We start from the raw sequence: 137,362 nt of genomic DNA, 5'->3' as shown, positions 1-137,362 counted from the left end.
TTATCCTTTTATATTTTTATAGATTTATCTTTTAAACATTCAGCCTCTTTAATAATCATCAATCAATAAAAGAACATTTTTTTCTTCACTGGTTTGTTTTTATTGTTCTTATCAAAAGAAAGTACAAAAATATACGGTACATTATAAAGTATCCAGTAATCATTATGTTATTAAAATTTATTTATACTGCAGATTTTGTAAATAAATTCTTTACTTCACAATTTACTGATTGAATTTTATGCAATCGCTCCTATAATAATTATCTTAAGATTATCTTAAGATAAGTTAAAGTTATGACAGCTTTGTGAAACAGCTATGTCATATCTTATGATAATCATAAGTCAAATCTTATGACAATCCTAAGACATGTTTTAAGATAAATCTTATGACAGCTTTGTGAAACGGGCCCCAGAGTTGTCAACTCTTAGATTTAAAATCTGCGAACGCTGCTTCTCGCGATCATACGCATATATCAATTCCTCGCGTTTAATTAGGAATCTGCATAACCAATGGTATAATCTAACTTTAAAATGGCCTGTTTTAAAGACAATACGTCATCAAATAATAGCATTTGTTGAGTGTCTTGCTCTAAACTAGTCTAAAATATCAGCTTATAATGGTTAAGTTTCAGCATGTAATGTTGAAATATCATTAAATATTTAAATTTTCCAGTGTCTTTGCCTGTGATAACACTACGTATCGATTTTGTACTTTATAACTCGTAACTTCAAATGACGTATAATAGGGGCGCCAGCGGGGTTTGCTTAATATTTATATTTAAATTCTTAATCGTACAATGGCTTAAAATAATATAAGTAATAAGAAATCATTCTTTGAATATTATGGGGTGTAATTTCGGTCGAGGCGTGATAAACCCATCGGGCTTTATTGGATTTGATCACGCCCCGACCAAAATACTCAAAGAATGATTTCTTATTCCTTAAATAATGTTGAAGTATCAGCATGTAATGAAGAAATATTATTATAAAATGAATTTTATTCACATGAGGCAGTTAATAATAATATTCAATAATAAGACATAATATATTATATAGCTTAACTGTCATTAAAGCTATACACGCTATAATCTGCGTCAATTTTGAATAAAAGGGAAAATGTATGTGTTTGATTACTAATAAAAGTTACCTTTATGCTGTTAATTATAATGCTCAATTCGATCACGTAACAAATATATCAAATATTAAACAATAAAAAATATTTATTTTCCTGCCAGGAAAGTAATGCCTCCTCGTGAATATCAATCTATCACGTGATATCGACAGCTAAATTTAGTCTATCATACCACAACTAGTGAAGGGTCAACATCTTCATAATTGTGATAGTTTCACAAAGGAAAGGATATTTTCAGTAAAGCATAAATTTGTCCGATATACGAGTACAAACAAAAGAAAAAAAATACAAGCCTGTGAGTAGATATGAATACTTCCTTTAAAAAAATGACGTAGACCTGTGTTTTTCCCCTATGTGCTATTTATAGATCCTATAAGTGTTAATGCAGAAGTAAGGGTATCGTGAATGACAAACGTATTTTACTCATTATACATGTATGCATTTCAAATTAACAACTGTTAAGCATATTAAAAATCAAGTTGGATATTTAATTAGGCAAACATTAACGACCACCTAGTTCTCCGCGGACATGCGCAATGAGGTCGGTTTCGCTCTTCCTTCATCAATATTCATGAAAAGGTATATTTTCCTGGCAGGAAAATTAACAATTAAAAATCTATATCTTTGTAACGAGATGGAATTCACCATTGTAATTTACAGATTAAGGATAACTTTTATAAGTAGACAAATGCATGCGTTTTCACTGTCATTCAAAATTGACGTAAATTATAGCGTGTATAACTTTAAGTAATATACACGGAAGAGCCAAAAGCGTGCAATCCGTTGTTTTCAATGTTACTTCAGGCATTACACTCGCTGTATTTTCCACATTTATTCCGTGCAGTTAATAACACAATTATACAAACAGTTACCCTCCACTCCGTACACATTAAAAAGGGGAAACTCACTTAGAACCATTATAACAAGACCCTGGACTTTCGGTTGGACGCAGCTGTCTATTTCTTGCGTCAAAACAAATTTAAAATGACGCGGTTACAAGCAAAATATGCACCGTTTGCGTAGTCTTGGCTCAAAAGCCAGACAAATCTTGTTGATTTCAAAGAGCATTGGCTGAGTGGCCAGCAATGAAATAGACAGGCCTACGTTACATTGCTGTTTGACACAACTACCCAAAGTTCAAGCTCTTGTTAAAATGGTTCTATTAATAATTCTAACTTAATGTTAACCTACATATGACAGTGAGGGAAAACGTAACGGATTATCCAGACGACTTGCAGGCACGTAGCATCAGGGGGGGAGGGGGGGGCAGGGGGGCCTGCCCCCCCCCCCCCCCCCCCCACTTTTTCTCGCAGCAGCAAATTTTTTAAAATTTACATATAAAAAAATGAATTATAATGGAGTTGGCCCCCCACGTTTTTGGAAGTTAGTAAAAAATTGATTTGAAAATTAGGAGTAGTGAAATTGAAGTTAACTAACTTAGAATCATCTATAAAAAATATAATAATATTTTAGTGGCGTGACCATCTAAATAATTGACATGTATAAATCATCCAATCAGAGAATATTTCTTTATCCCTAAACTGACCATCTCCCAGGTTCAGTTCAGTTCTTTATTAACTTTAAGCTATACAGCTTATCAGTACAATAAATATAAACAATATACACGTACAGTTAGGTTAACAGGAGAATGTGGCAGAAGTGTACATATGATATCAACATCTAATTTGCATTAAGTAAATCTTGTCTTATTTTCAAACTAAAGTGAATAAATTTACCCAGATTATAAAGTCCCTTTACATTTTCAACATTGAAAAGTTGCAGAAGTTTACACGTTGAAGGTTTTTTCCAGTAATAAGGCTTAATGTATTTTTTGCGATAGCCTTCGTATATGGGACATATTAAAATAAAATAAAATTCATCTTCAATAGAATTTGAACATAAAAAACATTTTCTATTGTGTCTTGCAATATTATAAAATCGACCTGTTTCTATTGACAATTGACGCGAAGACAACCTGAATCTGGAAATACACTTTTGATATTTGTTTGGAATAGGTTTCCTCAAATAAAATTGTAAATCATGGGTTGCAATTAAGTATTTGAAAAATGAGCATTTACTAGAAATATTTAGTTGAGAAAAAATATACTGTGTAGCTTGGTCAAAAATACGTTGTTTAACAACAATGAGATATGCAGCTGTTTTTTTCCCCACAATTCAAACATACCCAGATTGCATAAAAAATCTTTAACATGATACAACCAGTTTTTGCACTATGTTTTTCGACACAGTCATATAGTGTATAATAGCAATGTTGAATAATACAATTATTATGGTACAGTATTTTTTTTCAGAACTTAACTATGTTGAACATTCTTTGGCACAGCAGAGGACAGCGTCCTAATTCAGAATAAACTGCTACATTACAAGTTGACCTTTTAACTCCCAATTTATGTTTACAAAAATCAAGATTAAGTTTCTCAATATTAGGTGCTTTGAGTGAACCCCATACCTCAGAAGCATAGTTGATGACACTGCCAACAAAGCAATCAAACAATGATAGCAAAGTATCATGATTAAAAAACATTTTCTAATATTTTTTTTCAATACAAATAATGCCTTCCTACCTTGCTCAGCAAGTTGTTTCTCGGCTTTAGAAAATTTATTATTGTAGTAAAAAATAATGCTAAGATAAGCAAACTGATCTACAATTTCATGTGGTTTACCATAGATATACCATTTTCCACTTTCTTTTACCATTCCACCATTTCTAAAAACAACAATCTTTGACTTACATGTATCAACATTAATGTGTAATTTCCATGAGCTACAATAATATGTGAATTCATCCAAAAGAGATTGAAGACCAGCAATTGTCTCTGAAAAAATCACCATGTCATCAGCATACATAAGAAGGAAAAGATTCAGTGATGAAATTTCAAATGGTACACATTCAGAATTTAAAAAATTGAGTTCAAAATCATTAACATACAAATTAGATAAAATAGGTGAAAGTACTTCACCTTGCATTAAACCAAGATTGCTGTTAAAGAAAACACTCAAGAGTCCATCATAAGTCACAAATGCTTTAACATTTTTATACAACCCTTTTATAACACGAAGAAGTTTTCCTTGGATACCAATTTTTGACAATTTCATCCAAAGTTTAGACCTATCAACAGAGTCAAATGCTTTTTTGAAATCAATAAAGGCACAGTAAAGTTTTTTATTATTAGCCAACGATGAAGTTATTAAAGTATGTAGAGCAAAAATTGCATCACTTGTACCACATTTAGATTTAAAACCAAATTGTGCATCAGTAATGACATTATTTTCATCTGACCATGTTATAAGTCTGTTGTTCAATACGGAAGTAAAAAGTTTACACATGTTGCTAACAAGGCTGATTCCTCTATAGTTATTAGGATCAGATTTATCTCCCTTTTTAAAAATAGGCACAATAATAGAAGAAGACCATGATTCAGGTAGGAACCCTGTTTGTAGTATACAATTAAAAAGTCTATGTAAGATAGGCAACAGATATTCTTCAAATTCAATGAAATATTCATTAAGTAAACAGCCGTCACCATGTGATTTAGCTTTTTTTAATTTCTTAATAACTACTTTAATTTCTTCAACATCAATATCCTTATCGAGTTCTTCAAAAATACAATCTTCAGCATCATTGGAGTATCATTATCAATAGCAACATTGCTTTGTGAAGTTAATTTAAAATGATCAAAAATTTCACTTAGTTGCACATTAGATTTAAAATTGCTTAAAATAAGCACCCAGGTAAACGCCCATTTATTCACCTGCGTTAATCCGCTAATTGTTATGTAATTGCATTAACTCTATTAGTGTCAAACACACATTTGTTAGCTGAAACCATTGTCCTTCAATCCTGCCTTTCTACTAAGTATATTTCCTAAAGCTACACTTGATTACTTTGATGTCCTATTTCTTTGTTACAGTTAAGACGTTTGATAAACATTAATTTACATTCTATCACATCACAGTCAGGAGGAATTTCACGATAATTAAGAAGACTAAATAACGTTAACTTACATGTACCAACAAGCTAAATTATAGAAAATGTTCTCAACATGTAAAATAGACATTTTACATGGTGATATTATCATTAAATAGCTAAAGAGCTAAAGGCATACTACGCACTACCCATTCCTCACCCCGGATTGGAATTTTTCTGATTTTGAGAATTATATATTTGTTTTTGCTTGTGAAGATTTTTTGAATGAGCCTGCCACGTCCCTTTTAAAAAACGTTCCTTGAAATTACCGTAAATATAGTGAATAAAATGAATGTGAGCATTCATTCAATTAAGAGCAAGTTACAACTGTTTCCTATCTCTGAAGAAATGTCCCTATTCGTTAGCTCTGAAAGATTTTGAGAAGATTTTGGTTTTTATATTTCAGCAGACTTATAACAAGTAAGAGTAATTTCCCCTTATTGTGACGTCAAAGTTCACGTCGGTCAAGTGTCGTATGTCTCTTTAAAAACTACCCTGAAAAAAAAAACTACGCGAAATATTATACTTATTTTATAATATGATATAAGTAACAAATGTTCTTGAAATAACACATTTTATCTGTGTAACCAGGGTTATATAATTAAATTTGAGAGTGTTCTTGTGCGTGTGAGTGTTTATTTTTAGCCCTGCGACGACAGACTTCATCTATAAATAAAATAAATGTCACATGATATCTAAAACCTGTTCTACCTGTTCCCGCCAATATTCTGCATTAAATACCTGGGCTGGGTTTCACAAAAGTATCATAAGATTTGTCATAAGACAGATCTTAAGATTGTCATAAGATCTGACTTATGACAATCATAAGCTCTATCACTTGCGTTTCACAAAACAATCTTAAGTGTTATAAATCTTAAGATATGTTTATACTTGTATATACTTTTTAAACATATACAACTTTTAATGCGATACGTTAAAAAAGATGCGCTCACTCTGGGATTATTTTCATTTCATTATTTATCTATTAATATTTTGATTTTTAAAACATATTCAACTTATCTAAACAATTTTCATATGTTTTACCTTAAGTTTTTAAAAATATACTTAATTGCATTTATTGCTGTATTCATAAGACAATAGTGGGGTTTTTTTTGGAAGTAAGGGGATTGTTGTCTTGCTATACTAGTATACAATGTACGCATGTGGAATACAATTTTGAAAAAAAAAATATTAAAATATAAAATTTTAACAGAAAATAAGAGATATAAAATATATTGTAATCATATCATTACAAGTAATGTGATCCGCCCCTGCCTTTGTGTCTATTCAAGAAAAAAACCAAAGCATGATTGAATGCACTCAGTTGTGACCAGTAAGCGGGTAGGAAATCGAAAGTCCGTGCGGTCAGAAAAACGACATTAAGTGAGCTCGGGGATGGCAAAGAGGTGTCCAAATTTTTCGGCTGCAGAAATATCTGTTTTAACAGATGAAGTTGAAAGTAAGAAAGATATTCTTTTTTCAAAACAAAACTCCACTGTCTCAAATGCTTTAAAGCGAGATGCATGGAAAGAAGTGGCATTAAAAGTGAATGCAGTAAATACAACAGGGTACGTCAGGACGGGGGAAGAAATGAAGAAGAAGTGGATTTGCTTGAGCAGTGAAAGTAGGAAAAAACTAGCCTTGAATAGGAGAGAGCAGAGAAAGACTGGAGGGGGTGTTTGCCATCAGAAGCTACACTACGACCCAGAGACGAGAAGATAGAGGGAATTATCGGAGAAACTTCCATATCCGGAGTTGAAGGTGGCATTGATGTCCTAGACTCTTCTACGACCACGGATGCATTACTGGAGTATTAGCACCTCCAAGCAACATGACAGATGCCTCAATAGGTACAAAATGTAATTACATGGCTTTTTTGGTGCACTAAGTTATTTTTAAACACGCATCTTTTACGTGGAATATCTACTATAATTTTATATTCTAAATACTTAAACAAGTTAAATTAATATTTACATTGTTTTGCATTGTATATAGAAAGATTTATCGATAATTTTTTTTTTACAGAATGCTAACCTTCCGTTGAAAACTCGCGTTTAAGCAGAAAGGGCACAAAAAGAACCGTTAGTACTAGTGAATCGCAGCAAAGGGATGACCTCATGACGAGACTTGTGACAGCAGAAGAGGAAAGGCTGAGTATTGAGAAAAGAAGACTGAGATAGAGGAAAGAAGACTTGACACCGAGGAAAAGCGTCTCAAGATTGAGGACCGGCGTCTTGCGGTTGCTGAGCAACAGCTTCAGATACAGCGTGAGCAGCACTCGCTTCACCTGTGTCAACTCGGAATAGTAAATAATGCCACCCTCAATGTGCCTTTGACTGAAAATGAGTAATAAATTAAAAATATGTGTTTGATTCATTTTATATCTTGTTCATTAAGCATCCCTTAATAAGAATAATAAATATACATGAAGACACATTTCAAACCAATTAGTCCAATAAGTGAACAAACTTGTTTGTTACAGATTCAATTTTAAAGCGGAATAAGGAATCATACACAATAATGTCTTGATGGTTTTAGGAAAAAAGTTACTGAAATTACACGAATTCTTTCTCCGAACTAAGGTCCTAAAATCGAGTATGGATAAGTCTTCGACGAACCTCCATCCCATCGTTATTTGGACCTTGATACACATAGTTGTCTGGCGGAATAAATCGATTTCCCCGGGGGTTCTGTGGGCGTGGTGCTGGTACATGGTTTTTAATACACATATTATGTAAAACCGCACAAGCTGTAATGATTCGGCATGCTCTTGACGGATGAAAGAGAAGTGTTCCCCCGGAATGGTCGATGCAACGAAAACGCATCTTTAGGACCCCAAAACTTCTTTCAATTGTATTTCTCGTCCTGGTATGGGCCTCGTTATACGCTTCTTCATGGGGGTTACTTGGGTTCATGACAGGGGTCAACAAATATTTTTTCAAGGGGTATGCACTGTCTCCAAGTAACCACCCTCTATTCATGCCACCACTCTCAAATAAATCACATAGCGTAGAATTTGTCCACACAAAAGCATCGTGTGATGAACCAGGCCATCTAGCAACTAAGTTGGTGAATTTCAAACTTGCATCACAAACTGCCATAACGTTTATAGAGTGAAAAAAATTTCGGTTGACAAAGAGATGTTCGTCATCTTTTGGAGCTTTTATAGGAATGTGAGTTCCATCTATGGCATCAATGACATTAGGGAAATTGGATATGCGGGAAAAGCCCAGTATGGTGTCATTTATGCTTCTGTCATCGCGTGGAAATCTTACATAATTTGGGCTTAGATGTTACAGTATTTACAATTCTTGACACACTAGCTTTGCTTATACCATGGACATCCCCGTTAACAGCCTGGAAGTTCCCACTGGCATAAAATCTGAGTGCCACCATGACTTGCAGGGATGGGGGTATGGCATGGGACCTACCGGCCAGGTGTTCCAGATGGACCCTGAGCTCCCCACATAAATCTAGTATCAGAAAACGCGGTAGTCGAAAATTATCTATGATATCTACGTCGTCCATATAGTCCAAGGGATTATTTCTATCTCTAAACACCCGTTCTCTTCTTAATTGTCTTCTGTTTTGAATCAAAACAAAGGCCGCCGCCATGTTAAGTTTGGACTTATGACATGTATATGGTTGTCTTAAGATTAAGACGGATCTTATGATAATCATAAGATATGACAGTTTTGTGAAACAGCAGTGATGAAAACTTATGACAAAGTTTGGTCCTAAGACATATCTTAGTCATAAGATTGTTTTGTGAAACGGGCCCCTGGAAACTTTCCACTTCGATGTCCAGACAGACACATGGAAAATAATTTATTTATGAAATGAAGATAATAATTTTTCTATTGATCGACGTATCAAAAAAGAAGAATTAACATTTATAACGTTTAATATTTTGTTTGCTGACAATTAAACAGACACAACTTTACATTGTGTTGACTGTGTTTATCTCGGAATTTCGCGTTCTATAAATAGTGTTAGATCAGAACAGTTGAGAAAAGTAGATCCGGCGAAAATTTTATTGATGCAGGTATCAAAGAAATTTTTCGACCAATCAAACGAATAAATATTACATGATGTGCTTAGATATAATAATGAATTATTACAGGTTTTTGTATAACTTATAATTCTACTGAATGAACCTTTGACCAAATCACGTTGTCTGAGTTATTTCTACCGACACCGGCTACATCTGCTTCTCAAAAATATTACTTTGAATCCCGCGAGAAGGTGAGAACGCCATTTTTGGAATTGCATTTTGGGTCGAAATTAACTGACGCCGGAAAATTCTGTAGAAATCGATTGTGAGTGTTGCTAAAATTGATGAAATGATTTTTAATGATTATCATTAGTTAAAGGGGTTTCTCTTGTTGAAATTAATATGCAATATGTAGGCCCCATATGTTAGATACATGAGAATTAGAAGTAAAATGCGAAGCTTGCGGCTGACTGTTGTGTTGACTTTACACAGTGAAATCGCAAGTTACAGACGGGAGGTAAAATAACACGAAAAGTAGGTGGATGGAACATTGTAAACTATACACCGGTAAGTTTCTGACATGTGATAGTGCAACATGCACGCAGTACGGAAGGCAGGGAATTAGCTGGGGGAGGACTAAAAAGCTGAAAAATCATGAAAAATTAGCAAAATATGAAAGAGTCAAAATCTCATAAAAAACCGGTATGTAGAGAATTTTACAGGTTTTGACTAGTAATTTTCTTCAGAAATTGGTGATTGGCCTTATAAAGAGTGAAATAAAGGTATTTGTGCTGAATGGGAACTGAGGAAATTCTAGTTACAGAGTTCCGAAGACATGCATCCCTTGGCTACAATGAATTATATAAAAAAAAACTGCCCCGTGCCACCTCATGGCGGAAAGTGTAAGGCGAGTTAACCATCGGGCAGATACTTTGAATCTGGCAACTCTTGTTTAAAATATGCACGCAAATGAATAATTATGCCTAACCTAGCGTTTTTTAATTTTATAATTTTTTATATCCCGACATTTTGGTTGTCAACCTTAGACGTTAATTTGTAAACATTAATGATTAATGAACAAATTATTGTATTCTACGTCTATACTGGTCTAGGTCACCTAGACGTTTTCAATACTTTGCTCTACGTTTGAGTGGGGAGTCAAACGGCTTGCGTGACCTAGGCTACGTCTATATGGATAAATGATGTATGCATAAAACGGGGAAGTGTAATGGGAATGCTCCTTCCCCTCCAGATAGTGTTTCAAAACAGTCTTTTGTCTGAAATTCTTATTTGGGACAGTAATAGAAATTAGATTAAAAAATGGACCTAAAGAACCAAATTTAGAGAGATATACACTAAATACCCACTGGTTTGAAGTAAATACAATAAAAAAGTTCTTTTTTTTCAGTCAGCTGCAACAAACAGGATTACGGCCAGGTACATGCATATATTATCCATTTCAGCTTAGATTTTTCGTCCCTGCCCGCTCCTTTAAATATCCAACAATGCAATATATTTTTTATTTCAATTTTAAAGAATAAGATAAGGAAAAAATCAGACAAAGCATGTACAAAATGAACAAAAATTGGTTCAACATGTTAAGCATTTTATTACAATAATGTGTAGTGTTAATTCCCGCGCTTGCGCGGGTTATCATCGAGTTCATAAAAAAAAAAAAGGATGAATCGGTGATGAAGCATCAGGTAAATAATACATGTACGGATAAATTTGTTCCACCTTTTCATCTCGACTAGTTGTTCATCTAGATACTATAGAAACATGTGATGATTATAATTACATCTATGACGTCTTTAAAGAGCCAGAATAAGGTTTATCCATGTAGCTCCTGATGATATTTTAAACTCGCTTGAAAGTAGAAATATTTTTGATATATCGTATTTACAAATGACAAAGAACTGCACAATCCTAATACCGAATCTCTGTGGCAACTGTGGAGTCTTTAATCATTTCAGAAGAGGACAACAACAGCTGGTCGATATGAATATCAATCATTCCAAGGTACAATCAAGAACTCAAACCATCATTAATGGATGTAATAACTTTATTATAATAACATACTTTAGAGTATATTGCTTGAGGATCAACATTTGTAAATTCCAATAACAACAGAAAAATTAATTTTATACAATCCCTTTTGTTTTTATAAAGTAGTCAACAGAGATGTTCTTTTTTTTCTTGATCTTTCTCAGATAATAGACCTAATAGAGTAGTATTAACAGTGAACGAATATCGGTCATCTTAATCTTAATTATTATAAGCTTATTTGCCGACTCCAAATCCAGCCTGTTGCAGATAGAGAGCTTCCTGGGCGGCCTGTGCTCCTGTTTCAGCTCCATATCCTCCTTGTCCACTCTGGGACAGCAGATAGGCGCCCAGACCCCCGAGTACCAGGGCAGTGATGGCGTTGTTGTTGGATGTGGTGGTGGTGGTAGTAGTAGTGGGGGTAGCGGCTGAAAGAGGAAAAGGGTAATTATAGAAAAATATCTTTCTCTCGTAATTAATATTTGATTTTAATCATCACAATCCATGAAATACGTACTTGCGCATTGCGGTCCGCTGTAGCCAGTGTAGCAGACACACACGCTATCGTAAGTTACGCCTGTGACGGCTCCTGTGACCGTCAAATGGTCTATGAGACAGAAGCCATTGGCGGCAGCTGTACACACAGTGCTGGCTCCAGGACCGGCACCTACGGCAGGAATGGTGCATGCCCCTCCACCCAGAGCTGCTTGGGCTGCCTGAAAACCTAAATTCGTGGAAATTGACACACACTTTATCTAACTGAAGACGACGCAGAAATGACCCCAATAACCCAATATCTAGACACGGGAAGGAAATGTGAAATGTACTCACCCACGGCGACACAGAACACACAAAGGAGGACCTGGAGGGAGTGCATGGCGACTGGCTGAAATCAAAAAGATTAATTAAAATAATTGACCCTCTTTATGATGCACGTGTATTAGGTATTTGTATGAATTCCTCCATAACAAAAGTTGTGAAAGCTTGTTGGTGTGAGGTAGAGTAAATACTGACCTTGGATCGGACTATTCGGCTCTGTAGAACTGAATGCTGATATGGATTAAAATCAGGCTTTATATACACTTTACCTCTGCCACGGAAGCAATGCCGGTGAAAATAGATGTTAGATAATTCTCGTTCCAAAGTACGTTCTGTTACAAGAGATACACGACCCTTACGTACCAATGACGTAACATGACTACGGGTTACAATGCACAGCAGAAGTTTTTATCCCGGGGTTTACGCCAAGAAGGAAGTATACGGTCTAGCCAGCCCGACCCAAGTCGTAACAAGCACGTTACAATATGTAATCGAGGGGGTGTCGGGAGGGCCAGCTCAAAAAGAATTACCGGTACATCTAAAAGAAAAAAAAATAGAAAGTGATTTCATTTCTTGAATCATATTCGATCAACTTTACTATCTCACAATCTAACAAAATCTTAACTAAGAAACCATAGACGAATGAAATGGAATACTGTCTACTGGCCTAATTGTTAAGTACACTATAAGATTAGGTTTAATTAAATGCTTAATAACATAATGTCGGCATGTAAATTTTTAAGATTCCCAACCAAATTAAGGGGAGCATGAATGAATGTTTATTTCTCTCTAAAAAAAAAAGAGAGAGAGCACGATAAAAGATAGTCGAAAGATGTAGAACTACTAATTTATAAAAATATTGAGCTATATTTAAATATTCTAACGCAACTACATGCACTGGGACAAATTCAGTAGTAATGTTTGGTGTATATTTTTTATGTCTTAGCAAATTACCTAAAGTTAATTTTCAAACCAGCACGAGTTTCTTTTCTTTTTTTTTCTTTTTTTTTTGCATAAAAATTGTTATTGTCTTTATATAGCAAGACACTGCGTGTAGTCATCAACATATTAATCCGATTTTTTAAAAATACAATTCAACAGTTTATGAAAACTTAATTCTCCCTAAAAACGTCAGATAAGAGAATCCGAGATGGATGAGTACAATGTGGCAGCTAATTTGACGTTTGAGACACTTTATTATATAAATATTTCTAGTACACAATAATCTGTAAATTCTACACTGTGTTCTGTACAACATTATCTTTTTAAAAAGTTTAAAATGCTATCGCAATTGTTTTTAATAATCAAAGATATAGTTTTGTTTTTTTTTAAACATCTTTGAAGCCAAAGTTCCTCTCTTTGTTTTTCTGGTTTCTTTAGTATATGTATACGAAATCATAACAATATATGGCAATAAAGTTAAAAAAATAAAAAGTCAAGCATGTTTTTAAAATACTGAAAATGTTTTTAAATACTGAAAATGCGTATTAATAAAAGGCTGCCACAGTCCATGTACGATAAGGCGAATAGAGTTTGCAAATGCCGAGGACCAAACCATAAGTTTGTATATGAAACATGTAGTGTGGCCTGCTTCCTTATATGCCTAATTACCGTCCGTGGGGATATTCAACTCAGAACTGGTCAACCCCGGTCTTTAAATTAAGCACATTGGACAAACACTGCCGGTGTTGTATATTGCCCTTTCCCCCTTGAAACCTCCTCCCCTGGAAAAAGAAAAATTGCTATTAAGCAGCCCTCAGGGAAAATTAATATCATTATAATAGATTTTCCCACAAGGAAAGCTGGTTATATTGTGAGTTTTCCGCCTTCTGATAGCCAAATTACCCCACACGGAAAGCCTACTCTATTGTAGTTCCCTCTTTCTTTCATTCCGGTCATGTTAATGACGGACTATTCATGGCAATATTTCGAAACAGCTTAGATGACATTGATAATGAAAGGTACTAGTAATGCGTGTTTGGCGCCTCTCAAAAAAAAAAGGGGGGGGGCTACTATATTAAGCCAGTTTTTCGGGGAAAGCTATATTGGGGGGGGGGGGGGGGGGGCTGCTATAAAACACCGGTCAACATGTTGTTGTATAAAGTCAACACAAATAAAACGATTGATCACCTAATGCAATATTTCTGACAATCCCGAAAATTCATGGAAAAAATCCGAGCTTTGCAGGAAAACAACAAAAAGGTCCATTGTCATTATTCGTGCTGTGTGTTTTAGACAGAGATAGTGCGATATTCTTTTCCAACACCTTTACAACATTATTTCCACGTCACATGGCACGCGCTGAAAAAAGCGTACTGTGCAAGATGACAACCATATGAATTGGCTATAGAGGCCATCTTCCAAAGTATGTAGAATTATCTATACTATCTATACTATCTATACTACTATATTAAAATAATAGATTCGAATTTTTTAGCTTTAATACCGAGAAATCGGAAGAGTATTGTCTTTTGTTTTATATATCTTAAACATTATTGGTACTTTTTACCAATTTATTTTTATTTTTTCTCAATCAAGCTTCGCTAATTAATAATCAACGAAAATTCCTTTAAAAAATCCGGAAATCATCTGAATTTTTTGGATTTTATAATCTTGCGCATGCGCATTACATTCACGCTAATCTTTTATTTCTACAATGTCACATTTGCATGGATAAACTCAGAAACGATAATACAAATACACGTAAATCATTGAAAATTTGTCATATATTCTAGTTATCAAAGGAAATACGGGAGATAACTCTAACTCAGTGCATTTAATATGAAAAACCACGAGAGTTCGAATGTCAGCATGGTGTGTAAATTCGAAGCGAGCAAAATGTTGGTGAAAAAAGTGTTTACACTGTAATTCTTCATTAATATGAATTAAAGATTTGATGAAAGGTACATGTATCTACAACCTCAAAATGGTTTGTTATGAATAATTTAACTGTTATTTTCAATATAGCTTCATTAATTTAATCCAAAATCGTTTTAGAGCAATCCTGTAATCTTTTGCTACATTACGGGGTATCAGGAGAAAACATACTAAGGAGAAAACGTAACCAATCTCTAGGGTACGTTTTCTCCAGGAGAAAACGTAACCGGGTACGTTTCTAACTCTATGAAAATCATAATTATACTACTTAATAGTTTTTAATACTTTTTTATACTATTTTGCATAATAGATAAAAATAGAAATTTGATATAGAATTTTATAGATATATGAATTAAATACTTTATAATTTTAAAGGGGTTGGGCATATTAAATAATTTTCAAATACTACTTTATTGCATAGATGTATAGAAATATATTCATGTTATGAATAATATCTTTATAATAATTGTAGCAACTTTTATGTTAGTACGAAAAAATGACCTGCCATAAAGTGTCATCAGTCTACTTCTTCTAATTATCCATTTATCGGTAGCCTTACCGATTTGAGTTTCTCTATGCGAGATCTCCTGATTTTAATTATAGTGATAATAAATTAAATACCTCAGCAGTTATTATTATGTAATATTATGTATTGCCTCCCGGCGCAGATGTTCATTGTATATTTAATTTTGTTTCATTTAAGAATATCTATGAAAACCATTATATATTATTTTCAGATGGTACGTTTTCTCTTGGAGTAAATTGGGTACGTTTTCTCCTGGGTACGTTTTCTCCAGCATTCCGGCCATTACGGGTATATGGGAGGCATTTTAACTGTTGTGAAGGTCTGTCCCGAGACACAGTTATTCTAACTAAGCAGAGTGTAGTGAAATTAATAGCATTATTGTAGGCTTAAAGCTTGGTTATGTAAATGTCAACAATACGGTGTGTCGATGATCGATTTCCTAAATTTCCGGAATCATATGCAATGTCAACCCGTGCACGCACGGGTCAAAGTCTAGTAATTCTTTAGCATTCTATAATTCTTTTGCACCTCATGTAACATTGATTTGAACATATTTTTATTGTACAAAAATTACAACAGGGATTGGGCACAAGTTCAAAAAACTTAGACCGCCTTCTCCCAATACAAGTATATAATACAGTAAAAATAATGTATGCACAACATGTAAGGTCAACAGATCATATGACAGTTATATATAAATTTTCAATGGTGTACAAACATCAACTAAATCTTTTTGTACCTTTGATATAACGATAAAATAGAGAAAATAAATGTTTGTTTTCGCTGACACTGATTGCGTTGTCGCCCCAAAGTAGGACATAAGTATTAACAATATTTAAATTTACAATATTGAAAATTTCATTAAGCATAATATTTCTGGCCTCTTTATATTTATTACAAGTGAAAAAATAATGATAAGTGTCTTCGAGCTTGCCACACGAACAGAGTGGACTATTAATAATATTACAACGAAAAAGATCACTATTTAGTACACAATTATGACGAAGTCTAGTATGAATAATATTAAAAAATCTGTCACCATAAGTAAAAAAATCAGGTTTTGTTCGACAGTAATATCATTCTGATTTATGATAAAAACATGTATTTTTTCTTTGAAAATGCGAATGGAGTCGCTTTCACGGACATCCTTTGAAAGCGCATTCCATTCATTAACAACAGTGGGAATAAATGAAGATTTATACAATTGTAAACGACATTTTGGTATACTATAATTGGATGCATTAACACGTTTATTTGGGAAAATGTCCATTACACAATTTGGTAAAAAGTTTCTATCAATTTTATACATGGTTTTCAGCCTGGACATTTTCCTTCTACTATCAAGTGTTTCCCACCCTGTTTCGAAATAAAGAGAATCCCTAGAAGCAAAAATAGGTAATCCTGTGACGATTCTTGCTGCAATCAATTGTATTTGTTCTAACCTTTCGGAATCAGTGAAAGTGCACCCGCCCCATACATCAGATGCATATTCTAACTGAGGTCTTATAAATGAAGTATATAACAATGATAGTGACTTTCTATTAAGTTTGAATTAGTCCCAATTTCTTTTGAGCATTTGCTATAAAAGAGTTGATATAAACTGTCCATGAAAGATCCTCAGAAAAAATAACACCTAAATGTTTGTGAGAAGACACGAATTCCAAATCACGATCTTGAAATTTTAACAAGGGATTTACAGTATTTTTTTAATATTAAAATGAACTGCTTTGGTTTTTGAAGGATTGAAGCTCAAAAGCCATTTCTTAGACCAAATTTCCAGATTTAAAAGATCTTGATTTAGATTAAATTCTATATCTTGTACATTGATTGCAGCATGTTGAAAACTATTATCATCTGCAAAAAAGTCTACAGAATGTTAACATATTATCTGCTATATCATTTACATAAATAAATAACAATGGCCCAAGGACAGGCACTCCGGCATTCACAGGCTTTGTAGACGAAAACACTTCTCGATACATAACCTTTTGCTTTCTATTAACAAGATAACTATTAAACCATTTAAACAGATTCCCAGTGATACCATAAGTATGGAGTTTAAACAATAAACATTTATGCCAGACGCATAACTCGGGGAAAAGGCCGATACAAACTGTGAAAATGCTCAATGGTGGAAAAAAAATAAGTCAAAAATTATTTGCACGTTTGTGTTTAACTGTATTACATTTTTAGGGGGTGGTGGTATTTGTATTTTGAACAACAAAAGTACGAAAGAGGGTAGAATATCTGTAAATATTTGGTCAAAAGAATAAACAACATCATCTGACGTTCAGGGTTTTTTTTTCTACAGTAATCGAAGAGACATGCGGTAAAAAAAAAATGAAAACTTCGAGGAACTAACTTATGATTCTCGAATAAATGTGAACAAATTAGATGTCAAGTGATATAGTGCCGATTTCAATTGTATGGTGAAAACCACAACATACTCACTTATAGTATCATTATAGACACACTTGAAAGAAATAGATATATAACATATTTACAAATAAATGTACAAATATTTACTGATCATTTACCGGTATACATATCTCATCATGTGCACATCAAGGTAGACTGCCTTGATTGCAATAATATAAGTAAGGGATTATTCTGCCCATCACACATATTCACCAAGATATTTCGGACGGCGCACTTCTCGGCCTGCACGCGTTTTGCACGGTCGCACTTGCTGAACAAAGTCTGGACTTCTCGCGTCTTCGACTTCTGTAGTGTCCGGGTTTCCAGCTTCTGAATTACTTGTTTCTTTGTCTCTCACTGTATCTTCGTCTTCGTCATCAATTTCAACGATTGGTTCTTTAAAACTGGTTTCTTTTGACTGTATGATATCTCTTTTAAGTGTCCACAATATAAAAATATGATATCATAAAGTCTACCTTTTCCCGCCAAAATCGCATTTTCAGCATAAAACGGCTTGCTTTTAAGCAGTTTTCTTTAAGAAAACATTAAGCGATTGCATGAACAAACAAAATATTTTCACCAAAGATGCATCTTACCAGTACTTATAAGTGACAAAAATTTCGTTCTTGTTCAACGAGTCGCTCTATATTTCCCTTTGGAAAAAAAGATAAGAAAAATGTCAATTTTTGACTGATTTTAATTGAATTTTAAAAATACTGTCAGTACTAGTTCTGACGTCATATACTGCCAGTGAGTGAATATAAATAAAACTAGACACGATCTCGTTGCGAGCAACGAGGAGGTCTTCCGTCTGATTTTAGAATTTCAGATATATGTTCGATCTTGATTTTACTGTGAACAGCTAAACACGTGTAAGAATAGAAGAACAGGGTGTACATTCTAAAGGCCAGATACGAATTTGTTTCAGGTGTAAGAGCTTTGTTCAACAAGTGTTTAGAAATTCATCACCATTCTTGAGATATCTGAGAAAAAACGTTTTAGGGGCTGGTCCATTATCTCCTTATTGGGGCCACTGTACCAAAGTTTGAAGGTTGCAAGATTAAGGTTGTAAGATAAATATATTTGCTTCTATAATACATTACAAAATATACCTCGGTAAAGAGTTATAGAAAAATACTTAAGAGCCCTTTTAGGTCCCTAATATTAGGGGCCAGCCCCTTTTTCTTGGTATCAAATGAAAGGTCATTTAATTTTAAAGACATTTTGCTCAACAGTTGTTAAGAAATTCGTTACCGTTTTTGAGATATCTGAGAAAAACATTTTAGGGGCCGGTCCCTTATCTCCTTATTGGGGCCGCTGAACCAAATTTTGAAGGTTGCATGTTGTTAGTTTCATCATTTTGAGCATCTTTTATTCTATACTGCATTTCAAAAATATTTTTACTTTTTGAGATATAGGTGATCAAAGTTTTGGACTTTTGACCCCTTAAAACCCCTCATTACGTAACACATGAAAAAATCGTTATGCTGTCGGGCTTCATAACTGTAAGATAAACATATTTGCTTCTATAATTCATTACAAAATATACCTCAGTAAAGAGCTATAGATGAAAGATTTTAGAGCTCTCTAGGTCCCTAATATAAGGGGCCAGCCCCTTTTTTTGGTATCAAATGAAAGGTCTTGTAAATATAAACCTTTTTTACATTACATGTTTTAATAGAATATTTTCCAGAAAAGAGATAAAGAAAGAAAAGTACGAAAATTCACGACGTTTTTTTTTTATCTCAATTTTCGGGTCCAGGCGAGCGTCGGCGCTTTTCAAGATAAAAATGATTTAAGACCTTCATGCACAACTTCAGTCTTTTGTCTACCAACCCTGAAAATTTCAACTTTATATCTGCAATAGTTAAAGAGGAGTTCCGCCGACAAAATACCCCTATAAAAATCATAAAATCGACGATATCTCAAAAACGGAAGTGACGTCATCAATGAAAAAAATTTGCAACAAGGTTCAGATCAATACCTATCAGATCTGAAAGTTTCATAAAAATTAAATGAGCCGTTGCTGAGAAATGGCGTGCACAAAATTTGTAAGAAAAAAAATAATAACTAGATCTCGTTACGAGTAACGAGTAGGTCTTCCGTCCGATTTTGTTTTCATATGATACGATGAATTATCGATATTCTCTGCCAAATCTGCGATCTTTGTGAATCTAGGTTTTTTGTCTCGAGACCGAAAACGGACGAACAAAAGAGGTTTATGAAAATAAAAGCTAGGGTTTTTTATACATATGTTTAGTGTACACTACTGTTAATCATAGCAGATGAAACACCAAAGATAATCAGTTAAACTTGTGAAAAAAATGAATTGTTTGAACTCTTCTGGTGAGTACCGGAAGTGACGGTTGACAAAAGAAAACCCGTTAAAAATCTTCAATCGATTGTCTATCATTTATAAAAGTTTGTGTCTCAATCACTTACAGTGACTAAAATCTCGCTGGTATCAATTTTGTAAAAAAGGCTAAGTACCAAAGATATTTGAAATCTTGCTTGTTTTCAAGTTATCTGTAATATAGTTTACGAGTGTCTTGGCTCCTCATTTAAGGGGCCAGCCCCTGTTTCTTGAGTTCAATCGAAAGTTCTCACGAATACTAACATTTTTTGTTCTTACACCCATCTAAAATTGTTGTTCATTTTTGAGATACAAATGATTGAATATTTTAGGGGCCAGCCCTATAGATCCTTAATGGGGACAGACTTTGGAGTTTTGATTAGTGGAATTGATTAGAATCATCAATGCAAACATTTTCTTTTCTACATTGCCTAACAAAATATGTCTCCTTCTCTAGATATATTGCATCAAAGTTTAAGTACTTTGGCCCCTTAAAATCCCTAATTACGTCATAAATGGGTGTGAAAATGATTTTACCTGATAAATATTGCTACAATCAACAACTTTGCTTCTATATTGCATTACAAAATTTTGATCGTTTTTAAGTTATTTGCAATAGAGTTTACGAGTGTCTTGGCCCCTAACTGAAGGGGCCAGCCCCTTTTTCTTGATTTTGTTGGAAAGAACGTTTAATTATCTACTATTTTTGTTATATATGTCTTAACAAAATATCAACTGATAAAAAGATACAGATGAAAACGTATGAAGAATTTGAATGAAAATTCGTACCCAATTTTCGTGCCTAGGCGAGCTCCAAAAAATGGCGCCACTGGCGTAAAACAAAATAATAGTGCACAACTTCAAACTATAGACTACCTATCCTGAAAATTTCATAGTCATATCTCTGATAGTTTCTGAGATCAGCTCTGCACAAAATAGGTCGTAAAAATGTACAAAATGGCCGATAAATCGGTACCGGAAGTGCCGACAGGAAAAATCTCAAAAACGTATGAAGTTTACATCAAGACTCATCTTCTCTGAAAAAATGGTCGAAATCGGTCGAATAGTTTTCGAGAAATCTCGTGCACAAAATTTGTGGAAAAAAATAATAATAATAACTAGATTCGATCTCGTTGCGAGCAACGAGTGGGTCTTCCTTCCGATTTTTGAATAGATTAGATCAAACTTATCAATTCAAAGATAAAAACGTACATCTAAGCGAAAAATAGTAAAAAAAAAATTGCGGCACTCGAGGCTTGAACCCGGGTCGCCTTGGCCATGTCCACGACTCTATCGACTGACCTACTCGGACTCTCGCTTCAGAACTTTGACGCTTAATTTCTCGAGAATGCCTTGATCGATTTTAAAACAAATTACATATTCTGAATCAGAAAAAGGGTCACTATAAGGTGTAAAAATTTCAGAAAAAGATATTAAAAAATAAAAAAGTCGAAAAATTCAATTTTTCATATTTCCTTCCGGTGACGACCGGAAGTAACGGCAGACATTTTTTAGACAATAGTGCACCAGTAAAACGTTTCATCTATCCTCTCTGAAAATTTCAGCTCTTTATCTTCAGTCGTTTTTGAGAAACGTCGCAGACAAATTTGACTTTTAAAAAATCGTTTAAAGACGATATCTTCCGACCGGAAGTGAATTTTAAAAAACTGTTCCGGCGGTACAAACTTCAGATGACAAGGCATCATTCCTGAAAATTTGACTGAAATCGGGCAAGCCATCTCCGAGAAATCGCCTGCACAAAATCGGTAAGAAGAAAAAAAAAGAATAAGAATAATAAGAAAAGTGAAAAAGAAACAATAGAATAATAGAAGGGTCTTCCGCTGAAGACGGAAGACCCTAATAAGAAATCGTACGAAAACTATAAGGTCTTCCGTTGGAAACGGAAGACCTTAATAATAAGAAATCGTACGAAAACTATAAGGTCTTCCGTTGGAAACGGAAGACCTTAATAATAGGGAAGAAGAAACAAAGCAATAACAATAAGGTCTTCCGTTGGAAACGGAAGACCTTAATAAATAGGCGAAGAACATATATGATGTCAACTCTTAAATAACACAACTTGAAACACTATAAAAACAAGAATAGAATTCTAGGGTCCCCCGCCGGTCAAGCAGTATACTAGTATCGGGTCTATCGACCAAGGCTGATTAAGGAACTTGACCAAGGTATTAGTGGTATAAACATTTGGTATAAATTTAATGAAAATCCGTCGAAATTTGTAGGCATGAGAGAGCTTACAAGGTCAATTTTTGGATAACGGAGTCATTATTGTAGTCAAAGTCCCATAACTCCACCAAAAGTATCGACCAATGCTGATTTTCGAACTTGACCAAGGTATTAGTGGTATAAACATTTGGTATAAATTGAATGAAAATCCGTCGAAATTTGTAGGCATGAGAGCGCTTACAAGGTCAATTTTTGGATAACGGAGTCATTATTGTGGTCAAAGTCCCATAACTCCACCAAAAGTATCGACCAATGCTGATTTTCGTACTTGACCAAGGTAATAGTGGTATAAACATTTGGTATAAATTTAATGAAAATCCGTCGAAATTTGTAGGCATGAGAGCGCTTACAAAAAAGTGTGACGGACGGACGCACGGACGCACGGACCCACGGACGGACGCCTGGCATTTCTATGTCCCCGCACCGCGTTGCGGCAGGGGACAAAAAGGCGAATTATGGGGGCCAAATTTGACTAGTATCATATATGTATAGTTAATTACTAACAGTGTTTTTTTTCTCAATAAAATAGTAAATTGCATTTTTTAGAATAGAACTATGTAGTAGAAGATCGGTAAGTACAGCGTCGGGGTAGATGGCAGACCACCCTTTCACAGGCACCTGTTCCCCGAACGGCTACTCGCCAATTAGGCAATTTTGAGGCCCTCTAGGGGTACATGTAGAGTTTACCTATGTTCACCTGGACAGTACAAGAGTATATTTATATATATAAAAAAGAATAGATTAATATATGAAAATAAAATGATAAACTTAAAAGAAAAAAATTTAAAATCTTTTAAATCATTAGTGATTTTTTTCGTAATGATATTTATTGCTATCTTTTTTATGATGATAAAAAATAGAAATAACAAATGCATTGTCTTCTTGTTTTGATTATTAAGAATGTAGGAGACAGAAATATTTTTCCTTTAAAAGATTTTTAAAGCATTAACTATAACCAAGTTATTAACAAATAACTATGTGGCGGCCGACATATAAATATATGGCCGCCACCAGAAAATTATCTGGCGGTCGTCAGATAAAATAATTTTCCTACGTGGCACCCACAGGCCTCTGCATTAAAGGGCACCTGCTCCAAAACCTTCAACCTTTTCCAGCATCTGAAATTCATTGCCTTGATTCAACATCCCAGTCTTTTAAGTTCATAGGTAGGCCCAGATGCATCATCCATGCAAGCTTGACAGTTTGGTGAAGATAGGACGAGTAATAACTAAGATACAGGACCTACTCTAAAAACTTTAGCCAGGTCTGGACCTGAGGCTGGGATTAAGGATAGGCTCCCCCGACTTCGTCTAAGTGAGCTCAAAATGACAAATACAATTTAATAATTTCAGCTCAAAATGTGCCTTGGTCCCTTTTATTGTGTAAATTTTAGAAGATTAAGACATATTTTTAATACCATAAAGTATTAAATTTGCATGTATACTTAAATGTGTAGAAATACAGGTATCAAAGTGTATATTTCACATATTAAAGTAGAAAAACAAGAGACCCATGGGTCACATCGTTCACCTGAACAACGGTTCCTTGTATCATTTTATATTAGTTTTTTAAAAACATTTTACTAATACATTTCTATGCTAAAATTTAAACACCTCTTGGGACCCCAGTATTTGTTCAAGGGTTACAAATTTAACAATTTTAAAAGAATCTACATGATCTTAGAATGCTTGCATTGTAATTTCACAAATTGTAGCAATGTAGCTCAAATTGAAAGGAAGATTTTACAAAATTTCTCCTATATTATTTCTATGATAAAATTTGAACCCCTCATGGGGCCACGGATTTAACAAATTATTATTCTTTCATATTAAAAGCTGAAATTTGATTGGTTTAGACGCAGTTGATAATCCATTCTATTACCCTCAGCGTTAGCAACACACATGACAGCGGGTGACACAACGAATTGTTAAATTATTAAATTTTTAAAATATCTAACATTTAAAATTTGAATGTTTTTCTATATTTTTAAACAGAGCTCTCCATCTAAAGAGGATACAAATGGTCTTATAAATGACCACAATCATCAAGCCTTCTTAAGATTGAGAAAAAGGATGTTTAAACAACTTCACTACCATATTTTTTAAATTGTTTAACTGCTATTATTATATTGGGTTGATCAATCTCATAGATGGCGAGGCGAAGTAACAATATTTTCGTCTATGAGATTGATCAACCCAATATATTTCCGTAGTGAGTCAGTAACTAACCTAATACGTGTTTTGTTTTTCCCGAGGACTATCAAGCGACATATCTATTCATAAATAGCGATGATCTACGCAAAGCCATGTACAAGATGCCTAACACCTCGTCCAAATTAACTCATTTAAACTCTTCAAAATTTTCAATCTCACCTTTCAAATACTCTTTAAAAATCTTTGCTTCACCTATGTTCACTTACAGTGTTTTGTTGCTATTCAATTTTTAAAGTTTTCTCCCTTTCCTCTGCAGAGATTTGAGCAAATTTCGACGCTACCATTTTGTTCTGCTCCAGACAAAACAATGTGACGTCAATATTCTAAGGGCAACTACTCTAATTTTAAAGAATTTCAAATGGCAACTACTCCAAATACTTTAAGAACTTACAGCATGCGGTTTATGTATTAAATACTATAAAATGTCGAAATGAGTAAGGGAAGCGTCGGCCAATGACGGCCATATTGTCTCATATTATTTCTCACCGAACAAATATAGAAATATATGAGGCAATCGCGTGCTATGTCTAAACCAATGAAAGTGTGACATTTCAGTCCATGGGAAAACAACATGGAATAGGTATATCCATACATCTGAATATGATTGTATTGATTTGACATCTACAGTGGCGTCGGAAGCAAATTGAAAGTGGGGGGCTAAACTAATCCTCAGAAATCTTGACAAGCAAAAAATAAATAAAAAATCAATCATCTACTAACTACTAGAAATTTTTTAGTAGCCCCCCCGGTTCCGACGCCTATGCATCTATAGTCTGTCCCAAGATATTTATGCTGCATATTTGAACGATTTTTTATTAAAATACACATACCTGTGACTGAAGTGCAATTAAAATCGATGAAAGGGAAAATTCCCAAGATAACTTCATTCACACATTATCATTTTCCCCTCGTAAAAATTTACAGGAACGAAAACAGATTTCCTACGGAGATTTATAATGGGGAATGTTGACATCTTTTCTCCATTCGGAAATACTCGGGACCCCTCGCGCAATTTTTCAACGTTATCATCCGGGCGTCTTCATCTCCTTGGCAATGGAAAAACCTCGTAGACTTTTTATTTTTAGCCGTGTACTGATACCCGACAAGCTAGAGGGGGCGTTTCAAAGGGGAAATCTTGGGATTTTTTCATACTATTGAATGAACATCGTCTGAACCAAGAGGTATTTATAAATATTGAATAATTTAAGAAAATATGCGGCAAAAATATCTTGGGACAGACTATAAATACATGAAGAATATATCAAATTCCAGAAAACCTCAAGGTGCGGATCCAGGAACCAGTCATTTAAAAAAAAAATACATCGTGTCCTTTTAAAATAGCTATCTTGATTTCATTTGAAAGATACCTAAAGTCTGTCCCAAGTTACTGCTTCCATCACTTTTTAATGATTTTTTATTTAAAAAACCGCATTTATAATGGGAAATGTTTACACCTTTTCTCCATTCGGAAGTACTCGTGACACCTCGCGCAATTTTTCAACGATATCATCCGGGCTTATTAATGGCTGATGCAATGCAAAACCCCCGTAGACTTTCTAGTTTTGGATGTGGATTGAAACCTGAAAGCGGTAGAGGGGGCGTTTCAAAACAGATAATCTGGACATTTTTCATATTGGTGGGTGAACGTAGTTTGAGCACAAAGGTATTTATGATTATCGAAATATCAAGCAAAAAGTGGTGAAAGCAAAAACTCGAGACAGAGTATTTTTTTTTTAAATAACATAAATACTGCTTATAAAAAACATATAAAAAATAAACATATTTTATTTGTCTTTAAGGTTAGTTTTTGCCACTTTCTCATCATGAAAGTTGACAAAAATTGTTGAACAAATGACCGACATGAGACTCATTCGCTGCGGAGCCTTCGCATATTTTGACCAACCATCCACCTCCGGGTCATACGTCCAGATCTCGTCTTCCTTAGCATTGTGGTGCTCATGTCCAAGTGATAAAATATATCCCTGAAAGCTGAGGTAGTGACCAACAGAACGCCCACTTAGGGTGGAGGACAACATTGTCCACTGGGATGTGCTGACGTCATAACACTCTATGGGGATCTGTCCATGTAGGGGCACCCCTTGACGAGGTATACCACCAAGAACATACACTTTTTCCTGGAAAAACACCATCTCATGGAGTCGCCTGGCATAGAACATACCAGGCAGGGTCTCGTATGTTTGATAGTGAGGATGAAAAATGGTAAAGGAGTTAGTGGGTTGACGATCCTGACTGGCACCGCCAGAGAGATAGACTTTTCTCTCAACTGTGAGGGCAGCGAGGGAATTGAGAGCCATCGGCAAGGGCGGCATTTCTGTCCATGTATTTGTCTTTACGTTGTAGCATTCAACAGAGTCCATTGTTGCAAACTGTTCTGTAGAACCACCGAATACGTATAAGCAGCTTCCTTGGGCAACCATTGCAAAATCCATTCGCAGTCTAAGCATTGGGCGAAGCTCTTGTCCACATAAATGCCGTGGATCAAATCGGAATAGAGAACTCATCAGAGACCCACCCCCAAAATCCACCACACGACAAATGTAAATAAAATTGTCAATAACAGTTAATCTGCAGTCTCTGCTTCCGTTCAAATCAGAGTACAGTCTGTAGAACACCCCTGTCACATGATCATAAGATGTTATTTGAAATGGAACATAGGAGGCACTATTGTGTGGTTGGATTAGGACAAGGGTAGGGATTTCGGTGCGAACATTGGATCTTTCTTCTATAACTGGGTGTCGCTCTCGACAGTCCAGGTGGTATTTGAAACCCTTTGTAACTAAGTGTAGAGCTCCTAGGCAGCGCTTCATCAGCTCACTTTCCTGGACCATTTGTAGCTCCCGTTCTGACATTAAAGGGAACCGGATGTGCGTAAGTACCGTGACGCAGTCGTTAGATATCCGTGTTGGGTTGTGCTTGAACCACTTATCTAAACACTGAAAAATTTTGTATTCTGAACTTGCTCGCAGTGCGTTAGAGCATAAATATTTCACAAGAGTCACAGCCTCCATTTTCAAAAAACATTGTGTTTCTGAGAACTCAACAAAGTTACTTAGGATCATTTTGTCCCAGTGCTTCAAGACTTTGTCCAACGAGTAGGTTGTGGCAATGGTCAAAAAATCTTGTGCATTTTCAAATGTCATTCCAGCGATGATGTAATCGCTACAAATATCTAGAGCTGAAGAAACCTGTAGGTGGCTGGCAGTGTTGATGGCTTCTGTCAGATTGTCGTACTCCAAGGAGATCTCTCCGCTGTACACAAAGTCAATGATCATCTGTAAACCGTCTGCTGTCACGCCCTTCAGATCCACCGAGTCCTGCTTGCTCTCCGCCATAGCACCTCCAAACATGACTCGGAAGTAGTCACTGGTAGCAGCCAGCAAAGCTTTATGTACCTAAAAGATAGTTACATGTACCTATAATTCATATTCATTAGTGAATTGTCATACTACAACTTCTGCCATTCTATCTATCAATTACACTCAATACATTAAGAGAATTGATCAAAAGTAAATGTGAATATTTTTTAATTAGTTCATCATAACATGTATACTTTTTTTACTTCAATGAAAACAAAAATAAAAGACAGTGACAATATCCCCCTTGCAGTTACATGTAATGTAAAAATAGAAATACCGTGCAAAGCTCTTCTGTGAATAAAACTTTTAATAAGTTTCTAATCTGAGTCTTCACAGATGCAGTTAGTCTTTTCTAAATTTACCTCACATTCCCATAAATGCAACCTAATAAACTGATGAGCATGTTTAACTTGGAGAAACTCACATAACATTATCAGAATTGGCATACATTGTACTACTGTTGTTCAATGTAAGAAGCAGAATTTAGTATAACAAACAATTTTATAACTGCCAAAACACTACAATCATATCAATGATATTAAATTTCATTCACAGTAATGCCATACATGTTAACCTCCAGTGATGAAAAATAGGTAGATTTTGAACCAAAAATTGGTAGCATTGCGCACGGCCTTTTTCGCAGATATTTCAAAGAATAGATTTTTATGGAAGTAACAGTTTCTGATAAGCAATTAAAGATATCAAATAAAATATAAGACTTTTGAACATCATATTTTGTAATATTAACACATGCATAAAAATGTTTGCATGCATTTACCATCATACTGATTACAGGTATTAAATATTTGAGTGCAGAGACTTTAACAAAAGCATTTGTTCAAAAACAGGTTAAGTTGCCAAAATTTTACATATAAGAGAACTAGTAGCTAAGAAATTGTATATTCTTTTTCAATCAAAACGATGTTCACATGCTTATCACAAATCATGCAGCACTGCAATTAACTGCAAGTTTACTGTTATGGCCAAGTTGAAGAATAAATTCAGTCATCGTTAAAGCCACGTGTGGAATTGCAAAGCTTCTTTTTCCTTTCTGGTGATAATATTGAGATTCTTGTAACTTATGTCCTATTTTTGTACTAATTAGTTTAAGCTTTTAAAGGGGCATGGTCACCATTTTGGTCAAGTTCTATTTTTCTGTAGTTATTATTTATAATGCTTTAATTAGGAATGCATTTCTAATGATAAAATGAAATTTGAGAGTCATGCAGTCACAAAATTATAAGCAAAACACAGGACTCACAACTCCTTGTCATGTAAACAAGGCGTGTTCTGTTTTTACCAGTAAAAAATCTTTTTAAAGCTTATTTGTCTATCTTCTAATTTGTTGCATAAAAACACCAGTTCCTAACATTTAACAAATTCATTTTAGGTCTAAAACTGGAATTTTCACTACAACATTTAAACTGTAAAGAAGAGCTTACATAGCATGAATTGAAAGCTCTGTAACTCGCTTATAACTCAACGACTGACACTCAAATTATGGTTGCCTAAGAAATGCCATACTGATCATTAAAATTGGAAAAATAATTTTGACCAATATCGTAACCATTCTCCTTTAAATATCATTTTGCAAAATAATTCATTTCTTTATGATAGAAACTTAACTTTTGTTTTATATGAAACAGTAAAACCCACAACCATCACCCATATTTTACAGATAACCATTTTCCCTAGATACATGCTCCATCCAAACCATGGCTCAGATAATGGCCCCCTTGGGACAAATCACAGGATGAAGCTCTGCCATTCAGTCAATTAAATGATAACTGAATGGCAACAAAAGGTGACTGAATTGCACAAATATGTCATTCAGTCACTTTTCAGTTACCTTTCAATTGACTGAATGGCAGAGATTCATCCTGTGAATGAATTCAGCAACACTTGTCTTTAATGTTCTTATAAACTCCAAAGAATTTATCATTTACCAACAAATATTTTGTAGTGTGAATTGATAGATGGACAAACAGACAAAGTGCACTGATTCCAGTACATCCCCCTAAACTTCATTTTCAGGGGTTTATAAAATAATCTAAACAACTGTACTATTCCTTATCTGTCAATGCAAACACTCATCTAACCAACCTTTAATGACAAATGAGGTAATCTTGGTGTTTAAAACGAAAAATTAGCTTAATGTCAAGTCTAATAGGGAAAGAAGCAATTGGGTCATAGAATATTTCACAGAAATAATCCTCTGAAAAGTCGTAGTGAGAACCATTATAAAAACAAGCATATTTCTTACAAAGACGTAAAATATGTACAAAGTTTAAGGATGGATGGATCCTAGGACAGACCTATGGTCGCCAGACAAAAGGCCATCAGGAAAGCTCACTCGGGGAGCTAAAAACTACCGGTATAGTTGTCCTAATGGGACTTATTTCAAATGGGAAAAATGTGGTCGTGGAAAAGATGTCAAAAATGTTAAAAGCTCCCTACCATCAACAAGTATTTAATTGACTCACAGTGGTAAATGCAGGATTAAACTTGAAATTCAATAAATTTAAAGCTTTGATTCTAATTACACATTTCACATATTAAAACCTTCATGTTTATCAGAAGAATAATATAAAAGTTGTTTTCCATCTTGTTAAAATGTGTGTAATTTTTTTCAAAAATGTGAATGCTCTGGTCAAATGAAATAACAATATGTAAATGTTGATACTTATACATGCTGTTAAAGAGACATGATGACGCACAAACCTATGATTTACTAAATACATGTATCAAATTTTCCGCCATTTCCACATATTTGATATATCATTTGAAAAGATGAGCTTTTGAAAAATTAAGGTGTTTAAAAGTAAATAAATCCAATTAAAAAGAACAAATGGGCCAGTGTCATGCCATGCAAGCGCCGGGGAATGTAATTATTGTAGCATGGCATCGATACATCATGAGTCTCTCAGTGAAGCCTGAAGAATGACATATTTTTTTCAAATACACTCTCTAGAAGAGCATGATTTCTACTACGGGCATCACAAATTCAAGTTCTTTTTTTAGTGTGTCAATTTCGCTGTAACTATTTTTAGACAGTAATCGCAATCACCTGACACACAAATCAATGTCCAAAACAACTCGGTTTGTTTACACGTGTAATTTCAGATGGTGGATGAGTTTTAATGACTTGTAAACTGATAGGTGATGACTTATAATGTGTGAAACCTTCATTATGATGAAATTTTGTATATTTCTTCTAATATTTATTGTCTTAATGAAGAAGAAAAATATCTTTTTTGAGTCACCGTGTCACTTACAAAAAAACTTTTACCAAAAAAAAAAAATGTGTTGATCTTTAGGAAAAATACAACTTATCCCCACCTTCTTCTTATTAAGGCTGTCCAAGTTGATTCTAAGTTTAATGTCAACTTCATTAGTTTAGGAGAAATTGTGTTTTGGAAAAAAAAAAAACAAACTCCTACTTTAATTTGATCTGTTTCAGTTTGATTTTACTAAAATACTGCAATCTGAAGAAATTTGAAATGTTTAGAGCACATTACTAAAAAATATATCAAATATATCAGATACTCAATGGGATTGTCAGGAAAGATCATTATTGGAGAGGTAGCCTACATGAACTTTCATATATTACTGTAAATGGATAGAAATCACTTGTATGAAAATATTGTTTGTTTAAACTTTATTGCCCTCCCTCATAGGTTTGGTATTTTGAAGTTACTTTAAACGTAGAATTAAGTTTGGGTAGCTTTATAAAGAGAACTCCCGATTAATGCTTTAGCTAACTACCTGGAATGACTTTTCCCCTGCAGAAACCTTAAAGTCACACAATTCATTCCTGGACCTGAGGTTATTAAGTTGTTGAATCACTTTATCACCATAACCCTCTGACTTCAAACTCGGGTTCATCCTTCCATGTTTGGAACTCTGTCCTTGGCTGTCAAAGGAAAAAAAAGTGTGAAAATCGGACTAAATCTAATTAGCACAACATTGACTCACAATATAAAAATCACCCAAAAGTTACATGTACATGTTATGATAGGACAGTATGCCTTTCAGTGCAAACCTAGTTAGTTTCTTGTTTGTTGTAATGGAAACCTAGGGTCATGTAGTCAGGGTTGGAGGAGTTCATGGTTCTTTAGCTGCATGGGTGTGCAGGGGAGGGGGCGGGGAAGGAGACATGGTATTGAAAGATGCGGCTAGGAAGGGGCCAAAGGGAGGGATATAAATGTCTGAGTGGGATCTGCACCCGACAGGATGAACCTGACAGGGTCGACCAGCTTTTTGGTGGTGTTTCTCGATCTAGGTCACCGAGGACCAGTACACATATTGGGGAGGTTGAGTCTGAGATGTTGCTCTCCCAGGGAGCAGTGCAGTTATGGCTATAGTAGACTCAGCTGGAAAATACATATAAATGCATATGGGGATGTGGGGACTGCACAGGGAGATCTGGTATTTATGGTTAGGTTAGAGGCCATAGAGAGTCCCAGCTGGCCCAATTAACACAAATGGGCTCCATTGGAGGCAGTTGCTTTCAGGAACTTAGTCCTAGGGAAGAGAACAATTAATTATACATGTATCACACCTGTCAGGAGGGATGCGATGTCTGATTCTAGTGACACAGGGGTCACATCAACTGTTACTATGGGTATAGTAAGTGTTCCTTGTTATGTACTCGGCTCACACATGTTGGTGTGGTAGTTCTCTTCCAGGGATGTCTATCTGGGCAAAGTAGGGTAAGCCATGCTTCAGACAGTCAGGACAGGATACACTCAGGCCAGAATAAGGGGGCAGTGTCCTAAGAGGAAACTTTGTATAGTAACGAGGGCCAGTTAAATCCTAAAGCATTGGATACTTTTCTGCCTCAGAAAAGGAGCTCACAGTTTGGTAGAGATTCCTCTGGAACCTAAGGCCACTAAATTTTTCTGGCAGGATAAGGATATCATATAATGTCTATTATTACCTCAATAGGCTAGGGAAAATCTGACGCTAGGAACATCAGAGGGGCAGCATGGGACTACATCAACATCTTGTAGTAGTGTTGCAGGGCGTAATGTCCCAGCAGAAGCTAAGTGTCTCAAGTATACTGGTAGCTTAGAGTGGGGTATGTTGTATGTTTTATTTGGGAGGAATGATGATGACTGTCTTTTAGCTGCAAGTGTTTCAGTGGGGGGGGGGGGGGGGGGGGGCAGCCCTCAAGTACTTCTATATATCCTCTAGTTGCTGGGAGAGGAACTGATCGAGCTTCGATAAAATAGTCTCCGAGGAGAGCAAAGATTTAGTAAGGGAACACTTCAAGCTGCATCTTAGGTAGAGTTCTACTCTATGACCCAAGGGGAAAAAGAGAGATATGAACAGTGAGATAACTTTGTCATGGAGATTGCATAGCGTGGTCCATGGAAGAAGTGCATCAGGAGCAGGTTGTTCTGCGCTTTGCAATGGGCTGTCAGGACACAAAAGCAGGTAAGAAGTTGATAGAAAGTTCCTCCTCCACTATAGATCGAGCAGTCCACCAAGTGAAGACAGCTCAGCCATCAAGCCCTTGACCCATGTCGCTTGGAAGTGTGCATGGTTTCAACGGACAGTCAAGCACAACCACTGAAATCAGTTCAGAATCCGGGAAACCAGGCCGAGGCCAGTTACATGTTTGTTTGTGGAGTGTTTTAGTAGTATTGTCTATTTGTTAGTTTCATGAACAAGACATACATAGTTACTATCTGTTTTCTGTCCATGTATATGGCATGCCAAATTCATAAAAATGAGCTAAATATATTTTACAGTCAATAAACTAGGTTTATCAGTTTTAAACTGTAGTTTAAGGACAGAAAACTATAGTTAGCGATGTCATTCTATATTGCAAATCTGTAATCCATAGTTAACGTGATCATCTATGTTTCAGAATTGTAAAGCTATAATTAACACTGCATGAAAACCACCATTTGGAATTGCAAAACATACTTAATCGAAGTTATGAATCTATATTTATCAGCAAAATCTATATAATTGTTAATGTTATTTACAGACAGAAATAGTAAAATTAGATTTGCATTTTTAAAGTAAAGTTTACAAATATGGTTTTTCCAGATATAAACTATAGTTAAAAAATTGTTAATTACAGTTTACCTTTCGTAAACTCTAGTTAACTGTGAACTATAGCTTGGGGTTCTTAACCTATAGTCAATCGTCAATAAAACCTAGTTTATCAACTGTGAAACTATGTTTAACTTATTTTTGTAAATTTGGCATGCTTTACACATACTACAAAACAAACATAATAAAAAATCTTAAAAAATTAAAAAATAAACAACAACAACAAACTTGCAGCCAAGCCCCTTTGACTTTCCCTCCTTTGCTGAGAACTTTTATTATACTTTCTGATTGAACAGAATTTAAACATTTCTAGTAGGAACATTATTTAATCAGCCAGACTTGCTGAACGGAAATTTTCTTCGAACAACTCTGAACAATGCTGAAAGTTATCGTGAACAGTGTCAACAATGTAGAAGATGTAGGTCAACCAATGTGCGTGACCTAGACGGCATAACCCAGTAAATAATATACACTATGTCTGGGGCTCCACCAATCAGAGGGCGAGAATTTATACAGGGTGGACCACAAGTCTGTCTACCATATTTCCTATCTCCCTGGTTAATATTTTATTTAATAGAAAGCGCACCCTGGGTGAGTTCTGTAGTCTTAACTCACCTTTGCTGCATTCCACCACCGTGTCAAACTCCTGGAGGAGTAATTTGGATCATTGTCAAGGTCGACGGCTAGCAATGTAATTAGGTCAAACAGACCAACACGTTGTGCGTCGAATGACAGCAAACACAAGTTTCAGAAGTAAAATCCTTAATTCTTCTTCCGTTTGTAAATGTCAAAACGAACCTATTGAGCACATCCTTTAATTTCTAATTAAAATCAAACATGACAACCCCTTGTTGTGAAATCCCACATGATATATTCGCATGTCTTCTATTTTTTGTAAGGGTTGTGAAAATTTCTTACCTCCTTGCACCGGAGAGTTCGTTTGAGTTTTTCATCTGCCCTGTTTAAAATAGTTATAAAAACTTATATATAGCTCTAAATATTTTCTTGCATCATGACTAATGAAATAAATAAAAAAAAAACCTAGACCAATTATTCATCATAAGAAGTGCACATATATACAGATTTTGAATATGATAAAGGTCAACAAAAAAATATTCACAAAGGTGCATGTATGTAAGTGTACAATTTAGAGCGAGTTCGGTATGACTGTATTGATACAAATACAAATACAGATGTAGATATAATCGTTATCCTTTAGATATCATTGTATTTTTTTCTTTTCTAGTTAATGATTCCAGAGTATCTTTTGTGTATACAAGAACTCGTTATTACGACAAACTAATGGCTCTTTAGGAATTGTGTAGAAAATGAAACAATTTTTTAACATTCTACATTGAATCAGGGGAAAGTGATCCCGATAACTTTATTCAATTTGAAATCATTTTGAAGTGGAGGCCAAGAGCTTTTGGAGAAGCTGTATGCATTCTATAGATATATTTCATTAGTCAAACTGACAAAACCTCCCGAGATTTGTTACATAATTTCTTCACATTTCATAGAAAAGGAGAATATAAATTAAAAACAAGATTTTTATTGTGTTTACCAAACATTTTTGTGATGATACATCCTATTAGACATAGCTATTTTTATGAAGCATTACTGAAAAAATTTCTACGTTGAATTTCATCAATATGTACTCGCAACTTTCATTTACTAGGCTAGATGATTATATTTGAGCGCATATACCCACAGGCACCTGGCGTTATAAATTCATAACGTCAGGGGCCTGTGCATATACCCACTATCTTCCTTCAAATTGCAGGTAAATTATGGACAATAGTACCTTATTTAAATAAATAAGAACGAAAATCAACGAATTCTTTGATATCTAAGCTGTTCTTTGAAACTAGTCGAAGATTCATTAATTAATTTACATCAGATAATGAAAAATAATACCTTCGAAATTTCAACTTAACAGCACCTTTAAACCGGTTTACTGTAAAAAAAAATTAAAAATTGTCGCAACATGATTTTTCCGGGGGTGGGAGGGGGGGGGGGGTTTCGAGGGATATTTAAATTTGCCAAGAGGATGGGGGGGGGGGGGGGACATATTTTTGGTAATATGACTAAATTTGATTTCTCGACCTCTCTCTAGAAATTGGATTTGCTATTTTTTTAAAATGTCATTATGAAGTAAGAACATTAAAGTATGTATACTGAACTAAACACGTTTTAGATTTAAAAAATTTATTCATTTATGATGGGTATTTTATTTCTAAAATAATCATGCGCTTAATGAAGCAAATACATGTACTAGCTTTCTTTCATAGTAATTATTGTACTAAAAATCCTGCTCAAATTAGAATGACATATATATATACATTGTATAGGAACAAAAACTAATTCTTTATTGGTAACATGTTTGAATATTTTTATGTATAAAAAAAAATACCAGAACAACTAGGTTCATAGTTGTCTGTTGGTGGGCCTTTATTTTGTATAGGAATTTACAGTAGTTCTCCAAAAATACATTTTTTTTCTAAACACGTGAATACCGCATTTATTGAAAATTATTTAATACATTACAAAAAAGGTTTGAACACAATTTTTGAACATTAGAAAAAAAAATCCCAGTTCATCCCATGTTAGTATCTCGTAGATAGTTGTAAATCATGCGTCCTCATAACAATTGTATGATCAAAATATTGAGTAAAAATCTTGCGCCTTGTTTAACTTTGAAACTGAACTTTTCAATATTGATAAGTGCCGAAAGAAATGTTTTTCTGCCGATGTTAAATTTGTTGGGTTTACATTCTGAAAACTTTTTTAAAACATAAAGCAAATAAAGTATGATTAAGAAAAGATGATAACTTTGATCAGTAACATTTTAGACATTTTAGTAATGCACGTAAGCGAGCCGAATAGAAGAAATGTATTGTCTTAGAGGAATGTGTTTGGCACATTAATTCGTAAAAAATAAAATACAAAGGGTGATCCAAAAGTAAGGTCACAGTATGCACCAAGCTTCTCATGGGCGCTGTATTGTATTTATAAAATAAAATATCAACATTTGCCACATCAAAATTTTAAAATTTGATTAAATTTCGTAAAATAATTAAAAGATATTATTGTTTATAACATGATATATACATGACATCGCCGTGTCATGAATTTAGGTCTTTTTAATTTTTTTTTATTTTAGATTAAAATTATACTGTACATGTATATGTCACCAGTTATACTATATATAGTTCAAGACTTTTTGAAGAGCTGTCTTTTACTAATTAACAATTTTTAATTGTCAAAGAGTCTTAGTCATGGACTCATTGACAATTAAAAATTGTTAATTAGTAAAAGACAGAGCCGTAAACATAACTGACCACATATTAAATAATCGAATACACTATTCCATCGATCACAAAAGGAGTAATTATTTACTTAATGAGAAAAAAAATGCGAATAGAATAGAGCATCGTGGCAACAATTTTTTATATAAAGAACTAAATTATAAAAATCTGCCTGAAAGCCGGAGATCCAGAAATGACGTCGCTAGCGTGCGACGACTATCGTTACATGTACCTCACGATCTATAAAATATATTATCTTAAGAAATAATCTAAAAATGCATTAACATTTTCAGATCTGGGTTAAAATAGGTAGGTATATCAAAGCACAATTTTTTGTCACTTTACGCCGATTATTCAGATTTATCGCATCTGTGACATTATACTATTGGATCAACCCCCGTAGACTCTTGTAGATAAATATATAAGTTAATTTCAAATTTTCAATTTATGATTTATGATTGTTAATGAAAATTCATAATTAAAAAAACTAAATCAACTTTTTGACTTTTCATACATATATATATATATATATATATATATATATATATATATATATATATATATATATATATATATATATATATATATATATATATATATATATATATATATATATAATAAAAACATATAAACGTAAATTCTTAACTAGATGATAAAAAGACATAGATATTTCATTATTCAGACTGCTTGCATGTGAAAGTTTTCTGGATGAGGGTATAAACGAAATTAATTGTACACCCGATCGGAAGTTCTGGTTAATCACCATAGCAAAGGATATATGAATCAGAAGGAATGTTTCAGCTTTATGTGCAACAGATTTAAATAAATTATGATCAACTAAGATATGGTCAATCTAATCACACTCCTTACTAAATTCAAATATCTGCCGAGCAAATAATCTTGTATTGCAATGAACAGAACATTCCCACTCTCCCACAAAACCACATTTACTTCCGCGGCTGTCAGATTGTTTGCATAAGGTTGATACTACGTGTATTTACTTCCCCACCCCCTATAAAAACACGAATTGTAGTAGGCCTATATGATATGTAGACATTTCTACAAGTATGTATGTAAGGTATTTTTCAAATTATTAGTATGTACTAAACATGTATATATAATCATATACGTCTAAGAAAAAAAAACCAATACTGAGGTGTTTTAAACATTTTAAGTGGTTATTGGTTAAAATGTATGTGAATGACGTCATGGTAATTTATGCCAACCACTGTTATTGTAATAAATACCGTGCAGGTTAACTGGAATATGTTGAAATAAAATAAAACTTTAATTTGCACTCTTTCTTTGAAATGTTATTCTTTGAAGGATCGGTAAAGTGTGGAAGTGATAACACTTATGCAGACGTATGTGTACACAGGAACACACGTATGAATTGTCTTCAATTAATTATAAATTCACAGGTCTTCGGAATCGAATCTATACATTGTGAAGTTTCGTCACTGGTATATGTGATACAGGTACATGTTACAATCACAACACAGGTAAGGATCATAAGTATTTATATCAAAGGGGGGGGGGGGGGATCCGAGAGTCGTATAATTGATGTATATGAGTAGATCAAGACATCTCTGATGCAGGGTTTCCGTAGAATAGATATGATTCATGGACGTCGGAACCGGGGCTACCCCCCCCCCCCGGCCCCTCCCACTTTATTTTTGCAAAGTTATACCTAACCTTAACCTTAAACCCCCTTTTTAAATTTTTTTGGCTTGTCAAGATTTCTGATAAGTCTAGCCCCCCTTTTCAATTTGCTTCCGACGCCACAGTAATTAACATGTAATTAGCCACCAATTAAGGTAGACCCATCATAAGGATCAGGAAAGTTTTTTCAAGCTCTCAGTTTTTGACAGTATCTCTAGTTGCATAAACCATAACATCATCATCATCACCATCATCATCATCATCATCTATCCAATAATGACTAATGTAAATTAATAAGTCAAATATTAAAATAATTTTGTCTTTTTTTGGTCTTACAAATATACAGATATCAATGAAACTCTTAACACCTTTCCTGTAACTTATTAGACACTTGCATTTCTGATGAATTCCAGAAATATTGGCACACCTATGAAACTCAAACTGACCATCAAGTCCGACTACTGTACAGCAATGCTATAAAAACAAAGGTAGATATCTAGATAACTAGATATAGCTGGGTGCCTACCTGCGGACATTGTATGGGATGGTGTGAATCCCGGCGCTCTCACAGAGTACTACGTATAATGTAGCCTGTCCCAGACAGACCCTTTATTCAAGGTCTGGATAATTCAGGATTATATCTTAATTTTGATTGGTTCTAAACCTTGTTTTTGTGGTTTTTAAAAAAGAATTTAATTCTCGTTGGAGAGACCTCAAATCCAAATGCCGCGCTTTTTCCCCACACGTACCTTCGTACTGTATGAACCTCTTCATTCATTAAAATTATTCAAACCAAGAGCGTGGGAAGAGTAACGCGCTCACAAAGGGAGGTAACTTTGTATGTTGCACACTTTCAGAATTGATATTGGTGTATTTTTCTCGACAGTTATTTTTAAAAGATTTCAGAAATTTTAGGCAGTCATGTTTAAATTAGGTAGCTGACGCATTTCCCTTTTGAAATCGACATCGCGAAGAAAAAAGGGGTCAGCTGGGGGTCAACTCTGTCTGCGCGTCTGTCTGGTCAGGATTAGGGCATTGTATTCCTGTAAGGCATTAAATTCAACGCTCAGTAAACAATGTTTTCAATGAAAATCTAAAGCTGACCTTCTGATGTTGTATCTTTTTAATTCCTCTGTTTACTGTCTATTTTTTTGCGCTTAAGAAAACTTAGAGTTAGACGGGTTAATCCTTCACTTCAAAGAAACATGCAAATCATATAGCATATATGCAACTTTTAAATACGTATTTAAGAATGCTGTATGAATTACATGTTTTTATTTTTCATAAAATAATTTTAAAAAAACCTGGGTAAGCAAAAAATAAAAGTTTTCTTTTTCTATAAAGATAAACAGGAAAGGGTTGCAATTCCAAAAAAAAAAAGTTTTCCTAATTTTTTTTTACAATACAATCAGTGAACAGGAATCTACAGTAATTCTCGATCAGCCGGTCATAAATAGCACCATGGGAATTTGTAATTGTGACTTAGTTTACCATGGATTATCATATACATATGTTTCTACATGTATCTTCCACTGCATTTTTTGTGGAAGTTTGTAAACAAAACTGTAAGTAAATTGCATGATTATATATGCATCGTAATATCATAGTACATGCAACATAAAGAGTAACATTTATCAAAAAGAAATTATCCGCTCTTTTGAATAGGGCATATCTGTACAACAATCATTTATAAATAACACATCAAAATGATAACATTAAAGTTTAAAATATGTTAAGGAATAGGTTATAACCTTGACGATGTTTTGATGAAAACTTTTTGCAAGTAGCGCTAATTAGTGTTCCGATCTACATGTAATTGCCCCATATCACAAGATGATGTCACAAACATTTTAAAATAATGTATAATGTATCGCTATTCTTATAAATGTTTTTCTGAGGGTTCGTTTATGCACCCATGGTTAAAATATATGAGAGATATACTTTCCTATGTCTGGATTAATCATTTTTTTTTCTGGTATGAATTGGCTGAAATCTTTTTTTTTTTAAAAGACGCTCATAAATCAGTTTTGACAAGATTGGTTCAGAAATGTAGAAAAATCACCCAAATGTTTGAATTACAGAATCCCTAAGGAAAGGCTTTGGATAGGAAATTTATCTAAAGAAACTTCCAAACGATTTTAGATTCATATTTACAAATTTTAGAAACGGTAATCATAAAGTACCAATTGAAACTGGAAGTTGGAGTAACATAGAATCTGTTCATTATGTAATAATTACACTTTGGGTGACGATCGCCACTATGTTATGGAATGCCGGGCATTTTCTTTATTCCGCAGCAAATTAATTGAAGAAAAATACTCATCAAATGTTAACACTTATAAATTTGGGAATCATATGTACTAGTATACCATAGATATTAATCATTTAAAAATTTTTCCATATTTATTAAAAAAATTATTAGCTCGATTTATTTAACTCTGTACTCTTCCTAAATTGACCATGCATCTATACATTTGTAAATATATATGTTTTTGTACATCATGTACCATTGATATGGTTTGAGAGAAATAAACATTCATTCATAAAACGCATTTATTATAATGGTTCCCCGAGCAGTCGAATTCAAGAAACACAGGGGTTGTTAAATACACTTTTGTGAGAACATTTCTTTAAGGAATAGGGAATCATTCCTTGAGTATTATTAGGTGATAATTTCAGTCGGGGCATGATCAAATCCATTAAAATCCAAAGGGCTTTGTGATAAATTTGATCACGCCCCGACCGAAATTATCACCTCATAATATTAAAAAAAAAATTCCTTATATTCAACTGTTTATCAACTTTAATAAACTTATCTTTATGTTTCATGGACATAAAGGTAAACACAAGCATCTGGGGGTATTGTTATCTTCAAATTTAAGTTTTGTCTAATCACATAGACATCATTGTTAAAACTCAAATTTACTGTATTCAGAGATATTTTGGCACAAATATATGTATCATTAAAAAACCACAACTAGAGTATGCTGTTGAAATGTAGGCATTGTATGGCACTGTAATATATTATGTACAACAAGAAGAGGACTCTCCAAGGTTTTAGAACTTGTGTCCTTTTGGCATCATTAGTCATTAATTTAATTCTGATTGTAACGCCTCATTTGATTGGCTAAACAAATTCATATATATCGTATAACATAACTTGCCTACGTCACAATAAGACGCGCGTGCGAAACGTATTAATCCGCTTGACGTTACGTTTAAACTTTGTACAAATTAACATATTTTAACTAATTAATGGGCCTTATTATCTGATTTGAATAGTAGAAAATTAAATTATAAGGAATAAATTTAATTTCTACCTATATTATACGCGTATAACATAACTTGGAACAGTTTACGCTTTTTTATAAACCGCTTCGCGGTTTATAAAGCGTAAATTGCCCCAAGTTATGTTATATCGTATAACATAGGCAGAAATTAAATTCATTCCTTAAATAAAATATGTTCAATTCAACTCACCAAGAAAGCATTTTATTGTTTAAATAAATTGTTAGTACCTGTGTTGCTATACAAACAATCATTTAACTCTCCGATATTTCTTCATACAGAACTGTTTTCTGCATATATCCATAACATACAGAACAAAACCTATACTTATAAATTAAGACAATTTTAAGCGATTTGCCAATAAACTAAGAAACACTTGCCCAAGAGTAACTGCTTATACCTTTGGTATTTCAACACGTGTGATATGATGAATTATGGAGAAATAAACTAAAAACTTACTTCCATTTTTGAAGAAAAAAATAAAAATCAAAAGCCCGAAATAGCAAAAATGGTGGTGGACACACTTTGGCGGATCCAAGTCAGCGGTAGTTTGCATATTAAAATATGCTTGCGATAAAAATGATATTGAATGATAATGTAAAGAACGAAAATATTTACTTGTTTATCGAAAATGAAAATAAGTTTTATCATTTAAAATTCAATTATAGCTTACGGATATCATCTCACACGTGTTGAAATACCAAAGGTGTAACCAGTTATTCTGGTGCAGGCATTTTGTAGTTTATTTGCAAAATGTCTTACTTTGTAAGTATAGATTTTTAGGAAAAAAGGACGTCTGTCAAATGTTATCATTGTCAGTAATTTTCGCAAGGGGCGAGAGGTGATAGAAAACAAACTAGCATGTAAACATACATATATTTTCTTTTGTATATGTATTGCTAGAATGTATATATCTATCATTTAAAGCAAAGCTTATAATGGTTGGGCCCATTTAGTGCCAAGTATAGAGCTACCTTAAAAATGGAATAAATTAAAGTAGAATCTGCTTTAAACTTAAAGGTAATTTTATATGAATTACACAAAAAACCTTAAAATATTTTATAGTAATCATTCATGCTATATCGAATAATATGAATTAACTTAAAATTTGTTCTTTAGTTAATATGTTTAACGGTGCGACCGTTGGGGCGAGCACAGCATGTGATCAAACAATGAATTATAATAAATTAAGAAAATAAAATTAACAACGTCAAATTTGAATGCCAAAAAATAAAACATACCTATTTTTCAGTAAATTTTCATTATTCATAGTTTATAAGATTTGTTATAATTTATTTATTTATATGTAGAACAATAGTTTAATCTCAGATACAATGTTGTTAAATAATAAAGATTTTAATATTTAAATATTCATTGCACTGCATCTCCTCCTTTAAAGTGATTGTGATTATCATTGATTGATTGATTTCAGAAAATATTAGTATGCTCCGAAAAATACAATGTAAACTGTGTCAGTGGGATAACGTGCTATTTAAGGTTTTCTATTATGAAAGAACAAAAAAGTTTTTCACACAAATGATTAATGTTTATCACATTATAACATAGGCTATGTAGCTTTGTGTAGTATCTGTTCTCTTGGGTCATACTGCTACATTTACTATGGATACATCAGTGGTATAACGGTCAGTGGTGTAACCAAAAATTGTTGTTACACCACTGAAAAAACTGTTACACCACATGAAATTATTTAATTATTTTACTTTTTCTTCCATTTCATTTATATTTTGAACATTTTAAACAATTGTTATTTATCAATTTTACAAGTTAAACACTGTCACAATAAAGAAAGCTTGACTATTTAATTGCAATTGTGTTTTCTTAATCTGGAAAATGAGACCTGTTACACCATTGACATTATTTGAAACACCATTGACATTTTGTATGCTCTAATTATGTTTTACTCATTTAAATACTTGATTAAAAGATAAAAGTAAAAACAAATTTATTCTAATAAAGAAATGAAATAATCCACATTTTATTTTTATTAAAAAATCCAATTTTTTAATGACTTACAGTGTATTATAAGATATGTTATTCCACTGACATTTCACATTCCCTATTGTGTTATACTAAAATCTTTCAAATGCTTAAAGGTAACAAATGCTACAATGTAGCTGAGCTTCAACAAACATATATAGACAAAGAGGAAGTGCATATGCGTTGTATGCATTGATTTTGGAGAAAATTGGAGAAAATTCAATTTTATTGTCCAAAATGTGAGCTGGTATAGTATTGACGATGTCATTTGTGAGATTGATGAGGCAAAGAAAGTTCGAACTCGGTACAAGGTGGATATAAGTGTGTGGATGCCAATAGTAGAAAATATAACTTCAAGAATGAGTGAATTCATGTAAAAAAAACATCTACATGCAATATTTCTGTCAGTGGTGTAGCACTGATTATAAGTGGTGTAACAGTGTGTCTATCTTCAGATTATGAAAGAATGAGGCACGAAAACTTTTATTTAAGATCAAATTTATCATGTTTTAAATGCAATCAAAAATAGAAATTTGTTTATTTTACAAAATTTAACACGCTTATCTCTTATTTATTATCGCTAGGTCAGTGGTGTAACTTTTATGTCAGTGGGTAAACATATTAATCAGTGGTGTAACATGTACATTTTTCTCCAAATAAAATTAACTGACAATAATACATGTATATTTGAAAACACCAGTGCATTTATAGTAATGTCTTTTTTATGCTCCATTGAAAGAAAAATCCAGTTGTGTTCTTTTTAATGCTCAAATTAAAAATTTGTTGAGTAACATCAAGACTTTGTCTCAAATGTTATGTTGGTCACTATGTAAATGTGTCAAATATTTTCTGTTATCTAATTCTAATAACTTTAAATGAATTTTGTTGATATAAACTTTATGTCCATCATTTTAAAAGAATTATTTTATTTTATTTTAGAATTTTTTCCTATACTATATACCTGTTACACCACTGACAAAATGTTCACAGTTCATTAAATTTCAGTCTAATTATCAATCAAATGGTAGATCCCAATGTTTGCAAATTTTAATGTGTTATACTTCATTGTTTGTTAAATGTGTTTTTTGCATTCAAAGTAATTTTTTCAGCAATAATTTTCTCATGTTTTACATTTTTCAAAAGTCTGCATATTTTGATAATGACCCAATTAATGTTTAATTTTATTTTTAATTTACGCTTAAAAATATTTGCTTATCATGTTAAAAGAACGCATGTAATAAATGGAAGTGAAAATAAAGAAACCATTGAACTGCTAAAGAGCTGATGGATTAGAATTTTCATGATTTATTTTCTTTTTGCTTGCAAAGATTTTTTGGATGAGGCTGCCATCCACCCCCTTTAAAAAAAGGCGCTGCTACGTATAACGTTACGTTTCAGGAAATTACCGTAATTATAGTGAATAAAATATTTGTGAGCATTCATCCAAATTAGTGCAATTTACAACTGTTTCCTGTATCTGAAGAAATGTCCTTATTCGTCAGCTGTTCTTTATCTTAGCCTTTGCAAGATTTTGAGAGGATTTTGGTCATTTCAGCAGATTTACAATAACTTCAATTAGAGTAATTTCCCCTTATCAGTGCTTATTGTGACGCCAAAGCTGACGTTGGTTAAGTGTCGTCTTACTCTTTAAAACTCCCCTGAGAAATAAAAGTATGCGAAGTATACTGTTTTATTTACTTAAAAAGCATGATGTTCTTAAAATTACACATCTTATAAGCTTTTCAAAGGTTTTACTTTGATTCTCGGGAGAACGTGATGTTGGAACGTGAGGTTGGAAACCATTGGTACTATGAATTGTGGGTCAAAATTTACTGACTCCGAAAAAATATATCGGATCAATGTGTAAACGTTTGTGACGTCACACGATTATTTTTGATTGAAAGTGTACTGAGGTGAACTTTAGAGGTAACATTGACTGTATGTCGCTTACATCGTTATTGTTTTTACTGTCTAAAGGACTATGTGCGGTATCATCAAATATCTGCCCCCGATTTCAACCAATTTTTAAATAGTATCGTATAAAGATAAAATCTTCACACATCATTGTATAGAGGATGCCTAATATGTTTTACGGTGTAACCGTTTGGAGGGCGAAGCCAGTATATATAAGTACATATAAATGGGACCCTTTTATATTATTTACTGTTGACATAAACAGTTACAAACATATTGTACTATATGATAGAAGTAGAAGTTGCAATACTCAACACAAGGACACTCGTCTTCAATGTAGATAACAGGGTAAGGTACTGTAACATCTGGAAATTTTGAATCCTTGTCTGGAATTGGAGTAAATATTGTTCTTAGAGTACTGTAAGAGTAAAGTCCAATAAATGGTTTTTTAAGTTGATATATTTGATTTATAACTGAAAATCTTACCTTGCTTCGTCAAGTTTTCTCCACTGCCCCATTTAATTATTCCGCCATACATGTATATTTACTTGATATTGATATTAAGAAAGTTACAAATGATAGGATACAAATGCAAATTTAACTTTGATGCTAGACTCTATTGTGTTCAGAAATATTACATATTTTTATCTTACTCTGGTTTCATTAGCATTGTTGGAAATGGTAATGCACAAACTCCAATCAGAGACATAAATAATTATTATGTTATTTATGTCTCTGCTCAAATGAAATGAAGTACAAATTTATATATACATAACATATTTAATATAACAATGTTAAGCCACAATAATGTTCAAATTTGTTACTGCAGTTAGTGACTGACATGTCACCGACCGCAAGTAATCAGCACAAGATAATATAATAATGATTAATGTTTCTTTCTCCTTTTTTTTTGTTTTTTGTTTGCTTTGTTCTTTTTTTTAAGTTTTGGGGTTTTTTCTTCTTAAAAGTGATCAAGATTATTTACTTCTTTTAAAATCCCAAGATCCTGATTCTTGGTCAGAATCATTGTCTTCAATTAAAACATTTGCATTTGAATTAACAGAAGAAGACAAACTTAAACACATAAAATGGAACCATTTGTCTGACAATTCAGAATCTGGATGTACTCCATCATAAAGGTGCTTAAAAGACAATTTTACAATTTTTTTAAACATGTTTTTGTTCCTTCCTGATTTTTTCCTTTTACAAATCAAAATATCCCTGTCCCACCGAACTGGGAAGGTGAATTGGAATAATGATGTATTAATTTCTTTAACATCTTCCTCTAAGTATTTATGTTGCATTTGCCTTTCTTCTGGTGTAAAAATGGAATAAAAAAGTTTCCCTTTTGAAATATTGAATTGTAAATACTTTTCTATGCAGGCACATGGAATACATGCTATTTTAACAAATACATTTTCAATAGACTGGAAATAGTTGAAGAAATCCCTAAATTGTAAAATAACAGACTGTACATTTTGATCAGATCGAATGTACTGGATTTCAGTACCACCAGAGTGGGTTATTTTACTTGTTAAATTACATATACCTCCTGCAAGAAAAATCCAGATTGTAAATAATTTATCTATTCTCATGATACTATCTACTTTTGTTTTGACCAATTCTCTGATGTCTGAAAGTTTGCCACCAGGACGAACAATCACAATATTGTCACTATGAAAGTCAAATGGTTCTTCTTTCTCCAAATAACTTTTCAGTTTTGAACCTCTTGAGTCAGTAGCAAAAACTAAGTGACGCATTTTCTGCAAAAAGAAAATATTATGAAAAGAGAATGAAAGTTGATATAATTTTATCACAAATTCTCCAGTTTTTATCTTCCCCAAAGAACACTGAATTTGATATGGATTAACCATCTTTAATTAATTGCCGTAAAGTATCCTGCTCCATACATGCATATGCATGTATGCATTTAAATGGAGATTATTGTAAACTTAACAAACCCAACTGTCTCTACAATGCATTGATTTATTTTTAGAAATATAGTGGTAAGCAATATTTTTACTATTCATTTCTAAGAGAACAAAGCGACCATAGTAATTATATTTGATGGATGATAATGATAGAAGATGCGTTGAAATTTCATTAAAAAGACCATATATTTGGGGCATTCTAGGGTGGAAAAGGATGAAAACTGTACATTTTATTTACATATATATGAAAACAATTGTGAAAAAAAGTTCCTCCCTGGTGCAACTGTTGTGAAAAGTATTATAGTTATATAGTATTAATAAGTAATGCAAATCTGGTGTACTATCTGATTTTAAGTACTGTAAATGTAATATATATGCATGTAGATATGGAAGATGATGTTGAAGAAAAGAATTTATGCATGTATATACAAGTACAAGTACATATTGTGCATCTACAGGTATACTTTTGGCATCCCAAGAACATGTTGAAAAAAGGAAGTTTATATATATTATTAAAGCTTAAACATTGATAATTTGATAACTATGTTTCACCTATAAGAAATTCTCATGAAAATGAAAATTACTGTATGATAGCTTTGTCAAAGTATTCAAATACTACACAAAACTCAGGGATAGTGACTGACATGTCACCCACCACTGGAGTTTTAACGTAGCAACATGAACATAGAACATTATTTGAGAGTCATGTACCAGTTAATTGTATAACATGGAAAAATAATGAAAAACTTAAAAACACACTCTCACACAGAACTTTTTTCTGAAGGAAAACGTTTGCTAAATTGTACATATATGGAAAATACAGTCACTTTAACAACATCAATGAAGAAATGGGAACAAAGATGGTCGGATATAATTGGCAGTCAGAGAGCTAAACGGTTGCACAAGAGCTGGTAGAAGTATTTCAGATGTATCTGGAGTGTCACAACTAGAATATCAGAATTGTTTTATGAACTATTATTTTATTTTACATTGTGAAAGGAAAGTTAGAGTAGTCACCAAAAGCTATAGTGTATCATGTAACCATGCAATTACTTTTTTGGGTCAACTGGTATAGGCAGGCATACATGTATGCATGTATGCACTAGATCAGGTAAATGTATTGGTACAACAAATTTAAAGAGATAAGTCAAGTGGGACCTATGTAACTGGTACATAGTGCAATTACTTTTGTTGAGTCAACTGGTATAGGCAGAAATTAAGTATACAAATACATGCATGCACTATATCAGGTACATGTATGGGTTCAACAACTCTACAGAGATATGACTTTTGCAGAGCAAACTGGTATGGGTAAAAAGATAGAAGATCAACACACAAGTAAATTTGGTGATGCATACAGAAGTTGTCTATATTTACAATGTTTGACATGCACTGCATGTAACCAACTTCAAAATGGATATTAACAAACATTATTATATTACTATTCCTTTGACTATTCAATAGATAATGAAACCTATATAAATTATGACTTTTTAATGAGTCAACTGGTATAGGCAGCACTAGAAAACATCCCTGCACAAGTGAAATGGCATAAAAAATGCTTTCATAATCTATAGGGGGTTTTACATACACTGAAAATTCAAAACATATAACAAACATTTGTACATGTATTCTTATTGCACTGCATTAGCTGAATATTCAATATGTAATAATAAAACCATATACTATAACTTTTGCTAAGCCAACTCTGGTGTGAGTATAAGACACTAGAAAAAATCTTGAGACAAGTTCACAAATATATGAACTATGAAGCCACAAATAAAACTGCATGTACTTATTATTTAAGTACATCACAAAGTCTGTCTGTAAACAGTATGCAAAGATTGAGAGAAAAATAACCACTATGGAAAATCTGACTAAAATGTTGGCAGGCTGAGAGGATCGAGGCAGCTTGCTGAGATGCACATAGAAATTGAAGATTTTTTTCTCATTCATCAACACTGTCAAATTACAAACAGCAAGAGAACATACGATAGGACTGAGCAGGTTTTTTTTTGCAAAAATGAAGCACATTTATATTGCTACAAATTAAAAACGGGTTAGTGACTGGCATGTCACCCACCACTGATTTTTAATGTAACAAATCTGTATAATTTACAGCTTCATTCTTCCTGTATTGGAAATTCATATGGGGGAAACTGATACTTTTTAAAGAGATGAGGATATGCTCGTTTTGTGTTTTCAGTGATTGTTTCTATTCTTTTGATTTCATTTGTACGAGCCTTTGTAGTTTCAGTGCATACTTTTTGACATAGGCGGTCTTCATTTATCAGAACATGGGGGTGCCAGGCAAAATCAGGGTCCTCATCTTCTCCACCGGCTGATTTGGCTCTAGAAAGAGCTACAAATAATGCTCCTGGATTTCTGGCTTCAAATTTTTTGTCTCCAGGATGAATGACAATGTAACGGTTTGCCTCTCCTTCTCCAATTGTCATACCTTGGCATCTATGGATAGTAGTGCCCCACCCAAGGCGAAGAGGAAATTGCTTACGTTTACAATTGAAACAATGACAATCTTTTTTTCTTTCCACAGGAACAATTGGAACAAGTTGTGGATGACTGTTAATAAATGGGGGGCCTGTATACTTGGTAAAGTTTACCATAACAACATCTGGTTGTCCCTCCACAGGAGTCCTGCCATTTAAATAAATGATGTCCACAACTTGTCCCATTGAACCATTGAATAGACCATAAGTTACATTTAAATTAACAGTAAGCATTACTCTGGCACCCCTGCACAAGTAGAGAGTGCTAACAAGACCATTTGCAGAATCACTAGTGACAGCTTTATGTTGACCTTGATCAATTGATGGTATTCTTGCTATTGGAGATGTTTCATTGGCCTTAAGAAGTTGCTCTTTGTTGTGCTCCCACTCAGCTGCATGTGTTGGAAAAACAAACAAACCATCTTGCATCATCTTGTCTAGCAAGAGCTGCCCATGACTCTTTTTCAAATTATCCCACTGATAGTTTTGAAGCCACTTTGCTTCATCATTGGAGAGACTGTTATTTCTTAGACACATCAAAACATCTTTCAGTTGTGTCTGGCTCTCTTTTTGTCTTATAATAGTGGACAGGGTAACAGCTGTTACAAATTCTTTCCAGACTAAGGCACCATGAAGGGAAGAGGGTTTTGTACTTTTACAATTGTAAACAGGAGAATCACAGACTGGTGGGAGCTGGATATCATCGCCAAGAAACACAACTACAGGTAATCCTCCCCAAGAAGAAGATGACATTAAACCTTTATTCATACCATAACGACACATGTATTCCATCCAGCCCAGAGTGGAGCAACCAACAAGAGATCTTTCATCAACAAGTAATACCTTTACACCTTCACAATCACTTTGAAGCTTTGATAATGTGCTGCCAATAGGAGGTGTCATTTCTTTCGATGATTTTGGCCCAGTTGGTATCTTAAGGAAACTATGTAGGGTAACACCAGAAATAAGATTAGCACTGTTTCCAGTGGGGCAAAGGACTTGGACAGCTTTGTTTGACATGAACAGCTCTCTAATAGATTTTACTAAACACTTTATCAAAAAACTTTTTCCCGAACCAGCTGTACCAGCAACTATCATACGCAAAGGTTGAAAATTCAAGGGATCATTTTTAAACTGGAGCAGAGCATTGAGGACAAGATTATGAGCAAATGTTTGTTCATCATTCAAAGAAAGGTGTGAAACATCTGGGAGAATGAGGGTATTACTGACATTTTCATCTACAAGCTGCAAATTGAGACCTTCTATAAACTTGATGCCTTTGTCCTCAGGATAGGGAATAGTCTCTGAACTCCAATTATAATCATGTCCTCCATCATCATATACAAAATCTGGGCAGTTGTTATTGTCAAAATCAGGATTTGGTGCAAGCAGGTCCATCCATTCCGGTTGTTCAGTTGGGGAACTGTCTATGATTTCCTCTTCATCTGAGCAGTATGTAGATTCTTCATGTTGCCTAGCCCTTTCAACATCTGCGATAACAAAGTTTGGACAAAATTCAACAGTTAAAAAATTGGTAAATACTTGCGTCCATGTCTCATTGGTGTTCTTTAGGTCTTCAATTTTTCTCCAGTTGGGTTTATGAAGTAAGACCATGGTTCTACAATAATCTTCAGTAAGGGGCCATGATGCTCTTATTTGACTCCCGGATATAACTGGAACTTTGCCAGATTTACATATGAATTGATACCAAGAGCTCTTATCATTATCTGGTCTTTGGAGGTATTTATCAAGAGGTGTATGTTTAGTAACAGTAGAGCCAGTTTTTTCAAGTACCCTGGATCCTGTAAGACTAACAGACTGAAACTGGTGACTGCAACGAAAGAGTGGAAGAGAGGACAATTCAATGAAGCTTCAACACTAGATATATCTCGTTTGACAGTATTCATCAAAAGTTTGGTGCAAATACTTTTTGCATTAGCTGTGGAACATTCATCTTGATTGTAGGCCAAATCATGGAAAAGTTCAACCAGAGCACCTGTAGGCTGATTTCCTTTACATGCGTAACCAGAAACATATCTTTCAGTAGCAATAATCTCATCAACAGAGGGGTTTTCTGGATTGCTTTTTGAAATAATAATAGAAATATCACCATTAGCTCTCCAACCTTGAGTATGAAATTGTGAATGTTGTACAATTGTAGGATGATCACGGGCCATTTCCAGTCGAAGTGAATTATTTTTATCTCGTACTATAGCTGGTGTGTTGCGAATGGGCATCCCTGGATTGTCCTCTGTTCCAAATTCCATGCGACAAATTTTTTTGGCTGATTTTGACCTGTTTTTTGGTAGCTGAAGGCAATAATCAGAACATCGGTGTATGTTAATTCTATTTGACATAAGGAGATGGTCCTCAAGCAGAGATTGCTGGGAGTCACTGACATCAATTAAGAGCTTTAAAAGAGGATTTTTCTCTTCGGGAGGAGGAGGTGCTGTTCCCTCTGGAGGAGGCCATAGGTCTCTCCTTGGAATTCCATTTTCATCCTTCCCAGCAGGATGGCAAGCTGTCATGCCAAAGTTGTCCTTTGCCCATTGAGACAAATGTCCAGCACAGTCATCATCAGCAAGTCCCTTTTCTATAAGGGAAGACATTAAATTGTGGGGTTCCCTGTCAGAACGCCAACATAAGCCATGCCAGTGAATCATTCCACGTGACTTAGCAAATTCCTGCCTATACCAGTAAGTATCAACATTGAAAACAGGGGCCATAACTTCTTGGAAGTAATTCTTAGTTCTTTGCTCAAAATAGTGAGCAACAGCATGCGTATTTGCTTGAAGAGCTGAAAATAAAACACTACGATTTGAAAGATCAACTTTTTCCCCCGTCGTTTCTAAAGTGTAAATTTCTAAAAGTCTGTGTAAAGGTTTGAAATGATATTCAGCACAGCTGCCTGTGGTGAAAAAAGATGGGAGTCCTTTACCCTCATTTATCTGATATTGAATTAAAGCTCTTAATTCTTTTGCTCTCTGAGCCCAATACTGAGACGTTCCCCGCAAGTTTGCACCAAAATAAAGAATTTTTTCAGGGATGCTATTATTGCCATTTTGAAGTTGCTCCTTAAGTTCAGAAATTGTCATGTGTTCATCCCCAAGTTGTTGTTTTACTATGTAAGTACTTTGCTCAAGAGTTCTTTTTCTTATAATAATGTTATGGACAATAAACTTGAAATAAGAATGTTTTGCAAACCGACCATCTTTGTACCAAATTAAGTGATCAGCCCACTGAGCCATAGATGAACAAGTCACTGGCCGATTCACATAGAAGTCACCAGTGCCATAAGGAAAGAGACATGGAAAAGCAAGAGTAAAGAAGAACTTTGTTGTAAATTCTGAGATTGGGACATTATCCCTTGTAGGCCATGGAATTCTACAGACTGACTGTTTTGATTTTGCACTTTCATTTTGATCAACTATATCTTCCACTATATTTTGCACCTCACTCTGAATATCAACACTTGGTTCGGGGATGAGAACTCCGGATTCAGAGAGACCATCTATAAGACCAGGATCAACTTGTTGGGGGGCTGGACCTATGTCATTTTTTCTACTACTCTGTTCAAAAGAATCTACTTCAAGAGTTTGAAGATTTACAGAACTGTCAATGGGTAATTGATTGAGTCTATCATTACTTATGGTTATGTCAGAATAAGCCGGATTGTTGTTTTTTAACCACAATAAAGCATTTTGGACTGTGTATCTTCTAACACGATATTCTTTGGAACTATCATTTTTTCCCTTTCTTTTGACTTTTAGAATATTGATTTCAGAGGGTAGTTTGGGCAAAACTGTGGCAGGTTCATTTATTTGTTGAGGGAATGTAACACAATGTCCACTGGACGCTATCCCCCCATGCTTTAGCATATGGATATTGATGGCAGGAGAAATTCTACTTATCAATTGTTGTTCAACTATGGTCAGGTCTTGTAATTCAGAGGGAACAGATTTTGGATCCATGTTATTATCAGACGAGAACATTTTTATGGATGTTTTCTCTTTTGCACATCTAAAACACATGTCTTGGGATGCCATTTTCATTTCTAATCGTCTTTCATGACAGATGCTACATAAATTGAATTTGTATGCCATTTCTTTGAGTTCAAAAGAACGTATTGCATCCATGGCATAATTGAAATGGGGATTTTCATGCAAGGGGGGTGGAGGAGGAATATCATCAACTTTTACATTCAATTTCTCTTGGGCCTTTTTAATTTGGTTCAAGTATTTCTTTTTTCAACGATTTTTGGAGGCATTGGGCTCATTAGTTGGTCCAGGCTCATAATGAATTCCCAGTTTTCGACATTTTGTTTGTAAATCTTCTGTGACAGTGCTTGATTGTGAAATAGATGATTGTGTAGAATTTGAAGGATGTAAACTTGATGTGTTTAAATTTCTTGGAGAAAAATAACATGGAATATTTTCATTTGTCTCATCCATACCAAAGTCTGATTCAACTATATCTTTGTCATTGTTTTGATAATTGGTGGTTTTAAAAGCTTTCATTTGAGTACCCTTTTGTATAGATTTTTGTCTCTTTTTTGAAGCTGTACATAACTGACTGATTTTCACAGGTTTTGAATTTGCAGTGTTTCTGTTTTCATTTAAATAACCATGAGAAACCCCTTCTGTATTTTTTGACATGTCATTTCTGTTTTTGTGTAATAACAGAAAATGATTGTTATGCAACAGAAGAATGATGGTTTGATTTGTTTCAGCAGGCTCCAAGGGGCTGAATATCTCTTTACTTGAATTTTGTCTTGAAATGACTAATGGAAGATGAAAGGAATGCAGGAGATGGACATGCAGGTCAATGTTGAATAGAATTGCTGCTACTTTAACTTCAATAGCTGTAGCCCAAACATTATGAACAACCATTTTTTGAAAATACTTTTCTGGTGTATTTGTACTGTAGTCATGCATTAACATAACCATTTCCTGGAACATTTCCCAGTTTTCATACACATATGTACAAATAATGTGTCTGTAATTCTCTGTATTTTTGATATGACCATGGAATGCTAGACTTAAACAATGAAAAAAGCAGTTGCCATCACCAGGGACATTGAATAAATTGAAATTTGTATTTTCAATGAAAATGTTTCCATTTGATCTATTTAAGAGAGTGTCAAGATCAAACAGTTGAGACTGTTCATGGGAATCTGAAGCATTGACCTGATTGGGTGACTCAATGGAAATATCGGGTTGGCAATAATCATGATCAACATGTACCGCTGTAGGCAAAGAAGGGGGGTACTCATCATTTACAACATCATTCATAACAACTTGATCTGTGTTTGATATGTAGCAATGGTCAAGACTGATAGAATCATTTTTGCATACATTTTCACCCAAATTTTTTGCGTAATAATGCTCACTGATGTAATCAGTTGATTCTGATGAGCAAGTTGGGACATTCATTGTTCACGATTAAGCATAAAATATGAATAACATGTACTTTTCTAATTACATTAGAAATCTAATTAATTAAACCTGTTTTTCAGCATTATACAACCTATATTTTTTCGAGGTAATCCAAAAGAATTGTCATTTAAAGCAAGTATCCTATCATTTGAAATTTAATTGACAAATGTTGCTGCATAATGTAAACACAACTGAAATATATTTTAGAGCTTACGTTAATACATAAAGCATGTATCCTATCATCTGAAATTTTACTGACAAATGTTGCCGCAAAATGTAAACAAAACTGAAATATTTTTTTAAGCTAACAACGTTAATCCATAAGATTTCTCATAAAAAACACGTATCCTATCATTTGAAAGTTTACCGACAAATGTTGCTGCAAAATGTAAACACAACAACGTGTTCTGTCTCTAGCACCGCCCAGGAAATAAATCAAGCCAATGAAACTGCTTCGGTAAACATGAAAGGTTGTCGGCAGACGATAGATGTAAATTTTAACCAATCAGATTTCTTGAAATTCATTGGATCGATTATGTGCGATTTTTTCAAAGGTAAACGTGGTAGAAGATAATTTTTTTCTGTGTTTGTGAAAATATATAACAAAACAACACAGAGTAAATTGGGTGAATTTATTGCTTATTTTTCAACATAAACAATTATCGCCTAACGTGAAGTTAGTACGAGATTCAAATTCAACATGGATGCCGGTGATGTCACTGCGCGTGAAGTTAATCTTTTTTCCTCCATCTTGGAAAAGTTTTTCAACTTTATAGGTATATAGTGTAATTTCTATTTTTAGACATATATACACGTGTTGTCTATAGGGAGAGCTCCGCTCTCACGGGCCCTTCGGGCCCGTGAGAGGGCTTCGCCCTCTATAACTTGAATAATGATTTTAGTCATCATTGCTCATTCGCTGTGTATCTATGACGTCACCTAAATGGCCAAATTCCCGAAAATTTGAAATCGAATGAAAATATACTCATTTTTGCTCTATATTATGCATTCGGAAGTATAGAGCCAGGTCTGCTCAAGTGCGATATTAACATATGTTTTTCTTCAGATTGTTATACACATTATACTAAAATATGGTACTTGAGCAAGCCTGCGCTCGATGTTTCCCAGTCGAAAAACCATCGGAAAACACCCATATTTTGCTACAAAACATCAATTTATCAAAATAATGCAATCTTCATGACGTCATTTCTACATTATGACGTCACTTTGGTGATAACCTTTTACATCTTCATTTCCAATATGAATTTAACTATCTTTCACCTTATTTTTAAAGCTCTTTCTAAAACTTTGATATTGGGGGCAAAAAATGCATAAAACCGCACATAGTCCTTTGTCTTGCTGATTCTCGTGAGAGTGTGAAGTGATAAAAATTGCCATGATTACAGGGAACTACTGGGACGATTAAAACGATGCATTACTGGTCCGATTTACTGACGCCAAAAAAATCCGTTGAATGAATGTGCAACTAGTCCGAATTTTCTATTCACACACGCCTTGCCGGTAGAGCTCGCTTCGCGCCGGCGCTGTGCGCCGGCGAGCTGCGCTCGCTATAATATTGAATACACAGAACGAATAAAAAACCTACAAACTGTATGAATTTCTTATTAAGGAAACACTTTTATGCAACAGGAAACAAAATTATTCTTTGTTTTATTTTTGTTTTGTGTTTGTTTTTGTTTTTTTTATTTGTGTTTTTGTTTAATCTAGTATTTTCTATTTATCCAAAAAGAAATTGTGTCCGCCATAATTTTAACTAGTGAAAACTATTAGTTTATTTTCTTCTCGTTATTGTTCTTTAAAGTACTAAAATTATTTATAATTTTAAAGGTTTGTAGATTTACGACCTACAGAAATTCCATCAAAACCACCTGCATTAAAGAAATATAAGAATTCAAACATTTCATTTTTTTACGAATGGCTGTTAATTAGTTTCAAAAATCTAGTTGAATGGAACGATGCTAACGAAGTTTAAAAAAGATAACGATGCCAGCTTGTATAATAATAAACATGGAAGAGTAGTTAAAAACACAAGCTAGCATTACCAATTACACTAAAAAGTGGGTGACTGGTCTCATTTGAACCTAAGAAGGGGCTTTCTATATACGTTAAACCATTGAATCAATGGGTTTTCTTCACACTGCTGCGTTGAAATAAATCTAACGTAGAGAAATCTCACGAGTTTCCAAAAAGTTGATACAATTAGTTAAGACTCGCAACTTGTACATTTTCTTTGCCAGGAGTATGATTTAACTTTATTTTGACAATGTTAGGGAGGCGCATCGGGTGACCCCCCTCCCCTTTCTTAAATACGCCACTGGTAGCAATGCTATACAACTACTGGTCAACTATTACCATACTATATTTTCATCCTTAAAACCATTTTTTAAAGGTTGCCTTGTCCTCTTTAATTCTTATGGGGTTTTAGATTATGTGATTAAATCGAACACGTTTTAATTGATCGTATACAAAAGAACAATGATATCTTATCTAATTTCCAATGAGATCAATACATACATGTACTAGCATGTACAGGTCCAAAAATGAATTTTAATAATTATACAGTTTATGAACCACTTTTAAAATTCCCCAAAAAATGAAAGCAAAACAAAACAAACAAAAAACTAGACACTTGCAAGTTTAATATTAAACTGTTAAAAAGAATAAACAATACTTGACACAAATCAGCAATCTCTTTAATGTACACTGCTCCACTGCCCGAGTCTAAATTGTGTCTTAATATATACACTTTGAGTATTATGCTACTTTGAGATTCTAACGTATGATTACAGGATGTTGTATAAAACTAGCAATATTTCGTTTGCTGATGAAGGTTATATATCCCACAACAATGTCACTTTAAATGCTTACTGAGTTTTCGCAAACCAGTGTAAAGCATTAAAATATAACTGCTTGGTAGCCAACTATATCAGAAATGACGTACAGATGCATAATGCATAAAAGCACGTAATGTTGTCATTATAAGCGTGTAGGATTGACTTTAGTACATACAGGAAATGTTTGTCAATGTATCATGGTAAAGTTGGGTATAAAGTGGATGAACGCGAGTATCTCAAAACAAGTTAGCTGCAATAACCAATACGTATTAAAACAGTACACATGTAATATACTAGTACATTGGAATTCAATCTTGTTTCCCAGTAGTAAACTTGATACCAAATATTCCCACTGTATCATACAAAGGTATAGTTAGGATTTTCTTCATAATATGGTACAAGCTTGGCTGGTCAGTTGAGTGATTTTCTGACCGGAGAAAGACAATGCTTGGGCCTTTAACATAGAGTCCCGTACCACAGTTCTGTCCCCTTTCATCATGTGCTGTAGCATTTTGTTGGGCTCCAGTATACCGATGTGATTCACAACATCAGGAATAAAGATCACTTTTCCGCCATCACAAGTTATCTTCACTTCATTCAGTTTGTAGTGTCCGTAATAGGTGGCGATAGACATTCCTGACGGAACATCCCAGACGGCAATATTTTTGTCCCATGATGCGGTCACCATGATTTTCCCTGTCTCATCAAACAGAATTTTCGATATAAAGTTGGTGTGCTTCTTGACCCTGTAAAGTAGCCTCTCTTGGTCAAGATCCCAGACAAAGATATTCTTATATCCAGCTGAAACAACTCTTTTCCCATTAGGAGTGAAAACTGCCGTCATCACAGAAGAGATTTGACCTAGTCTGAATTTGTATTTACCATCCAAATCAATAACTCTAATCTGGCCATCAGTCGAGCCAATCAGTGCCAAACTGTCACTGTTGTCAATAGCAACACAGGACGCAGCCGTCATTGCTGTGTCTACTTGGGTCATGTCCATAGAGTTGTTGTCAGTGGTAATCGATAAAACCAGAGGATACTCGAACAACGATGTCACGATCTAAAATTTATATTAGATACTTATATTAAAGCTATATTGAATTTGAAATGATATCAATAGACTGATAGACGAAAAGAGCATGAACAAGAAACAGAATTTGCATGAAATATAATTCTTACTTTATCGCCAGCAGAGGTGAGGGCAACAACAGACAGAGAGTAGAGGAGATCAAACTCCTTCAGGAGGGTTCCTACAATAGGATGTGTTCAGTGAAAATCACGGCCACCAAAGGTATTCTTAAAACTAGTAATGGCATCGTTTTTTTAATACTGTTGACATATCAGGATTTATTGCTTTTAAGACCACTTAATGTATTATCATTAATTTATTAATTTGTCGTTTTATTTTTCAGCTATACCCATTCATTTCAAAATCTTATTTCTGAATTCTTTTCAGATTCATTATCATAACTTAACATATTGTCAAAAGCGATGACAGAGTTATGAAATTTTGATTGGTAGCGGACACTTTCCAGATTGAATAATTCAAGAGGGTACTAGTATTTACATCTATATGTTTTCGGTTTAAACACAAAAATTACAAGCATTTGGGATATATGAGACGATTTTCAAAATGACGTCGACAAGAAAATGGACAACTTATACCTGATGTAATGTCCCATACAGAGCCCTTGGCAGCCATGCCACTGGTTCCCACCACCAAAATATTGTTCTTTTCAGCCATACAATTCACGATCTCCTGAGAATGTTTGAATCTGTGTTTGACCTCATCTATAATGCACAGAAGCACAAGGTAAACTTGTAAATAGTAACAGTATCATCAAATCAATTTTCGTGGTTGAAGAGAGAAATAATGCTTACTATCATCCGCAGACAAGACGGTGATGTTGCCTTTTAATGTTGCCATGACAACTAGCTGACCCGACGATGACACAAGCAGAAACTCCACTGGCTTGTCCTTCAAGTTTTGAGAATATTCGATGATATTGTTTTCAATGTCATGAATGATCAGCTGTCCAATGTCGGTTGCTATGAATGCTTTCTTATTGTTCCTGAAAATATAAAATTTATACACTGCCAGTGATCTCGTTTTCTTTCTCTGTGTATGTCAAAAATTAATATTTGACATTTAAAAAAATAGAATAATCTCGATAACATTTTTTTTCTTCATCCGAGTCTTTAAGCTATTCAATTTACAGTTAAGGTATTCGATGTATAATGACCACATTTTGCACCTAAGAAATGAATGGTCCGATATTCCTAATCATGGTATCATTTTGAAGGTGTTTATCAAATGAAAATACTCCACCAAAGGAATTTTCAAAATATTAATTACACCTTGAATTTTGTATTGAAGTCTATGGGCAACGTATGTTTTAATGCGATATTGTAAAAAGTAACTTAAAATTTGTAAAACTCTCTTGGTTAATACATGCATAAACATTCTCTTTATTAAAATATGAATTAAAATGAATCATTTACCGCAGATATTCTGACGAAATTAAAATTTTCTTTTTTTCAACAAGGGGAGATAACTCTTTTAAAAAATTTTAAGGTGCAAAATGACCGGCTTCTTATATGATGTCAGTCATGTGAATTTGGTTCATTTCACTTTCATTGTTTTTTAGCAGTACATATTTAACTGGTTTTAAACTATTCAAAATTGTTCAATATCCTTCATTATACATTGAATACCTTAAAGCAAAACTTACCTGCTGATGTCGAATATAGTTGTTTTAGATTCTGTCAAGAGTTGGTCCTTAAAATGGCATCTCACTCGCTCTAGGTCAGGGTTATTGCCAAACTTTTCTTGTTGGAATTGAACTGCTAGCCTATGGAAGTCCCATACTTTTATTGTGTTGTCATTTGCTACGGTAACTAATGAAGAATCTCCATAGGCCAAACACATCTCAAGAATCGTTCCATTGTGCCCAATGAGATTGCAATAGGGTGTAGCCTCTGGGAGGGGGGATGTTTCTGTTCCTAAGTATGATATTTTAACTGCAGAGCAGTTTTGGCGCTCTATTGTGGCCAAGAAGAGGGTCTCACTACCAAAAAGCAGCATACTGACGATCGAGGTTTTAAAGTCTCCGGAGATCTGAGGTTCCATGACATTGTCAGGAGACGACACAAGTTCTCCTGTCTGCAGGTTCCACACACGCCATACATTTAAGTAACCCCACTTGTTCCTGTCAACAGTGGCTACTAGCTTCTCTGACGCGTGTAGGGCAATAAGGTCCCCTGATCCAGACTCGGAGGCACGTAGAGTGTGTAGATGTTCCCCTGTCCGGAGATCACTCGAACACACGGTCACAGTAGAGGGATCCAAACGTATCAAAGTATTATTTCTTGTAAGTTTAACACACCTGCCAAGCTTTTCTTTCACCACGCTGTGGTGTTGTTTGGGTCGGAACTGACTCTCGTCCTTTTTGATTTCCTTGGTATATAGGACTTTTGCTGTAGCGATGTCATATGTGGTTAATTTTTCTTCACTGTCAAAGACTACCAGAATCTGGTCATCGTAGGAAATCATCAGCGATATAACGTTTTCTAAATCAAGTCTGAACAGCTCTTTTGGTTCGGAAGCGGGGTCTCCAATCTGACACACTACCACCTTGGCAAACAAAACTGAAAAGGAAATATAAAATGAAAATTTAACATATACATGTAAGATTAAAGTCGAGAAACAAGCTAGAGATTTATTTTTGTAGCAGCACTGTTTGAACAATATCTGCCCATTGGTGATTTAGTGTCAAGTGTTTCTGTTAACCTAAAGGGGGAGCTAATAAGTAAAAATTAGCCCAAAGAGTTACTGAATAATGAAAGTTTAATGTATATTTTTATTTAATCTTCAAAATCATCTTTACATGCTTGGGTACCCACTGGTCTGAGTTCGGCCATGTTTTTTTTTCAATCGATATATCTTTCTATGTAGCTAATAGCATGAACGTTTCCAAAAAAATACCATTTGGCATTATTTACATTTTCCAACGTCTTTGTCTGTGCTCACAATACAAATCAAATCAGTAAAGTATATTTCATTAAATTTCATCGAAGACGCAAATGACGTACGCAAATGACGTACTGTTGAGATCGACGTAATCGGGGCTTGCACACTACTCCAGAAGTAATCATACAAAATGAAAAACGGTTAAGGGCCAACGATTTAAGATTTAATCCTACAATTGCTGACAACCAATAAGGATTCATTCTTTGAATATTATGAGGTGATTATTACGGTCAGGGTGTGATCAAATCTACATAAGTCATCAAGTAATTCAGGGTTTACTGGATTTTATCACGTCCCGACCATTTTGATCATCTCATAATACGCAAATGATTCCTCAAATGATGTATCATATAAGTCCTTATTCCACAACTAAAAATTGTTAGCAAAACCCATCAAATTGTGATAAAACTATAAAATTGTTTGAATAATAATCTAAAAATTTTAGAACAGTGGTTTAAAAACGATTGCTGGAATTCATGCTACGACTTACAGTTGTACTTTTTACATTAGTGTTGATGACAATGAATATCTTGTTTTAATTAATTGTCCAAACATTATATTTAATGTTCTAACTGGTAGTCTTAAAAGCTGGCATTTAATGTTCTGCATTTAATTTGTTTAATGATTGCATTTATATATTAGTATTACCATTTCTTTGAATGATATCCTATTCTTGATCATGGGCAGCTATATGTTGCAATGTGATATACACCCAAATAAACTCTTACCTGCGAAGTAGGCCAGAACTCGTCCTGAGTGAGACACAGCTACACAATCTACTGGGCTGTACTTCAGTGGAATCTTCTTCCAGGACGACACCTCGTACAGTTCCACAGATTCCGAATTCTCTAGTACGATGAACCTGTACCAAACAAATAAACACGAGCCTTTTTTTAAGATCATTTGTTTGTACATGTTTGTTACGTGGAACCTTCTGTTGTATAACAACTGGTAAATAAATACTAACATTTTTTAGATTTTACTCATTTGGATAGATTGCCCAACAACTGCTTCATATCTTAGTTTTTGTACGGTAGACTTTAATGAAATTTATTGTTATTTGTCGTAGCTGGTTTTCAAAACTAATATCATTCATAGCGTGTGATCAATTATTACTTATTTTGAACAGAAACAAGAGTAATTAACTTTTGATAAATATTCATTCTCCAAATGCAATTTATAATTTATAAAACAAGATTTTACATATTATGCGTTATGAAACATATACTAATTTACCAAGATCTGCATAATTTATACAAACAGATTTATTATAACTTGATAGATACCGGTAACCAAGAAAATAAGCACCGCCTTCAAATTTACCTGGTCAGTGTACCCCAGTCAATCAACTAAATTGAGGTCCCAGATTGGATGTTAGAAAATGATCGACATTCGTTTACCCCTCCTCTGTATACCGTACATGTATATAAAGCTCGCAATTATGGTGCGATTAATTAACTTTTTTTTCTTTTGATTCATACCGTGACGATAAATCGCCATCTATAATAAGCACTATAATCAAAAGAAATATTTAAAGATATAATTTAAAAGAATTACTCGTACTTGGTTTAGGTACCACACCAAGCGCTGATCACCTATAGTCTGTAAAAATCACGTGACGCCGATCATGGATCCATGTAACGTCGTTTATTAATAAAGATGTTTGTGAATAATTGAGAATAAAATTTAGTTAAATTAAATCAAATATTGCATCCACGATTTAAATCGTTAGTTATCACATTTCTTTGAGAAATTTCACCGGAAGTGAAACAAGTACAGACAATTCTGGTACGTGCGCAGCTGGTAGAATTATTGTGAACTTTAATTTAGCCGCTAATTGGAAAGTTTTACAAGCGTATGTTGCAACCTTGCATTAGTATTTGAGTACGGTGTGACGATCCTATAATGCACAAAACATCATGATATATTCTCAGTAAATCCCGTCAGAAACATGTTCAATCTAACGGAAGATTTTTCCCATCTCGCACGCGGTTTTTCATGCATTTTTATTCATTTCAACGATCGACAATTTGTTTTACAAGTATAAATAAATACGATATTTTTTAGATCATTGGAAAAACTTTGTTGAAAGTACTTTACTACCCCGTGTACATAGATATATATTTACATCTACCATGTATAATTTCCTCTTTTTCTTACGGAAAAAAATAGTCAATTCATAGCTCTATAGAAACAGCCAAACTGAAATTTACACGCCCCATTTATCGATTGGTCGAAATCTACAGCGGCTGAAAGTGACAGGACTGAAATTGACACGCCCTGTTTATCGATTGGTCTGAATCTACAGCGACCTAAGTAAACTCACGGACTGCACGAAATAATCATGATGATGCCAGACTCAAAGTCTCACAAGAGACGATTTGGCTGTTTCTTTTAGCTAACGTACTTATGTACATTAACAGTAATTTAGCGAATTTTACTAACTTTTCATAATCAATTTATTAATTAGTTAAAGAAAGATGTTAATATAATCTTTGATGATTCATGCGGGTTATGAAGGTAGCGATCATTGCTGGAAAAATTAACGCGGGTTATGAATTTTTCCTGCAATGTCGCTACCTTCATATCCTAAATGAATCACCAAAGAAAGCATTTTATTGTTTAAGTATACACAAGCGAACGCGTTTCCCTCGGGGCTTCACATCTCTTTCATCACTCCCCACCTGAAGTTACCTGAGGCCGTAAACCGACCGGTAAAAAACTCGGTCTTTAAGGAATAGATTATTCATCCTTTAATGAGTTTCTAAAAGGGTTTGCAAAATAAACCCGACAAAAACCGTACCGATCACCCCCAGCCATCAAAACAGATTCCGCCTGTAGGTGAACATCGTGGCGGGATTTCACTATCCCATAATTCTCCAGACTGATGGTGTACAGGTACCGTTGAGCGCCTATGGTATAAATGCATCTGACCACGGACTTTGTTTCGTCCACACATAATACGTGTTTGTACTGACGATTCCAGTCGTCTGCGTGATAAAAAATGAAAAACGAAACATAAAATTATTTTATTATTATATTAATTATTATTTTTTAAAGACCTTCCGAACAAAGTCTACAAAGAATGCAAACAAATAAGAAAAAAAAACCCCAAAACAATGGCCAATTTCTATTGTATACCTGAGTTTCTACTAAACACTTCCGCTGTTATGGAGAATTTTAAAACGCTATCTGGACCTGGAGCGATGCGAGTTAAAGGAATCAAAGCCGGCGTCTCGGAGTCTCTCAGTGAACTCATGGCAGCTCTCACCAGGGACCCGAGGGATTCAGATCCGGAGTAGTTCGGACCAAAGTGAGAAATGATCTGCATTAAATGGACGAAGAAAAATACTACTCAGATATTCACGTTTGAATCATGTAGATAAAAGATTTTTTAAATGATCTGCTAAGAAAGTATAAGGGACTGTCTCAAATACCTCTACAGCTAGATTATTTCTGTCTCTGGAAATGTTTTCTGAACTCAGTAACAAAATCTTATGAACGTTGTCCAGATCCTGGTACAGCTGAGGCGAATCTATTTCTCCCGCAAAGTCCATCGTCTGAAGAGCGAGTTTTAACATCATAATGGCCTCAAAAACTGAAAAAGCACACACAATACCCTGCAGGAATTCAAAATTTGTTCCACACAAATTTCGGAATTTTTCAAATTGGTGTGACTTGATGAGATGGTATGGTAACTCGGAGAGCTTCCGTTCGTTGTACATATGCATATGCTTGATCATCTGTGGACGGATTCCTCTGTCTGCGTTGGGATATTCACCCTTCTTGACTTTGTACAGACTTAAAGGTTTAACTCGTTCAAACCAGATTCCTTCGAAATATTCTGCCAGTTGACAGTGTACGGACATGATCGTCTCCCCTTGTAAGTAGCGAGCGTGACAAACCTACAGCCAAAATCAACTCTTTTAACATTTAAACGACAAATTCTCTCTCTCTCTCTCTCTCTCTCTCTCTCTCTCTCTCTCTCTCTCTCCATATATTTTGCAAAAAAACAAGTTCTAATACTGACCTCTCTAAACTGACGATGGAACCAACTGAGGATCTTCAATGGGCCGACATTCCTGACGATGATGTAAGGACGGATATCTGTCATCATCTGAACGATGATTGAGGGCGGGATTCTGACGTGTTTGTCGTTTGGCGGGAGGTGGTAAATGTAAGTGTCCTGTAGTACCTCGTCGCTGAGCGACAGCAAGTCCTCCAGCTCAGTGACGCTGACCCCATCACGTGACGCCGACAGGTACGCTACAATAAGACAAATTATAGGACGGAGATAGACTAAAAATTAAAGTTAAGTATTGTATTGATACTCGAGAACATATTAACAAGAAAGACCATACTGTTCATCTTCAATCTTATTATCTACTGAACTCCAGTTTTGTATACTTCATTCAAATTAAAAAAAATAAGGCTTTCAAAAGTGCATTGCGCGTCATATTCTACATGAAAAATGAAATTTACCCATAGTTTTTTGTGTTGTCACTTCACCATGTTTTCTTTCAAGACTTGTAAAGTACTTATTTATGGCCATTGTGATGTCATCCCCAACTGAAAGGTCAGACGTTACTGTTGTGGATCGCCAGGTCGCGGCTTGGTCCAGAATCATACGAAGATACAGAGGATGGGGGCAGTTCTCAAATTTACTCAAAACGAATTTTCGCTGGATCTTTGTTATACGGCGGTTCTGTGCTCGTAAACGAATGGTGATCATATCGTTAGCGATATCCACTGGCATTTCGGGAATTTCCAGATATTGTTCAGTGTGCGGCATTTTACACAAAATGTTTTCCAGGCAACAATGTATGGAAGGAATCATAGAGATAACAATATGTACGTTTAGCGGAAGGTGTACAGGTAACCAGTGCATTGCGTGTGCGTCGTTCATATCCTTTAGTTGGTCAATGGAGTCCAAAATGATGACTAATGGACGGTCTTTTGTGTCGATTTTCCAAAGTAAAGATTGAAAGAACTGAACAAGAAATTGGTAATCTTTTTCCAAATCGATATAGGAAGGAATGTTGATTTTATAGACGGCTAGGATCTGCGCACAAATCGAATAGAGAACGTCTTTGATTGAGAAGGAGAGTAGAGAGGTTCCAAGAAAACGAACTACGCTGACCGAGTTGGGAAACCAGTTTTTGGACTCTTTAACAACCTGAGCCATCATTGCAGTTTTTCCTGAACCGGAGCAACCAAATAAAACGACAGGGCGTGAGAAATATTTAAATTCTGGGAGCTGAGTGTATAACTCTCTCATGTTGACGTCGGGGTCACAATCGTTGTTCTTGAAAAACCCACTATGTATAAACTTACAGTCGAAGCGATCCAAAGATTCCTGGATCCTTTCATACTCTGCTTTAATTTCCTGGCTTTTTTTGCTAAACGTAGTTTCGTCTAGCTCCAAGTCTTGGCTCTTCCAGAAGACGTTGTTTTGAATCTCATCGAATGGTACTGTCACCAGTTTCTTAGTAGTGTCATACACCAAAAACATCCTCTCCTTCACGCTTTCCAAAATGTCATTCCTTACAACAAAGAGCTCTGTTTCTTTCTTGCATAAATGAAGGTGGTGCAGTACCTCTTGAAACAAAGGAGAGAATTTGTGATCATCTTTCAGACACTGGTTTACCTGATCTTTCAGTTTTTTGATAATGTCTTCTATTAAGTTGTCAATGTAGTTTTTGTGTTGTTCATCTGTTTCGTCGATTCCAGTTGACGTCCAGTTTAAATGATATTTTTTCAGTTGTGCTGGACCCAGAATTGGTTGAACACGAGTAATCTTCAGTCTCTCGCGTAGTTCCTCTGCTTCGGAATCAATTTTGCCTTCTTTTAAATCAGTGAATCTCCCTTTGAAGTTAACATAAATAAAATTAAACTATATATTATATATTCACATAAATTTTCTCTATCATCATTCATAATTCATTAAATAAAACAAGCAAAGCTAACATCAAACAACTACGGCTTTGATAAATGTTTTTAAACTAGCGAAAAGCCAACTGATGCTTCATATGGTCAATTATGGTCAACAAATGCAGTGTAAAAGACCAATTTCACATTTGTTTCAACAATTATGGTAGTAAGTATGCCTACTATTTTCTGAAATGATCAATTATATAATGTTAACAGAGAGAGAGAGAGAGAGGGGGGGGGGGGGGGAATCACTACCAAAGATGCAAACATTGTTTTGACTTGAGCAGACATAGTAGTTGTATAAATGAAAATGTTTGATAGGTAAAATAAAATATCGTATATTCTATCTAATTTTTTATGAAACTCTACATATCCATACACAAAACACAAGTTTCTTTTTATAGAGCCATCCTCTACGGGGCCGCACTTACAAGCGATGTTGTCGTGAACATCAATATCCAGGAACTTTCGGAAATAAACAATGACCTTGTCCTTGACTGGATCCTGGTAGATGACGCCTTGTTCGACTTCTGATTCTGTTACTATTAATAGAAATAATCATGTAACAAATGAAGTATAATGGAATGGGAATTCTTTTCGCTGATAGGTTTAGGTTTTAGAAGAACTTGTGCGTAAGGCTAACTATCATGGCAAATCGAGAAAAGATGGCGTACCTGACTTGAAATAAACATGACGTGACTCCTTTGAAATAAGCCTGTCCGTGTAAGCTTCGTCTGACGCCGCTCTTAAAATGGTTTGAAGTTTGCCTTGTGTCTGGTTCCATTTGGCTTTATCCTTGATAGAAATTCGAAAAGCTTTAGTTTTCATTCTGCAGTAATGTAAAATTTTAAACCAATTTTATATCAAATGCAGTTAAATTGAAAGGACTCACAAAACACGCGTTCTTCTGATAACTTTTTAAAAAGGAAATACAGAGCTGATGAAATCCATTATGGATATAGGATATAACTTAACATCTACATGTAGAACAAAATCACAAAGATTTACTAGATCGGAAAAGATTCAAGTCTTATCACCACTTCTTGTTAATTATTTGATGTGTAATGAGTCAAATTTAAGTTAAAATGAAACCTATAGCAATAATAAATTTTTATGTGAAATAAATGTAGTTTTGGGTATAATTTTTCTGTACGTGAAATAAATGTAGTTTGGGTTATACCTGTTTCTGTACATGGAATACTAGTACACGTAGTTCAAAAGGTATAACTTTTTCTGTACATGGAATATTAGTACACGTAGTTTAAGGTATACCTTTTTCTGTACATGGAATACTAGTACACGTAGTTTAAGGTATACCTTTTTCTGCACATGGAATACTAGTACACGTAGTTTAAGGTATACCTTTTTCTGTAAGTCCTCGTGCTCATTATCGTCGTAGTGAGTGAAAATTTCATCGATAGACCTCAGGCGGTACACCGCCGGCTCAGCGTTGTCGTCACGCTCAAACCACTCATCCATAATCGTGACGTCATAACCACGCCTCATGGCTATCCTACGTAGCAGTTTGAACTCTTTAGCCTCGATGTAGTGTGGAAGCAAACGACTTCCGTACTTGTCACCAAGGAAGCACTGCAATAAACAGTGGAAAATAAAAAATGTTGATGAAATTTGATCGGTATATGTACATACACGTATATGTAAATGTCTCTATTTATATTAATAAACAATTTTACATGCAAAAAAAAAAAAAACGTAAAGAACATATCATATAATTTATATGCATGTACGATAGTTATAATCTTAGTTTTTTATATGTTATTTTCTCTTTGTATTTTGTGGCTAGCACCATTGTTTTTAAAAATTTTAAAGCATGAACTGAAGTACATTTCATGCTACTACTATGTAGTTGCATAAATGATAGCTAAACTTGGCTCATTTAGGGCATGCTTGAATATGTTTGGTGGATCCTGAAATGTAATAAATGGTTGCAAACAAACTTGTTTATTTTTTTTATATATTTGTTTAATTGTTTATACAAAATTCCTCATATACAGTTTATGATTAAAGTTCAAGATCTTATGCATATACAAATCTATTTGGTGTCAACTTATCTATTGATTTGAAGGTTGTGCTTCAAATATTTATTATAATGCAAATATTAATTAAACAAAACAGATCTTCAATCAATAGTTCAAGTTTAGATTTCTGTTCAAATAACAAACTTTTAGTCCGGCCAATGGATGGCAACTCTTTGGTTTAGAATGGACAATTAGAATATAACTTTTTACACTGAAATATATGTACATCTGTATAGCAAAAACTATACGTTTCGGCTATATGAGTCATTTTTCAAGTACCCCCCCCCCCAAAGAAGATAGACACGCATGCAGTTTTAACTCAAAGTTAAAGGCAAAATGTCCGTTTCCTGTCACACACTACAAACACACTTTTAAAGAGCTCAAAGACATCACAGTAGCACAAATACAAACGACAAAGAAGGCTGTCTTTGCGATGCATATGAGTTACGTAAAGATTGCAAAATTGTTTAAGTTTATATTTGCACAAAATGGAATGAATATGTCAAATTGATCCAGGTACGTTTTAAGCATTAAATGCTGATTTTTTGACATCTTTGGTCCGGCTTATTAGGCCGTGCAGACTACCGGTATTTGAATACCGCGCGTTACATGTCCAAATAAACACAGCATTAAGACCCGACAATGGTATTTGAACCAAAACATTTTTACCATTGCCACCCCCCCCCCCCCCCCCCCCGCCAACATAGGCCGCAATAGGATTCAAGCCACGTTCCCCACACATCCCATATATTGATATGAAAATTTACAACAAATACAAAATAAAAGAGCTACACTATACGAGTACTGCAATACCCACCAGTCTAGGTACTCATTCTTGCAATCGTGTGCCGTTGGATAGCACAATGTCAATAAAACAGCTGTTTAGATCTTTTTGCTCGTTTGTTTGTGTGTTGGTTTATATTCATTGTGCATAATCTCATACGAAGATTTATCAAGTAAAACTGTTCTGATTTAAAAACTGAGTATGGTAGATTAGCGAGTAATGCTACTGCATGCTATAAACAGTGGGCTTATTTTTTTTTTTTTTGGTCCATCATAACGTGTGATTTGTGTTAACTGAAATTTGTCATGTTATACGCTGACATGCATTATGCCGACTACTTGTAACAGTATATTATTGCTGATATTAAAGCACGATCTCACCTTTCTCCTCTCTAAAAGAAAATTAGAACTAGACTAGATAAAAAAGATTTTACAATCAAATAAAAAAACTGCTGAACTTGAAAAAAAAGTTGGATAGTTTAACCACTGCAAAATTGTCGTTTGTACACATAAACATCGTAAACCATGTTTATATGTGATATTAAACGGGGTGTTCTATGTTTTTCTTAGATTTCTTACGTATTTATTTGTCCAGATAGGGAGTGAAGCTTAATAGTAATTGATCTCTGAAAACAAACCAGAAAGAACGGCCCCTTGGAGTCCTCCTTTGCGATCCTGAGAGCGTCCAGGACAATCTCCTCCGTGGTGTGGTCCACCGACGCCTCGTCCCGCACCCCCCACCTCATGTCGATAAACTAGAAACAGAACACAATTTACACCGAATTCCTAGTCATTTCATTCAAATAATTGTGGAATCACCAAAATTAACAGCTAATGTCGTTCATTTTGAATATTTTTAAAGTAAGTTACTCTGATAATAAATTTATCTTAGTTCTGGAATCTCCACTATGGGTGAATAGTTTCCTGTGCTATAAATAGAACGATTATCTTACCCTGAATGTAAGCTTGTTCTGCAGGCAATACTTATTTAGGACAGGTGTCACTTGATTCATGATGTGATTTCTCTCTACGGACAAATCTACAGCAGGAATCAACAAAGCTCAAATAATCAACAAATACCAACGTACATATATAATTACGTGTATTACTTACATGTATGTAGAGGTAATGTAAGCAACCAATCGATTAAAGTGAACACATTTATTAACATGCATAAAATTACTTGGGAGAATTTGCTCCTGTGCTCAAAAACTACTTTTAGTAATATGTTAATTACTGAGTATACCACATTATTGATCAGTAGATGATAAGTAAAAGCAGTGATTCAGAATTTGTTACAGGGGCTGCATGGGCTCTAACGAAACTCGTTTCCTTGTACTAAAAAGAATTTTTAAATGCTCAAATTAATGAACAATGGGGAAAAATTCAGCCAAAGCAGTAGTTACATGTACCAGTAGTAGTAGTAGTAGTTGTAGTAGTAAACGATTTTGTTATAATAAGCCCCAATAACCGAGAACTAAAATAAGCATAATGAATGACCCTGAATTGAATCAATCAATTTATGTTTTTAAATATTTGACCCGAATGTTCTGAAGTTTAAATTTCCAAAGATTTAAAATTCTAACTCGTGTACATTTTAACAAAATTAATACTTTTCCTATTGTAAAAACATGATTACTTGGGTATTTTAATACAGAATTTAAATAAAGTAAAATAATATAAATGTCATGATGATTCTCTTATGTAGCGTCCACGTACATATACATTTTATTGCGACGGGCGAACTATCCCAGTTATTTTGCAAATGGTCATACACATCTAGACATAATATATATGATACCATATATACCGTCATTGACACATAATTTTAAGTAAAAGGATGTGTTACTAATGCATATTCTAAACGAGAACAGATTCATTCTTCAAGTTGGTTTGAACTAAAAGATATTTATTTCATCCGATAGTTCATGGTTTCAAATTATTATCGCATATATATAACGTTATATATACAGGTCTAGGCAACCTCCGTTTTTGGAGGATAGCTCAATTTCAAGATGGCTGCTGATTTTTACCATATATGGAAAGTCACTTTGCATTGTGGGTGAAATTATCCTCCATTTTTGGAGGATAGCATGGGTATATTTCAAAGGCTTCGTGCATATCTTTAATGAGAAAATGCAAGCACCAGACCATATGGGAATTAAAGTTAAGGGAATAAACTAATGATTGTATGCGGCGATTTGAAATTCTATGTATAGTATTTTCACAATATGCTTTGAAAGTGTGTACTTCCTGTGTTCAGTTTTACAAATGACATAGACTATTTACATGTTTCATTTAATAAAAATCACAAAATAGTGATGTTTATTACTCATTAAAACATTAATTAGTTCATTCACGTTTAGAGACACACAATAGATATCTTGATCTGCTATATTGTACATGTACAAAGTAAATGTTTGCATATACCTTAGGAACTTTGTAGCTCTTATTCTAATTAATTCACATGTTATTAAGTATCATTTAAATTTAATCCCTTCACACAAAAAGACATTGTTAAATTTTATTAATCAAAATGATACCATTTATAGATATCAATTATCCACAATATTGAAAAAAAATGTGAGAGTCTTCACATAAAATATTTTTCTTTAAAATCAGCCCTGCAATTATTTAAACTTAAATATTTATTAAATATTATCAATAATTATAATTATTAATAGCTAAATAAGGTGATATTTTTATAGTATAATAATTATATTTTATTCATAGTTAACTCCCTTTGTAAAAACAGAGCTAATTGCCCTTCATCTGAAAAGATCCACCAGGGGGCGCATACATCTATCCTCCAAAAACGGAGGATAAAATCTATCCTCCAAAAACGGAGGTTGCCTAGACCTGATATAATGTATGCGTTAAAATTTAAAGATTTGTTTAAATTTTTAGTTCATTGCATATGTAAATATTAAAATCATATGGCATGCAAAACTCGATAAAGACCAAAAATTACTAATATAAGGTTTCCCAGTCAGTATAACTTTTGTAGGTGAAATATCGAACTCTATATTATAATATATACATGCATATAGACAAGCACCTGTAAAAGTAGAGCTGAGGAACACTGCCACGTCCGTTTTCTTCTCGGGGGGCAAGTTTTCCAAGCGCCCCTCCAAAACACGGCGACTAAGGGCCTCCATCCTTGTCCCTTGCACGCTAAATCTAGCGTATATAGGGGGAAATTAAGCCGAAATACTGAAATCGTCTATCGTTACTAATGTCAATAAACCATTCGGATTCCTTTCGAATGTTTTCGGAACCTCTCGGATAAATACCTGTCATTAGTTTCAAAAACCTCAGAATTGCTCATATAAAGGTCTATAGTTAATAGTATCTTATACTCAGCTTTAAATTGCACATAAACCACCGTATATACATTTTCATTTTGTACTTTTTTGCTTTTCAATTTCGAATTATTTTATGTACGAAATGGTATGCACCTCCTTCCGACCGAAATTTCTCAAGAAGTTACGGACGTTTACCGTCCTTAAAACCCTGCAGCTCAAATATATGATATCATAAATGAAGTGATACGTTTTATAACTTACAACAGACATGTCAGATGAAAGGTTAATATGATTTACTGATGCTTTGTACATGCGTATTTAACTTCTCAAAAGTGTTATGCAGTTGTAGTCATTTACTTTCGTTTTCACTTCCTACATGCTTACTCAGAGTACATGTAATTGAAGTTATTTTATGTGTCTTAGCGTTTTATGTAAACTCAAAATGTAAATTACACTATCATATTACTTTTTAAACCTAGTTTTTTTTTCTCTACTACAGTAATCAGAAGAAGCAATTGACCATCCAGAATGTATGTAAGGCTTTGAAATACGCGTATAGCAACAACAACAACAGGACGAAGCAAAGTGCCTTGAATTTCTTTCAAGCCCACTCTCATCTTCTGCCTCGAACGCGGGAGTTGATGAAGGGGTTCATCAAACTTCCAAGAGAGTGTATCTTGGAGCTTGTAGTCACTAGGAGAATCAACCTGTCCCAGGAAGAAATATACACAGCTGTCATTCAGTGGTCAGAATGCCAGTGTGTTTTGCAGTCCATGGAGCCTTCAGCAGAAAATAAGAGGGAAATTCTTGGGAGTATTTTGAAGAAAATTAAGTACACAAGCATGAATGTGGACTTCTTTAATAATGCTGTGGTGGAACAAAGAGTGTTGAGCGTGGAAGACATCATCAAAGTGTATCAGAGACTGTTGGCATCTCGCTCACATGTGATGGACACTAATGCTGTTGGGATTTCTCCATCTTCAGATGACTTCGAGGACTCAGATGCTGAGCAGGCAGTCACAACTAATTCATTAATTTCACTGCCAGAAACCCAGCTAACAACCACACCTAGACCAGTTCCGTTGCCTTTTTGGTTTGAAGCCCCAGAAGGGAAGAACGTTCTTTATCGTTTCGCAAATGTTTTAGCAGGAAAGTCTTACCCCAAACACTGTCTAGATTCTTTAACGCTCAGTGTTTCAAAAAACATAGCATTACATGGGATTTACATCTTTAACAGCCATCAACTGCCCATTCAGTTCAGAGTTTCCATGAAAATCACGGAGAATGCCAATGGCCAGCAAGAAGTTTTCTCAGTGACAAATCGCACGGTTTTTACTAATGGAGAATCTCGAGTGTTTTTACTAGACATTATTCCACCTGTAGACATTCAAGCAGGAATGAAGTATGATATGGTGATGGACCTGGATATCAATGGTACAACATTCTATGGGGTTGAAGGTTTACCAGAGTTGAAGGATAATGAAATAACATTTAAGTTTATGGCAAATGAGTGTGGTTTGAATGGAACAAATCACAAAACTGGACAATTTCCATTTTTAGTCTATTTACCAAAATAAAGTTTAGACATTGATCAATATGTAAAGATGGGTTATATTTATGAATCTTCCCATTACAACAATTGTGTTCATTTTCTTGTGAAGCTGATGTATGAAGCTCTTGATTATTTAAGAAATAAGCAGCGATTTAAAAAGTTCACCGGGATATGAAGTTGGTTGGTCACGTGATCAAATCCTGTGAAGCCCGAAGAACTTCTCAGTGGATTTGATCACGTATCAACCAACTTCATATCCCGGTGAACTTTTGAAAATTGCTGTTTATTACTTATATTTACATTTGAAAAAGACAAGTCGTCCAGAACTGTTAAAATTACAGAGATTAAGTTTAAAATAATCCAAGCAACAAGCAATAAGCCTGTGCTATGATCATTGTGACGTCATGAAAAAGTTCATACAGAATTGAGTGTTTTTGGTATTCTATAGGTTCATATAAGGAAACATATTTGCAAATTTAAATATAGAAAAATGAGCACTTGTGTGTAAACTTGTAGACCCCACAGTTTACAACATGTAGATCAGAATCTAGTTTTACATCTACAAGATTCAAGATAAATCTGATCATCAATAGTTACATAAAGCAAAGTCTTTAAAAAATTGTCACAAAAAGACCTGGCACGTTAACACACCTGTTTTCCCTGATCTGTAGTGGTTTTACATTTACAATTTTAAAGTAGTCTTATACTCTGTACTAAACGGGTTCAATCTTGATAAACCTTAATTTGATTGTCTAGACATGGACACACATGTAATATAAAAAATAATAATAAACTGTATTAATTAAGCCGTCATCTTTTTCTCTTTTAACAATTTTTTTATCATTCGAATTTTAAAAATTCACTGTTAAAGTAAACAAAATAAAAGAGAATACATTTTTAGGTTTAAATGCTGAATTTTACTGAACATACTCTTTAAAATATGCCACATGGATTTATGTACAAGTCTATTTACAGGAGACAACATATTTGTGTCCACACAACAGATATATAGTATATAATAATACAAAAAACAAAAATAAATTGCACAATTTGTGACATGTCAACAAAGACAATTAAGGGGAATCTGCACACTACAATGTATTGCCCCCTTGTATAAAAGAATTTGAATTGTAATTCCAATGTTGCAGATAAAGTATTCTATTAGTGTAATACTAAAGTGTGAAAAATTAAATAATGTACTTAAAAGGAACCTGATTAGAAAACAAGGCTTCAAGCTTTTTCATTAGTAATACAACAAAATGTCTACTTCTCACAACTGCATACCATAATCCATACTACCATATTTAAATACCCCACAACCCAAAATTTGATCGCAAACAGTTCAATTATTAAAATGTTGTCAAAATTACCAGTATGAGTTATTAAAATGATTCTTATGTCTAAAAAAAAACAAACAAGTAAACAAACATAATAAAATTATACATAGATGTGCACAGATTCCTCATAATTCTATTCTTTTCACTTAACAAAATGACAAAAAGCACAAGAATAACAGGTCTAATCTGCATTCTAGAGTAAAAACAACAGCCCTGTACAAAGTCCCCTGCTACAAGAACAGTCTGTATTTTCTCTTTTTTATATTTACAAAGAAATGATGCCAATGTATATGCAATTGAAACCAAAAAAAAAACAACTCACCAAAGTCCTTAGAGTGGCCAATGAATGTTTTTTGGTTAGAAGTTTTCGGTATTTTAACATTATCAGAAAAATTTCAAAGAAGAACCTGCTCGTCAATCTTTTAGGAACATTTCTCAATTACTTGGAGTAGTGATCAGTACATGCATAGATATATTTACAAATATTTCTCTCTGAATTGCAATTATTTTGTAAAACAGTGTAATTTCATTCAGTATTTGGACACTATCATACAAAAATAAATTGTGTAAAAAAATATATATGATTGATGTAAGAACAATGGCTGCACCATCTTTTACATCTTGACAACGAATCTACCCTTATTCTGAAAATTTTTGGTAACATTAAAACAGATATCCCCTTGTGAATGTAGTACAATGTATCAGAATTCCAATATCAAAAAAATGATCTTACTGGTGCAAATGAGGGCAGATTAAGTGTACATCAACTGGCAAAAACACAAGACAGCCCACTCTCTTTACATTTGTTCATTTTTTGTAATAAACTCCTGACATTGCATATATGTACATATGGTAATGACTTACACAGCAAGACAATGAAAGCTGTTCTTCGTTGGTTATGACAAAAAGTATTAGTTGTACAATGGTCAGAAACTTCTTACTAACCAGTCAAGCACTAGTAGGACGTCCCCCCTCCTAATACTCCTCAATCCCCCATTTCTCCTTATTTCTGTTGGTACATGTGTTCAAGGATTGAAATCATAGCCTTTTTCTTAACCATGTTGTAATTAACTAGTGCACAAACTAATTTCATTTACATACACATACATTTATGTACAGAGATAAATGGCATTTGCAAAACATTACTAATGTTTTCAGTTACTGTACTGCAATTTCAAATTCAAAGGATAGCTAATTGTCTTGAAACATATTATTTGTGTATGTCGTCTGACAAAAGCAGTTTGTCAGAAGAGAAGTCGAGATCAGCTGTTCACAAATGTGGATATCAAATAGAAATACTGCTTCATCTTTGTACAAATGCACTAGTTTTATACACGACAGCACTGACAGAGATCTTTGAATAACACAAGCTGCATATACATTTATGTATACCTACATCTCAACAAAAATCATTAAGTTTTGTACAGAAAAAAAATTATGAAAAAAAATCCACACCATTCAATCAATTAAAAATACGATCTTCAATGCTAACAAAACTGCCAGATTGTTACAAGTCACACATCAGGATTTGGAAAATTTGAACTGAGAATGTTAATAAAACTAGTGCAATCATAATTACCTGGTATCAGATTTCTAAACAGTCAAGTGAAATTTCAGATATGGTTTATGTACATATGAAACAATACAATGAAGCATTCAGGGATGTAAAACAAAATGATATTAACGGTAAATCAAATAACTTAAATTATCATGAATCACACTGGCATACAATATACAATGTGTGGTGCAATTACCATATGACACCTTCTTCTGCTCATTCAATAAATGTAGCCAAGGGTTCCAGTGCAAAGGCATTTATGTATGCTATACAAAATAATTCCAATGTGACCTGGGATCTCCATTATAAATGAGATGACTATTTACAGAATGATAAAAACAGGTCTCCTCAGGTTCCATTTGTCATAAGTGGGTCTGTTGAATAGGCTGAAAACTGGAGCCGGGGCTGGCTGATATCGAGATAGAGCTCTGATCAGAAATGTCAGCCGAATGATCAGTGATGTCAGATGTTTCCGAGTCTGTTGTCTGCATGTCATTTGAGTTGTCTTTTAGAGGCATGAAGCCATACATGTGGTGTGGTCGGGGATGAGAAATTTCTGCATTGGCTCCACTCCTTGGAACCAGCTGCTCTGGACTGCCATCTTCTAAACTGCTAGATGAAATACTGCTAAAACAAACAACATTCTACAGTCAATACCTCATCCATCTCGTATTATCTGTGTGCAAGAGAGGGGTAGTAAGTCAATATGTGCTAGGGATGGATCTCAAGCATAGCAATACCTGTGTGCGAGGGGATGGGCCATGATCCGATCTGGAGTACTGGGTCCGGTCTGGAACCTCTTTGGAGGACTAAGATAACTCTCCATGTCTGTGTCCACTATCAAAAGTAATTTTATTTGTTAAACAAAGATCCTTCACAGCATAAACAAACTAAACTACAAACAAAGCTTGTACAGAAATATCTACCAATATTTTCACTATGTCCAATTATCATTCGTAAGTAAGACATGAATGAGACTAAGCCGTCATCTGAGTATCATACAACCCTGGCCCGTTAAGGATTTACAGAATGGCAATTAACTGATTATACAAAAGTGCAAAATCTATCAGATAGAGAAAAAAAATGTTCTTTTTAAAATAAATTTCAGAGAATGATAGAGAATCAAGGAAAAAAATGCTAAATGTCTAGTAGCATTTTTATAGGTTTTTTTTTATCAGATACAGAGGCATGTAAACTGGTGATATATCTTTAGTAAAATGTCTGAGTAATTTGTTGAATCAAATTTTTGTACAGAAAGTGTTCAGAAAAAAGATAAATCAGTCCAAAGCATAAGTTTTTGTGTACATGTAAATTGCAGCTTTTTAACACATAAGGAACTGTAGTTCCCTGGTCATCTACTCCAATTTTTTCAGACAGGGAGCTAAAGAACTGCAGCTAATTCTGCAGGCAAATTGATCATACCCAGTACTTCACTTTCTGAGTTGGTTAGTGGGTTTTACAGAAAGTCTGGATAGCAATATGACATCTTTGTCACTCAAAATTTTTTAAAAGGACATCTCCTTGTGGACCTTTGTGAACTTACATTTTCTCTTTCCCACAGGACTTGGTCGAACAGCAATAGGACTTAAACTTCTATAAAAACAAAACATGTACAGGTTGACATTTTTTAAGACAAAACAAATCATGCATCTCATGAAAAGGACAACATTTGAGAAGACAGAGAAATCTGTCCCCCCCCCCTTTTTTTTATTACCAATTTTTAATTAGTATTATATCAAAATCAAATCTTCATAAAACATTGAACAGAGGATGTCTATCACATTAAATTAACCTTAATATTAGTCATCAATGTCCAATAGATGTTTATCTATGCCATAACTAAAACTAACCAATTTCCACAATTATGCAAATTATTGAAAATATTGTCATTTTGTCTTCATCTTTTGCCTTTGTCTGCTTTTAGTACCAGTTTTTGTTCATATAATAATTCACATCATATTTGAAAATAGTTCTTGAGAAAGCATGCGCTCAAAGCTTCCTAGTCAAAACACCACTGGGAAAATTACCATTTATTGATCCAAACATTAATGCATAAAAATAAGATGATCTTTGTGACATCATCTCTGCAGTATGACATCATTAGGGTAATGCCCTTTCACATACTTATTTTTGATATGATTTCAATTATTTCCAACCTTATTTTTGGGGAGCTGGAAATGCATAATACTGCATGTAACCCTTTTCCATTTTTTCAAATAATTACCATAATGTGAATTCTACATTCAATAGCTTAGGCCAAAAAAAAAAGTAATCTTCAGTTTCTATGGCAAAAATTCTAAAAATAAAATGGGGTGTGCAAGTATTTTTTTCATATGCAACGTCTAAAAGGGGGAATAACACAATTTTCATCCATTAAATCAAAATTTTAATAACAGAGGCCTAGGTATAAGGTATTCTCCAATTCAATATGGTAATTAAATCAATGCTGCCATTGTTAGAAACTCTCGCAATTTCATCAGGCTACTCGCAATTTTAAAATGATTTCATTCTTTTTGTTGTTGATTTACCATGTCATCATCATTGTTACAATCAGCACTTTAGGGATTTAAAAATTTGGTCATTTTTTACATCTTGCATTCTGGTTCAATTCAAAATGGTGGATATATAGAAAGTGAAGAGAGTAAGATTAAAACTGGATATGGATTGGACATTTTTTTCCATGTAAAGTTATGATGAAAAAATCAACTTGCAAGTTTTTTATGAGTTATGAAAATTTTAGCTGGCAATTTGGATATTCTAACTTGCTGCATCATTTGATTCGATGAAGTGGTTCAAAAGAAACAGAACATTATTTACCGGTATTTTAACTTGAAAGAAAGAGAGAGAGAAAGTAACAGTAAAGTGAAGAAAGAGAATTCACCTCATAAAGGACTTCCTGGTGGGGCTTGGGCTAGGACTAGGGGTAAACGAGTTACTCTTGACTGGCATCTGCATGGAGGGTGAGAAACATTGCTACAAAGATAATAAAACATATATGTATTGACAAATCGGATGACTCTGAATCTGGAAGAGAGGTGAATACTCAATTGGATTCTAAATAAAATAGTGTCATTACATGTGTATGTTACATACATTCCTGTTCCTTCATGTAAAATGCTTTAAAATATACTTTTTTGATAGACATACATAGCAAAAAAAAACCAATTTAAAGTAATACCAGGAACCTCTACCTTTCTATTTCCAACTCTAGTGGGGGATGGAGCTCCTACAGGCATGGGGGGCTGAGGAAACACATTGATGTGGAGGGACTCACTGAAAGAACGAGGTCGTCTATGGGGGTCAGGACAAACAACCTCTTGGTGGTCATCCTAAAGTATAAGACTCAGTGTGAGCAACCATGAATATAAATGACATCATTCCAAACAAACAGCCTGTCTTTTATAATGCTGATGGAAAGTTGGCCAACTTATTGAGCTTTTTTACCATTATTTTGATCAGTTTTTATTTTTATACCAATGAAAAAGAGCTCCATGTTAGAATCTGACCTAAATCTTATCCAAACAGCTTTTGATATAAATTATGTGTACAATGCAAAATTATATAAATGGGCATGAAATTTTTTCCATGCTTTTTCATGAATTTAACAAATTTAATTAAAATAAGTCATCTAATCTGCAAAAGAATTATTAATAAATTTTCTTTATAACACAATACATATATATTTTTGGACCCGATTGTATTCCATATATCAATCATCCCCTGGCTGAATAAAGTTTAAGTATCGGTATATTCATACCGCACCCCACTTGGATCAGGACATTGCCATAATTGAGAATCCATATGTTTTATACATATAAAGATGTGTCTAGAGACCAGTCTTATTGTTTTTCTTTCCATCTTATTCTTAAAGAGGGGTATACTGCAAGGTTTAACAATTTGCACAATATTCCAAGTGGAAATAAAATTGCCTTTTTCAATAACTATTTTAATTAAAAACATGTTTATATCGTAATGTTCCCATTTCTCAGTTTTAATAAGATTTTACATTTCTTTAAAAAAGAGACCTTGACATAATTAAGAAATGACCCTCGTTATGGTATAGCAAGCGCAAACATTATCAATTAAACTTCAAAATGAATATATCCATACTTTTCTAGTGTAAAAATACAACAAACATTGCAACATCACTGCAGAAGACAAACATTATTATATTATGATAAATATACTGATTATATAATCAAAGGCTAATTGTGGAAATACTGGTCACTCTGTGTCAAAATGGAGGAACAAGCACAATTTATAACTTACCAAAGTAAAATCTTGCCAGGAATTTGACATCTTAATGGCTGAACTAACATCTCTGAAACAGATGAAAATTATTTTTACTAGATCTATCATCTAAAATGAGAAAACTAACTATACTCATTAGAAGTGATTACAATCATTTCAAAATGTTTAGGAGGCTATTAGAACATAACAATGCTTTTATTGGTATAAAGTTTACATGACAAGTTTATTATTTAAGTCAAAGTAAACTCAAGACTTAAGAATTACGATCAAATGGAAATGTTATAATGTTTCTATCAACAGTCTTTGTCGGTGGACAGCTACTAAGAATTATACAAGAGAAAATCCAAATAATATCTCAATAACAAAATTTTAATGTACCTCACTACATCAAGACTTACACTTTTTAAGACACGTCACAAAAAATTGATTTATATTGTTTTTATCAATCGATTTGGTTGTATATCATCATAGTTCAGTGGTTTGAATATCAGACTTGTGAACCACAGGTCTGACCGGGGCTTTTTTAAAAATATTTTCTGCATCATTTTTTTAAATCTTAATTTTTTAACCAAAATTGCACAATTTTTGTCTATTTGACTTATAACCTTCTTAGGAATCATGCTATCTATCAAAATTAATTAATTTTATAATGATTTGAGAAACTTTTTAATGGTGAAGTGACTCACCTTAAGAAGGCTTAAAAATTCAGAAAACAGTGCTATCTACATTCACATGCTCAGTGTAACAAGCTGAAAATGGTTGAATATTATAATGTGAATAATGAAGGAATCTTATTATGTTGACCTACAACATGGCCACCAAAGGGAAGTTACTTCTGCAAAATTGCATCAATTGAAAACCATCAATACTACTTTGTCTAGCCCTGGCGCGAAAATCAAATTTTTATTTAAGGCAAGTAATTTTCTGGTTGTTTCCTGTCCAAGGGCAAGTACTCTATAATTTTTTTGTCTAGCTCTGACTTATTACAAAAATAAAACAATAACAACAAACTGTTTTTAGCTTTACCTTTCATGTTCTTTTTCTTTTTCAACAATATGAATTTCTTCATCTTTTAGTCTATTCACTCTATCAGGAATTTTCACAGGAGTCTGTCAAAAAATAAAAATCAAGGCTATCTTCATATACAATCTATGTTTGGATTTAGCAAGTCAAATCTGAGCATTTCACTCAGTCTCCCCACACTAATCAGTATATAATTATAATTCTTGAAGTAAAGAAAGGACAATTCAAATGCTTGGTGTATTTTTATCTTATGTTGCTTCATAAATTGCCTTGAAAGTGCTGAAACTTACACTCTGTCCTGGTTGGTTCAAAGACATTGAACTTGAACTGAATCTTCGAAGCCTTGAACAGTCGGACATCTTAAATGTATTGGTTGGAGGACTTCATTCAAAGAAAAATAATTCTCATTAGATAGACACTTAATATTGTCTTATTTTTGTTTGTAAACAAAACATTACCAATACATATGGCTGAAAGTGGATGTGGTGTAATATGCTGCACTTTGATCTTTTAATTCTGATTACATACATTGTAAATGATTAATTTGCATTATTATTTTAATCTTATTCGGTTCAAATTCATTCATTTCTAAATTTGGTTCATCTCTGCTGAGTGATTCTACACATTTGTTCATATTCTTAGACGCTACTTTGGAAAAATAACAAGCGACGCTTTATACCTTATTTCTGGTTGGGACACCAGAACATTGATCATAGGGGCACTGTTGGACCGTTTGAGGTTACTCCCGCTTGATGTAGCAACCTGGTGACTGGCTGGGCCCGATGGAGGGTCTACCTCCATGCTATGTTCACGCTGCAAGGAAGCCATTGTCGAAAATAGAGGACGAAAATCAGCTGTTTACGGAAAGTTGTCCATATGATGCAAGTCTGTGCTGCTTCTGGGATATACGATTCAATACAATACGCACATATGTTGCATTGGACTACATCTTGGAAGAAGAAACATATTAGAAATCGTTACAAACTATAAAATCCGCGAAACCGTTGATTTCCACTATATTAAATTCCAAATCCCCCATCTTGCTAGTGTTGCGGCTGTATTGCACGCTCCAGTTAATGTTAAGTCAAGCGTGGAAAGGACCTCGATCGTTGCAAGATAAATTTTCATTGGTGGTTAGCTGATGACATTCAACACAATTGAAAAGATTGTTTGTCAATTTTAAGAAAAATTCAAACATATGAAACCTTTTATTTCATGTAAAACGAGATTATTCATGTATGATGCTTTATCTACTCCTATAGTATAAGAAAGGTAATTGTAAAAAGTGATTTTACATAAAATGATCCTTCAAAATGTTAACCAATGAAAACGCTCTTTTCAAAAATGAAGGTTTAAGTTTCAGCAGGTCGTTCAATGATGATTCGATTTTACTATCCATCTGTGAATAATCCAACTATTTTCTTCTTTGAGAAAAATCCGACTATGCGATTTTGAAACTCTTTGAAAAAATACGTCTTTCTAATAACAATACCGGTATTTGATTATTATAATATAATAACACAACACTGGTGGATTAAGAGGGGGACAATCCTCCTTCCCACCATTTTGTATTCAATTTATTTAAATCATTTTTGTTTTTCCTCATCAATTTAATCATATGTAAAGTATACATGTAGTAAGAATACAATGTAGCTTGTAATATAGTAAAGCAGAGTTACAATATTTTAAAATGTAACAAAAATTCAAAAATAAAATTATACAAATTTTACAATGCAAAAAAAAAAAAAAAAAAAATGAAAGAATCTATCTGATTGTATAAATTTTTAAACATGAAAATGTTCATATAACCTTGTAAAAGAACAGTAATCACAATTATTATTATTTTCTTTAAATCATTATAATTTATCAATATCAAATTTAGATCTCAGATTTTTTCTCGTATCAACGTTTGATCATTCCGAAGATGAAATAAAACATAAAATAGTCTGTATTCAAGATGATGATTTTTAGTTCGTCCTCGTATATAGTTTGCTTTTGAGTATTCATGCATGACTTGCGTTTAATTTAACAATAAAATGCTTTCATTGGTGACTCATGTGGGATATGAAGGTGACGTCATTGCAGAAAAAATACATCAAAGAAAGCATTACATTAATATTTACATATTTCTTTTAATAAACAAATAAATTGATCTTAAAAATAAGTAAAATTATCCAAATTATTGTAAATACACCTCATTACGTTACATAAAAGAAACAGCCAAATCGTCTTCTTTTGGAATCCGAGTCTGACATCCTAGCTCATGATTATTTCGTGAAATTCGTGATTTTTCTTAGCTTGTTGAAGGTTTCGACCCATCAATAAATGGGGCGTGTATATTTCAGTCCTGTCAGTTTTTACAGAGCTATGAATTACAATTGTAATAGTATGAGATTTATTAATTATTATATTGATAAATCTAATTACAGTATTGATATTAATTAGTTAAGATATAATATATTTTAGCAATACATGTAGTTCTATATTAAATCACCCAGGTAGAACACCTAGGTTTACCTGCTAAAGTTAATGAAGGCCCTTAGGATATATGGTCCTTATATGGTCAATCAAAAGGTGTGTTTTTACAGAGAGAATCTATTGGTTTTTAAGTTTGTATAGTTGGGTTTCATTGGTCTGTGGATTTCCCTCCAGAAGTTCTTTGTGTTTTAAGACATTCTTCATATTAAAGCTAAGGAGACAAGACTTAATATTTACGACTTAGAAAGACCTTGATACGTATAGACTTTACTTCATCTCATATTGGTAAGCTAACATTAATTATATTTCTAACCATAACAGAAGTGCTAATATTTAATTAATGGTACATATCCTGTAATTTAGCAAATCTAATTATCCTTTTGCACTTTCTTAGTAAGAGTGATTTTTGAGTGAAAGAATATTTATTAAAGTATATTGAGCTTCAAGAACTAGAGATAATACTAGTGAAAACCTTATTTTAAAGTAATCTGTATTTTAGTATTACTTATGGAAATATATATGTAATTTGTAGTGTCTGTCTCTGCTGTGTAAGCTATAATAGCAAAGTGCACACTCATAGGGCGTGGGACTGCCCATTCCCATATGAATGGTATGGATTATGTTTTATCATTATTATTATAACTTATGTCAAATTTAAAGACATCTCATATATAGCTGTAAAGCATTTTTATGATCTGTATGGATAAAATGTGTAATTACATGTATAATTACATATAAGAGTTATTGCCCTTTAATAAGAGTAAAATATAACTGTGTCCATAATGTATTTTATACATATCACTTACTATTGTTATATTTCATTTCAGGGCATTCGTTCGTTTATTTATCTGTTATCTATTTATTATATCTGTAATCGCAATAATAAAGGGATGTCCAGAACCTTATACAGTGTTATATATTAAGTATAGAACCAGCACTGTTTCACAATCAATATTCGTAAAAATGATAGAGGGAATCAAACTAGGTGGTCCAAATAATTAAACTGTTAAATAATAAAATGCTTTCTTTGGTTATTCAGCTTATGTAATTTTTTTCTGAAATGATCGCAACCCTCCAAATCCTCATTGCTCTTTTTTTTTTTTTATACAAAAACCAATTACTTTAGACTTTTTGTTATTTAAGGAATGAATTCAATATTTATTTGTTTTATACGATATAAAATGGTTTGGGGCAGTTTACGCTTTATAAACCGCGAAGCGGTTTATAAAAAAGCGTAAACTGTTTCAAACCATTTTATATCGTATAAAATTAATAAATATTGAATTCATTGCTTATAATTTAATTTTTTTACTCTTCATTGTAGATAAAAACGCTCATTTGACCTTTAAAGTGACGTAAAATTGTACAAAATTCAAACGTAACGTCAGGCGTATTGATACATTTTTTGACGTTAGTCTTACTATGACGTAGGCAACATTCTTTATACGATATAAAATAATTTTTTAGCCAATCAGAAAGCGCGTTACAACCAGAATTAAATTATTTGGAGGTAATGACATTTCATATGATAAAAATACTGTACTACATTGTAAAATATAGAGTTTTAGTTAAAATTATCATAATCATAGCTATGCATCTAATACATACATACGCAAAAGTAGTATATTTATGCTGTAACTGTAGTATTTAAGTTCTTGATTATTTTAGTTTTTTTTTTAAATTTCTTTTTTCCACAAACCGGTTTTTGCTCTCTTTTTTTCCATCTGAATATATATTCTTATGCTACATCATACTATTTTATAAAAAAAAAAGTGAATTATTTATCATTTATATGTATTACCTTGCATCTTATAGGAAAGGCTTACAATAGGCATTGCCTGCTGCCTAATCCATTTATGTAAATATATATTTGCATAATAAAATATGTTCAAATAACCCACATGGATCATAAAAAAGCAGTTTATTGTTTATCTTTACATTTTTCTTTTCACAAATTAATTAATTGATTGTTAAATGTAAGAAAAATTCTCTTAATTGCTGGTAATGTACCTCAGTACGTTAGCTATAAGTCTGTCCCAAGATATTTATGCATTATTTTCTACTTCACTTCTTTCATTCACAAATAAAAATTTTCTTTTCCAATCCATAATGAAACACAAAGACATTACCTTTGATCGATTGTTTATTATTAGATAAGAGTTGTGTACTCAGCTCTGATTTACATAATTATTCATTATTTCGAGTCATGCAATCCTTCTTCTGTTGAACATATATAATTGCTAGATAACGTTTCTTGTAATTTATTATTTAAAAATTATTTCAATATACAAAGTTTGATACTGTAAAACTACTTATGATATACAATACATTTCAATTTTAAATCTACCATCAAGCACTTTACCTGTACATGCTGGACATCAATTCAATGCAAAACTACGACAGAGAACAAATAAATTTAACTATAAAACGTTTGCAAACAAGCAAACACCCCATTTAACATCCAAACTTGTCATGATTGTTATTTTTAGCTTAGTACTAACTCGAATTAATGACTTTAAAACCCCCGAGATAGAACTTAAATATATACGCCTCGACCGAAGCACACAGAAATAATTTAGTAATATCACTACTCCTAATACTAGTACTATATACATATTTTTTTAAGAAAACAAAAAGAAATTTGAGCACATTTGGCTGCTTATTAATAAAAGTACATATACCTGTGAAATAAGTGCAATTGAAATCGAAATTTGTATCTTCATTGACAAATAATCATTTTTCAATCGGAAAAATTCACAGGCACGAAAACAGGTTTCTTACGGAGATTTATAATAGGGAATGTTCACATCTATTCTCTATTCGGATGTCACTCGGAATACCTTGTGCAATTTTTTAACGCTATCATCCGGGTCTGCTTCAATATAAATATTCCCGTAGACATTACATTTTTTAGCCATATATTGAAACCTGATACCCGATAAGGTAAAGGGGACGTTTCAATGGCGAAATCTTGGAATTTTTTCTTTCATTTTTTGAACCCAGGGGTATTTATAAATATTGAGTAATTTTAATTGCTTTTAAATTAAGCAAATTGTGAATCGAGGATATCTTGGGACAGAGTATAAAAGAGACAGCAAATCGTCTGCTATGGAATTTGAGTCTGGCATCATCATGATTATTTCGTGCAGTCCGTCATTTTTCTTCGGTCGCTGAATGTTTCGACCAATCGATAAACGGGGCGTGTATATATCAGTCCTCCAAGTTTCAGTCGTTGTAGGTTTTGATCAATCGATAAACGGGCCGTGTAGATTTTCTTCTTGCTCTTTCTAAGGAGCTACATTGTATGAATTAACTATAAGTTCCCGTAAGAAATTAGAGGGAACAATACTTGGTAGCAGGCTTGGGGTGAATTACATTGTAAAGTAATGCATTACATTACCATTACTTCATGAATTTGAGCATTAAATTTACCATAACCATTACTTAATTTTCTTGAAGTAATGCATTACATCACCATTACATGAGTAAATTAATGCATTACCATTACTTTGTTAAAAGTCAATAAGTTTTTTAAAATTATTCTTAAATGGGTGATAATACTGAAAGTAATTTTTAAGCTTCCAGATATCATGGCTGGACATTGCATTCCTTTTTAGTGCATTCTTTTTTGCTTTTAAGGGTGTATGTCTTTTCTCTATTCTAGTGGAACACAATTAAGAGAAGGCTGGGGATTGAGGTGTTTAGCACCTCTTAAATCAATAGATTGTTTTGATACTTAGATTATCCTGGGGGCATTGTGTGTTGTTGACACATTCCTGTGTTGTTGACACATTCTTCACAGTAAAGAATTCATTGAATGTACAACTAATTGGAGTAATTTTTTCAATTGATATCAAATTCTTATAACAACAGTCTTAAAATGTTATAAAATTGTGTTGTTTTAGCTAGTTATATTGACAATTTAAGAATGGATTTGCAATTTTTTTTTAATCATACAACTAAAATATTTTTATCTCAAGAACTATATTTCTTCTTTAAAATAATTTTTATTAATCAAATACAATTTCAGTTATTCAATTCATCTCAATTTTAAAAATAAACATGCATAGAAAAGCATAGTAATGCCAGCATTACACTAGATTTTGGAAAGTAATGCATTACATTACCATTACTTGTAATGCTAAATTTGTGGCATTACACATTACAAGCATTTATTTACTATAAAAACATGTAATGCATTGCAATGCATTACCATTACACTTTATAGCATTACCTAAGCCTGCTTGGTAGATATAAGATGCAGGTCTATAGCTCCCGGTCTGAAAAAAATCTCTGCAGATGGACAAAGTTAAAACAATCATTTATTGTTTATAAAATTATCAACTTTTTTCACTAAACCATGAACATTTTTTTAAAGTGCGTTATAATATCGACGATATCAACGCACTTTGAAAAAAAATATTTATTTTTTTCAAAGTGCGTTGACTTGGTCCCAAAATTAACGCACTTTGAAATCTTTTTACGTATACGTGATTTTTCAAAGTGCGTTGTAACAATTGTGCGTTGTAACAGTGCATTGATGCAAAGATAAGAATGATGACTTCTTTTTTGACAAGTGATTGACAAGCTTGTTGACTATGAAGAGTAATCAATAGATATTACTTGTTTCGGACCATTTTCACCACGTATAACACAACATGCGGGGTGTATGCTATATTGTACACGGGGTGTAGGCTGCCGAAGCGAGAAAACGGTGCCGAAGGTACGATATTTGTCCAATTTATTAACTAAAGGACTTATTTTGCCAAAAAAGAGTATGCTTACGGAAGAAAGCATGAATTAAGGAATATATAGACACGTTTTATTCCATTGAACATGTTCTAGTTTTCTCAAACACCTCAACACAATTCCGACAGTCAGGATGAGTTTGACCCTGACGTACGTTAATGATCAAATATCTGCACAAAGGTTCCGTTTATCATCACTGTTTTGTTACTAACAATTACATACCATCAGTGTTTGATTATACATAAATTTTCAGTGAATAAAATCAATCGAATACAGAAATATTTGCGAAAAAGTGATGTTGTACACGGGGTGTATACAACGTGTTGTACAAGGGGTGTATGCAATCGGTTTTTATAACGAATTAACGACATTCTAGAGTCTTGACAAATCTTAAAAAGCAGTTCATATTCTTTAACAGATAACAGATGTTGCTTTTATTATATTTATTATGTCTATCACTTCCATCATTGATACGATTGATCAATTAAAAATAGAAGAAGACGATATTATATATCACTATTTATAAATAAGCAAAATATGGGTATGAATAAAGATTAAAACGTTATATTTTACACCTTGTAAGTTTACTTTTTAATTTTCATGTTTCAGAAAACATGTATACAAATGTCTCAAAAAAAAGAGAAGACTCTGGCTTAATAAACCAAAGCGCGTATCTTTCAAGGCAACTAAAACAAATATGCATTACGTACTGATTTATGTAACTTGCACTGCAATACACCCCTTCTAGTAAAAAGCATCAGTGCACTCCTTCAAAAGCGGTTTCATGGGTTTTTTTAATGTGCACTTTCAGGCATCTTTTTAATAAATATTTTTTGTCGCAATGATGGCAAGAATACTCCGTTCTGATTTCTCCTTTGTGCAATGTTTCGAATGTTCTTATAAGTTTTTAAAGTTTTTATTGCAAATGGAGCAGTGTTGTGCCTTTTCTTCATGAGATGACAAATGCCGTTTTATACCGTAATTGTCTTTGAATTTACGTTCTCATATGCTACATTCATTACCCCCACCCTTATGCTTAAACCTTATATGGTTTGACAATGCACATGAAGTGTGGTATGCCCCCACAATGGGGACAGAGGAGGTTTCTTGGCTCTGTATGAACATTTCTAATATGAAGATTCAAGTAATGTCGCGTGGCAAATATTTTGGGCATTGATTGCATTTAAACAGTTTATTTTTGTGAGCATTCAGGTGTCTATACAAGGACAATCTGTGTTTTAATGACTTTGAGCAAAATTCGCATATAAAGGATTCTTCTTCATCATGAACTTTCTCTGTATGATCAATTTAAATCTGTCTCCATCTACAAAGCAGTTTTGGACTAATTCAAAACATTTGATCAAAAAATTTATCAAAATACACTGTTGAAAGTATGTACCTACCGTGTGTTGTGCTAACCAAGCTCTATACATGATAATCTAGAATCCAAGACAATATAAAGAGCTACATTATCAAAATCAAAGTACTGAAGTACTGACGGGAGTTGATTTTATCGATTGTTATTTATTTTAAAATCAACGATATGTTATTTTGCATGGCAAGTAAATTCCTGTAAGTATTTGAATTACGCACATTTTTATAATATGAATCCTACAGGAATTTCGTGAAAATCTAATATTAATCATGTTGTGTAATATTCAAAGAATTATTCCATCAAACTAAGTATTAGTAATAGAAATACTTATGAGAAATTGTATGGATCCAAACAAAATTGAACTCTACTCTCGTTCAACCAGACTCTCAACTGTATCCGTTAATCTCCGACAAGCAAGAAAGACTTTATGCTTGTTGGAGATTTACGGAGACAGCCGAGCGTTTGGTTGAACGAGACTATATTGAACTCTGGCGTAGGAATACATAAAATGTACAACTTCAAAAAATATATAAATTGTTTGTACCATTTAAAATCTGACTATTTTCAAGGTATCTATAAATTTATGAGTTTCCTTGAAGAACAATGCTTAAGAACTCATTACATCGAATTTATTGATTAGAACTAAATGCTGTCAGCGGTGTTGATTTGTGCTTAGGTCCAAACACTGTTTCACTTTCTGTTTGCATGAGTAACTGCATAGGAGAGTTGATTAAAATCAACTCCCAATTAAACATTTTCCATTGATATTATGCACTAGTCTCTGCAAGAAAAAGCGATTGTATACACCCCTTGTACAACACGTTGTATACACCCCGTGTACAACATCACTTTTTCGCAAATATTTCTGTATTCGATTGATTTTATTCACTGAAAATTTATGTATAATCAAACACTGATAGTATGTAATTGTTAGTAACAAAACAGTGATGATAAACGGAACCTTTGTCCAGATATTTGATCATTAACGTACGTCAGGGTCAACCCCCCCCCCCCCCCCCGACTGTCGGAATTGTGTTGAGGTGTTTGAGAAAACTAGAATATGTTCAATGGAATAAAACGTGTCTATATATTCCTTAATTCATGCTTTCTTCCGTAAGCATACTCTTTTTGGCAAAATAAGTCATTTAGTTATTTAATTGGACAAATATAGTACCTTCGACACCGTTTTCTCGCTTCGGCAGCCTACACCCCGTGTACAATATAGCATACACCCCGCATGTTGTGTTATACGTGGTGATTTTCTCACTGAAAACTTACAAGAAATGATATTATAAAAACTTTAGTATCTTTTTAAGGAGATCTATACATATTTCTTTTTACATGGATAGAATTGTGCGCTGGCTTCATTTACATTAATAAATGTAGTGTATTTGTGTAGATTGTGAATTCTAAACGGTTCGCTGGGATATAATTTCATAGAATCTACTTATACATAAATGAAATAAAGAAATATTTTTCATTTGCAAAAATATGATTTTTTAGGTACATTGAATATCAAAAATATTTTAAGTACATTGAATATAAAATATATTTTTAAGTACACTAAAATATTACTTTTTCTGTTAAAGTATATTTTAGTTGAAAATGTCTTTTTAAAAAATGCAAAAAAAAACAAACAAAAAAAAACCAAAAAAAACCACCAATACCATATTTCATATATTCTTCATTATTAACATTTTTGAATGTTTTTTATTTTATTTGTATCGCTTAACCAGATGCTCTCTCTCTCTCTCTGACCTCGAACATTACACAATATTCAATCATTTTTCCTGTTTTCCCCTTCACGTGTACCAGCCTTTTCCCGGGATCTATACTTAAAGTTATCCCTCCTTCCATTTAAAATAGAAAAAATAACTGCAACCGTTTGGAGTGATGACTTTAGATTTGATTTGTTAATGTAACTATGGATGCGAGCTATGATACTGTGAAATAAGACACAATTTTGATATTATCACATAAAATGATATTGAATCAATTATTTTTATGAATATACATGTAGTTGTGTCATATAATACAATTTCGCATGACAGTGTATTGATATGCTTCGGTTTTATATATCAAACATAGTTTTAAACTTATTGTCATTTCAGTAGACATGATAGATCCTGCAGTCGTTTACCACTGTTGGGAAACAGGCTGAGAATATTGAAGAAATCAAAGCTTATATAAAAGGTCGCACAAAACTCGGTCGTTCGGTAATGCAAATTTTTACTGAATTGTGAGAGTCTGATGATCTTATGAGACAGTTCGTATGAGTAGAACGAAATTTCTGACTGGCACAAAGTCTTTCAAAGGTGCAGCAAAATCTGACCGACCTGTGACTCTTAGGCAAAGCAGGGCAAATGTCTCCAAAGTCGGGGAAATGATTGAAAGTGATGGCAGATACACGATTCGTGATGTTGCCAAAGCTGTTGACATATCGCTATCGTGGGTGCATTTAATTTTGAAGCGTATTTTGAAAGTGCGAAAGATTTCTGCCAGAGGGATATCCCATATATTGATGGATGACCAAAAAATGGGTACGAGTACAAACCACTGAGTTATTGCTAAATTGTTTCCCAAATTCAATCAAAGCTTATTCACAAAATTGATACATGTATTGTTATTGGTGAAGAAAAATGGGTACACTATTTCGAACCAGTAAGAATACTTGGAAACAATACATGACTTATTAAACACGGTAGGCTTGTAGTTGCCAAAAGAAGGTTCTTTATTGCATGTTCTTCTCATGTTATGGTATAGACGTACAAATTGCGCTGTCGAAGGGCAAAAGTGTTACAGATCGGTATTACCGCGATGTCATGCCAAATAAGTTCAAGAACGACTCTCTGTGCCAGGATTTACGCATGTTCGTTTACTCCATGATTATGCCCCATCACATACATATATATCTTGTGAAGTAATTTTTAAAGTCGGAGAAGATTACCATCTTGTCCCACCCACCATACTCTCCAGATCTAGCCCCACGCGACTTTTTCCCCCAAAACGTGAAAAGTTCTTATCGTTACAGGTCCCGCCGACGAGCCCTTGGCTCAGCCATCAGAGTGTACCTCCGAGGTCTACCTAAATCAGCTCAGCGTACCGTGATTCATTTCAGAAATGGATTCAGATGTTGAAAAATATGTATTTCAAACTTGGAGATTCTCAGAAGACTTTGAAGGAATGTAATGTTCATTTCACTATTTGAGTTGAATACTTTCGAGATATCGTACAATATACATTACATATCGAACAACCCTCGGATAACCTCTGTGCCTTATGTGAAAATTACTAGTAGATAAATTTCAATACTTACCGGTATATTAGACACTATTTAGGAAAATGTACGTAAAAGAACTTGCTATAATTTAGGAATAAGGAATCATTCTTTGAGTATTATGAGGTGATAATTTCGGTCGCGGCGTGGTCAAATCCAATGAAGTTTGAAGTGCTTTATGATAGATTTGACCACGCTCCGACCGAAATTATCACCTCATAATATTCAAAGAATGATTCCTTATTACTATTTATATTATTTCCAATTTGTGCACTTTAAAACAACATCATTTTAAAACCACTACTTTTTATGTAGCACATGCTATGAATTACTACACGGCGCAGCCAATACCGGTTTTTTTCGGTTATGCTATATGACACGCCCATTTTGTGTCACTCAAGTTTTATTAAGTTATTAGGATTGATTCGTAATGTTATCACAGACAAAGACAATTGAAAATGTAAATATATACTAATAATCACCTCTGAAAGAAAAACTAAAGTAATAGTTATGTAGACCAGGAAACCCATTACCAAAAAATTGTAAATTTCATGTCCTCCAAGGTAGGGGTTCAGACTAAAGGGCGGGACCAAATCGGTCATATTGTGCCTTTTACTAATTAACAATTCCATTGTCAATGAGTCTATGACTAATTATAATTAGTCATGAACTCATTGACAATTAAGAATTGTTAATTAGTAAAAGACAAATGTATAAAATGTTTAAAAGTCTTCTTCTTTACTGTTACTTGCACTGGTCTGTATATTTAGAAAAACTGTAGAGTTCTACCAAGAATCTACCCGGGTTAGGGATTTTGACTCTACGGCGGGGCCAATATGGTCAAATATTATTTAATCATTAATATATATAATGTTTTAAGATATTCTTGTCTACTGAAACTGAATTTACGCTGACTACATAATTAGATATACTATAAAGCCCTCTACTTAAGATCAATTCTATGTAAGAATCAAAATTCGGTGGCCACGCATAGTCACGGATTTTCTTCATACTTGACAACTTGATAGACTTTGGTGAGTAAAAAAGCTTAACACTATTTGTTTGTTGCTATGTGGTCCCGTTGCCATGGTAACCGAGGGCAAAGATGTAAAAATGGCATTTTAATGCTTATTTGAGAACATATTGTGAGTTATGTGCAGAACTTGGGGTTTTGAGGGTAGAATATATCATAAAGAATAGTTGTCATTTTTCAAAGAAAAAAATTCCTGGAGAAACGTACATTTTAGAGCGTTTCCATGGTTACTAAACAGAAATTCTAAAATCTGTTTTCTTCATCTAATTTGAATAAAAAGTGCAAATCTTGGATTTTTTGGTAAACACTATTATGATTGTGCAATTAAAAATTAAAAATTAAAAATTGCAAAATATGAAAATTGAGAACCGTTGCTAAGGTAACAAGCTTAAAAATAAGGAAAATTATAATATTTTAAGCATCTTTAAATGGATATTATTCACTTATAATGAATAAATATTTAAAATCAAATGGTGAGAAAAAATAAAGTATGTCCTTAACTTAAATAACACTTGAAAATAATCTGAAATTTTCTAAAAATAACTTCCGTTGCTATGGACTTTTCAAAAAGTAAGAATTTCTGTGTGATTTTTTACGCAACTTAATTTTCCATAGCAACAACACTTCTCTGTTGCATATCAAAGGTTTTTGTGGTGTATAATGAAAATTTAGATATATTTTTACAAGTTCCAACTAAAACAATTGCAAATAAATTCTAAAATCAGGAATGAAAGCATATCAAAATAATCTTCAATTTCTCAGTTTTTCTGAATTTTTGGTCTTGTTATGGCAACGGAAGTCAATTTTCATGATAAAATATATATTGCATGGACATTGATATGTATGTAAAAATTTATCAGTTTCCCATTTGGGCTTATTAAAAAACCGCAGAAAACTGATTTCAAAAATGTGTAACGGTTTCCATGGTAACATTTTAAAAGTGTTGGTTTCTCCATTAATTTCCTTATATAATTAAATAATTGAAAATAGGACAAAGGCTGTTTTATGTCTTTGACAGTTTACATTAGTGGGCAAAACCTTCTAATATGGCTTCAAAGTAGGTAAGTTTTGCTATTTTCTCATCTTTATCCTCGATTACCATGGCAACGGTTACCCCCAGCAACCAACTTTTAGTGGTTTTTTGCGTTTTACACCTAGGTGTTTCCATGTATGAAATATAAGGAAAACTGGTGACTATGCGTGGCCAGACCCTTTTATAAATCATTGATTCTTACATAGAATTGATTAAGTTGTAAGATTCATGACCCCCAGGGGTAGGGGTTATTACTGCAGGGTATGGCCAAAATGGTCATGGTGTTAATACGAGTTGTATATATAATATTTAAAAATCTTTTTACATGTACGTTTGCTGACACTGAATAGAAACTGACTAACGGACTGCATATTGAGAAAGACCATAAAGCAGGTCTTCTTAAATCAAATTTCATGACACCTACGACCGAGACTCTGGATTTAGTAGGGATGGGACGATCCACCGATGCACCGGTGCATCACGGTATTTACTTTGACGATATTTGGATCGATACATTTATCATTAATAAAACGATACCTAAGCAACCTTTTTTTATTTTCCAAAAATATCTGAGCTTCATATATCGGCTATTTTCAGTCCGCGCGGTTAATATGAAAGTACAAAGATGTCCGAATACCTCGTAAAGTTGTCAAAACTGTTAGGAAGCTAAATCTGGAGTGTGGAAAACTTTTGGATTACTTGTTTATGAAAAAGTAGTGTATACGATACTAAATTTAAGTAATTTGTAAAATGTGCAACATTCATTTTAAATGTAATAAAATTACTTTGAACATGCGGTAATACATCGACAGATTGAATAAATTTTAAACCATTATTCATGTTTTCATTTAGTTGCAATGTATCGTGATATGTATCGTATCGCATCTCATGTATCGTGATATGTACCGAATCGGCTAAGTACAGTATCGTCCCAGCCCTAGGATTTAGGGGGGGGGGGGGGTATGTTAGTATATCAAATGTGTCTAAAATCCTATTCTGTTGTTCTGCTGTTGAATTTCAGTGAAAGAGATTAATGAAAATATTTAGAAAATAGAATGATTAAAGCTGTCTTCTAAAGTATCATGAAAGTCTTGGCCCCATGGGGCATGAGTTCTGTCTTGGTGGTGGTGGTGGTGGTGGTGTTGGGGTGGGGGTGGGGCTTTAAATATGCTTAGCAAGGGTTGAATTTTCTTCTTACGAGAATGAATGCAAATTAACTGAAAAAAGGCAGACTGGTAATCTTTTTTTCATTTAAATGCCTTGGGGGAAGATTTTGGGGGGTGAGGTGGTGTAGTTAAAGCATGTATACTAGCCATCTTTGTTTATTCATAAAAACATCAACACATAATATCTATCTCGAGATTTTATGAGAAAATTATTTCCTGTCATAAATGTCTTGCACCTTTTCAATATCCGCCCATGTACTAATACTATCTTATATTTTGTTCACCAAAGTTATAGATTTTATTGTTGCAAGATTTCGGGTAGGGAAGGGAATGGTCATTGCCATAGTTTTTTTTTTTACTCCGGAATGAAGTTTAATTAAATAAATGCATATATGAAACTCCTCGACTGGTATGTGTATGGGCTATGGTACTCAGGTGACCGTTAAGGCCCGTGGGCCTTTTTTCCCCTAAAATCAGTGGACCGTGTAGAGATCCTTATTTAATTTTGCCAAGCAACGCACATAAATAGAATCCACTCGTAATCTTCAAAAGAATCAAGACAAACAATTCAAAAAAATATAAGGACATTTATTTAGTTCACTTAATAAGATTTTGTGATATTTACAAGAATTCGTTAATATCGTGAACATCTTCACGACTTTCTCAAAAGAAACAAGGCTGAAGTTATCAAGACTGACAAAGGCTATATGTTCTACAGTTGCAGTAGTTCCATACACATGCATTATTTCCAAACGAAATTTCGTATTACGTCATTGTAAATGTCTGTCGAATTCATTAATATGTGCAGGCTCTCTGTGACGTTCTGAACATGTAGGCAGGAGATAGCATTTGAGTATTTTGATCCAAACCATTGAAGTATGAAGATATTATGTCATCTCCGTTAGAAGTCAAGAATGAAGTTCATTATTTTGACCCTGCTTTACGTTCTAATGATATATTCATATTTTAATTTTTGAAATTAAAATTAATACTCGTGTCTATTCGTCGTTTTCATTTGTAATTGAATCCAAGAAAGGAAATCATTATTTATTTATTAGTAAAAGGTTGTCGTGTATGGTCATGTTACAAGGCAGAGTGTTTTTCAAAAATGTTAAACAAATTTTTAAGATTATTGTAACAAGGTTTGACAACTAAAATACTTTGCCTGAACAGATACATATATTAAGTTATGATGTGAAATTCTATAACACAATTTATATTCCATCAGCCGTCTGAATATCTACTATCATTTACTGGTACAGGGTAGAGAGATTTTTTTCCATAAAATTTAATGCAATTGAATTTGCATATCAAACCTGGCCTTTCGGTCATTTGAGTAAAATTCAACGGTTCAAGTACCTTTTAGATATTTTTATCTTGCAGTCAGATTTAAAATACACGTCTGTTAGTCTAGCTACACAGTACTGTAATTCTTTTTATAAAATATACCACTACTTGAGAAAACTACCTATTAACAAGTGTCAACTTCGTACAGTTTTATATAAATATAATTTCGTATTTACAATATCATTTCAACAATAGGTACATTATGGAAAATTGCATATCAATAATCATATATAAATATATACATACATACAAATGTTTATACTTTTAAGATGGATTTCATCTTGCAGAAAATTGGCAGCATTTAATTGTTCGTCTTGCTAGACTGTGCGCTAGAGCAGGCCGCTACTAGTTTTTTTTTCATCCGTTTTGATTACTAGTAGTGGAAATCTTGCATCGAATGCCAATGTTATGACATTAAATTGGCCATGTATTATCAATGTCACTAGCATTGTAAAACTATGTAGACCTTCAGTCCACAGTATCATCTTGATGACCTGCTTTTGCCATCTTTCTTTCCAACACGGACAAAAAGAAAAGTCTTTAGAAATGCAGGGTCTCTATCCGCAGAGAGATGCAACTTTCATTTAGTCCTGAAAATGGCTTTTTCAGTAGTTCAATGAGTATAAACTACCTACAGACATTTAAATGGAGCGTTTTTTCGCATGTTTTACATTTCACATAACAACACCAGTAATATTTGCATTCACATCGTTCCACAATTTTTTTCGTGAAGCTTCTGTAGCCCCGCCCACAACACATTGCATCACATCCGCCCCAACCGGAACTCTCGCTGCTACAGAACCTTAAAGAGAAAAATGAAAATTCGTTGATTACAACATTTAGAAATAAGTGTAGTAGCATGCATATGCAAAACAGAGAACAAGTATAAATGTATGTTAGATTTGTACCAATATCATAATTGCTTTTTTTCATTAAGAAAAGCAAACTTGGAATCTTTGGTTAATTTCCAAGGAAAAATCTTGTATATTCTTAGTATCACTTACAAGTGGCTAGCTACCCATTGGAAATTCTCTCTGTATATCTATTTCTTAACTGAATAGTTTGAACCCCCGTTGCATATTTTTTTTTCTACGGATTCGTTTTTTAATAAAAAAAAAATCTACAATTATAATTATTGTTTGCATCGTTACTGAAATTTTGGACCTTTATAACTCATGGTGGTCATAGTGTTAACAATCTAACATCGAACCTCAAACACTATCAATTCTTATAAACTATAGCGCCTATACCCTTCGGTATATTTTTCTATATCTACTATATGCGTGCGCAATTGAACCATCGACCCCATTGTGGCCCTATTCTTACTCCGAGGTGGGAGGGTGAAGTTACATTATTAGCAAAGTCTTACTTCATAAATTTATACTTTCGCAATTGTAGCATTGATTTAAAATTTATTCAAAAGTTTGGGTGTTATATGGTGTTAAACCTTTCAAAAATCTTGATACTGTTTATATGGCTCATTTCTGAGCACAGGAGAATCGGCACAAGCTTGAATCTAATATTTATGATTACGAAGTTGATACAATAGTTATATTTATTTAGAACATCCAATACAGTTATCTGTATTTTGAAATATTTCCCCATTAAACAAACTTGATAGCTCCTCATCCAAAGATGTTATGCAACATTGGGTTTTAATTGAAATTGGTCCGGTAATCAAAAGAAGATGGAAATCTAAACAGTTACTTAAACAACAACGACGAATGCCAAAGAATTTTGATGCATGCGAAAAAGTAGACTGGCAATGCCTGTCTGATATGCGCGAGCGTACGAAAGAGACAGAGGACCAGTCTAGCGAAAAAGTTGAGATATACGGCTAAAAGTAATTAAAAACTCGATTGAAAAGAAAAGGAAAACTGAAAAGTTCACGTGTCATAAAAATATTAAACTTCAGATTGCTGTATACACGGTATATAAGGGGTAACCCTTCCGTGAATGAGCCGAAGACTGTCATCTCTTTTCTTTTCTATATTTATTTCGTACTTGTTCACATTCTAATGATAGTCATAGTAATTCATACATCAAACCAGAAAGGATTATTTATGAGAGGGAGCTTCTTTTAAAAATCGCCGATGGTATCTCTGTAAATTTCTGTAAACGTTTATTGTAGCTGTGAACCCGACTCTCTGGGGCAAAGAGCTAATAAAGGTCAGTTTAGAGAATCTAGCTCTCTAGAACGAGGAGATAATAAAGGTTTGTTCATCGAGAACTGCACGACGGAATGTCAGTTGTAATCACCATAAAGAGTGTTTGAGACACAATGGATCTGTCTGCGACTCTGGACACAAAGCCCTATCAATTATTGACTATCTGTGAGTCAGCAATAAGGAATAAAAGTTGGAAATAAAAAAGCAGTATGATTATCAGACAAAGTCTGAGACATTCATATGAAAGTTAAACAAAACGTTCCAAAGTATGTCGCAAATAAAATTACCAGGCAAATATTATAAGCCTTGCAGAATGATAAGTAGTTAGTACAGAATATTATATCTGTCAGTGGACATACAGTAATGATTGTCGAAAATTATGTCATTAAAAGTTTTTTTTAAATGAATTATTTAAAAATGTTTCGTGGTTATTATAAGATTCTTGCTATACAGTACAGCAGGCGGATATCCAATGAGCACTAAAAGTTACTTTCCCGTTTTTGAATTAACTTACCTTTCCTGGGTTCCCACGGAACCTGTTTTGGGATCCGGACTGCAGTAATCCGGGGATTTTGTAAAATAAATAAGAGATTCTTTTGACACACTCTGTACATTTGACCGCAATGGGACAAATAAACGCTTGTTTTTGCGCTTTTTTCTCTGCACCTCCACTGCATTGGCGTATAAATTTTTTAAGGTTGTCCCAATCACAGAAAAGTCCGGAAGTGACCTCCAACAAGTTTTGACGGAGCACGATCCCGACACACCGTGACACTTACAAGCTGTTGTCATGCTCTTAGCAACCATCTGTAAGATAGAGATCAAAGCGTGAGCAAGTGGAATCATAATGTACATGTATTGACAAGAATGGTCAAATTCAGTAGGGATTACAATCATTTTCAAGATTTGCAATTATAAGTACAATCAAATAGAGTAAAGGTGTTTTTTTTAAATCAAATAACAGACAGACTAGAAATCTTCTCACATGTATTATTAATTAAAAAAAACATTTTGTAAGATGAGAATTTATTCATCTATTTTACAATGATACTGTTAATTGGTCTATTCTCTTCTGATTCTGTTAGTTTACTATCTAACAATTAATCAACAAACCTACCAAGCGACCAACAGCATTATTATGACTATTCATCTGAGACTTTTTTGATTTCCTTATTTTTCCTTTTTTCATTAATTCCGCATCAGTGAATTGTTCACTAAAGTACAGTCCGTATTTTAAATCGTCCCCGCATCCTCCCCACTTGAAGTCCTCGTGGGGTGGAAGATTGGGGAGAGCTCCACAGCTGCATTTTGTTGTCACTCCTACGCTACACGCACGTGCGATGGAATGCACGAGAGAGGCTGATGAGATCGCATACACATACGCTTGCTCTCGAGTACCTGTGGATAGAGAACTATTTATAAGTTCCAAAACAGTGCATTAAAAAAAATGTACGTTCATGAAAAAACTAAAGAGAGGACCGAGTTGTGATTAAATATCACATTGAACCTTAAATCAAGATACCAAGTTGATTTAAAATCCTTACTCTCTACTTTCTTTCCCTATCTTTCTCTATGCATCTCTACTGATGAAACTCTGAAGTATATTCACAGACCAAAATTGTATAGCAGTTGGTCAACCGCTTCACTCATTCATTATCTTCTTAATAATAAGACATGATTTTTATTTCTTGATGTTCTAATGATAAATATTGTATTTTACGACAAATGTTTTCTGGTATTGCTCCAAGAGCCCGCAATGCCTGGCCCGCCTTTTGATATAAGTGAATGTTTTATGAATCTAACTTTCGTCTGAATGACACAAAGCAGAGAGCACCAGCAGAAGAGAGATCTTCACAAATAGTCTGAAATGACACCATGCTTCGTTTTATTCACAGATTAACAAGACCCAGATATCCCACCTCAACACCTAGCGGAAGATAAAACAGTAAACTAAAAGTCGAATACATCACGGGCGGCTTATCTTCGACTTGGTAACAATATAAATCAGGCAAATGATACAGCGCTAGTTTTCCATTGGTAGATTTATGTGTCCTGTCTCTCGCAATTTGGATGTAAATTCTTTAGAGATTGCTGTTCTGAATATTTCCGGTTCTTACCCATACCCTTAATGAAATAAAAATTTTAAAGTCAATACGGTGGAACAATTACAGACTATACGATTAACTAAAAACATATATTTGCTTGTAATTTATATTCAGAATTCAGATACCGGAAATATTTTACCCAAACAAACGCTAGTATACAAATGTCAATGGCGTCCTCGTCGGCAGATTGGTTTAGATCAGTGTTAATTGAGTATCGACGATTAAAACACTCAACTAAAACCGATTTTAGATTGCAAGTGAACTTCCTGGTACATTGTGCACCGATTACAGCAAATATATAAACCTTTGATCAGTGTTTACTTTATAATAATTACGTTTTCTCATCGTATCTACCACTGCCAGCAGTGAAATATCAAGCATTTCATATGAAGACTGTATCAATTTGAACGATAACGTATGACTTAAAAAGAGACAAGCATGGACGGTCACTAAAATACCATGACATTTGGTAACAGTGCCAATTTTAAATGTAACTCACTATGCAATAATTCGAGTCTGAGTCTGAATCTAATTTTCGAAATAAAAGATTCTTCTCCCCGTGAATGCAGCAATTTTCTCCCCGGTTTTATGGTTAAACGCGAAGACAAGAACTCGCTGAATTTAAGACAAAGCTATCATTAAGAGATCGTCTTGCTTTTTGTGATTATAAGGAGACTGAAATGAACATGACACCTTTGGCACTGCAATTTAAAATCTTTCTCTGGTACGCGCGCAGGAAAAGTCTATCTTCATAAAGAAGTCGGTGTCACTTCATGGTTCCAAACATTTTTGTTTTACTTTCTCTTTCTTCATTATTTCTATAAAAATCCAAAATCTTGCAGAGAGACAGAAATGACAGACAAAGAGACAGACAGAGAATAAGAGAGATATTTACATAAAACTATTAATTGAAATAACATAATGGGCTTGGGTTGTTGTAATGCAAGATGTTTCACACCTTATTTCAAATGAAGACGGGACGCATCACCCTCTTTGTTGGCAATGCTAATATATTTTATGTATGTTTGTCAGAAAAGAAGGAAATGTTCCATTTTGTGACTGTTAAATTATAAGGCAGAAGATTCTTTCTGCTTCATAAACTGCATTAAATGGAGGGTATAGAGTTAAATAATTTCAGCACGTTTATCACTCGATGCTGAAAGAGAAGTAGATTGACTTCACGTGTTACTCTACTAGATGGTTTTGATAATCATCTTTATATGCATATATATTTAAACAGACTAACTATAAATACATATAAATTTCCATTTTGGACGTATGTCAAAGCAATAAAGTAATAATAATTAAGGTATTAAGGGGCATCTGTATTTATTAAAGTACATTACAATCAAAATACCTTACGTTTAGAATTTTTAATATATCTAATATGTAACCAAAAAAATTTTTTTAAATTTATTTGAAAGGTAAAAATTATTAAAGCCCCATGGAAATTCGAACTCATGACTTACAGATTCGTGGTAACCGCTATAACACATTGCGCTGGGGTTGGGGGAGTGAAGTTCCTATAACTGTTAACCTATTTACATGTTCTCAAAAATGTGGGGGCCAGTTCCATAATATTTTACTTTTTATATGTAAATTTAACCCCCCCCCCTCCCGAAATCTATGTACTTGAAAGTCTTTATTTTTGAATGAAATAGTATTTGATGAATAATTGAGAGTTTATCTCACATTTAAATAAATTACTATATTTTAAAATAATCTGTTCCCCCTACATTCTTAGCTACCGTAAAAGGCTGAGCCAGGATAATACTATTTGAGCAGTGCACTTTACTTATTAATAAGATCTCAATGCGAAAATGCTTCTATCAGTTGCTTACACATACAAGTAAACACTTTCTATGTTCGCGTATATTGTCCCAACAACAACACATTAACTTTGATAAAATAAATTTAAACCACATGTAGTGAGATTGCCGCTGAGTGGGACATTTCTTAAAATTAAAAACTGTCCAATGTTCACAAACTCGAGTGTAACTTGAAATCTACAGTAGCCTGAAATCCCAGTCTAAACAATATCTGTTACCTCTTGTAAGATCACGTGATAGCTTTGGCGTCCTTCGAATGGACGAACAGTTCCATCTTCTGTCTGCAAATTGTCCTTGACATGTATCCATGGCTACATATGCCGCATGTGACACTGTCCCCATAAGGTCTAGATTTTGTTTACACTGTTTGCTCTGCTTTCCAACCATTCCTAGAGATTTGGAACAATTCTTATCGTCCGTCCAGGCCTTCTGCTTGCTCTGGTACAGGGATCTACAGAACAAAATACCCCAACCCATCAGTAAACCAAGCAAACGAACAATTGAAAGTGATATTAGACTTTTAATGTTTAAAAAATGTCGTTCTTAACACGTAAATTAATCATTATAAGGAAAAATATGTACGTCGACTTTTTAAAAGATCTTTCGATTATCGGATGTCATCGGGAGCATTCCGGTATATATTACCGTTATCGACTTTTAGTATGTAAACATCTAATATAATTCATGGTTTTGCCAATACTTCTTGATTGATAATTGTGTTTTAACACACTTCAAGCTTAAAGTGAAATGACAATAATACCTAACAATTTAGAGAGTTGTACAAGTTGATTCGCTGACTTCAATGTTAAACTGATAAAACCGTACTTAAGCAAACATAATTCAACAGTTTTTACCTGATAAGATAAATGGTTTTTTTTGCAGATTTAGCTAATATATAAAATGAATAATGAATTACAAATGTACCAAATTTCAGTGAGTTTGAGTCATACTAGGTAAGTATTTAAAAAGTTAGAGACAGTTTATGTCGCTAAACTATACATGTACTTCTTCTTGGTTGAAATATTAGTCATTAACACTTTGGTATTAGGAATTTACCAGGCCCCATATGGTCTAAGAACAGAATCAGTGTTAAAATATAATATGCATGCATACAAGTAGGTGGCGTTGAACTGGAAGTCGATGAAAGCACATTTATTGGCGCTACGAGGATTCCTTTAATTCCTGTATATAAGTAAACTCAACACCTTTGAAATTTGATCAAGTACTGTTCGATTTGATTAAATATAATAAAAAACTCAATAATGTACATTGTTCAACCCGAAGTTTGACCCGAAACCTTCAGGCTGGTACACTATCCGTAACCCCTCCATAGGAGCAGCCCGACCTCCTCACGTTGTACCCTCAAGATTCCAATGGTACATTATCGGTAGCTTGCTGGATTAAGACGTACACGGAGTCACGGACTGCACAAAAGACAGGGGATTTGTGATGGTGCATTAATGTGTGTCAAAGGATTAAAGCGCAATTCTTATGAACTGTAGCGGCCCTGTTGTTGCATACATAATCCCGCGTGTCAACGCAGCCTGACATTACACAACATCCTACCCAAGTCTGGTGTCAAATCAAAGCCCGGTGTTAAGATGGTGCGCTGGGAAAATAGTTGGGGGATTTATTTTAATCCCGAAAAACACGAGATTTTGAGAAATAACTAGTCATTTAACGAAAGAACAGAGGGAAAGGGTGACCCAGAGGTTGCGTGGTATGTACATAGTATTAAAGTGTTTCAGCGATCAGCTGGAAACTGTGACCTAGATGTCGATCTCTGTACAGGTGCAAATACATCGACTGTCTGGTATAGCATTATGAACTAAACCAATCTTTGAAAAAAGGCATATCATGGGGAAGGGGGGATGCAAAGTTTTAGACATATTCTTTACTTTTGACATTGGCTGGTAATTACACGAGTTGTGACTGATGTGGTTTTATTCATTGTTCCATACCGCAGACTCAGAACACATCAATGTCAGTCAAAATTACATTCTTTTTCACTCTTGTTGACTCCTACCAGACTTCTGGCTGGTTACATTCTTACAACTCTAGTTTTCAACTGTTGTCATAAATAACAGTATTGTGTAAACTACAAAAGGTAGGTTACACACAGAACATTTACACCTCCTATTGACAATGTGAAACACTGTCCAACATGGCCACCTATCTCAATGCAGCCATCTGTAACCGGATACAGACAAGATAACACTAAATACCTAAATCGGTGACTGAACTCCTATTATATCGCAGGCATCAGATTTAAACTACGGACATGCACCGTAGATATACGTGACCCTATTGTTACGATGCGGCTAATTGAGGTATTTTATGTCAAAGAGCTTACTTGACTATCGGGGTGGAGAATCTTCCTGTAGTGGATAAAGATAACGATGAAAATTCATCTCTGTCAGTAATGACTTTTTGACAAAAAAATGGCAAGTAATGAACATGTTTAATATTTCCATAGTAGTCAAAATACACACCGACTCGCACAAAGACACTTGGACAATTTATCAAAAAAAGAGAAAACACAACATACGACCCAAATCTATTTAATTATTCTTTTTTTTTTGGTATTATTACATGTATGAGATTAATATACCAAAATCGGCGTTCATGGAAGTATTTTGCTATTATTATGAACGGATGTTCATGTTCACACAGACTGTTGATATTGAAATGCTGCAAAGCATTGCTAAGGCCTTCATACAGAGTTCAACGACTTGTAAATCAATGATAAGATGAAAGTCATTAACTGCATCTTCCTGCAGTGTTTAAAGCTTCATTAATAAGCTACAATCGGTGCACAAAAGACATTGATCTTGATTTTTTTTAAACACCCTCTAGGAGTTTGCATCGTTTTCATCCGAATTTGACCTTACCGATAGTTCTATTTCATTTATGTTTAATGAGGGAGAACTCGATCACTATGTCTACCGGATTCAAGTCGGTTAGTAAACCAATCATACCAACCGGATAAACGCATAAGCATTCATTTTTATTACTTCATAAAAATGTGTATAACTTACCATAGCCGACAGATGAAAAGTGTCCCCTAAAGGGTTATTTTAATGTTATCATGAAATGCGCTTTTAACTGCGAAATCGTGTGCATTTCATGTGCATCTTAGATGTAGAAAAAAAAGCGAGTGCGTAAACCCACGATCACAGTGAGGATCCGTCAACAACTGTTTTAAGAGATAATCGGCTAATTGGGATGATATTGCAGATCCGGGGCGATAGAGGTAACGGGATAGCCCGAGACCGTAGGACGAGTGAACACGGACAGAGGGTGTTATCAAGGCCTAAACTACTTCAACAAAATATGGGTACTCGCATTGCTATCACGCCTTTGGATGGAAACAATATTTTATCACAGTCCGTAAAAAGAAATAATTTGAGATGAAGAAAACAGTAACAGGTCACGACCTGTGGTGCATTGACAGCCTTACAAGGATTTCAAAATGTACATGTACAACGTTAGCAGTGTACGGGTTAGCAACGAATACTAGTAGTTTAAATGATACACTAACAGATGAGATACTTTTTTAAAAAGTAATATACATGTAAGTATTAATCACATTTATGATCGTGCAGCAAACGACATCCAGTGAACGATACTATGATAAACATCTACATGTATTATGTATAAACATCTACATGTAATATTCATAACAATCTCATTATGAAATTATCGGAGAAATTAGAAAATAATATTTTTTATACAAATTCAACAATACCTTTTTTAGATTAATAAAAATTTAATAAAGGAAATGAACGGCGGGGTATGTTGAGGAGAGGAGGAAAGAGGGTTGTTGCTGATTTAAATTGCCAAAGGCACCAGAACAAATCAGACTTTAGTATAGAATCTATTCGTCGGGCTGGCACTGTACAAAATTGATTTATGTGGGAATTTCTGGAAGATAAACCAGGTCTATTTCTTTAAAAACATGATGTTAACAAGGCTTCTCATGTGTAACGACCATGAAGGCACTGATTAACAAATCAACTCAATTGTGTTCAAGACTTAGCTATTTTTGTGGGGGTATTTTCATGTCATAATTCTATCTTGTTTTCTTGACCTATGCTTCGTTTATGGGTTTATTTAGTATCGGGTTAAACAACTTGTATAATTTTCAAATTTATGTTTTCAAAAAGATATTCTTATTGGTTCTTTGGAAATTCAATTTCATTGTATAATCCGTATTGCATAACACATTTCACGTTCAGGTTCAAATAAAGCCTTTCTCCCAAACGCTCTTCTTGAAAGCATCTGGTGAAACAGATTTATGCAAGCAATTTTTATTACTGGGAGTCACCAATATACAAAGAATGCTAAGCTTTTGGCCTTGAAGTTAAGGTTATCATCATTTTATCACTTTTTGAAGTGAAAAAAAAAATATTGAAAAAATACCCAGAATAAGTTCAAAAGTTAAAAGCAGGAACTAAACCACCTCTGATATATATATTTACAACTACTGAGTATATAATTCCCTCTATTTCTTCCGGAAACTGTGGTTAATTCATATCTCTATTGAAACTGCAAAACTGATATTTACACACTCCGTTTATCGATTAATCGAAATCTACATCAAGCTAAGAAAAATCACGGATTGCACAAAATAATAATGATGATATCAGACTCAGAAACTATAGGATACGATTTGGCTGTTTCTTTTAGCTAACTGATGTAAATTAACAGTAATTTAGTAAATTTAAATTACTTTTAACAACCATTTTATTTATTTAATAAAAGAAAGAAGCAAATATAAACAATAAAAATCATAAAATACTTTCTTTGATGATTCATGCGGGTTATGAAGGTAGCGATCATTGCAGAAAAAAAATAACCCGCGTTAAACCCGCTAACGCATGTTATATATATATCACAAATGCTTAAAAAAAAAAGTTACGATGACATGCAAATATCAAAAAAACCTTTCAAGGTTCTTTTTAGTCTGTATTTGAAGGATAACAATTCCTTTCATTTCAATGGTCCACTTTCTTCAAATTATGTGTTACTAAGGTGCTTTCATTTTGCTTTGAAAAGAAAAAAAATGGAATTGAAGGGCGCATGACGTCTGCGACAGACTGATTTTCTTCCGATGCAATTTTTTGAAATCAAGCAAAATTCAGAGTTATCGATACTAGAAAGAACAAGAGCAACCGCGACCACTGGGCCAAACTATTTTCATTTACAATATAAACCGGTTGAAGACGAACAGAACACTTGTACACGTGTTTACATTATTAATTTCTGAATGCTCTGTATTTCTTATCACTGTATCTTATGTTGCGGAATTTTATCCGACTTGTATTTACAAGATGAGAAATGAGTGTTGAGATTGTGGACTTAATGTTGTACTCAGTATTCAACCAATAAAAATTCTTTGTTAAAGTTACTTCTATTGCGGAACATAAAGCATTCGTGTCACTCTGATGAATGAGACAAAAACCACCCTCTTTGCAGGAAGTCGGGAGTCGACATTAAAATTAAAACCAAAATCCCATCTCATTAGATGCTGAGACCTGGATCGTGTTGAATAAAGCCGTGGAGAGTGATACCGTAACCCTGTCAATGAGAAGCCGAGTTTTGATTGTTGTAAATCACGCAAAAACTCAAGATAACCGAGCGATTATCTCATTAAATGTGTAATATTTTTTGTCACGGACGAAAATGAAATAAGTGAATCTTTAAAGTTAACAAATTTTATGTCAGCTGCTCTGTTCAATTGGCTTGGATATTAAGGAGTCGTTTATTTACAGAATGGAGCAACTCACACTTTAAAATTCATTAATTGTTAGCATGTGGGCACTTAAGCCATTTCATAGTTTAGGCGTAAGGAATCATTTTGTAACAATATACTATATATTGATCACCAACGGAAGTAAGGTATGAATATTTTTGATAAGGATTACCTCACTCGCGGGAGATTCACGGGGGACCGTCTCGATGTACTTAACTCCTAATACCTGTACAGACCACGTAAGGCTGAAAAAGTCCATGAATCAGAGATATTGAGAGTCTATTCTCAATATTTACTCTATAAGTATTTGGAGATGAAAATCAAAAGAAATTCTGCACTCGAAAAGTCCCCCTTGATTTCAGAGGTCTGTTGACACAAGAGGTAAACACGATTATTAAGAAGTAATAAATCCATCGTCTGCTTAAGCTTGCAATACATTACCCCCCTTCAGATTGTACCCTCAAATTGTAAATAGGACCCTCAAGGAGTATGTCGGTTTTTGTAAAATACTTGGTTCAATGGCACTTCTCAACAGCCCTCCAGAAAACATCAAAGCAAGAAATAGCTAGTGTCGCTAGCGAACTTTTAAATTCTTCTATGTGAAATCTCTGCTCAGCTTTCATGATCTACGTACCGTTGTGAAACCAATGGACGATAATTTCACATAATTATATGTTGATTTTTATAAATTATAATTCATATTGTAAATAAGGTAAAAGGAATTTACAACTAGTTGAATGAATATCCCAGATTATTAAAATTTGTCATCAGTCGGTCAAATAATTATCAATCTGAATTCCTTTTCTAACTCTGAGTGGCAGTGATACGTTCCTTGGTACGTTTTCATTTTTGATTGATTGATTGAGAGAGAGAGAGAGAGAGAGAGCGCACTAAATTAAAGGGTGGGTGGGATGTTTATTAATGGACAACTGGATTAAGATATGGTTTTATCTTTATAAGTGTTGTAGACTATTGAACACGTGTATCAATGCAAACATGAAGTGGAGCGCCCGAGCCTCTCCTTCAATGTTAGCGGGAGGGCGGAGATACGTGTGAATTGTGGGTAGAATCAAATATTTGTTTTAAACTTATGGTGCAATGACACCCGCTTTGAAACTTTTCTTTATTTTATTAGGGAATTATTGTAACAGGTATATCTCGATGTAACTCGGATCAGTAATTCAATATCGTGGGTCGACGGAATCCGACTGTGTCAGAGAACGCGATAACAATAGACTACACGGGTACGCTATTGCATCGTAAAATGGCGGAGACTGCACAGTAAATGGAGAGGTGTGAAATGCAAATATTACCATTTGTTAGAAAATAACCCGGTTGAAATACCTCTCGTCGCCACATAGAGAGTTACACATTCAATGAATATTTACCAACTAATGGCGTAAAATTTCCATCGACTGTTAGTGCACTATTACATCAAACATAAGTAAATTCCGAAAATTAAAACCTCGTGCTACCTACGTCTGTCAAATTAAATTGTTAACTTGAAAATTAGGTTCCCTTAGATTTGGTTATGAAGCATCGGAATATTATACACCAGATATTAATGTAATTGTTTAGACCGCGCCATACCTGCAACATGATAAATTTAATTACATGTACAAGGTGCAACAAATTTAGGAACATTTGAAATTCTTTCCCTATAGTTCAAAACCAGCGTGAAAGAAACACAGTTATTTGCAAGTTATCCATTGCATCACCAGAAAGTCAATCGTAAGAAGTGTATGGTTTCTGCAATGTTTTGGATAAAATGGGTTTTGAATAAAATGGGTATTTTAATTGCATTAACCATTTTAAAATCATCTTCAATGCAATAATGTTCAGGGTTTTTGTTCTCTCTCTCTCTCTCTCTCTCTCTCTCTCTCTCTCTCTCTCTCTCTCTCTCTCTCTCTCTCTCTCTCTCTCTCTCTCTCTCTCTCTCTCTCTCATTTCTTTAGCAGCCATTTCTTTAGTGCAAATATGATTTTATATTTAATGTACAAAAACTTAATGTGTGAAAAGTTTTGTCTTTAGAAATATACAGATGTATCATTTTAAGTGATATTGTATATGAATATGAGATTTGAATTTTATCACTTGCCATAAACTACGATGTATATTAACAAAAGGACTGTGTCTTGGGTAATTTGACAAGTGTTTGCGAAAAAAAAGGGAAAAACGTCCTTTTTTTAATGAAATAATCACTTTCACCAACCGATCAAATTTCTTGAGGAGAAAACCGCAACCTGAAACAATCCTAACGTACGTCTAGACTAAAATTTGATAATAGTCGCTCAATTAAAATCTAATCCCCTTTCTCTTTTATGTGGTGAATTCTCCATTGCATCAAAATTATTAGGTCATGATTAAGGTTATCCATCCGGGACGCCGCGATGGTACTAATTCCAGAAATTGTACAATGAGAAACATTAAAGGAGGTCTGTAAAATATATTTGTTTTAAATTCAATTTAACTTTTAGCGTGTGTTAAATGTTTTGGTTTTTTTTATCTTTCTGTAAACTCGTGTCTGTGCTATGTATATTTGTGAAGATGTACTTTTATTCAGGAGAACTCTAGGCCATATCTAACTCTTATAAGAATATCGAAATACTTTGACATCAAAGACCACGCTAAATTCAAAGAACAATTTCTCATTTCCGCATTGAATCAAGTAAAAATTCTTTACTTTAAATAAATTGTTTAACACCCACCCCTTTCATAGAAACATATCAATCAGTTTCGTAACTTATTTCCTATCAAACTTTGAACAAGAGCAATCAAAATAAAAGCCGTTTTTCGTAAGCTGTTAAAACAGTAGAACACGCAAAAAAATAATTTATTTCAAACGCAATACTTTATATCTAAATTATATTCGATATATTTTACAAATACAGAGGAATTTCAGAAATTCAAATCCAGAGTTTATCATTCGCAGTTGAAATTATAGAGAATTTAATGTTTACCCTGGGAACAGTTGGCTACATCAAAGACCCGAGAAACCATGTCATGGTGCAAATTTCGCCAACAAACAGCTTTACAAGAGTTTTCTTTTATTCATAGAATTAATGATGGGTTATATTTAAAAAGAGAAAGAAAGTGATGTTTGGAATCCGAAAGCTTTTAAAAAATAATGAAATTTTTAAAAAATATTTCTTGGAATTGTTTATTTTAAGGCGTGAGGTAAAGTTCCCTAGGTTACAAATCTAGGAAGATTTTGGTTTTATGAGGGAGATGATTTAGCTGCTTTGCTTACCCTTCCTGTTCCCCATCAACGTCAGCGCGCTCTTTAGCTCCCTATAAACCTAACAATAAATAACCAGGACGCCCTAATATATTATTTGTTTTACAAGACAGATCTATAAATTTTCACAAAACAAGATTTTGAGCTTTTGCAGACACTGGAGCAATGGTATAAAAAGCCATGCGAGACTTTGCGAGATCTGTCGAGATCTTTTCCTGGGGAGAGCGTTCGATTGGCATTTACTGCCTTCTCTCGTTACACGTTTTCATAACTTAGAGACAAGTTCTGTAAACGCACACGTGGTCCTCTTACAATTTCATTTACTGAATGATCTATGTTTACATCGTGAAATTTTTTGTGTACAGTTTTTTTAGCATTTGATACTATCTGTGTAGGATAACTCGTAAAGCTGAGGAAACTAGAACCACACAGATGTCAGTGGTGCTTATCGCGAGACTTTCATAAACCCCAATAAATATGACGTTTAAGAATTATGAATGTGTTGTGTCTCGCAGATGACGAATGAGGGACGCAAAGGAAAATGCTTCATTTATTCCACACAGTGAATGGTTTTGACAGAGATTTGGGAAGAGAGAAACAGTGTGCGCAATATCCGCTCAAATTTAATTCACGGTAATAGAGCCTATAGTAAATAAATGAGCTTGCATATAGAGGTTCATTCCTGTTTGTTTTTACTTATAATATCGCAATCTCTGGAGCTGAAGTATGTTAGTTAATTTTTATGGATTTTATCGCGTTATTGAAATAAGATCTCGTGTTCTTTCAGATTACACTAGTAGGTTCAGTTGATCTGTCAAAATAGGATCCCTACTTTTATTTCTTCAAAAAAAATTTAATTCACACAAAAATTGATACAAAATATGAACTACCTGAACTAAGCCTTTCAATCTTTAAAGTATTGATTTTGGTGAAGAACATTATTCATTTGTTATAAACGATGCACTGCGTTTGCGCAAATGATGTACAACCTTTCTGCAATTTTACCATTTCAATTGAATTTGAACATGCGCCAGTGCATCAAAATCACTTAAATTTAATTTAAACGTGTCAGTTCCCCTATACTGATGAAAAAAGCGCAGTTTGTCAGATCAGATAATTACTTCCTGAATAAAAAATCACGCTATGACGTCACACATATTGACAGCAACTAAACTGGTTCTCACCTCCTGTCAACACGGCTGATGACGCAATCAATCTTTCGTTCTCTTTTGACTAGGATGTCTTTACATTATGGTAAAATTCGATCTAATTAGTAAATTAACAATCACAATAATTCATTTATTTGCAATTCATGATCAAAATTGAAAATCGTTGATGTTATGCAGACACTAAGGAACGTCATTTCTCTCTCTCTCTCTCTCTCTCTCTCTCTCTCTCTCTCTCTCTCTCTCTCTCAAATCATATTTGGTGGAGGGGGGGGGGGGGGGGTAACAAATCAAATTTGGTTTTGTAAGTAAACGTCTTTGCCTGTTTCATTCTTTGTGAGTCTAGTACGATTCCGTGGGCGATTCTGGACACTTTTTACTATTCTTGGTAATCTTTTCTCTACTGGGGAAAAGATATCAATTAATCCAACCAAAGTAACTGTCTGAATGCTGCTGCTTTATACCAGCGAATCTTTTTATCTGTTTTATGCAAATCTGTATCTAATCTAATTTGTTTGAACAAGAGGCCATAATCAAACGTGTTGATAGGACGAAGAAGCTTTTAAGTCGACGCGATTACACAATGCGTGAAATCTATTATAGGGTTTTATTGGAAGCTTGAAAAGAAAGTGCTGTTCGCTCGAGAAATTGGTAAAAAAAAAAAAAGTGGATAAAACTGCAGAAAGGAATGTGCCATTTATAACAAAATTATTTATTTGTCCGATGAACGAATTTCAGGCATAGTTTGTTTCTTTTTCTTTTCTCTCTTCAAAGGTTCTTTTTTTTTTTCTTCTATGATACAAAAGTACACAAGGAATGTATGAATATTTTGAACAGAGAATGGATGTAACCTTTGGGTACAATCATTGAAAGACAATTATTATCTGCCAAAACAAAATTCAATTATTTTTACCTATCCACTTCTCGTCGCTCTCCGTGATCAAGATATGTAAGAGCAGTTGTGAGACTTAGTAAACTGCAACAATATCAATTATCCCATTGTGTTTAATTGTTTTGACAATTAACCACTTAACGTCATATCTCAGGTCAGGATTCCCTGAAGAAACGAACCCATTAAAGCTGGAGAAAATTTCACTAGTACAGGTAAGAGTCTCTTAGCTCGTGGCCGCTAGCGTTGACACTACGCTGTCTCGGACCAATTTATGACCCCCACCCACCTAGAGTCTGGCTGGGGGTCTGCGCGAAGTCGACAAGTTTACGACGAGGGCTTTTATCAGGATCCCGTGATGTCCATAGGTCCCCTTGCCTTATTGTCCGACCCCGACTTGTCATCACCTCCAGTAATTAGATTATCATCAACATTGAACACTGTCTTAATTGCACTTATCACGTTCATACTAATTGATTTTTTCTCCAAATTTTATCGATTGTTTTTTGAGAGAGAGAGAGAGAGAGAGAGAGAGAGAGAGAGAGAGAGAGGGTCTCGACCAACCCGAAGAATTGGAATATTGAAACTTTAAGTACGTGTTTTGATGTTTTTTGTGAAGATAGATCGTCAATAAAAATGAAATTAGACTAAACCTTTGGCTAATTGTGAAAAGAATGTAAATCCCAAACAAATTTCTTTGAAAATCTGCTACGATCATTTTCGGGATGGAAAATATGGGATTTAAAGCAAACATTGCTGAAGTTTATTGGTTAGTTTAAACTTTAAGGACAAAACACATTCATTGAAGAAAGCAGGACCTCCTATCAATTTATACAGTCTATTCATTCACATCGCGTCTCTTTAATAGAAGCAAAACGTCTTTGAAACCGGGAAAAAAGCTCAACAAAAATTCAATTTCTGCTAGATTTAACGCAAAAAAGATCAAAAGCTTCTGAATAAATCAAGTGAGGAAAATTCGTCACCCTCTTTTATAAATATTTCTTGAATGGAAGCAACTTAAGAGAGAGAGAGAGAGAGAGAGAGAGAGAGAGAGAGAGAGAGAGAGAGAGAGATTTTCGGTAATAAATTTGTTGAGTCTTGATAATTTCTTTGATTTCTTTGACTTCGCAAACACAAAAAAGAGACTTTACAAATACGCAACCTGCCACAAATCTTCACAGGACATGTGTTATCAAATTCAGAAGATTTATGCCCCCTGATTCACAGTGCTGATTTCTTGCTCAAAAAGTTTCTGCTCTTTCCTTTCATAGGCGAACAGTTCGATATCGGTTGGACCGATATTATGCCTTTATGCATTGTATGCAAATTACGGCTTCCCCTGATTGCATGCATATTTTGTTTTCTGTCTATACATCTACACGTAGATACCTTTCTTAAGTTAACGTCAGATATCAGTTTCTTTAGCTTGAAGATCGGTATTTCAAATTTATAATGTTTTATAAGAAAATTGTGCTTGCTTCGGATTGTCATACTTTAAGATCTATACGTGTAAAACACCTAAAAAATATTTGAAGGTGCCCTGCAATATCTCTGTTCTATATATTGCATTCTACAATAATGTATATACAACGGATCAAGCCAAAAGTCGGCACGTTGATGCTTTTAGAATAGTCCATCCCCCGGGAATAGAAATTTATCAGGAATATTAAAATCAGGATTTAAACCGCCTTTCTGTCTTACTAGCAGATAGCCCGGGCTAACGACCAGAGTATTTTTCAATTTAATATAAATACATGTTGTTCACGCCTTGAATGCAAAACGCAACACCACCTCCCTAACCACAAAAACCGTTGTAATTTTTGTTCACGTGTATTTAGGTAAATTTTGCAAATATTTCTTTTTGAACATTGAATCGTAAATCCCACCCAATTCTGCAATTTAGTTCGAAACCTGTGAATCTTTATGAAAAGTAGCGGGAAAAAGTTTGATACAGTTAAATTCGCTTGACCAATGATTTCTTCAAAGTACATTTTTAAGTTCCTGGCTAGGGTCTGTAATATTAATGGGCTACGGTACGCCACAGAAACCTCCAATAAAAAAACCAGATAAATGTATCAGAATAAGATATAGTACCTGAAGAGCGTCTCTCAGCATAATCGCCAAAACATAAAGCTCTTTTAAACTCTTGAAATAAAAATTTCAACCTAAAGATAGCATTTTCTATTTGAGAGAGAAATTTAGCGGCACAAAAACATTAATCAGGGTAATTTTCGGGTTTTATGTACACAAAGCTAGGGAAGAATTCTGGAGATGGCGAACAAAATAGGGTGAAAGAAAACATTTGGGGGAGTATCAAATTATTGTCTACTGTGATCTCGCTTTATCTCCCTAAGTGTTACATCTCGTTAAGTTGTACCGAAAAGAGTGGTGTCAGATATGTAATTAGAAATTACAATTATGAGAGAGAGAGAGAGAGAGAGAGAGAGAGAGAGAGAGAGAGAGAGAGAGAGATCTTGTAAAAAGGTATAATGCAAACTGTCATGAATATTTACACATGCTGTTGACCTTTCACTGAAGTTTTTGGTGGGGTTTTTTCTCAATTTTTTTTTACAAAGGTTATGTTCTTTCATACAGGAAATAAAAGTTTGACCCCGAATATATAACTTTGTTTTTTTTTGCAAGACATATGAAATAGGTCTACATATCTACATAAATACTTACAGCCAGCGGACCGCTGCTATCCTATAGCAAAACAGGACAACCACCAAGAGCAAAGAAATGGCTGTGTTTCTGACAGGTCGCATGCTTCAAGCACTAAGTTATGATATAATCCAAAAATGTCATGAAAATTGTAAGTTTTCCTTTTCCATGTTGCAACTGAGTGTTACATTTCTTGGTGTAGGGATAGAAGGTTGCCGGGGGTGGGGGTGTCCTAGTCTTCCTACATCCCTGTCTCCGCTGTGGCAGTCTGATTCAGCATGTGGAGGTAATCCATTATATAGGTAAATACACGCACCAAATATTTTTATGATCACTGCAATTCAATGGAACTTTTTTTTCTCTCACTTCTTTCACTTTGGAATCACTTCCACATTCTGAAAGAATACGAACAAACCCTCTGTAGAAAAACCCCGAGCGATTTCACCGTTCATTGAATCCGGCCTTCCACCGCGCATCAGCCTTACCCCAGCCCGGATCGTAAACCCTCGAGCTGATTTCTCGAGTCTTCGGAGCGCTTGTCCGGCCCACTTTTTCCCTATATAGAATAAACTGCGTTAAATGAAGAATTCTCTTAGAATACTGGTTCGGCTTAAGAGTAGCGAATGCTAGATAAATTGTTTTGGGATAAACTTAAGATGCAAGCGACTGGTTTCGGCTATGAAAGTTTTTCTGAATACCAAATTCAAGCATCAGTTTAGATTTTATCAGATATTGACACTCACCGGTAAGAAATAAAGAAATATAAATGACACGATATTTAAAAAAAAGATGATTAGATCGTAAAGGAAGTTTGCCCGTCTTCTTGGGGCGCTCTCTACTGATAACCCCGCTAGAATTAATGCACGGACTTTTAATACAGCTGCCCTCGCTAGTCGCATTTAAACCAGCATAAATCAAATACCTATATCCCACCGGGTCAGGTGGAGAACAGAATATCTTCTCTAATTATGAATTCTAGTCTTGCATTCAAATTAACTTGTAACTAAAAATCAGGGACCAGTTGTATCGGTTTTCAAGAGAACACTGTGTTTTGTAAATATTTAACTGTCACCCCAACACGATGCGAAGACTAGAATGGAAGGATTAAATTTCAAGTATACTTCAAGATTGTCTGTAGAGCGTTGAACGAAAGGACCCCCTAATCAATATGTTCTTTATTCAATTTTTTTTTTTAATATTCGTGATTTAATAACCTCGGACATTCTTTATTCGGCTGGACGAAATTAATCATATCTACATGTACTTATCTACCTATTCGTTAAACACCTGACACTGTCTTCCTATATCATTATTTTTTTGTTTTTCTTAATTCCAACTGTCGTAGGGTCCAAAGCTAACTACTTACTTTAAATTTCTTTTTTAATGATTATTGCGTCTTGATTTTAATCTTTAAGAACAAAAATCGAAAGCTTAATCAATTCTTATATTAATCAGGCTTTTGTTCCGAGAGGAAACCGCACAAAAGTTAATCAGGGGTTCCTTTGACCACAGTATAAATCCCTAGTCAGGATAAGACCATTTTAAAATGTTCCTGTCTGGTGTCTTTGATTGACATATATGTTAGTTAAGACATACCACATCGATAAACATTGTACCCTACATATGCAACCTGTACTCAGCATTTCAAAACACAGAGGGAATCAAGAGAGAGTCTTTTGATAGACGTATGGATCTTTAATTGTAGAATCTGATTATTAAGAGTGCTCCTGAATCTCATAGGACACTAACTAACATTCCAAAAATTCAGAAGATACTTTTGTTGACAATAAAAGTCACATTTTATTTAAACATCGACACGGGTTATTAATGATTTAAAGATTTAAAAAATACGTCTCCCTAATTTTTTTATGAATATTATTCATAAGAAGAAAAATTTAATGACAATACCTGGTTTATAAAAAACTTATAAAAATGATCGGTCGACAAAGGAAAAAACCACATAAATGTCAAAACTGAACAGGTCTATCTTAAATAAACTCCGCGCTGTTCCGCCACAGCCTGGGACGAAAAATGAAAACATACAATGTTTGTAGTTGGCATGGCGCATGCGTGCACAAGACATCGCAATGTGATCTTTTAATTTTCATTTGATGATTATTGGAATGCTAAAAAGTTCAATAAAGACTTCAATTCATCAAACACCAGACAGAATTTTTACAATCTCAAAAAATGTCAATACAACAAGCCATGAAGTAAGACAAGATATGAAATAAACAAATAAAACAATTAGACGAAATTATTCATTGATGAAAGTTTATATATATATATATATATATATATATATATATATATATATATATATATTAGCGCATGCATCGTAACTAAAGTAATTTGAAATGCAAACCGGGTTTTTGCATTGAACGTTAAATGAAGATTTATTATATGTAAATGATTTTTGAATTAATAAAACTTGTACATGATGTACTTACTGACAGAAAATTAAATGTAAGTACTTAATTCAATGCATATGAGAGAGAGAGAGAGAGAGAGAGAGAGAGAGAGAGAGAGAGAGAGAGAGAGAGAGAGAGAGATCTAAATACCAATCATTCCAAACACATTTGATTTTGAAATATTCCCCTTTTGAAAAAAAATAACCGCATTTTACGACATTTCTTCCCCAGTTCAAGCATAAGGAAATGGCGACCTCTGTCATTGTATTCCGAAATCAGGAGTGTCTCATTGAATCCATCAGCAACAAAAAAGTCGTGAAACGTTTGACGGAGAAAAAGAAAACCAACGGACGGAAACATATAAATAATACAATTTCAAAGAAACAAAATTTATAGCTCTGAAAGTTTTTTACCAACTCGATGTTTTTAAAGTCATAAAACATGAAGCTGTTTATAAAAAAAATGTATTTCAAGGACCGTGAACCGTCAGTAATAGGTATATATATGTGTTGGTCCGGTGTTTAGTGATAGCTTTGGTAACGGGCCATAAAGAAGAAAGATGTTCTGATGTTAATATAATTATTTGAATTATTACAAAATTCTTTTTGTGAAATATGTTGGAATCATGGGCTCATTTGCAGCGCAGGCGTTTCCATAGTGGTTCCAAACAAAAATACACAATTTTAAGAAACATATATTTGAAAAATCAGTTCGCATACGGCCTACACGTACATAATCACAGTCGACGAACTTAAATAATAAAAATAAAGCAACGAAAGAAAGACACGAAATTCATAGTCATTGAGACGTTTCTCTTGATATATTCATTAGATATTTACATCTTTATAATCAGGAACAATTTAACTGCATGGTATATGGTCATTTCAGACGGGGATTTTTTTTTGTAGATAAGTAAAAAATAAGTTTAACATTGAACTACTGAAACCCCTAAGCATTAAAAAAAATATATGAATTTAAGGATATTTTGGGAATGAATGTTTTATATCTCTCAAACCATGCCAGTAGTACACGAGGTACAAAACAAAACTATTTACAAATGTACAAATTCTTGTGAAACAAGGGATTAAAACAATTCAATGATTCGACTAATTAACCCGTGATGACCCACCTACATTTATCTACCTGTTTCAGTCATTTGACTGGCAGTGAAACATGAAGTTTTATGGATAACTTAAAAGAAAAACATCAAATAGCGAAACATATATATACTAAATTGAAAGTCGTAAATCATGTAATATAATCTATTAAATGAATGACATTGACTTCCAAATTAGACTTTAGTCAATACTGGGCTAAAAAGAAGGTAAAATATTTCTTATGTTAAATTTATGTAAGGTCTTGCGCAGGTTTAATAGCTTTAATTTCAAAAGGAAATATTTTGAACGACTTTATTTTTTTTTATATGACCAACTTTTTTCTTTGAAATATAGATAATAAAGAGAGAAAATGATATGCACTGATTTTTATTGATGACGCCTAGAGAGTAAAGTATTTAATTTTTTTGTTTGTTTGTTTGTTGTTCATCAGGGCCAGGGAGAATGTCTGCACTAGATTGCACGGTCGTGGGAATTGATGAAGGCCAATGATGTTTATCACCGTGTCATGTATCTTCCTGAAGGACAAAACAAGCCTGATAGTATTCGTTTCGTCTGAGCTCTATGCTTTTTTTTTTAATCCTAGGCATTCGAAGATTTGATATCAAATCAGTGATTGCAATATCCAGTCAAACACAACTTACCTATCATACATGTAAGGAAAGTTTGAATAAGGTAACATCAGCTTTTGCAATGACTCGTGAGAGAAATTAAGTGATTTTGGGTTTCTTTTTAAACAAAAAAAAGTTAGATAAAGCAATGTATTTCGCCGTAAAAGAGGGCAGTAGTGCTTATATTCATAGTGTACCTTGGGAGGAATTGAACCTTTGAAAGTGTTTTGACACTGAGAGTACGAAGATCTTAAGTGCTTTTATTTTTTCATTTCGACATGAAACATATACACGACTTAGCAAAACATCTGTTAAAATACATGCTTTTGAATTTTTCTTGGCCCAAAATAAAGTTTGGCATTTTCTGCGTTTAGAGATCTGAATATTTGCGGTGTATGTTTGGATACATCGTTCCTCTAGAGTTCATTCATACTTTCCCTGTAGTAAAATAAATTCCACTAGTAACCGGCGACCTGATTGTGCGATAAGCGGAAGAGATAAAATCTCGTAGCCGATGAAATCTCGTGTCCAACGAGAACATCAAAAGAAAACAAGGAACTTAATTACAACAGCGACTCGAGTTTTTTTTATAAACAGTAAGTCAATATCTGCGGACAGAATTGTTGTTAATCAGGGGAGGATTTAATTCACTGTTCATATCTCGTTTCCGATTACGTTTAGTACACAGAGTCTGAGAAAGTGTAGCTGAAATCAGTAGAACCTATTTTTAGTTCAAATTTTCAAAATTGACGAATCAATGTTGAGTGTAAAGTTTCATGCGAGACAATAACATGTCGCGCATACGTTCCTGTGAACAAAAGCCAAAAGAAGCTGACAAAAGCTTACAAACAGTCTAAATGTCACAGACCCCCACTGATGGCGTGGTTAACCACGGACCGAACCCCGATAAAATCAGACCTGGTTGTTTACGCCCCTATTACATACGGGTAATAACCTTCCAAAACGAGCCATCAGAAACCCCACAGACTCCCAAAATGTCGACTAATTTTGATTATTTTGACTGTTGAGCTTTAAAAAATCTCTATTCAATTATTTTAGTGAATATTGTGTTTGATTTTTAAAAGGTCAAATAATAATTTTGTCTACTGTAATATTTCCACAATTGGAAATGTTATAAAATTGATTACGTCAGAGAAAGGTAAAAAACAAGTTAAATACGCGAAGAAAATATCGAAGACAAAGGCATTCAAGGGGAGAAAAACTGTTATATTTCCAAATACTATATCGTAAACAGTGGGTTTAGAATGTTGTTCATTATTGGAATGAGAGAGATTTGGATAACTTGAATCCATTTCACACTAAATATGAAACTATCCGTTTAACGGGTTTTGCTACTTTTTAAAGTAATATAGGTCCGCAGGATGTGTTATGAAACTACTGCCTTGATTGCTTTATAAAACTACTTGTACTACATTGCCCCTGATCATAAAATCTAACTGACAATAGTCTCCCGATTTGGTTAACCACTTAACTTTTTTATAATTCCTTTATGAAACTTCAAATTCCTTGATGTATAAAAAAAAGTGTTTTCTGAGTTATGCAATAGATATGTCTGCTTTACCGTCACATCCAAGGCTGTGAGATTACCTTTCTTTGTCAAGTTCTCAATTGTTTGATCAATTTGTACATATGCATCTTTTAATAAAAGTAATAAACTTGAATTTAATTGCGCTGTAAAAGCCAAAGGCATGGCTGGTGATGATTGATGGAGTATCATTAAAACGGTTTTATGTAATGGACCGATGATTTGTCATTGATATCATACAAATCAAATTACATGGAGATGTTTCGCTTAATTTCTACGACTCTATTAACCCTATTTGTTACGAATACTAATTCTCCTCTTTTATGAGGTACAGAAGGACGAGTTTGTGACCTTGAGAGAGAAAGAGAGAGAGAGAGAGAGAGAGAGAGAGAGAGAGAGAGAGAGCAAAGAATTGTTTTACCATTTGTTAAGCGATAAATAGATATCAATTACTCATTCAAAACACATTGTACAAATAGTGAAAAGAATATAATTCATATTGAGTATTAAAATAAAAAAAAAAGATAAAGAAAAAAATAGTTGTTTCTACTTTTTTAACTGCTATCAAATGGACATATTTCAGAATATTGAAAATAGAGAACTAAAATGTGCCCCTGACCTAATTAAATAAACGATTAAGAAAAACATGGATGAAAGGATGAATACGGAAAATAGAGTAATGCATCTCTTTTAAGAAATGTATCAGAGCTGAGCAATGAAAATTCAAGATATTTGAACTTTTACCAAAATTAGTTGGATTTTGTCAAACAGTGTGGGAATTTCTTCCATAAATGGTTAACCAGTCGGCACTCAATGGGTGAAAATCCCCAACTTGATTTTATCGGGCTCAGTTTCCGATGTTACACCAAACAGACATGTTTCATTTTCATTTTAATTATGATAGTTATAATTTAGCTTGCTCAGCCGTAATAACGTCCTTTGTATGCTGAAGCTGGAAGATGAAAGAAAACAAGATCTTAACTTTTGGCGGAAGTATAAAAGATGGCGCATGCGGAAAAGAAGCACAACCATTTCCGTATATGGAATTTCACACCATATCGATAGAAGCGTGGAAAATCAAACAGCAAAACTCTTTAGCAAACCATTCGCGTCAAACATACAGCAGTTTGTCTGGGTAAATTTTCTTTCATTGTACCAAAGCAATGAAGCAGCAGAGAAAATAATGCCCTCAAGTTAAACGTAGCTTCCAGTTACAACGAATTGCAATTGATACAATTAAAACGACTGCTTATACTTGGATCAGAAAGAGATGGGACCAACAACAATTTTTGGATGAATGTCCACTATGGTTAACCAAATATGAGAGAGAGAGAGAGAGAGAGAGAGAGAGAGAAAATATTCGTAATGTTTCATTTTGTCTGTAACTAAGAATTCTGGACAATGATATTTTAAGTACATGTTTTTACAGGCATTCGTATATATTTCAAATAAAGATAGTCTTATTTAAAATCTGAACAGTTTCAAGAACTGTTGTCGCAATTTTTCTAGTCTCAAATTGTATTGCTTACGCTAGACTTCTATCATATTTATCTTGTGAATACTTTTATAGTCCTGTTGTCTGACGCTTTCGAGTTCAAAGGGGTCACCGAGTGTGCCTTATTATGATTGCTCCCACAGGGGGCGCTTTTTATGTGCGCCATTTTATCGGAAGCATTAATGTGAAATAAAATTATTTTTAACTACATCATTCAAGAATAAAACTATTATCTTTATGGGGCTTCTTCTTAAGAGGGAAATTGGTTGCGATCCTGTCTAGGCATGCGCTCTGGTCAAAGACAGAAAGGTTGCACTGTGAAAGTTTTGTATATCTTGTAGCCTTTCTTAGTGGCTGGATGGTAAAGCACACTAAATATGATGTGGATTACAAAGCAATTCAAAACTTTCAAAATTGTATCGATCCTTTTTTTTTTAGAGTTTTAATTGCAACCGCTACATGTATGCATTTATGCAATAGAATTACTATACCATTAACAACCAAATTTCAGTCAACTGTTGCTTTATTTCCATTTTGAGGCCTTAAAATCTAAAATCCTAGATAAATTTTGATTTGAAAAAGAAAAGTTAAACTTTTTATTATATATGCAATTGTTAGAATTTGGGGTCCACTTTTACAAATCGGGAAAATATAATATCCCTCTTTAAGAATTTATCAATCATCAGATGAAAACTTCTGAACGGTTTTGCTTTAAATAAAAATTCGTTTTAATAAGCTGAATTGGTAGTCATAAAGACATCCCGGATACTGGTATTTACTACAATTTGGGATATAAGTTTGAGTAATAGAGAAACACAATTACTTAAGAAAATATTAGCTTCTACAATAAAAGCTCAAATACATTTAGATAAAAATCTCATTGTAAAGAAAAATTGTCAAAAGTCAACTAGAATTGCACATGACACACCAATACCACTGTAAGTTTTCAATAGACATTTATATTTGAAATCTCTATAATAAGTTTCTTATTACTTTAAATACAAAATGTCAGATCAATTTGACACTAAATACTCACGTAATGGCTTCTGTTTTTGAAGCATTGTTTAGTATTAAACGAATAAACCACGTGACTGCAGACAGACTGAATACCATTGTTTTTTTAACAAATCATTTAGCATGTAAGTATCGAGCTTCACGAGAGTTTGATCGAGTGATATTTCTGGTTTTATTTTGAAATAGGAAAAAAACCGAACGATTCTTCTTTGTGTGTGCATTATAAGTATGTACCTGAGTGTACATGTATATAATGATTATATTTGTAAATTGACATTTAACAAAACTCAGAGAGAGAGAGAGAGAGAGAGAGAGAGAGAGAGAGAGAGAGAGAGAGAGAGAAAGAGAGAGAGAGAGAGAGCATCCATCCTTTCATCCTTTGGATATTTAAATTAAGAAAGGATTACAAACATCCTTTGTTATTGTTAAAAAGAAGAAAGTGGTTAAAATACTTAGATATACTGTTTCCTTGACATAGGATGTGTACTAAAACAAAATTGTCAAATGTAGAGTAATATGCAATTTTTAATATTTCAATTGCATTGAATTGTCCGCTAGCTATGCGTTTATACAGACCGGGTGGCAGTAAACACTCGGAATAAAAGTTTCCGGAATGTTCCCCACCACGATGAGACCAGTTATTTGTTTTTCGTGTGTAAGTAGCCAAGAGGATAGATGTCGAGATCGGGAACAAAGCATTCATAGTATTTAGAAAGTGTTGTCGAGCATATTGCAAAGTCCGACGATTTCACATTGTAAACACTGCAGAACAATTTCGATATTAAAAAAATAATTAAAGGGCTCAACATTTATTGGATGAAAATGATGGCACCATACTGATATTTATTCATCATTTGAAGGAGCTTAATTTTTAAAAAGAAAAATTAAGCATTGGTACATGTAATGTTCATATTTGCTCAATAAGAACCTTTGTTAGAACATTACGGTGGTCTATTCACAAGCAACAAATCTATCAAAACCAGGACATATATCGATCATGCTATATTTAGTACAGATAATACAGCGGCATTTAATTTCATGAAGGACAATTTTCGCGCGTTGAAAAAAAAATACTGGTCCTTAAGGTAATCGCGTATATAACATTCGTACAGATGTGTCAATTCTTACGGTGGCTGCCATAGGGCATATGATTGATATTTTTTTTTAATTTGTGGTCACGAAATAAAAGTCGTTCCCACGAATTCTATTTATTCAAATGAAATTACAATTGAAGAAATTTGTCGAATTATACGTCTTATGTTTAATCTTTAATTCTTAACAATTCCCTCAAAATGAACATTTTATCTATCAATGCAACACATTTCTGTAAAACAAAAAGAACATTTTATCCACATTAAGTAATTGTAAAGAATTTAACACTAGATAATAGCCAAATAAACATGAAACAGTTGTGCTCATTATTTCAGTTATATTTTACAATCTTCCTGATACCTTACATTTTATATAGGGCTTTTTAAAAAAAAAACTTCACTGGGATGTATTTTAATTCGATAAAGTCAATTAGGGTAAAAGGTAAACAAGAATTAATTGATTTGTGATGTGTTTTACGGGTCATTATAAATATGGGTTTGAATAAAATGAAAGGATTTATTTCAACATATTTCTCAACAAACTTTTTATTCCTATCTGAAGTTCAAAAAGTAATAAATGTAAGTCATAATAAAAAAAATAATATGCAGGTTCATAATACAGTTAATTTGTATGTTGACCGTCTAAAAAGATAAAATATATAAAAGTACATGTAGTATATAAAACGTAGTACTTTTTAAACCCATTCAATTCTTATCTTGTTACAACAAACACAGTTCGTAGGAACGACTTCGAATTAAAACAAATATATTAAGCATATTTCCTATGGCAGCCACCGTAAATTCTTGATTAAAGGTTTAAGAAATCGGTGAACATTGTGCAACTGTTACGTTGTTGATTCACACTATTTTCCACTGCATGCGATTAAAAAAAGTATAATTAAAAATTTGGTTGATTAAACTAATTGGTTAGAGTCCTTTTTTGCTTGCATTTACATTGACTGAAATTTTTTTTATCTAAATTACAGATCTGAGGTTTTCAATTCAATTTATTTCACTCAAACCGTCAACATGACGGTACATGAGGTATATATATATATATATATATATATATATATATATATATATATATATATTTATATATATATATATATATATATATATATATATATATATATATATATATATATATATATACACAAATGTAGGTATAGAGTCAGAGGTACATGTACAGTACAAATTAGAGAGGGAATAAAATATGAGAAAAAAGTACAAATGTTCAAGGGGACAGACTGATTCAAAAATTTCATTTATAAATAAACAGAGTTTTTTTTAGTTTTTCAAGTTTTAAAGTAGACAATAATTCACAAAATTTAAAAGTGTTTGGTCTTTCACAAAATCTAGGTTCCAAGTATTTTTGTCTAATACATGAAAGGGCATTACATTCTAATATAAAGTGCATTTCATCAGCTATTTGAATTTTATTACATAATGTGCAACATCTTTCATTTAGAGGAATGCCTAACCATCTACCAGTTTCTACAGGAAGTCGGTGATTCGACGTACGGAATTTAACAAGTATTTTTCGAAGTTTTGATGGTAGAATACTCAAATATTTTTCATATCAAACAAAGAATACCAGACAAAACTTCATTAAACATTCCCAAGCCCTCCCCCGCCTTTCCGAGTAATTTAATTTTTTCTATCAAGAAATAGACGTGTCTGCGTTCACATGTGCGGTTTTTAAAACAATTTTAAGAGAACATTTATAATTAGAGTGGCTTAATGTAACATAAGTTTCTTTTTTACTTTTTGCTTAAATTTCTATAATATGTAGACTAAAGAGGACTCAATGCAAAGAAAGTGTAGCAATTTGGTTTCTTTAATTGCAGAAACTGATCCCCATCATGTAAAACAATTGTTGTGCTCGTCGAAAAGATTTCAGACCTCTTCGTTAAAAAGGGGGTGTCAAAAGTAAACTATAAAATGTATAGATGCAAGCCGGATGGAATCACTTTCGTAGACATTTGTTACACGTCCTCTCGTTAAGTTTAAAACCTTTTCACTTACTTGAGTGTCAAGCAATGGTAGGATCCGGTCCAAAATGAAATAAATCTCGAGATCTGCAGCAGTTGGAAAATTATACGAAAGTGTAGAATGGTATTTTGTGATTCTACTGTCTAATGCGCAACGATAGGTTAACGAAAAGATGTATCCTAATCATTAAGGATTAGGTAATTCGCACGTGAGGGGTAAAAACTCTGATTCCAGGTCCGGTGGTGTCAATCAATAAACCTATGGCAGTTCGGTCTCCCGGACAATTTGTCCCGTCTAGGGAATTCTTATCAACTGGAGACGGGGATGACAAACATAACAGACTCTTTTTTGGTTCACAATTCGCATGTTGCTACCGATATCAAATATTTCAATTACGGGGGTAAAACTGAGATGCAATGTGATATACATACTTTTCCCGTTTTGGTAGTAATAACATGACCCGGCGTAGTCTTATCACTGTCGACATTACCTTTGCGTTTTTATTAAATTAAAAAAAAAATGAGAGAGAAAAAGAGAGAACGAATTCAGGCACACAGGTAAGACATTGCTCTAGCCAGTGTGAGGGGAGATTGGAACATTTGCCTGTCTCGTGCTGCGAATCATGCTGGTAATTGATTTTTTATTGGGCGAGGATTTTTCTAAATGGCTATTTAATGGACGCTCTCAGGATGTTTGCTTTCCAAACAATCCCAGAAGAAAAAAAAGGATATTTTTTCTTCTTCAGAACTTACAAATAAGTTTTGGATGGATCTGAGTCTGTTGTTTGGTGAGCGGCTGACAGGTGGGGAGTCCGGGGTCACTGAAATGGTAGCCATGTTTTCTTTACATTTACCTGGATACATGGACTAATTCATGCACTAATACTGTACATATCTACAGAGGAGACATTCCAGGCATTGTTTAGATTAAATAAACATATATTAACTTAGATACCAAAACAGGCATATCGTCGCAAAATGCATGTATGTGTACGAGTTTTCTGTTCAAACACGTTCAAACACGTAGCCGTGGGTATCATCCATGGAGAATAAAATCCGCTAATGTATGACGGTCAGAAAGTTAAATAGAATTGTCTCAACTTATGTTCTATATAATTTTCTATTGAATGGTAATATTAATATACGTATATCAATCAAACATGAATTAGTTTTTTACTGGGTTTTCCAAAGGAAAAATCCGGTTATTGAAATGGTGAAAATGGCGGGCGGACGAGCGGCAGACCAAAAGGGTGTCCCTATTGTACGAATAACTCTCTCTTACAGTTTTCAAGATAGGACGTTGTTGTTTTGCAGTTAAATTGTACATATATCAGAGATGTGCATATTACTTCGACTTTGATCGATAATGATACATAAGTTTTTAACTTCATAAATCAAATACTCTATTTCTACAAATCTCTTTCGATGTAAAATTACCCTCCCCCCCCCCCCCCCCCCAACACACTCTGCACACAAGGATCAAGAGAAATAACATATAAACCCAAACAGACATTACCTTGCAACTACAGCAGTTTCAAAAGGTCTTTCTTTTATGTTCATATCTCAAATACATTTTGAAGACGACTTCAGTTTATTTTTGCAATAAATTTTGAATTTGCACTGCACCCGCTTATAACCCCCTTGTAACATATATTATGAACCTTGTTATATCTACCATATGGAAAAAAGTTTAATGTGAAAATATTTCATATCACATGCTATTTCACTCATGAGAGAAAGCAGGTCTGACTCTTGATTTAAACATATTGGAAATTTCTACACGCAAGATGCTTTGTGCCAAGTTTGGTTGTAATCGGCCTCATGGTTCTGGAGAAGAAATCCAAAATTTTATCAAGCCCCCCCCCCCCCCCCACCCACCCAGCCTCAGTAAGACTAATAAGGATAATAAAGGCATTACTAACATTGAAAATTCTTCATTTTTTATTCTATTTTAATCTTTCAATCGCCATGGTCTTCACAAGAAAGTTTTAGAAGTCATTATTTACTTATCATATAGTAAATACTAGAGTTGTTGTTTGAGTATAACAAATTATTTGGATCTTAAGAAGATTTTTGTAACCACCGACCTCTTTTTTAAAAATTCTTTCTTAATTATTGACCCTTGGAAAGAAACCTCACCTTTTACTAAATGATGAATTGTGCCAAGTGGTTTTGGAGAAGAAGATGAAAATGTGAAAAGATTACGATAACGACAGTGATGACAGACAATGAACAAACTTTGATAAGGAAGCTCGTTTAAGATCATGGCTCAGGTGAGCTAAAATTGTCAAATATTTTGAAAAAATTCATCGCCATTTTGCGTTTTATTGGGTAGATAATTTAGATAGTAATTTTTGAGTAGCCCTCGTTCAAGTGATCGTTAACATATTGTTTCATTCTCTGTCAACATGGCTTAATGTCTTCAGAAGTTCCGTTTGATGTGCCGACGCGTGTTGCACTCTGGGAGCAGACGGTAATCCAACGGTACATTTCACGTGATAAATGAGATGTACACATCACCAATAAATACTACACAACTACTCAACGACAGAATTTGTGATCCAGCATTGTCTGACAACATCGCTATAAGTCTGTCGTTGCACGGTCCGTTCGGTAGCTAATTTTCAGAGAGATCTTGTACAGATACAGAGTCTTGTACAGATACCGGAAGTCACCAAACTATCTATCAAAATGTTAAAGTTCAACGATAAATGGATTACATGATATATGCGTACCTTTGCTTCTATGCCCAGGTTTGTATCACCTTGCATATCTTATTTCTAAACGAAGCATTTTGGGAGAAGTGTTGTATCGATCCGAGAAAATGAGACTAAAAGTTCAACTTTATAATTCTACTCTGCCTTACATATTACGATGCGTTTATCAGCGAATGATCCTATGTTTAGAATGATCTGAAAACATTCTTATAACTTTCACTGCATCTTTATGCCGATTGTAAACCTGAACCTTGTATTCATCTTCACCAGTTAAACAGTCGTCAAAAGCGACAATAGGAACACATAAACAACCAATCAATAATAATATTGGTAATAATGACAATTATAATCAGATTTATCAAATGAGAAATTAAGTGATAAAACAAGTAGATAGAAAGTGATATCTACCTTGAACACTGGTCTTTGCTTTGAGTTGATCAGCCGTGCACCATTACTTAATCCCCCCGTCTCCCCACAGTCAGCCAGAGAGGTTTGTTAAAGTCTTAATTCCTAATCATACGATTAATTAGTCTTGCTTAATAGGATTATAGTAATACACAAAACACCTGTTCAAAATGACTCATTCTAATAATACTTTTGTATCAATGTTGGTCTTAATCGTTATCCCTATATATTTGTTCTCCAACATACATTCCAATATATCCATCATTTTTACTGTTTTTGTTTTTTAAAGGGGGGGGGGGGGTGAAAATTGTATTTTCCTCAATTCGTTTTGTAAATATTTAATTGTCGATAATTAAGGTAAAAGGTTTTCTTAGAAAGGTTTTCTTATTAAAATAAGCTAATTATTTAAATGGCATCAAGTACACAAACCGTCACTCTTGTTAAAAACCGCAAATTAATTATATTTTTGTGGTTTAGAAGGTATTTTGTCGAGTCCTTGAACAGACGTAAATTGTCTTTCTTAAAATATAGTGTTGATATTTCACGAACATTTTTGGTGATTAACGTAAACATGAAATGGTGGCGTGTGATTGGACCCTCCATCACACAATCACCGGACCACCAACGCGAACGTGACGGCGAGCCACAAACTAAGCGCCATAACTTGCTGTTGCCAGATCCTTACCAGACAACCAAATCGTTTCGCGACTTTTGATGAAATTCAAAGAAAATTAATATCTAACAGCATCTAGCTATAGATTTTGACACCCACACGCCCGAGTATTCGTCTGTATAAACTAAACATTTACACATTTTTTTTCAAAAGGAAGAAATCGAGACAAGATTTTGTTTAGTTTGTAAATTAAGTAGAAAAAAAGCCAATTAGCAATCTTTTCAAATATATACCGATAAAGAAAGATAACTAGACGATTGTAAATAAAATCCTGGCTTTACTCTTTTTTCGGGGGGGGGGGGGATATTAGAAGTGTTTATTTTGGGGGATATTGGGGGTATTTATTTATTTTGGGGGGATGTTGGGAGTTTTTATCTATTTTTAATTTTTTTTTTTTGGGGGGGGGTGCAAAATATTGGGAGTGGTGTTTTTTCTTTTTTTTTCTTTTTTTTTTTTTTTTGGGGGGGGGGGGTTGGGAGTGTTTATTTTTTTTTTTGGGGGGGGGGGGTATTGGGAGTGTTTAATTTTTTTTTGGGGGGGGGGAGTGGGGGATATTGGGAGTTTTTATTTATTTATTTTTTTTTTTTGGGGGGGGGGGTATTGGGAGTGTTTATTTATTTGGGGGGGATATTGGGACTGTTTATTTATTAGGGGGGATTGGGAATGGGTTTTTTTTTTTGGGGGGGGGGGATTGGGAGTGTTTATTTGGGGGATATTGGGAGTGTTTATTTTAGGGATATAGGGAGTGTTTTATTTATTGGGGGGGGGATACTGGGAGTGTTTATTTGGGGGAATATTGGGAGTGTTTATTTATTTGGGGGGATATTGGGAGTGTTTATTTTGGGAATATTGTGAGTGTTTATTTATTGGGTGGGGTGGGGGGTATTGGGAGTGTTTATTTTGGGGGATATTGGGAGTGTTTATTTTGGGGAAATTGGGAGTGTTTATTTTAGGGATATTGGGAGTGTTTATTTATTGGGGGGGGGGGGGGTATTGGGAGTGTTTATTTATTGGGGAGGGGATATTAGAAGTGTTTATTTATTCTAAGAGGGCTTGATCGTGGCCATTTTTACACTATATTTGTCTTCTTTTGAAAAGCTCTATAGATACATAGCAAAATTTTAAAACTAAAATACATGGATTTTTTTATTTATCTAATGATAATGATAGTACACAGCTAAAGACATCATATCTAAATATTTGACGAAGATCTGATAGCTGATTTGTTGACCGGTCTCCTTTAAGTTAGCTGTCAGTGT

The 137,362-nt window shown here is 33.9% G+C and overlaps 6 protein-coding genes and 1 long non-coding RNA gene across 15 annotated transcripts; 2 read left to right on the top strand and 5 right to left on the bottom strand.

The window, feature by feature from the left end:
• Positions 1-11,157: 11,157 nt before the first annotated feature.
• LOC105322586 (uncharacterized) lies at positions 11,158-12,305 on the bottom strand. Its single transcript, XM_011421400.4, has 4 exons — positions 12,171-12,305; positions 11,988-12,042; positions 11,674-11,880; positions 11,158-11,584 (listed from the first exon to the last, which is right to left on the bottom strand). The coding sequence occupies exons 2-4, from the start codon at positions 12,031-12,033 to the stop codon at positions 11,394-11,396; spliced, it is 444 nt and encodes a 147-aa protein (XP_011419702.3). The 5' UTR covers positions 12,034-12,042; positions 12,171-12,305; the 3' UTR covers positions 11,158-11,393.
• Positions 12,306-26,378: 14,073 nt separating this feature from the next.
• On the bottom strand, positions 26,379-39,655 carry LOC105322582 (kelch-like protein 26). Of its 3 annotated transcripts, XM_011421395.4 has the most exons (4): positions 39,549-39,650; positions 34,971-35,010; positions 31,752-31,899; positions 26,379-28,022 (listed from the first exon to the last, which is right to left on the bottom strand). In XM_011421395.4, the coding sequence occupies exons 1-4, from the start codon at positions 39,556-39,558 to the stop codon at positions 26,394-26,396; spliced, it is 1,827 nt and encodes a 608-aa protein (XP_011419697.3). In that variant the 5' UTR covers positions 39,559-39,650; the 3' UTR covers positions 26,379-26,393. The 3 variants fall into 3 exon arrangements, with proteins under 3 accessions (XP_011419697.3, XP_011419700.3, XP_011419699.3); XM_011421398.4 differs by lacking the exon at positions 34,971-35,010 and having other exon boundaries at positions 39,549-39,655; XM_011421397.4 differs by lacking the exons at positions 34,971-35,010; positions 39,549-39,650 and adding an exon at positions 34,668-34,961.
• On the top strand, positions 33,238-60,983 carry LOC136270889 (uncharacterized). 2 transcript variants are annotated; one of them, XR_010708763.1, is made up of 4 exons: positions 33,238-33,425; positions 60,147-60,244; positions 60,410-60,766; positions 60,847-60,983. It is a non-coding gene; the product is annotated as an uncharacterized lncRNA (long non-coding RNA). The 2 variants fall into 2 exon arrangements; XR_010708762.1 differs by lacking the exon at positions 33,238-33,425 and adding an exon at positions 38,695-38,862.
• On the bottom strand, positions 58,729-75,001 carry LOC105322584 (NACHT domain- and WD repeat-containing protein 1). The gene is made up of 17 exons (XM_066069799.1): positions 74,795-75,001; positions 72,690-72,775; positions 72,375-72,491; positions 70,277-70,504; positions 69,589-69,709; positions 69,346-69,456; positions 67,466-68,848; positions 67,014-67,249; positions 66,421-66,888; positions 66,125-66,308; positions 65,787-65,973; positions 63,712-63,845; positions 61,686-62,601; positions 60,835-61,025; positions 60,619-60,744; positions 60,133-60,203; positions 58,729-60,013 (listed from the first exon to the last, which is right to left on the bottom strand). The coding sequence occupies exons 1-17, from the start codon at positions 74,892-74,894 to the stop codon at positions 59,336-59,338; spliced, it is 5,337 nt and encodes a 1,778-aa protein (XP_065925871.1). The 5' UTR covers positions 74,895-75,001; the 3' UTR covers positions 58,729-59,335.
• Positions 75,002-75,165: 164 nt separating this feature from the next.
• LOC136270888 (BTB/POZ domain-containing protein 6-like) lies at positions 75,166-78,247 on the top strand. Its single transcript, XM_066069800.1, has 2 exons — positions 75,166-75,323; positions 75,541-78,247. Exons 1-2 carry the CDS (start codon positions 75,310-75,312, stop codon positions 76,616-76,618), a joined length of 1,092 nt encoding a protein of 363 aa, XP_065925872.1. The 5' UTR covers positions 75,166-75,309; the 3' UTR covers positions 76,619-78,247.
• LOC105322580 (P2R1A-PPP2R2A-interacting phosphatase regulator 1) lies at positions 77,488-85,853 on the bottom strand. Of its 2 annotated transcripts, none has more exons than XM_066069801.1 (9): positions 85,442-85,853; positions 85,053-85,143; positions 84,766-84,848; positions 83,758-83,809; positions 82,680-82,817; positions 82,370-82,461; positions 81,032-81,081; positions 80,229-80,325; positions 77,488-80,112 (listed from the first exon to the last, which is right to left on the bottom strand). In XM_066069801.1, the coding sequence occupies exons 1-9, from the start codon at positions 85,588-85,590 to the stop codon at positions 79,851-79,853; spliced, it is 1,014 nt and encodes a 337-aa protein (XP_065925873.1). In that variant the 5' UTR covers positions 85,591-85,853; the 3' UTR covers positions 77,488-79,850. The 2 variants fall into 2 exon arrangements, with proteins under 2 accessions (XP_065925873.1, XP_011419693.3); XM_011421391.4 differs by having other exon boundaries at positions 77,488-80,115; positions 85,442-85,852.
• Positions 85,854-100,445: 14,592 nt separating this feature from the next.
• Positions 100,446-135,451, bottom strand: LOC105322578 (protein Wnt-11b-2). 5 transcript variants are annotated; one of them, XM_066069115.1, is made up of 6 exons: positions 135,434-135,451; positions 121,053-121,426; positions 107,541-107,773; positions 104,506-104,786; positions 103,903-104,195; positions 100,446-102,022 (listed from the first exon to the last, which is right to left on the bottom strand). In XM_066069115.1, the coding sequence occupies exons 2-6, from the start codon at positions 121,133-121,135 to the stop codon at positions 101,848-101,850; spliced, it is 1,065 nt and encodes a 354-aa protein (XP_065925187.1). In that variant the 5' UTR covers positions 121,136-121,426; positions 135,434-135,451; the 3' UTR covers positions 100,446-101,847. The 5 variants fall into 5 exon arrangements, with proteins under 5 accessions (XP_065925187.1, XP_065925186.1, XP_065925185.1 ...); XM_066069114.1 differs by having other exon boundaries at positions 121,053-121,587; positions 135,434-135,450; XM_066069113.1 differs by lacking the exon at positions 135,434-135,451 and adding an exon at positions 121,775-121,849 and having other exon boundaries at positions 121,053-121,587.
• Positions 135,452-137,362: the final 1,911 nt, after the last annotated feature.

The sequence above is a fragment of the Magallana gigas genome, chromosome 8 (genome assembly GCF_963853765.1).
Source record: "Magallana gigas chromosome 8, xbMagGiga1.1, whole genome shotgun sequence".
In the NCBI taxonomy this organism is placed as follows: Eukaryota; Metazoa; Mollusca; class Bivalvia; order Ostreida; family Ostreidae; genus Magallana; species Magallana gigas.
This window is presented reverse-complemented; position numbering and strand designations above follow the sequence as displayed.

Bases quoted from the DNA above. Each gene is read 5' to 3' on its own strand.
- LOC105322580 (XM_011421391.4), bottom strand. From the start codon at position 85,590: ATGGCTTCCTTGCAGCGTGAACATAGCATGGAGGTAGACCCTCCATCG. The intron at 84,849-85,052 runs GTAAGTTTCAGC...ATTTTTTGACAG, and splicing joins TGAACCAACCAGGACAGAGT to ACTCCTGTGAAAATTCCTGA. The intron at 80,326-81,031 runs GTAAGTTCACAA...TACTTTTGATAG, and splicing joins TCCTGTGGGAAAGAGAAAAT to TGGACACAGACATGGAGAGT.
- LOC105322586 (XM_011421400.4), bottom strand. From the start codon at position 12,033: ATGCACTCCCTCCAGGTCCTCCTTTGTGTGTTCTGTGTCGCCGTGG. The intron at 11,881-11,987 runs GTGAGTACATTT...CCACGAATTTAG, and splicing joins TGTGTTCTGTGTCGCCGTGG to GTTTTCAGGCAGCCCAAGCA. The intron at 11,585-11,673 runs GTACGTATTTCA...TTCCTCTTTCAG, and splicing joins CAGCGGACCGCAATGCGCAA to CCGCTACCCCCACTACTACT.
- LOC105322578 (XM_066069115.1), bottom strand. From the start codon at position 121,135: ATGCGACCTGTCAGAAACACAGCCATTTCTTTGCTCTTGGTGGTTGTC. The intron at 107,774-121,052 runs GTAAGTATTTAT...TTTGTTCTGTAG, and splicing joins ATAGCAGCGGTCCGCTGGCT to ATCCCTGTACCAGAGCAAGC. The intron at 104,787-107,540 runs GTAACAGATATT...CTCTATCCACAG, and splicing joins ATCACGTGATCTTACAAGAG to GTACTCGAGAGCAAGCGTAT.
- LOC105322584 (XM_066069799.1), bottom strand. From the start codon at position 74,894: ATGGAGGCCCTTAGTCGCCGTGTTTTGGAGGGGCGCTTGGAAAACTTG. The intron at 63,846-65,786 runs GTACGGTTTTTG...TGTTTGGTACAG, and splicing joins TTGATGGCTGGGGGTGATCG to GTTCATCGTACTAGAGAATT. The intron at 60,014-60,132 runs GTAAGAATTATA...TATAAATTTTAG, and splicing joins TCACCTCTGCTGGCGATAAA to ATCGTGACATCGTTGTTCGA.
- LOC105322582 (XM_011421395.4), bottom strand. The intron at 31,900-34,970 runs GTAAGAAATTTT...TTCCTTTGACAG, and splicing joins GAACTCTCCGGTGCAAGGAG to CCAAGGACAGAGTTCCAAAC. The intron at 28,023-31,751 runs GTAGTTAGCTAA...ACTATCTTTTAG, and splicing joins CAGGGGAAAAGTCATTCCAG to GTACATAAAGCTTTGCTGGC.